The 118,934-nt window shown below is 38.1% G+C and overlaps 2 protein-coding genes across 10 annotated transcripts; one reads left to right on the forward strand and one right to left on the reverse strand.

Moving 5' to 3' along the window:
- Nucleotides 1-800: 800 nt before the first annotated feature.
- On the reverse strand, nucleotides 801-86,494 carry USP37 (ubiquitin specific peptidase 37). 8 transcript variants are annotated; one of them, XM_069578344.1, is made up of 26 exons: nucleotides 86,061-86,313; nucleotides 80,788-80,928; nucleotides 76,831-77,027; nucleotides 76,390-76,613; nucleotides 72,844-73,015; nucleotides 69,585-69,685; nucleotides 66,868-67,046; nucleotides 66,473-66,550; nucleotides 58,489-58,586; nucleotides 55,847-55,931; nucleotides 48,134-48,295; nucleotides 37,047-37,178; nucleotides 36,766-36,889; nucleotides 35,745-35,935; nucleotides 34,152-34,269; nucleotides 32,878-32,957; nucleotides 29,440-29,604; nucleotides 27,913-27,978; nucleotides 25,037-25,178; nucleotides 22,786-23,041; nucleotides 11,666-11,832; nucleotides 9,603-9,663; nucleotides 4,964-5,079; nucleotides 3,031-3,100; nucleotides 2,163-2,301; nucleotides 801-1,658 (listed from the first exon to the last, which is right to left on the reverse strand). In XM_069578344.1, exons 4-26 carry the CDS (start codon nucleotides 76,543-76,545, stop codon nucleotides 1,571-1,573), a joined length of 2,946 nt encoding a protein of 981 aa, XP_069434445.1. In that variant the 5' UTR covers nucleotides 76,546-76,613; nucleotides 76,831-77,027; nucleotides 80,788-80,928; nucleotides 86,061-86,313; the 3' UTR covers nucleotides 801-1,570. The 8 variants fall into 8 exon arrangements, with proteins under 8 accessions (XP_069434445.1, XP_069434448.1, XP_069434444.1 ...); XM_069578347.1 differs by having other exon boundaries at nucleotides 86,067-86,228; XM_069578343.1 differs by lacking the exon at nucleotides 76,831-77,027 and having other exon boundaries at nucleotides 86,061-86,303.
- CNOT9 (CCR4-NOT transcription complex subunit 9) lies at nucleotides 86,369-117,727 on the forward strand. 2 transcript variants are annotated; one of them, XM_069578353.1, is made up of 8 exons: nucleotides 86,369-86,858; nucleotides 100,367-100,546; nucleotides 101,730-101,845; nucleotides 104,191-104,300; nucleotides 108,810-108,919; nucleotides 113,417-113,515; nucleotides 113,946-114,037; nucleotides 115,370-117,727. In XM_069578353.1, exons 1-8 carry the CDS (start codon nucleotides 86,835-86,837, stop codon nucleotides 115,536-115,538), a joined length of 900 nt encoding a protein of 299 aa, XP_069434454.1. In that variant the 5' UTR covers nucleotides 86,369-86,834; the 3' UTR covers nucleotides 115,539-117,727. The 2 variants fall into 2 exon arrangements, with proteins under 2 accessions (XP_069434454.1, XP_069434455.1); XM_069578354.1 differs by lacking the exon at nucleotides 86,369-86,858 and adding an exon at nucleotides 88,001-88,127.
- The last annotated feature ends 1,207 nt before the right edge of the window (nucleotides 117,728-118,934 follow it).

A 118,934-nucleotide genomic window follows, 5' to 3' on the forward strand; every position in this document is an offset into this window, starting at 1 on the left:
TTAAGCAAAAGTGCTGGGGCCACTTACAGTCGAAAAATTCAGTATTTTAGAACAGGTTACTATGTCAGAACATATCCAAGTTTCAAGAGTAGGGCTGGAGCTCTCTTAAGGCAATCTTCTAGGAAAGATGTTATATCTTCTGTGATGATGGACTTAAAAATGAAAGAAAATGTTGAAGGTTTCATTTTGCTATACTTAACTCTGTGTGATCCTAATGATTCCTGGGCTCACAAAATTATTTTAGGAAGAGAATTCTACTCTCAAACTCAGTCTTTATGTGGTTTCACAAGCTGCTTAACCAAGCAGGTTATGTCAGCTGAGTGATATAACTCACTTAAATGTTGTACCCCCATTTGACCTCAACTCAAAGCACCTAGAAAGTAATAAATCTATTATGCACCTTTGTTATTTGTTAGCTTCTGGAATTACCTAAACCTATCACATTTTAATTCTCACCCTGTTTGAATAGCAAGGAAAATGATTAATGGTTAAGCTTTTCCCGCAGCTCACGTGCTTAATTTCACCTTTGCAGCAGGGCTTTCAGCTTTAGTGGCCCAGAGTTTCAGCTTGAACACAAGAATACTCCTCCTGACCTCTCTATGTTTGGGAGACAGAGATGCTAGTATTCTTCATTCTCCTTAGGTATTCTTGTTGGGGAGTCCCAACTGGGACATCACTTTCCTAGCTCTTACAGTTTTTGCTTCAGTCTGTTAGGGTAATGCTTGCTCCATGGAAGAATAACACAGAAGAAAAACAAAAGATTCTATCTTCACCACAATACAGATGATACACAATGAACATACTGTGTGAAGGATTCTTTTGAAAGAAAACACAAAGTGTACAATGAATATCAAATGTGGCAACACAGCACATTCCAAAGCACCAAAAATCCATTTCTTGGGACTGCATGTAAACAGCAAAAGCATTACAAATCCATGAAATATATATATATTTTATAAAAGCTCCTCAAGTCAGATGGCAGAACTGCCCCTCCTTTGCCAGGAGGACAAACTGTCATTAGTGTAACATGGAGAGCTGGCTTTCCAGTGAACTTTACTAATAAGAAACACACATGAAAGATCAGACTTGAGTGAAATTACTCAAGGAACATAAAAGCTAAATGCCAAATGATATGTATATCTTCATACATTTCTCAGGTGAATGGACTCTTTGACAACTTTTCTTTTCCAAACTGCTGTGCTATTAATTTTGAGCAGGCATACTCTGGTGGCCTATTCTAACTCTTTAAGGCTCCATTCATTCCACAAATATGTGTGTATGTACATATATATATATATATTTACAACATGTATTCCTAAGACAAAAGGAAGTGCCACTCTTGTAGGAGAAAAAAAAGGATAATCAGCTACAGATGTGAGACCAGTTTCCATAAAACAATTAATATGGAGCGTTCCGCATAATTGCAGTTTTCGTCTTTTGGTTTGGCCCTGAGCTGTTTGTTGCTCCCGCATCAAGTAGAGTTCCAAATTCTTCTCAGGCAGAGGAAAGCGAAGTGGGTGGCAGTAAGAGAGAATATGCAGTGCACACTGCCAACCCAGGGGTTTGCTCCTCATGAAACCTGACGAGTGGTCTTCCCCACTTCCAGGTTAAGTGCCTGAGAGTTCTTTTCTGTTTCCAGCAGCTCATCAAATATCTCCCTTAAAATAAACCCCCAAAAAATTAAACAGGAAATTCAGTGAGCAAATACAAGGACAGACAGAAAAATAGACATTGATAAAGCCTGCATTATCCCATTTGATGCCTAAATTGTATTAAATAAGCAGCTCATTCATTTTGTTATCATCTTAACCCCATGTGCTGATTCTTGAAAATACTTAGAGGGGGAATGGCAACAGCTAGCTTTGATAGAAAGGCTATGTATTTCCCATCTATGTAACTCAGATCTTCTAGCTGATATAATAAAAGACAATAACAGGACAGCTTCCATCATAATAAGCTCTATATCTACATTTTACTGTGAGATGAGTAGTTAATGCTGAGTTAAGAGAAAAAACATTTTGGAAATATCAAGATATGAGCCCTAATAAAAATAATAAATTGTCAACCAATTTAACTGATGGGTACATTTTATCCTTAAAGAAAAAAGAAAAGAGTTTAGCAGATTTTAAGCCAAAAACTTCAGACTGGGCAATGCTTCTTACTTGTGCATATAAAAGAAGATGTAGCCACTCCGATCTCGATCGCTCTGAACAGAAGCCTCTTGGATTTTAGATACCTCTAGGTCATTATATGTAAACCATGCCTGCTTCTTAATGTCGTACACATCACTAATGTAGTGACCTGAAAGAAATAAAAATTAAATTTTTAAAAATAAAATACTGAATTTTTCTCAGGTACAGGAAATGTCAGAAACACCCAACCCCATTTCACCTTACTTCCAACAATATTTGTAAAACCCATTTAAGAATTACAGAAATTTAAGGGGGGAATACTGGAGAAGGAAATGGCAACCCACTCCAGGATTCTTGCCTGGAGAATCCTACAGAGGAGCCTGATGGGCTATACTCCACGGGGTTGGACAAAGAGTCGGACACGACTGAGCAACTAAACAGCAAGGGGCAAATATGCTATGCTAGGACAACTTTTCTGATACATATATTTTGCTTAGAGAAATCTGGGTCATTTGTGAATAGAAAAATCAGAACAGCTGTACCTATTAACACACACAATGTGATAAAAGAAAATATTTCAAAGTTTTTCTTTTTTCTCAAAAGATTCATTTATTGAGCACCTCCAAGTGACACACCTTTGCTCTGGTGCCTCATGGCACCCCAGGATGACCCTGGGCTGGGTTCACTTATGTGGACTTGGGCCCAATCTCATAGCTGGCGTTCTTTCCTCCTCAGCAGTCTGCCTCTTGGCTAAGGCTCCGAGAAGGTCCCCCAGGGTTCAAAGTTTTCCATGATGCATTCAACTCACACCTCACAAAGCTAGGCTCAGAGAAACTCAATAAGGAGTAAATGCTGACTGGTCCATTTATAAAATACTGAAATTCTGATGTCCATTTACCTGAAGAAGAAGTGCTACCAATGTGACTGACAACACTGATGAGCCGATAGGAATGAGGAAGATTTCCTGTCTGGAAAACAGAAGTGGGCATGACTTTCAACTCTTAATTTGTATAAAAGCAAAACACTAAATTTATTATCAGAGCTGACATGGGAAGTTTCAATGTGTGGGGGGTTAGACTCAATAAAAAACTCAGTGGTTGGTACTATTCATATCCTTTGACCCAAGAATTATACTCCCAACTAAGAATTTATTCTAAAAAAGTAATTCAAAAGAAAATGTATATATGTATAAAACTATTCACTGTAGTATTATCTATAATAATGAATAACTGGAACTAAAATACACCCAGTAACAGTTAAAGGTTACAGGTATTTCAACTCAGTTCAATATTATTCAGTTATTTAAAGAAAAAAAAAAAAAGGTTCAGCAAAATGTTAACTTGTTTTTAAAACCTACATGAGCATACACAATATAACTATAGATCTATATGAATAGATAACGTTAATGGTTAAGTACTAAAAAACAGAATGAATTTAATGAAAAAAGTTGCTATATTGTTATAGGGATTATGGATAAACTTTTATTTTAAATATTTTAAGGAAAAGAAAATAAAACTGAAAAGTGATACTCATGCACTTTAGGCATTACTATACAAAATAATTCTGGGAAGAAACTGGAAAGAAATATAGCTATAGGTAGTCATGTATGGATGTGAGAGTTAGACTGTGAAGAAAGCTGAACACCGAAGAATTGATGCTTTTGAACTGTGGTGTTGGAGAAGACTCTTGAGAGTCCCTTGGACTGCAAGGAGATCCAACCAGTCCATTCTAAAGGAGATTAGCCCTGGGTGCTCTTTGGAAGGAATGATACTAAAGCTGAAACTCCAGTACTTTGGCTACCTCATGCGAACAGTTGACTCATTGGAAAAGACTCTGATGCTGAGAGGGATTGGGGGCAGGAGAAGGGGACGACAGAGGATTAGATGGCTGGATGGTATCACTGACTTGATGGACATGAGTTTGGGTGAACTCCGGGAGTTGGCAATGGACAGGGAGGCCTGGCGTGCTGCGATTCATGGGGTCGCAAAGAGTTGGGCACGACTGAGCGACTGAACTGAACTGAACTGAAGCCAGAAACAATTAAAATGTTCAAATACTCTGATGCAGTAATTTATTTCTGAGGATTTCCTTAAAGAAGAAAATCCTAAATATAGAAAACATTATAATCATACACAGTTCCTTAATATTATAATGAAAAAAGAAAATTTAAATGCTCAGTGTTAGCTAAAAATTATATAAAATAAACAGAAGTTAGAACAGTGAGATCTGGGTAATTAAAATTATAATAAAAACTGGAAAATGGGATAAAAGCAATTATTTAGGGGGAAAAAAAGGGTTAAAAAAAGATTCCAAGAGCTCTAGTTAAAAGTTATTAATTCAACAGTTTTCACTGAGTAACAATCAACTTGTTTTAGTATTTAACCTTAAAATAGTTTTGGTAAAACTGAAAGTGATTTAACATATACGTAACTTTGAGAGCTATTACTAAGTTATTACCTAAATGGCTGGATGGCATCACCGACTCGATGGACAGGAGTTTGAGTGAACTTCGGGAGTTGGTGATGGACTGGGAGGCCTGGCGTGCTGCAATTCATGGGGTCTCAAAGAGTCGGACACGACTGAACTGAACATGTACATAAGGCTGTCAAGGATGTATTTTTTTTTTTTCCTCTTTCATTTTGTTTTGAATATTCTGTGTAAGTAATGAGAAGTAAAGCTCAAGAGAAAAGTGAGGACCATTTGATGGCTGCCAAAGGGGCAGAAATGAACCTGCAATGGACAATGACCATGTCCTTTGAAGCTAAGGAGCAGGAGGAGGAGTACTGATAACATGACCAGTTGTTTTACAAAAGGAATATAATGTCACCCACCTCAGCATTTCTTTTCAGTTCCTCAGCTTCAGCTTCTGTGTACTCCATATCTAAAACATCTTCATTTCCAGAGTCCTCATCAGAACCCAATGAATCCAGAAAAGAGTTGTTAAACTCTGAAGAACACAAAGACAAAGTCTTGTAAAAGCTCTCAGAATAGACACAAAGAGATACAGTTGGGAAAAGGAAAAACAGCTGGAAGTACATATTTATCATCCTAAGAAACAAAAGACATATTATTATTAGGGTTCCAACTCACCCAGCCTACTCTAGGGAATAACAATTCAGCCACCAGTTATCTGTAAAAGAAATGTTTCCCTTTGTTTTAAACATATGTATATCAAAGAGGACAACACTCTTAAGAAAGGAATGAAACTGAAAAAGAGAATATAATTTGTTCATTTCAGTTCAGTTCAGTCACTCAATTGTGTCCGACTCTTTGCGACCCCATGAATTGCACCACGCCAGGCCTCCCAGTCCATCACCAACTCCCAGAGTTCACCCAAAATCACGTGCATCGAGTCGGTGATGCCATCCAGCCATCTCATCCTCTGTTGTCGCCTTCTCCTCCTGCCCCCAATCCCTCCCAGCATCAGAGTCTTTTCCAATGAGTCAACTCTTCCCATGAGGTGGCCAAAGTACTGGAGTTTCAGCTTTAGCATCAGTCCTTCTAAAGAACACCCAGGACTGATCTCCTTTAGAATAGACTGATTGGATCTCCTTGCAGTCCAAGGGACTCTCAAGAGTCTTCTCCAACACCACAGCTCAAAAGCATCAATTCTTCGGCGCTCAGCCTTCTTCACAGTCCAACTCTCACATCCATACATGACCATTGGAAAAACCACAGCCTTGACTAGACGGACCTTAGTCGGCAAAGTAATGTCTCTGCTTTTGAATATACTATCTAGGTTGGTCATAACTTTTCTTCCAAGTAAGTGTCTTTTAATTTCATGGCTGCAGTCACCATCTGCAGTGGTTCTGGAGCCTCAAAAAATAAAGTCTGATACTGTTTCCACTGTTTCCCCAGCTATTTCCCATGAAGTGATGGGACCAGAAGCCATGATCTTCATTTTCTGAATGTTGAGCTTTAAGCCAACTTTTTCACTCTCCTATTTCATCAAGAGGCTTTTTAGTTCCTCTTCACTTTCTGCCATAAGAGTGGTGTCATCTGCATATCTGAGATTATTGATACTTCTCCCAGCAATCTGGATTCCAGCTTGTGCTTCTTTCAGCCCAGCGTTTCTCATGATGTACTCTGCATATGTTAACTAAGCAGGGTGACAATATACAGCCTTGACGTACTCCTTTTCCTATCTGGAACCAGTCTGTTGTTCCACGTCCAGTTCTGTTGCTTCCTGACCTGCATATAGGTTTCTCAAGAGGCAGGTCTGGTGGTCTGGTATTCCCATCTCTTGAAGAATTTTCCAGTTTATTGTGATCCACACAATCAACGGTTTTGGCATAGTCAATAAGGCAGAAATAGATGTTTTTTCTGGAACTCTCTCGTTTTTTCGATGATCTAGCAGATGTTGGCAATTTGATCTCTGGTTCCTCTGCCTTTTCTAAAACCAGCTTGAACATCTGGAAGTTCACAGTTCATGTATTGCTGAAGCCTGGCTTGGAGAATTTTGAGCATTACTTTACTAACATGTGAGATGAGTGTAACTGTGTGGCAGTTTGAGCATTCTTTGGCATTGCCTTTCTTTGGGATTGGAATGAAAACTGACCTTTTCCAGTCCTGTGGCCACTGCTGAGTTTTCCAAATATGCTGGCATATTGAGTGCAGCACTTTCACAGTATCATCATCTTCCAGAATTTGAAATAGCTCAACTGGAATTCCATCACCTCCACTAGCTTTGTTCATAGTGATGCTTTCTAAGGCCCACTTGACTTCACATTCCAGGATGTCTGGCTCTAGGTGAGTGATCACACCATCGTGATTATCTGGGTGGTGAAGATCTTTTTTGTACAGTTCTTCTGTGTATTCTTACCACCTCTTCTTAGTATCTTCTGCTTCTGTTAGGTCCAGACCATTTCTGTCCTTTATCAAGCCCATCTTTGTGTGAAATCTTCCCTTGGTGTCTCTAATTTTCTTGAAGAGATCTCTAGTCTTTCCCATTCTGTTGTCTTCCTCTATTTCTTTGCATTGATCAGTGAGGAAGGCTTTCTTATATCTCCTTGCTATTCTTTGGAACTCTGCATTCAGATGCTTATATCTTTCCTTTTCTCCTTTGCTTTTCCCTTCTCTTCTTTTCATAGCTATTTGTAAGGCCTCCTCAGACAGTCATTTTGCTTTTTTGCATTTCTTTTCCATGGGGATGGTCTTGATCCCTGTCTCCTGTACAATGTCATGAACCTCTGTCCATAGTTCATCAGGCACTCTATCTATCAGATCTAGTCCCTTAAATCTATTTCTCACTTCCACTGTATAATCATAAGAAATTTGATTTAGGTCATGCCTGAATGGTCTAGTGTTTTTCCCTACTTTCTTCAATTTAAGTCTGAATTTGGCAATAAGGAGTTCATGATCTGAACCACAGTCAGCTCCCGGTCTTGTTTTTGCTTATTGTATAGAGCTTCTGTATCTTTGGCTGCAAAGAATATAATCAATCTGATTTTGGTGTTGACCATCGGGTGATGACCATGTTTAGTGTCAGACATATATAAATTATTTGTCTAGAATATAATTTGTTCTAACATATAATAAAAACATATGTTAGATAATTCAGATTCACTGAATACCCATAAGTATATGTTAGATTTAACACATTTGGTGCATATTATAGGTGCCACCAGCAAACATAAAGTATTTCATAGAAGAGAGACCATAAAAAGATCAACATCCTTTCATTTTCTTCAATATTAAACCATACTTTGAACAGAAATAATGGAAATTCAACATTTAACTAAGTTTTACCTAAAATACACTAAATAGATAAATAAATCCAAGATCCATTTTTTTCTTTTCCTCCTTAATGATGTGCTTGCACTGGAAGAATCCATCTATACTAATGGCTTCAAATAAAAAATCCCAGGAGCATTTGTAAAGAAACAAAGACTTGTTTTATGCTTGTTTAAAAGTCATGAACACTTAAGAATGGGAAGAACAGGAAGAGATTACAGCATCAAAATTCTGGAAGGTGGAATATACAGGGGTGACAGACTTAGCAGACCTAAGATAGTCAAAGCCAAAACCTAAGTTGGTAATGGAAAAGTTGAGAACCACTCCAATTTATATCACAGGGTCTTCAAAAGACACAACTTGGAAATACCAGGTACCTCTGAAATTGGAGGCTAAGAAGAGGATAAAAATAAGGATTAGGGAAAATGTTTGAGTTACAGACTCCTAGAGCCACCCCCCAACCCTACTTTATGCTGCTGGGCAATGACAGAAGTCTAGAGCTTTGCTCTCTGGAGAGTTGGTAAAACAGTCTCTGGATTGGCAGATTCCAGGCACAAGGGACCACCATACCGAACATGGGAGGAGACCACAGTGTGCATATTCAAAGATGTGAGTTACTCCCACCCTGACCCCCAGCAGGCCGACTATTCCTATACTTGGCTTCCAGAACTCTGGCAGCCACATCTTTTACCTTTAGGCAAAGGCATAAAACTAGAACACTTTCTTTAGGAATCTTACCAGCCCAAGGGGAGGCCTAAAATATTAATACCATCCCCTAAATAGCAAAATCCTATAAAACTCAAAGTTGACAAGCTCTAGCTATTCATATACCCAGAGCTTGAATAATCTTTTTAGTCCCCTACTCTTTTTTTAATAAAAAATATTTATTTATTTATTTTTTGGCTGTGCTGAGTCTTCACTGCTGTGCGTGGGCTTTCTCTAGCTGCAGTGAACTGGGGCTATTCTTTGTTCTGGTGCATGGGCTTCTCATTGCAGTGGCTTTTCTTGTTCACGGCTCTCAGGCTACAATGTGGGCTGAGTAGGTGTGGCGCACAGGCTTAGATGCTCCATAGCAAGTAGGATCTCCCTGGACCAGGGACTGAACCTGTGTCCCCTGTATTGGCAGGCGGAATCTTAACCACTGGACCACCAGGAAGTCTTCAATTCCCTACTCTTAATCATGAGTTGACAGCCAAGGATTACTAGATAACTGAGGAAAGGTTCTAACACGGAATATAGAGACCAAAATAAACACACAGGACAGAGCAAAAAGGAGAAAAGAGAATCTACTCAGGGAGATGAAAATGTCAAATGCACACAAAAAACTATGTTTAATATCCTCAGAGTTGAGATGATATTGCTTTCATGAACTACCCTACCCCAAAATCTTATAAAAAGTAGCAATCACAAACCAGTTCTTGAAAATTAGAAGTATAATAGACATAATATACTAAGAAAAGTTTGAAGTTGGTGATAATGTTGGAGAAACTTTCCAGACAGTAGAGAAAAATAACAAAAAGATGGAAAACTGAAGAGATGAGATAATTATGTTTGAGTGTTTGGTTTCCTCTGGGAGGGAGGGAACGGGTATACAAGTAACTTTTAAGGTTCTATTTCTTTACCTGGGAGGTGTTCAAATTTGTTATTGTTATTAAAAATGATAAAAACATTTGATATACTCCTGTGTGTGATACATTTCATCATACAAAAAAAATGTAATTAAAGTAATCTCCATACCTTGAAGACTTAACTCTGTAGCTCTTTTGAGGTCATCATCTTCTTTCTGTTCCCAAGCCTCCTAAAGGAACAAGGACAAAACTAAGGTATTTAAAGAAGTATTGATTAAACTTACTTAATAAGGATAAAACCAGCTGCTCTGAACGTATTTGCTAAGAATGCTTTCTATAAACTTATGAATGTTTAGAATATGACCTCTTGAGAGAGATGGAGTTCTTTACTTTTTCCAAAACTGTCTTCCTACTATGGCCAGTTTTAAACTACCAATGTAACTCTGACTGCAGATTTGGGAAGAGCTATGTATAGTGGGCTCTCCTAAGCTGACAAGGAGCTGGCTCTACCACATCACTGAGCTTACACCTATGACAACAAGATAAAACAAAATTTCCACAAAATACTATTCATAGATTTCTATGCTTTTCTAATATATCTGAGGTTTTCTTTAAAGAAAAAAAGTACCTCTGAAAATGTCTCAACTAGATACTAATTATACAAAGGAATAGGAAAATGCTGGCTACAAATTTTCCCTTTCATCTTGAGAGAAAAGATAATTTACAAAGAATGCATGAGTAACGAAAAAAGTATAAAACTGTTTTTATACTTTTCTCAATTCTAGACTTGTTTTTAAAGTTAAATATATAAGAAGCTTAGAATGAGCTATTTTGCATTATAGTCCTGGGAGCAATAATACTGTGTTCAATAAAGTCACAGAGGTGTTCTCTAAGAGGAAATATGATTACTTAAATTTATCCAAGTATATAAAGTCTACATTGAGACAAGATGGTAAAGGACTCTTTTTTAGTAATTAATAGAATGATGCAGGCTTCCCTGGTGGCTCAGCAGTAAAGAATCTGCCTGCCAACACAGGAGACATAGGTTCAACCCCTGGGTTGGGAACATTCCCTGGAGAAGGAAATGGCAACTCATTCTAGTGTTTTAGCCTGGGATATCCCATGGACAGAGGAGCCTGGGGAGCTACAATCCAGGGGTCGCAGAAAGTTGTGTCCACAACTTAGTGACTAAACAAGAAAGTGTGCCAAACTAAAGAAACCTTCATCTCATAATCCTCACATCTGAGAAAAATAAGACAATTTTAACCAGGTCAGCTGACAAGAAAAATATATCTTTGACTGTGAAAAGGAGGGTTGCTGAAATTTTTTCTTTTTTTTCCCCTTCTTTTCTCTGAATTTTCTCTTTTTCTGCAAAGGGTAACCCACCCCAGTATTCTTGCCTGGGGAATCCGATGGACATAGGAGCCTAGGGGGCTACTGTCCACAGGGCTGCAGAGTTGGACATGCCTGAGCATGCATGCATGCCCTATGAGGAACTATTGCCAAGAAATAAAATTTCTTTTCCACTGAAAGTAAGTTTTCTGAAACGATTACTATAAACAATTTGTAAAACAGTTTGACATACATATATTTTTGATGACAAGGCAATTAGGGAGGTACTTTTTATAAATAAAAGGATACAGAACAGCTGGTTCTGAAACAGTTTTAAAGCAGCAGTTCTCAACACTGCCTGCACATTAGAATCATTGCTGGAAGTTTAGGAAAAAAGAAGAAGAAAGAAATCTAGTTGCCCAGACCACATCTGAGATCAATTATATCAGAATTTCTGAGGGATAGAACAACCCTGGCATCAGTATTCTTTTTAAAGCTCCCTAGATAAAATGCAGTTAAAATTGAGACCCCCGATATTCTTTGCCTTAAAATATTAATGATAAAATCATGATTGCATATTGGCTGTTTTAACTGCTTACAAAATAAAGCTGGACTAGGAATGATCTCCAATAATCCATCTTGCTTTAGCATGCAACAAATCATGGTAATAGGAGGTAACCAACAAGGCATTTTGTTGCACATGGATTAAAAAAAAAAATCAATAATTGTTTTAAACCTAAGGAAAAAGCCCAAAGCAAGTTTAGTTTGTTTAGGTGGCTCAATGATTTACTGTATGTAAATCACCTGGAACAATGCCTGACATAAAGTGCTTAACAAATGTTTTTTACTATTATTATTGCTCTGTCTCTTGGAAAAGACAAATATGGAGATATCTCTTACTTGCTCCTGGAGGCTCTGAGCCAATGCCTGCTGAAGCTCCTGTTCCTCCCTCTCACGCTCCATATCATACTGCTGGAGCCAATCAACCTCTCCTTGAGATCCTTCTGGAGTTTTGTTCTCTTTATTTTCATCACAGTCTTTAGTTATCTCAGTAAAACTGGCAGGATCTGAGGAAGCAGAACAGAACATCACTGGGAAATTCTCTTATAAACTCTTATAAATCTCTGCACTAGAGTGACATGTATTATTCAAAGAGTAATGTATCCTAACCCCAGACATAACTTGCTTGGGACATACAATCTCCCCTTGCTACATCTAGATCAGGGCTTCCCTATCTCAGTACTATTGGCACTTTGGGTGGGATTTTTGTTTGGACTGGGGAGAGGGCTGCCCTGTATACTGTATAATATTTAGCAATATCCTTGACCTCTACCTACTAGATGCCAGTAGCAACCCCACCCTCTACAGTTGTGACAACCAAAAGCAACATGTTAAATGTCCCCTGGGGAACAAAACAGCCCTCAGTTGAGAACCAGTGACCTACAGTAATGGTTCTGAAACTTAACCAATCATTAGAAGCACTGTGGTTAAGGATGGAGACAAAAAAATAGCCATATTCATAGGTTATGTCACATGACCAATTACTAGGAGTAAACTATTGTTTGGGGTAAATAAAGTAAGAATTAGGATAGAATGATTAGGCTAATCATTGAGATTTCCCTTACTACACCGTATATCATGAGTGTTTTTACATTAACAATCATATATGCATATTCTAAATAAAAGAGCTACATAAAATATGTAATAAACATTTCATGTACAAGTGTATGACAACATATTATGTTTAAAACATTTACCCAGGGAGATAAGAAAAAGATTAATCCTTCATTTTTTTCTGTTCATTCTCAATTTCTAGATTAGAGCCTCCTATTGCTAATGCCCGGAGAAGGCAATGGCAACCCACTTCAGTACTCTTGCCTGGAAAATCCCATGGACGGAAGAGCCTGGTAGGCTGCAGTCCATGGGGTCGTGAAGAGTCGGACACGACTGAGCAACTGCACTTTCCCTTTTCACTTTCACGCACTGGAGAAAGAAATGCCAACCCACTCCAGTGTTCTTGCCTGGAGAATCCCAGGGACGGGGGAGCCTGGTGGGCTGCTGTCTATGGAGTCAAACAGAGTCGGACACGACTGAAGTGACTTAGCAGCAGCAGCAGTGCTAATGCCACTGCTTCATATGTCCAAACAACGAAGCATGATGTTCCGACCATTCAGTCAGTGCATGTTCTGAGTTCTAGTAGCATATCTCCTTACACTTACATGGATTGGAGGATAGCCAGTAGAGCACCCATTCATCACCACTGGACAATTAGCATATATTTTATATTTTCTCCTTATTCTAGTGTTAGCCAGAATAAACAGTATAGGTATAATTTTATTCTGGTTACCTGAAATTTCATTGTAATTTTTAATATTGGTAAGAGTGGGGAGAAAAGCAAGGAAACTCCTTCCTTCTTTCCCTTCTCAAACATTTTACCAAAACAAAAACTTTAACCTCAACAAGTTAAGGAAGTTCTCATAAAAAAAAAGTTTAGCCAGTCAGTAAGAATTTTGACTTTACAGGCTTGTTTCATATACACTGTTTTAAAATTAGTGTATGCTCTTTACCTGCCCCAATACTGCATTGGAACCACTGAAATGGTAAATACTTTTCCATAATACAGACAACTCTGAAGCTTACAGCATCTTGGTTTTAGACTAAATCAGCAACTAGTCATTTTTTAGTTGAACTGACTTACTGACTGAATTGGAGAAGGAAACGGCAACCCAATCTAGCATTCTTGCCTAGAGAATCTTGTGGACAGAGGAGCCTGGTGGGCTGCTGTCCACAGGGTCACACAGAGTCGGACATGACTGTAGTGACTTAGCATGCATGCATGCATTGGAGAAGGAAATGGCAACCCACTCCAGTGTTCTTGCCTGGAGAATCCCAGGGACAGAGGAGCCTTGGTGGGCTACTGTATATGGGGTAGCACAGAGTAGGACACGACTGAAGTGACTTAGCAACAGCAGTAACTGACTGAATATTTACCATTAAAACTAATTCTGAATATTCATTAAAAGAAATTCAAGATATATTAAGTGCAAAAAGCAGTATGATTCCAACTAAAACATTTTTTTTTACTCCTCCATTTTTGGAGAAACAATCATTTCCAAAGCCTGGAAGGGGTGGCTCTGAAGCATATAAAATCCTGCCTGTCCCTTTGGCCTTAGCTTACTGGACCAGGAATGAATATCTGAGAGTTAACCAGTTAGACCACTTCTGGAAATTCGGAACAGAGACATTCAAAGTTAGTTGATGTTAAGCACTTCAAGTGGAAAAAAGATTTGGGAGTTGAGGCTGCTATTTTAGGAAATAAGGTGAACATTATTGGGGATTCCCTGGTGGCTTAGAAGGTAAAGCATCTGCCTGCAATGTGGGAGACCTGGGTTTGATTCCTGGGTTGGGAAGATCCCCTGGAGAAGGAAATGCCAATCCACTCCAGCACTCTTGCCTGGAAAATGCCATGGACAGAGGAGCCTGATAGGCTACAGTCCATGGGGTCGCAAAGAGTCGGACACGAATGAGCAACTTTTATTACTTTTATTCAAAACATACTCATAAAAATAGGTGACAGAGGCACAATTCTTAACCAATAATTTTCAGCACTCAATGTAGCAATATATCTCATACAATCCTAGAATTACACTAGCAATTAATGCATGTGATAGCAACAGGTGTAAGAAAGTGAGATGCTAAAAAGCTCAATAGACATCTGTCTTCAGAACAAGATTATCAGATGGATACAAAAAACACTTCAGATCTAGAAACAAATAAGACTATGAGATAAAAAACACACTTTAAAGGAACTGGCACAATGGATCAGAGGGGGTCCATATGATAAAAACTCAACATTCTTATACTAAGTGGATCATCTGCTGCTTCTCCCATCCCAAACGAAAGCTGCTGCTTCTTTTCTACATTCTGTATTTCAGTCAAGGGGTAAGTGTCCACCCAGTGTTTTTTTTTTTTTTTTAAAGACAGAAATCTGGGAGTCATTCTGACTTCTCATTTACCTGCTCATATTAGATAAAGTGTTATTTCCCATCTATCTCTCGAATCCATCAACTGTTTTTTTTCCCAATGCCAAATGTTGGCTCAGGGTACATTAACTTTTGGTTTGGGCTACTGTAATAACTTTCTAACAGTTCTCACAGGATACTTTGGTTCTTCATTAAATTATGCACTACACTGCAGTGAATTATCTTTTTCAAATATAAATCTTTATCAAACACCTTTTGCTTAAAATTATTCAATAACTTCCTAATGCTTTTGAAATAAAAGTCCAAACTTCTAAACATGACTTTAGGCCAGGTAAAAACTGGAGACTGTGTAACTCTCTAGGCTCATCTTTTGCTTTTTCCCCCCTCAACACTACGTTCTAGCCATGCAGATCATTCTGCACTTTTAAGGTTCATTAATTTACCATGGCCTTTCTCACATCTGGACCTTCGCACACACACTCTTCCCCCCGTCTTTGGTTAACAGTGAAATCTTATTTAACCAGTCTTTCTTTCCCTCTTCAGTTGATTCAAGAGATGAGCAATGTGACGTGCTCCAAATATTTACTGAGAATCAAGCTATGTGCCAGGTACGCTAAAGAAGCTGAGGATATAGTGATAATTAAGGCAAGATGACCCTTGCCCTGAAGGAGCTAAAGTGCAAAGCCTTGGAGATGAAAATGAGTTTAGCATGACAGACACAAAGAGAGAATATCAGTATGGCTAAAACAGCAGAGTGAAAGAGCGGCAAGGTGAAGACAGGCCATAGTGAGAAGCCTGGATTAAGTGTAATGGCAAATCACAATAAGTTCTAGGCAGAAGGGTAATGTATGTTTTCAGAAAGATTACGCTGGCAGCTTTGTTCATGAAAGAAGGTCTGTCGTGGGGTGAGAGTGAAGGAAGAGACATTAGGAATCAACTGTAGTGGCCCAAGTAAGAGTTGGAAGATTAGAGTTATGAAGATGTTGATAAGTGATTGGATTCAGGATATATTTTGGAGGTATAGTAGACTAGACATATTGACGGACTGAATATGAGGTATAAACAAACAAACAAACAAAAAAATCAAGGGAAATATATTTGTGGCTTGAACCAAAAAACGGTGGATGGTGATACCACTTGCTGATGTGGTACAAGGTTACTAGGGTGGGGAGTGGCGGCTAAAAATCAGTCAACCAAATGGACATTTCAAGTAGGCATTTAAATATGTAAGTTTAAAGCTTAGGGGAGAGATCCAGGCAAGGATATGAATTTGATATTCCATCAGTATGTGAGGTTATGGGAACATATGAGATCACTTAGAGAGAGAGCTTTAGAAAAAAAGACAGCTAAGTATAGTGTTCTGGGAATATTCCAACAGTTACAGTTCTGATGAGGAAAACAAAATCAAAACCAAAAAAACCCTAGGATGAATGGTTGCTTTAGTAGGAAGAAAACACCAGGCAAGAGTAGTTTATAGAAAAAAGTTTATAAAGCTTTAAATGTTAAGGAGGGAATGGTAGATTTTATGAAATATTGCTACTATAAACTTGATAAAGACCATTTTAGTGGAGGGGTAGGGGTAAAAGCCCATTTTGAGAGCGTAGACAAGAGAATGGGAGATGGTAAGAAAAAAGAGAGACTGAGTAAAACGACTCTTTCAAAAGATTTTTCCGGGAGGGGAGCAAACAAAAGGGGCAACAGCTACAGGGAAACACAAGGTCAAAATAAGATTCTTTAAAATGGGTAATATTAAGAAATAGCAGAGTGATTTAGAAAAATGCATAAGAAAAACAGTATAATAGTATAATTTCAAGACAGTCTTTAGAAGGCACAAGTAGATAAGATCCTGGATATGAATGAATGAAGGGACCGCCTTAAATAAGAATAAGGACATTTCCTCCATAACAAAGATGAAGGCACAGCTTTCATCTGACTGCATCTATTTTCGTTGAAAGATCTACAGCTAAGTTGTGAGCCCAGATCATATGTGGAAGGAGAACTATAGATTTAAGACATTATGGAGACCAAGAAAAGAAATTTACTAAGGAACTATAACAGAAGAGACAAGTAGAATTTAGTGCCCATGTTACAATGTGGCTGTGAATTTGAGGAAAGTATAGTCATCACAGTTGTGTGATTTTTCTCCAGCAATCTAGCTGCTTGGGTGAAGGTATGGAGTAAAAAGACGGTTGAGCTGGGAAATGGGATTTCATTAGGCAACAGAGGAACAAACAGAGGCAAGAGAGAAGAGAATCAGACTATGGCATATAGGCTGGGGAGGGAAGTGATAACAAAAGGGAGGTGATGAAGAGCCAAAAAGTAGAAGACAACAGACTGGAAGTCTTAATGAGATCAAGTAATTGCTGAAATAAGTTTTTGTTGTTCAGTCATTCAGTTGTGTCCTTTGTGATACGACTTGGACCTCTTTGTGACCTCATGGATTGTAGCATGCAAGGCTTCCTTGTCCTTCACCATCTCCCTGAGTCTGCTCAAACTCATGTCACTGGTCAGTGATGCCATCCAACCATCTCATCTTCTGTTGTCCCCTTCTCCTGTATTCAATCTTTTCCAGCATCAGGGTCTTTTCAAATAAGCCAGCTCTTCGCATCAGGTGGCCAAAGTATTGGAGTTGCAGCTTCAACATCAGTCCTTTCAGTAAATACTCAGGACTGATTTCCTTTAGGATGGACTGGCTGGATCTCCTTGCAGTCCAAGGGACTCTCAAGAGTCTTCTCCAACATGATAGTTCAAAAGCATCAATTCTTTGGCGTTCAGCCTTCCTTATGGTCCAACTCTCACATCCATACATGACTAGTAGAAAAACCATACCTTTGACTACACAGACCTTTTGGCAAAGTAGTATCTCTGCTTTTCAACATGCTATCTAGGTTTGTCATAGCTTTTCTTCCAAGGAGCAAGCATTTTTTAAACTTCATGGCTGCAGTCACCATCTGCAGCCAGTGATTTTGGAGCCCAAGAAAATAAAGTCTGTCACTGTTTCCACTGTTTCCCCATCTATTTGCTATGAAGAGATGGGACCAGATGCCATGATCTTAGTTATCTGAATGTTGAGTTTTAAGCCAACTTTTTCACTCTCCTCTTTCACTTTCAAGGGTCTTCAGCTCCTCTTTGCCTTCTGCCATAAGGGTGTTATCACCTGCATATCTGAGGTTATTGATATTTCTCCCGGCAATCTTGATTCTAGCTTGTGCTTCACCCAGTCTGGCATTTCGCATGATGTACTCTGCATAGAAGTTAAATAAGCAAGGTGACAATATACAATACAGCCTTGATGTACTCTCCTCAATTTGGAACCAGTCCATTGTTCCATGTCTGGTTCTAACTGCTGCTTCTTGACCTGCATACAGGCTCCACAGGAGGCAGGTAAGGTAGTCTGGTATTCTCATCTCTTTAAGAATTTTCCACAGTTTGTTGTCATCCACAGTCAAAGGCTTTTAAGAATTTTCCACAGTTTGTTGTCATCCACAGTCAAAGGCTTTAGCGTAGTCAATGAAGCAGATGTTTTTCTGGAATTCTCTTGCTTTTTCTATGATTCAACAGTTGTTGGCAATTTGATCTCTGGTTCCTCGGCCGTCTCTAAATCCAGTTTGAACATCTGGAAGTTCTCAGTTCCCGTACTGTTGAAGCCTAGCTTGGAGAATTTTGAGCATTACTTTGCTAACATGTGAAATGACTGCAACTGTGTGGTAATTTGAACATTTTTTGGTAGGAAATAAAGAGAATAAAAGAATGACATTACTTGAGCTAGGAGGAGAAAAGGGTTAGAGAAAGATATTTGAAATTAGTATTTCAAAGGTGATAGTTACTAATGATGACAAAATCTAGGGAGGTACTTCTCAAACTTTAGCATCAGAATCAATTGGAATCAAAAGAGAGAATGCTGAGCCCCACCATCCAGAGTTTCTCATTCATTAGGTGTGGAGTGGGGGTCAAGAATGGCATTTCCAGCAAGTTCCTACATGGTACTGATGGCCTGGAGACATACTGTGAGAACTACTGGTTTGAGTTTCATCAGTTGCCAAGATGGGGAAAAAGAAAAGTTCTTTGGAACTGAGAAACCAGGTGGTTGATAGGGACGTTTAGGAGGATGCTGAGAGCCCTAAAAATGCTGATGGGAGTGGAATGACTGGAAGGTAAAAGATAGCTATAGAAAGAGATAATATGGCAGTCAGAACTTACATGCTTCAAACGAGCAGGGATTTTTTTTAGGATGAAAGGAGACAAGCAGTTGGAATTGGCAATGGGCAACAAAGAGAAAAACGATCCCATCTCCATGCTCTGAAGTTTCAGGGTATGGAGTGGGGGCGGGGGTGTGGGGAGGAATCTAAAACAGCTGTTAAAGAATAGTAGGACAATTCATAATGGGAGTTTTTCAAAGAAAAATTGGCCTTGACTAGAGACTAAAGGGACCTAACAACCAAATGCAGTGGGTAAGCTTTGGGTTTGAGTTTTTTTTTTAAGTGTAAAAAATGCGTTACAGATAAATGGGAAAATGTATATGTGGGATCTCTATATATGGAATCACTCTTAACATTCTTAGGTATGCTAACTATTACATAAGAAAATTTCCATGTACAGTCAGGTTGAAGTGTTTCAGGGTAAAGTATTATGATACTTGCAATTTTAAATAGTTCTATTAAAAAAGAAGAGTGTGTGCATGCTCAGTCTGCAAAGATGGCATCCAATGAACCATGCATATAGGTGTTCTAACTCTGTGTAGTCCAACTCACAGTGAACACTTGCAGATCCTGTGAGTGCTTTAAGAAAATGTGACAGAACTGATTCTGTCCTAATTTTGAGCCTATACATTAAGGGCTTCCCTGGTGGCTTAGAGGGTAAAGCATCTGCCTGCAATGCAGGAGACTTGGGTTCAATCCTTGGGTCAGGAAGATCCCCTGGAGAAGGAAATGGCAACCCACTCCAGTACTCTTGCCTAGAAAATCCCATGGAGGGAGAAGCCTGGTAGACTACAGTCCATGGGGTTGCAAAGAGTCGGACATGACTGAGAGACTTCACTTCACTTCATACAGTAAGAAGACCTGGCAGATGCCCCTTTTGTGTTCTGGGGAGCCCTGAGCTATCCTTTAAGACATTTGGCTACCATACTGAAGAGATCACATGGAAAGGGAGAGTCCCTGAGATTACATGAAGAGATAGAAAAGATGAAGAGAAGAGGAGGAGAGAGATGGCCAGGGAAAGGGGACCAGAAGAACAGAGAGGCTATTTAGGCATCCCAGCTGACCCTTCTCACCAATACCACCAAGGTGCCAAGGTGAGCCATCTTGAATGTTACTGCCCAGTCAACAATACAGGGAGCAGAAGAACTACCATCTAAGACCAGTCAATCGTAGAATTACGACATATTAAAATAGCTGTTTTAAAGCACTAATTGTGGGGTAACTGTTGCACAACTACACATATACATGGGGGCGGTGTGGAAGGGAGAGGAAAAAGAAAGTGACAAAATGTTAATGAATCTAGGTGAAGGGTATAAAAGTGTGTATTTTATTTTTCAATTTCTCTCCGGACTGAAATTTTCAAAATAAAAACCTTATGGAACCTGTGGCTGATTCATGTCAATGTATGGCAAAACCAATACAGTATTGTAAAGCAAAATAAAGTAAAAATAAAAACAACAACAAAAACAATAACAACAACAAAACTTTATGGAGGGTTTGATCATATTTGATCATTCCTTAGAATTATTATTAATTTTTATCATATGATAATGATATGGAAGATATGTTATTTTGAAAAGAGTTCTTATCTTTTAGTGATACTGAAATCCTTACTGATGAAATGATCTAGTATCTAGGATTCACTTCCAAAGGCAGTGATTGTTAGTTTAGTAAGAGAAGGGGACTTCATAAGGATATTTACCATAAAACATTAAAAAAAGGAAACATCTATATACAAAAATCATAAGCTTTTTGTTTCCAGTTAAATTAAAGGCATACTAATTATTTTGCTTGTATATAAAATTCAAAACTGACAAGGCCCTAACAACCCCAAGAATAAAAAAATAGTTCTATAATACACTAGTATTGTCTTCACTTCCAAAATCCTAGGCTTGACATACTGACACACATTAGCTAGCTATATAGATATAGATACTAAATCCTTAGTATTTAGTACCAGCAGAAAAAAGTCAGACATAACCAGGAGAGGCAGTAAAAATTTTTTACTTAAAAATCTTAAGACACCCGTAGCGCAAGGCAAGGAGATTCAATTCTGTTGTTTGCAGTGACAACTTGAGAAACAACAAAATGTAATAATTACCACAAAAATATTTGTATCTGTATAGCACTTAACATAATACATATGTATTATTTAACATTTTATTCCAACCACGTGAAGTACGTCTCATAGCTATCAAGGGGTTAAATCACTTATTTAAAAATTTATAACTAGTAGGTGGTAGAGCTAAGACTAGACACCCAAGACCTGCTCTCTTAGTTCAGTGGTCTTTCTACCGTTTTAAAGGGATGAACCCAAAGAAGAATGGAGAACTTGATTTATACATTAAAACTTGGTATAAGTTCAGATATGAAAAAATGAAGAAAAGAATTACACAAATTTCTGAGAGAAGTGGTAAGAAAAAAGTGACCAAAAATTGACACAATTTTTAAATGCAGGAATACCAACTTTTCTTTTGATATACACCTATATCCGCTGGATCATCGAAAAAGCAAGAGAGTTACAGAAAAACATCTATTTCTGCCTTATTGACTATGCCAAAGCCTTTGACTGTGTGGATCACAATAAACTGTGGAAAATTCTGAAAGAGATGGGAAACCTCTTGAGAAACCTGTATGCAGGTCAGGAAGCAACAGTTAGAACTGGACATGGAACAACAGACTGGTTCCAAATAGGAAAAGGAGCACATCAAAACTGTATATTGTCACCCTGCTTATTTAACTTATATGCAGAGTACATCATGAGAAACGCTGGACTGGAAGAAACACAAGCTGGAATCTAGATTGCCGGGAGAATATCAGTAACCTCAGATAAGCAGAAGACATCACCCTTATGGCAAAAAGCAAAGAAGAACTAAAGAGCCTCCTGATGAAAGTGAAAGAGGACAGTGAAAAAGTTGGCTTAAAGCTCAACATTCAGAAAACGAAGATCATGGCATCCGGTCCCATCACTTCATGGCAAATAGATGGGGAAACAGTGGCAATAGTGGCTGACTTCATTTTCTTGGGCTCCAAAATCACTGGCTGCAGATGGTGACTGCAGCCACGAAATTAAGAGACAGTTACTCCTTGGAAGCAAAGTTATGACCAACCTAGATAGCATATTAAAAAGCAGAGACATTACTTTGCCGACTAAGGTCTGCCTAGTCAAGGCTATGGTTTTTCCAGTGGTCATGTATGGATGTGAGAGTTGGACTATAAAGAAAGCTGAGCACCGAAGAATTGATGCTTTTGAACTGTGGTGTTGGAGAAGACTCTTGAGAGTCCCTTGGACTGCAAGGAGATCCAACTAGTCCATCGTAAAGGAGATGAGTCCTGGGTGTTCATTGGTAGGACTGATTTTGAAGCTGCAACTCCAATGCTTTGGCCACCTGATACAAAGAGCTGACTCATTTGAAAAGACCCTGATGCTGGGAAAGACTGAAGGCAGAAGGAGAAGGGGATGACAGAGGATGAGATGGCTGGATGGTATCACTGACTCAATGGACACGGGTTTGGGTGGACTCCGGGAGTTGGTGATGGACAGGGAGGCCTGGCATGCTTCGGTTAATGGGGTCGCAAAGAGTCGGACACGACTGAGTAACTAAACTGATCTGAACTGACACCTAAAGGGACAAGGAATACTGTACCACTAGCCTCTGACACTAACTCACAATATTCACTTCTTATTTCTGTTAGAAAAAGAAGAGAAAGAGCACAAAAATATTATAGCTCTATTATACAGATCTATCTCATCTCCCATTATGTAGAAGTCATCTGTTATTATAAAACTTTTAAGACAGTTGTGTCTTATTTAACAGATGTTTATCTTTAAACCTACCGGGCTCTGTGATTGTCTTCGGCTTCTCAGTTTCTACAGAGTCTGGATTTTCAGGCATTTCTTGAATATCATCTTCTGCAAATCCAGTATCAGGGCTGCTGGTTGGTTTATCATCATCTTCATGACTGAGAGATGGTGAGGCTTCTCTTTTACTTATCTCTAAAACAGCTGCTAGAAGTTCCTCTTCACTCATTCCGTCAAATCCCGAGTTTTCCAATTCAGATTTATCAGGTTCTATTCTGCATGATTTTGAATCCTAAAGAATAGAACTGCTTTTAGAAGAAAACAGAATGCCTATAAATACAGCAATCTTAGAGTTTAAAGTGATATGTTTTATTTCTAAAAAGTTTCCTTTCCTTTTTCTTTTTCTGGCTGTGCCATGTGGCGTGTGGGATCTTAGTTCCTTGTCTTCTGCAGTGGAAGAGTGGAAACCTAACCACTCATTTGCCAGGGAATTGCCAAAGTTTCCTTTGACGTTTTGGGTTAACAACTAATAACGAATAAATAGAGTCACTGGAAAGCCTAATTTTCTTTTAATTCTTTATGTATTGACTACATATAAAGATACATGTTTCCTTGCTTGATTATAATAAATGTTAAGTACACTCTTTGTATACATTTGGAAAATACATAAAAATAATAAAATAAACTCATTCAAAATCCACCACTCAGAGATATGTAAGTGTTTTTGGTATATTTTTTCCAGATATACATGGATCACACTGTAAATATTATGTCGCTATACCTAACATTCTTTTTAAAATGTGGGTAGCTCTCATTCCTTTTTTTTGAATAGATGAAAAAAATAAAAACTATCAAGATTTTATAAATATTTATAAGTTATTTTATGAATAAATTTCTCTGATTTCTGGGAGAATTTTTCACTTTGTCATTTCTCACTCAAGGTCAGCAACCACAAACTACCTCTAACTTTAGACAGGAAACAGTCTGAACAAAAAAATAACTACTGAAATAATTGTTATTTTACTGAAATGAGGTTTAAAATCAGTTTCATGAGATGATGCAACTCCTAAAAAAGCTTATATCTTCAAAAATGTTAATTATCATTATTGTGTGTCAAGACTGAAGATGCTGTAGGTTGTGCCTTCACACCCATCAAACTTTTAGATTACCTTGCTGGCCTGTTGATGTAAAATATTTACTATGGGTCCCTCATATTAATAATTAGTATCAAAATAATGCAAGTAATTATTTGAGAACCTGGTGGCTCAGATGGTAAAGAATCTACCTGTAATGTGGGAGACCTGGGTTCAATCCTTGGGTCTAAGATCCCCTGGAGGAGGGCATGGCAACCCACTCCAGTATTCTTGCCTGGAGATTCCCCATGGACAGAGGAGCCAGGCAGGCTACAGTCCAAGGGGTCGCAAAGAGTTGCACATGACTGAGTGATTAAGCACACACAGCAACGTAAAAGTAGCTCTGAAGATTAATATTAATAGGAGGAAGCTATTTATTTACACCCACTTTCATTTCTTAAAGTATCAATCTTGGAAGCAACCTAAGTTTCTACTGATGGATGAATGGATAAAGAAGATGTGAAATGAGTGTGTGTATAAGTGCTCGCGCACACACACGATGGTACATTATTCAACCATGAAAAAACTATGAAATTTTGCCATTTGTTACATCACTGAAGGACCCTGAGGGAGAGAAAGATAAATACTGTATGATTTCACTTACATGTATAATCTAAAAAAAACAAACAAAAAAACTAAGCTCACAGATAGAACAGACGGTGGCTGCCAGAGGTGAGGACTAGAGAGTCAATGAAATCAGTGACGGGGCAAAAAAGTACAAATTTCCAGTTATAAAATAAGTCATGGGGATGTAATTTACAGTTAATAATACTGCATTGCATATTTGAAAGTTGCTAAGTACACCTGAAAAGTCCTCACTCACTAGAAAAAAAATTTTTTTGGTAACTAGGTATAGTCATAATGTTAAATAGATTTCTTGTGGTGATCATTTTGCAATAAATATACACAAATATATCATGTTATACAGTTGAAATTAACCTCATGTTTTATGTCAATTATACCTCAATTTAAAAAAAGCCTCAATTCACGTTTAAACACACAAGTTGTGTAACTACAAACAGCATACTCTTAAAATTGTTTGAACAAGTGCGTTAAGCTTACGATCTATTGTATGTATTTATTAAGTTTGCCGATGTTGCTTATGAAAGGCATTTGTTTCTATAGTCAAGATATTTTGATAAGAAACCACTTACCTTTTCCAGCTCCTCCTGCTGCTGTTCACTGCCTGACATTTCACAAAGCCTCTGGCTAAGGGCTACAGAGCGTTTAAGCTCATCTTCACTGTCTGAATCAAGGCATAAAGCCAAAGAGGTCTTGGATTTGAAGGAGAAATTCCTATTATTTAAGAGAAACAAACAAACAGACAAGTCTATGTAAGTGATAAGTAAATATCTGTCCTTGTTATTTCTTTGAAGTATAAATATCAAAATAAAACAAGGTTTTTCCATTATGGAGAATGATTTAACAGAGGAAAAAAAAAATCAAAAGAGGTATATTTAAGCATTACCTTTGCCCTACTCCAAAAGAACCATGCTTTGAAAATCAGACAACTCTTATGCTATTTTATATTATCAGTAAACCAATCACTTTGTGCCGTTTTTCTTTTAATGATCAACTCCAAAGAAGTTTGCTACTGTCTTTATAAAGCAAGTACTCTACTGAATGCATGCAGACATAGCAATGAATATATGTTTTTGACAACAGAGTGTATGAGGACTAATTTTTGCTCTTTAAATTAACAGTAACATTCCACTTATCCATTTATATGCACGTCCAACTTCTGGCAACCTCTACCTTCTAGAACACAGAGACTCAAAAGGTTAAAAAAAAAAAAAAAAGGCTTCTGAGGAAGGCAGTAGTTTCTAAGCTCATCAACTTTACTGTTTAGACAGGGACCCTTCTTCCCCAGGAAAAGGTGAATAAAATAATGTAGCAAGTTCATCAAGAAATGAGAGCTAAGAAATGAGAGAGAATAACCACCAAAAGGACAATAAAGAACTATAAAGTAATTGAATGTAAAGGCAAACTGTCTCATAAGAATTAAGAGCCTCTGAGGGCATTACCATATTAAAACACAGTATAATAATGGATACTTACAATGCTGGTTCTAAGTCATTACAATATATTTAAATTATCTTCAGTGTGTTTCATTTAATAATATAAGGAATTCTACAAGGTTACAGAGATATAACCATCTAAAATGGTTAAAACATTTTAAAGATTAAAATTAAAAAGGCAATGTTTTAAAAGGCAAGCTTCAATCATATAAAAATTCATTTATTTGGAATATGAAATATTATTTTTCAATGATACTAGATAAGTAAGGTGTTACTGTGTTGTCTTCTAAGTGAGCCAAAAATAAAGGAAAAAGTGGTAAAGGTAAAAAAGCACAAACTTTCTTTGATGAAGGTTAACATAAATTCATATGCTATACTAAAAAAAAATGTCAAATGGAAGTTAGAAAATGTAATAATCCAAATGTGAAAACTATAAATAAACATATAGAATGATGGCATCAAGAAATAAGAGGCCACAGTGGAAACCAGGAGGATGTGTAGCAATGTAGATCAAAGAAAAGAGGCAAGTGGTCAGCGATAAGCCCAACCATGGTCTTTGGCTGAGAGCAGTCAGGGTATCACTGCACTTCAGCCTGAACACTTGAATAGCCTCCCAATATGTATTTTAAAAGAGTTTTTAATATAACTTCGAAAAAGCCAATTAGCCATCTTAATTCTTCATTTCTGATTCCATGCTCACCAAGTAAAACTGAACATACCATTTATTTATTTATCTATGTAAATACTTTGCTGAAGGAGGGTGACACCTGGCTACTAACATACCAGGGTCAAATGTGACAAAGACTATCACAGAAGAACCAATGGTATTTTGGTTCATAATTCAGCCTCTTTTAAGTTTGATCGGCATGACAGGTCTTCTAGGGCCTAGTCATCTTTATTGACCATCTCTCAAATTCTCATACCAGTAAGACCCTGGAGAACAGATTGACCATGCCAAGTATAATGATGCCCAACGAAACCATCTCTTTATTGAAACTATAGTGATTTGGTACATAAAGAGTGCATTCCATTAATAGTTACTATATTCACAGAAGGCAGCTTGCCTGTAGTAAGGAAAAATATTCATCCTGTAAAGGCATCACTTGCTCACTTTCTAAGCAGCCAAGTGGTATTGCTCATTTGTATCTTGAGAACGGGCAAGAGTATTCATATCGGTACCATTTCAGATTTCTAGTCAGTTAGTCATCTGGTTCTAATTGCACTGAAAAATAATTAACAGGAGGAAAAGAAAACAGCAGTTCCCAAATGTCATTTTATGGTTATATAAGCACCCCAAAAGCCCTTAAACAACAAAAGTGTCTCTTTTCTAAAAGTACTTTGGGACATCAAATCTTTAGAAAAATTAGCTTTAAAGTCAAATGACAACCAAGTCATTTAGAAATGTCTAATCAGGAACTGTAATTCTAGTCAAATCATTGAGGAGGTATATTAAAAAAAATAGATTTGTCTCCTTCTTGGACAAACTTCTGGTCTGAAGCAAAAATATATAAAATATTTGTAGAATAGCTACATTCTAGCATGTATTTGTCTTCCTGTCCCTTTCCAGAATGGCTCCAGTTCAGTGTCTAAGATAAGAAGTCCCACACTAGTTAGCAACAGGTGAAAAGATATTTTGAGATCTCCATGCGTGTATTTGAAGAATGGTGCTTTTTATACCAGTAAGGGTTACTTTAACCCCTCAATCCTAAAAATTCCTTGTCATCTGTCAATTTCTAGAGTTGTAGGATGGAAATATTACATACAAAAGATGATCTAAGAAGTTTTAAAGCAAAATTTTGAGAGGATCATCAGAACTTGCTTCAGTGTTAAAACTTGATATACCCTAATTACAGTTCAAAGCAGATTTAGGAAAATTCCAAAATATAGTAATGCAGATCAGTTATCATGCAAAAAGAGAAACAATATGAAAAGGGGAGGGGATAATCCTGGAAATTAGGGTAAGCCAAATCCTTAAAAATACAAATTTTGGGTACACAAGAAATATAACTCACTTTGAAGGTGTAGAAGGGCTGGTGATGCAGGAATTCACCATTTGAGAGGCTTTCAATGGTCTAGAACTATCAGAAAATTAGAAAATATATAATGTATATAATTATATTACTAAAAAAATATACACTTAACTTATAAAATGAATTATCCTGTATTACAGTCCCTTATATATCTTCTTGAAAAGCAAACAACTATACTTTTCAACTAATAATAGAGGCCAAAAGAGAAAACAAAATACTTTCTCTAGGCTTTGCCTTATCTAATGATCTAAATAAATAATATTGGAAATGAAGTCAAATACTGATACAACAGGAAAAGAACAACTTGGGAAATTCTCTTTGTCTCAGTTCTTTTAAGCAATAAAATAGTAACAGCTCTCATTTATTGAGGACTTACTAGATGTTAGGCACTATAAGAATTCATACATATTACCTCATTTAAAGTTCACAACTACTGTTATTTTCCCTTCAGACAGGTCAAGGAATTTGTCCAAAGTCTCAAAGGTATTAAATTGTACAGTCAGAGAGCCCAGTTTCAGGCCTGTGATCGTAAAGAGCCTTGTCTACTGGTATGAAATGGTAATATTTCCAGAAAGAGTACTAGCTCTACCAGTAGAGGGCAGTTTGCATCAAGCAAAGATATCCATTCTAAAGAAAGGCCATAAGAGAATATCCAGAAACACTGACTCTCTGGGAATACGTTATTGACTCAGGGAGGCGTTCAGTGTAAACCTATATGATGTAGAATATATTTCAAATATTAATCCAAAAGGGAAATAATTTTTACAAAACTTCATCAATTCATTTTAGCAAATGTTTATCACTTAGTGTGTAAGTATAAAATGGAACTACAACATATGGCTCAAAGTAATGCAAGTATGCAGAGGCAAAAGCAACATCTGAAGAAATCTTAAGGTTTTCCCAGGATTCATGATGATAAAATAAAAAGTTACTTCTTTTCTCATGGAAAAATTTTGAGGCACCACTGAAGTTCTTTGCTCAAACTGGTAATAATACTTTTATGAAGACACAATCTATTTTAAAGGTCCCAGCATAATATTTAATATACTGTTTCTCAAGTTTGCATACTTCAAAGAGTCAGCAAAGACATTCATTAAAAATACTGATTCCCCAGTCCTATATCAGATTTGCTGAAACAGAACTTCTAGGCAACAAACACAGGAATTGGTAATTTTAGTGTTCAGGGGGCTCTTAAGACCATGCAAATTTGGTTTGTATTCCTCAAATGTATAAAACTGTCTTCCAGTGATCTAAAGAGTAAGGAGTACTCCCTAAAAAGTAATTTATTATGAAAGGAAATTAATGCACATTGAAAATTGTTATTAAAGCATTTTTTCAATTACTTAAATCACAAAGTAATTTAGCACAGAATCCTCAAATAAAGCAAAATTAAAATCTCCTTCTTGGTATGATTTTACCTGGAGTCGTGTTATCTAATTCAGTTATTCTTCTGATCAGATAGTAAAAGTCTTTCTACTTCAAAAGGGAAAGAAATTCTCAAGGACTTACACTGCCATCTGTGCACTCCAACCAAGGTTAAAGGGTGGTTTCGTATTTTCAGTGCAATGAGATGAGAGGGTCAGGTATCTTGGAATGATGACTTGCTGCCCAATCTTGTTGTTAAGTGAGAGAGCAACATTGAAGCTGTATCGTTTCAAATGAAGTATGAGGATTCTGAAAAACAGAAGATGATGACACTACTAGCTCGAATATAACAGAGGTAACTCTTTTACAGCTAAGAAGAGATCACTTAACTATGTTAGACAAGCTTTTGATTTGAAGACTACAATAGGCCAAACTAAAGATCTGTCAAGGAACATTTACTGAATACGTGCCATGTGCTAGGCATTGTGCTAGATACTAAGAACACAAATAAAAATAAAAACACAGGCACTGGGTAGTTTATTAATTGAGAGGTTTGGGTAAAATAATGTTACTAGAAAAAAAACAAAACATCAGTTCAGTTCAGTCCCTCAGTCGTGTCTGACTCTTTGCGACCCCATGGACTGCAGCACGCCAGGCTTCCCTGTACATCACCAACTCCTGGAGTTTACTCAAACTCATGTCCATTGAGTCAGTGATGCCATCCAGCTATCTCATCCTCTGTTGTCCCCTTCTCCTCCTGCCTTCAATCTTTCCCAGCATCAGGGTCTTTTCAAATGAGTCAGTTCTACGCATCAGGTGGCCAAAGTATTGGAGTTTCAGCTTCAGCGCCAGTCCTTCCAATGAATATTCAGGACTGATTTCCTTTAGGATGTACTGGTTGGATCTGCTTGGAGTTCAAGGGACTCTCAAGAGTCTTCTCCAACATCTCAGTTCAAAAGCATCAATTCTTTAGTGCTTTATAGTCCAACTCTCACATCCATACATGACCACTGGAAAAACCATAGCTTTGACTAGACAGACCTTTGTTGGCAAAGTAATGTCTCTGCTTTTTAATATGCTGTCTAGGTTGGTCATAACTTCTCTTCCAAGGAGCAAGCATCTTTTAAACCAAAACATATCAGACAAGAAAACTGAATTTTAAAATACTGTATTGATACTGGGTCAAATCCTTAAATTATTTATTTCAGTGTTATATAGTTTGTAAAAAAATGGGTGTCATATAACCATAAGGGTCTACCCTATAGCTCAAATGGTTAAGAATCTGCCTGCAACACAGGAGACCTGGGTTTGATCCCTGGGTCAAGAAGATCCCCTGGAGAAGGGAATGGCAGTCCACTTCAGTATTCTTGCCTGGAGAATCCCATGGACATAGGAGCCTGGCAGGCTACAGTCCGTGGGATCACAAAGAGTCAGACACAATTGAGTGACTAACATTACTACTATATAACCATAGATGGTAATTTAAGTGTTAAACAGCCCTTATATTTGACAGTGAAAATTTTTTTAAGATGCCTTTTGATGAGAACTATTCTTATCTCTTCTCTAGAGAAAAGAGAGAAACAAAAAGTTTTCTCCACATTCAAAAAAAGTTCTATAAGATGTACATGCCCAGTCTGGTTTGTGGATCTGAAAAGGCTTTTAGCTCCGTGGTGTTTTTAAAATTACTACTGTAGTAACAATTTTACCTCTAATAAAGAATATAATCACTGTTTAACAGACTAAACATATTTCACAGCCCACAAGAATACTTTCAAAATTGAATTTCAGAACACCTATGGGAATAATGTTTATGGAAAACTGTTTCCTTTCTTACTGTATATACCTTCACCAAAGAAACAACAAAGTCAAAAATCTGTAAACTGAAGTTACTGACTGTATTTCTGTTAAAAAGTATGCAAGAATTCATAGCCTTCAAACTCACAACTTGACAGAGTATAAGAATCCAACTGATGTGAAGAGACTAAGATGAATGTCAAATGTGAAATATTTGACTGAACTTTCAAATGATCCCACCAAAATAAAGGGTAATATGAAACAGTCAAATCATCACTCATCTGTAAAGCTGAGGTGGACTACAAATGAACAGATTTGATAACGATATCAGGGCCTTCAAGAATAAAACAGACTGATTTAATACTGAAATGAACAAAAATAGAGCAAGTCCAGTAATTAGGATTTATGACACAAAGGCTTGACTGATTTGCTTAGTGACAGCTGGTAACACTCAATCCTTTTTAAGATTTATTCCCCTGACTCTCTTGCCTTCCCTGATGGCTTGGGCTTCCCTGGTGACTCAGACAGTAAAGAGTTGCCTGCAATGCGGGAGACGCAGGTTCAATCCCTGGGTTGGGAAGATTCCCTGAAGAAGGGAATGGCTACCCCCTCCAGCATTCTTGCCTGGAGAATTTCATGGACAGAGGAGCCTGGCAGGCTACAGTCTACAGGGTCACAGAGATTCAGACATGACTGAGTTACTAACGTTCTCTTGCCTTAAAACACTCACAAATAGGAAAGAATAAGTCTCTTAAGGAAAAAAAGACAGACTATGGTCAACATAATACTGCTATGATTTAAAAAGCCATTTCTTTAAAAGAAATTCATTTTATAGAAAGGCACAGTTACAGAATGTAAAAGAACTAGTCCCTAGGGGCTGGTTCCAGAAACTCCACATTCATTCATAGAAAAGTGAAGCTTCTAAAAGAAAGTAAGGCACTCTGAAGGCAAAGTGCCACATAAATAATGTTAATAATAATCTTGTTTGTGGTTGAGATCTGTTCTTGGAAAGAACTGAAAGCTGTTCTACAATCATATATTTTTAAACTAGTTTGGCTTTATGTTTGTTTATACAGATTAATACAATATAAATTAATTTCCTTCCTAATTCAGAATTCTTGAATTTCAAAAAGCTTCAAAATCTCTTGAAGCTTTTCCTGTGGATCTTTACTCCTATTTCTTGAGGATTTTTTGTTTCAGTTTTCTCTAGGTAATGATATCTGCCCCAAACTTTGGTCCTTTTAGAGCAGTTGTTCTTAGTGGGCTGTCACCAGAAGATTGAGTTCCATTATAAGAAAGGGGTAGAGTTACACCTAACAGACCAGGAACTCCGCCAAACTTACCAACTTACCCTCTGAAAAAAAAGAAAGCACAAATTGCAAAAAAAATTACTTTTATTTTCACACGCACATGTGTATGTGTCTGTAGCATATTTTTATAAGGTCTGGGGTTAAGAGAGGGAAATTATAGCATGACAGATTTTAACTGAGTGTTACACATTATTGAATTAAAATTTTACTTTACTATCTCATTTCTGTCATTATTCCAAAATCTCATCAGCCTCATCCTCTTGTTGCCAACTTCTTGGGGCTCTCAGGTTCCCTCTTTTTCAACATTTCAAATTCTCTTCCTTTCTTATACAAGGGAATTCTAGCTTTCCATTCTCTATCCTCTTCATGTCTTAGCTTTGCTAACCTTCTTTACCAATCCATCTGATAAGCCTCACTTATGCACTAATATTTTTCAGTACTTTAAAGAAGAAAAAAATGAAGAGACAATCAATCTTACCTGGGTAGCCTGTTAAATTTGTGCCTGACAAGAGCACATTTTCCACCACATTTCTCACAGGAATACTCAAGTTCTTCTGCCTGTTAAAAAGACAAGGGGGAAAAATTCCAGTTTAAATTTTGTGTCCAGAATCACAAGCCTTACTAAATTAAGACCTAATCCTCAAAATATAATGTAACATATGCCCTGTTTCACAACTTATAATTTCCTTTTTTTAACCATGGAAACAGCTCAATTTATGATAGTAACCACAGTAGCAGATTTCCAATGGATACCTTTTCCCCATGGATACACAAGAACCACTGCTAAGAGAATATCCAGATTTTAACATTTGGCCATAGCAGAGATAAGATCACCTTCAAGGTTAGGCGGAGTTCCTGGTCTGTTAGGTGTAACTCTACCCCTTTCTTATAATGGAACTCAATTTTCTGGTGACAGCCCACTAAGAACAACTGCTCTAAAAGGACCAGTTTGGGGCAGATATCACTACCTAGAGAAAACTGAAACATGATATCCTTAAAAAATGGGGGTAAAGATACACAGAAAAAGCTTCAAATTCTATGATAACAACAGGAATAGTAAGGAATGATTAAAAAAAAGAAAAGCAGAGTATTTATCTCTGAGTGGAGCTGAATTTTCATCATTTCAAGAACAGAAGTTTTTTTGTTTTTGAATCTCAGTGATAACCTTGCCTATTTAGCACAACAAAACAAGAACCACTATTATATAGACTAAAGGTGATCCTGGCACATTTCCATCAATTATAAGGACTACTACACAACAGTTCAATTATGTCCCAGAAAATTTCAGAATATCTATGCCAGTGAATCACATATGCAAATATTTATCTATAGCTCTACAGCTCTAAAACAAACATGACTCCCCCTTTCTGTTTCTAACAAGGCACATATAATCTAAAGAAAAGCAGAGTATTTTTTTATTCCTCAGATCTTAGTATACTAACTCAGTGCCTCCAATTTTGATTTGCATTACCCAATTTTAGCATGTGTCACTCTGTATTATTTGTTTCAAGGTTGCCTAAAACACTTGCTGTTGAGTTAGATGTATAATCCACTTGAGCAATGAATTTTCTTCTACAGTCAGTTAACAACCATTATCTATTAAGCTTTTAAAAATACTATTTATAAATATTTCTCATTTGTTTCCCCTGCAAGTGTTTTGTCAAACTCTGCCTTAAAGAAAGCAACTTCAAATACAATTATCTATGATATATAAAATTTAGTTATGTGAAAATACCAAAAGACAGTATTTACTCTAAAGAAAAGATCAAGGGAATCTTGAATTGAACGAGGAGGGAGTGGCTTTTTCCTTCGAGGAAGGTCAATGGAGAGGTCATTAAACTGTTCTCTTTTGGGAATAATCTCTCCACATCTGCAAGAATAAAAGAAGACAAATGTAAGAATTCAGAAGCCTAACTGCAATACTAAATAAAAATATACTTCAGAAACACTGTTCCCCCAAAGAATTTCTTATGACTAGGCTTGAGAAGGGGCTTAAAGTGTGGTGCTAGTGGTAAAGAACCTACTTGTCAATGCAGGAGACATAAGAGACTGCGTTGGGAAGATCCCCTAGAGGAGGGCACAGCAACCCACTCCAGTATTCTTGCCTGGAGAATCCCATGGGCAGAGGAGCCTGGTGGCTACAGTCCACAGGATCACAAAGAGTCAGACATGATTAAAGTGACTGAGCAAGTGTATGCAGGCATGAGAGATAAATGCTGAATTTTAGATTTTTTTATTTTCCCAAACCCCACATGCCCCTAAGCCAGTGTGCCCCATCTACTGAGCCTGTGCTCTAGAGCCTGAGAGCCACAATGACTTGAGTTCTCATGCCCCAGCTACTGAAGCCCACACACTCTACAGCTCATGCTCCACAACAAGAGAAATCACTGCAATGAGAAGCCCATGCATCACAACTGGATAGTAATCCCTGCTCTCCACAATTACAAAAAAGTCTGTGCAGCAATGAAGACTGAGCACAGTCAAAAATTAATAAATAAAATTATTTTTAAAATAATTAATATAAACAGAAAGAGAGAATTTTCTCTCTCTGCCTAACTACTTGAGCTGGACACCAGTAGTCTCCTATTCTGGGATTGGTACTTACTCCGTTGGCTCTCTAGTTCAGGTCTTGGAACTGTGCATGCGTGTTCAGTTGCTTCAGTCGTGTCCGACTCTTTGCAACCCTATGGACTGTAGCCCACCAGGCTCCTCTGTCCATGGGATTTTCTAGGCAAGAATACTACAGTGGGTTGCCATGCCCTCCTCCAGGGGATCTGGAGGGACTGAACCCACATCTCTTGCATTGCAGGTGGATTCTTTATTGACTGAGCCACCAGGGAAACCCCCATATATAAACAAGATTAAAAAGCATTGCAAAAATAAAAATTATTTATATTTTAAAGTATTTTATATATAACACCTTTTTAATAAAAACAGTTTGGTTCAACAAAATAACAAATAGGAGGGGGTCTTTTCAGGGCATGGGCACACACAAAAAGTAGAGCAAAATTAACCAGTCAGTCAGCACTAAAGCATTTAACAAACCTTTTAAGTTCACTTTAGTTCTCACCCCATCACGCATTTTCATAGAGAATAGAGATAATGAACAAAGATATTTATATTTATATTTATATTCATGTTTACCCATGACACAGGAATGAAGAATTACACTCTTCTAGAAGAGTTTGGACAGAGAAGTCTAGAGGGCTACAGTCCCAGTCCATGGGGTCGCAAAGAGTAGGACACGAGTGAGCAACTAACACTCTCAGAGAAGAGTTTTAGTCACTTGCCATAAAGAATTAAAAGGGAAAAGATGTGTTTTTTTTTTTTTAAGAGATTACTTACACTTTACAGATGATGGAGTGCTGAACTTCAAACTCCAAATTAGTAATAACAGGGCAAGTATATACTCTAGTAGCTGAAATATCTGGTGAATTTTCTTCTCCAGGAACAGGTTCAATCTTCCAAGTTTTATTTAATTTTTCCATATCTTCTTTCAGCTGGTCTAAGCACTGACTTAAAAATTCATGAGCATCCTAAGAAGGTATAATATCCTTAATCAGATCAAACCATTTCTTGCTACAATTATAGGTTAGTAACATTGTGATCTATAAAACTAAAGCACTTGGAAGTCAGTAACATGTGTGGAAAAAGGTCAGATTTACTCTAGTGCTTTAGGGTACATATTTTGTGAAAAATGACAACAAATGACAGATTTTATGTTCCTAACTATAAGTTAGATTAGCATGACTAATAAGCGAATCATTCCTTCATTTGTTTTCAAAAAAAGAGTGATTTTTCTAAAATAGCCTTTGTAACTAAAATAGTCTAAGGTCCTACAATGGGGCAAATCACATCGATATTATTAAAATGATAAAATACACAGAGTCATATTGAACCTTACTGGAAGTCCTCCAGCCTGTAACGAACACATGTATACAAATATCATTTTAAAATAAAATTGGGATATCCTTGGTGATCCCGGGGTTAAGAATCTGCCTGCCAATACAGGGGAGATTGGTTCAATCCCTGGCCTGGGGAACTAAGATCCCACATGCCGGGGGGCAACTCAAGGCCGTGCATCACATCTATCGAGCCTGCGATAGAGAGCCTGTGCTAGAGAGCCCGTGCTCCACAATAAGAGAAGCCATCACAATGGGAAGCCTGCGCACTTCAACTATAGAGTAGCCCCTGTTTGCCATAACTAGAGAAAGCCCACTCGCAGCAACAAAGAACTTATGCACCACAACATACACCCAACACAGCCAAAAATATATAAATAATAAGATAAACTAAATTGGGTAACACACCAAAATCATCTCAATTTTCCCAATCTCTAAGGTACTTAAAAACAATTAGTACTCACATTCTGCATATAACCAGAGAATCTCTCTGCTGTAGCTGAAATAGCATTTTTAACCTTCTTGAGTAAGTCTTTTTTGGTCTCTGAATTACAGATATCTTTTTTAACAAGCAAGTGTGCAAAGCGTCTGATAAAACAAGAGACAAGTTTAGCAGGTTTTACAAAACACTGGAAGGTATATTTTAAGGACTGCTAACAATGGCACATAAAACTTTAAGTATCTAAAACACCATTATTCTATAATCGATAGTTAAGAGGTTACTCAGTAAGTATATAATAATTACCTGATAAGTGCATTGAGTGGAATTTTCTTCCATGGGATACCTTGCTTGAGCAAGTCATTTGCAAATGATTGGAGTGAAAATAGAGACTGTAAAATAGCATTCATATAGCAGGTATTTCCCAAATTGGAGAAGCTGAAAATGAAAGAAATGGTACTTTTGAAGACAACAGTAGTTCCTAAAACATGTTCACTTGAGCAGGGGTCCTCCACAATAATATGCATCAGAATCACCTGGAAAGCTTGTTAAACTACATACTGCTGGGGCCCAACTCCAGAATTTCTGATTCTGTAGGTTTGGACAGGAAACGTGCAAAAATATGCGTGTCTAAAAAGGTCTCAGTTGATGCAGATGCTGCTGGTATGGAGACCATACTTAGAGAACCACCACAGTCTAACATTATTACACTTTAGTTTCAACTCAAGGAAAATTCTGTTTTCAAATGAATGCTAAAAAGGATAGGGGACTTAGTCAGAACATATGTATGCTAAATGGGTACTGTCAAATATTATTCCAAAGTACACTGTTTGAAAGTTTGAAAAAAAGTTTATTTGTAAATATTCTCTTTCAGAAAAGTTGCACAGAAAAATATTTTTTACCAGACTCACTAATTTGTTAACCCTTTTGTTACTATATGCTTTATCATTTAACACCTCTCCTTATATATTTTTCCTGACCCATTTAAGAATAAGTTGCATAGATCATAGCCATTTAGCTCTAAATACTTCAGGATATATCTCATAAGAATAAGAATATTCTCTTATATAGCTAGAGTACAGTTATAAACATTATAAAATTTAATGCTAACATAATACCCTTATCTAATATACTAAAACCCTCTTGATGAAAGTGAAGAGGAGAGTGAAAAAGTTGGCTTAAAGCTCAACACTCAGAAAATGAAGATCATGGCATCCGGTCCCATCACTTCATGGCAAATAGATGGGGAAACAGTGGAAACAGTGTCAGACCTTATTTTGGGGGGCTCCAAAATCACTGCAGATGGTGATTGCAGCCATGAAATTAAAAGATGCTTACTCCTTGCAAGGAAAGTTATGACCAACCTAGAAAGCATATTAAAAAGCAGAGACATTACTGTGCCAACAAAGGTCCATCTAGTCAAAGCTATGGTTTTTCAAGTAGTCATGTATGGATGTGAGAGTTGGACTGTGAAGAAAGCTGAGCACCAAAGAATTGATGCTTTTGAACTGTGGTGTTGGAGAAGACTCTTGAGAGTCCCTTGGACTGCAAGGATATCCAACCAGTCCATTCTAAAGATCAGTCCTGGGTGTTTTTTGGAAGGAATGATGCTAAACCTGAAACTCCAGTACTTTGGCCACCTCACGTGAAGAGCTGACTCATTGGAAAAGACCCTGATGCTGGGAAAGATTGAAGGCAGGAGGAGAAGGGGACGACAGAGGATGAGATGGCTAGATGGCATCACCGACTCAATGGAACTGAGTTTGAGTGAACTCCGGGAGTTGGTGATGGACAGGGAGGCCTGGCGTGCTGCGATTCATGGGGTTGCAAAGAGTCGGTCACGACTGAGCGACTGAACTGAACTGAACTAAATATACTTTCTTTAATCCAATTTTCTCAATTGACCCAATGTTTCTCTATGTACTGTTTCTCCCTAAGCACAAAATTCAGTCCAGGATAACATAATGCAATATTTAGTTTTCATGTCTCTTTAGTTTTCTTTCATCTGGAACGATTCTTCAGCTTTCACTTTCAAGACACTGACATTTGTACAGAATGCAGCACACCCCTCTGCTCCCCACACCATGTGCCCTATCCATCCTGGTTAATGGAATGTTTCTCATATTGGGTTTGCCATTTCCTTATGATAAGGTCAGCTCAGACTGAAGTCCACATAGTGATACATAGTGCTAATGTGTCCTTCCAAGGGCATCACATTCAGAGGCACATAATATTTCTGTGTTGCTCATCAGTGATGTCAACTTTAAATACCCTTAAAATCTTCCACTTCAGACTGTGAGAAAGTATCAGGATCTGGAATATGACACAAAGAAAAACTGGACAACAGGCAGCACAGGACTGCAATCCTTAAGAGAAGTCAAGCAAATACTATCAGCCCTACCATTTATGCAGGGTTTCAGCCTGGAGGCAATTTGTAAACTAGAGTTCAGGGGAGTTCAGGGAGTGGTACCCAAACAGAACCCAGAAATCTTGCTGAGTTGAGTTGAAAGAAACTGGAGTTTGAGATGCTGAAGTTGTTAAGGTTTCTGGGACAGAGAATCTGGGAAGAAAGGAACTGTACAGAGGAGGAGCTACAGAAATCTGCACAGGGGTCTGCTTGAGCATTAGACTGAAAAACCAACTTGTGCATGCATCAGGTGAAACCCTGAGATAGCATGCAATAAGAACTTCAAGGAAAAGAATGATTACTGGGAAGCTATTAGCCAAACACTTTCCAGAGCTCATGCACAATCTAAGAGTTTTTAGGTTCCCAACAGTTAGAGTAGAGAGATGTAGATGAATTCATGGAACATTAGTAGAGACCACAGAGGGCCCATGCTTCAAGAAAGGAATTAAATCAGCCTTAGAATAAAGGCCATTTAAGATTCGACCCCAAAGAGCTTAAACACAAGTCTTGAAACAAACCCAACAGCAGACAGGGATATTAAAACAGCTATTATAAATATGCTTCAAGGATGTGAAGTATGAGATCAGGATGTATGTGATCAAGTACGTGATCAAGGATGTCTTTTCTTATTTCCCCTTCCTTCTTACACAAAGGTAGTATACTACTGTATACTGTTCAGCAATGTTTTTTTTTTTAAACTTACCAAAACACCCTTTGTTATTCAGGGTTTTTTCCTGTTTCTTTCTAAATTACAGCCATACTAGTGGGTATAAAGTGTTACCTCACTTTGCTTTTAATTTCATACACCTACTTCTTATTTTCTTTACATTTTTTTCCCTACAACCTCACAATTTTCCATTCCTTATAGGAATTTGACCCTTTCATCTAGTTATCAAGTTTGTTGGATATTCTCTTATAATCCTTTTTATCTTAGTAATGCTGGTGCAATGTACTTTCATTTTTTATTTTAGTGATTTGAGTCTTCATTCTTTTTTCTTTGCCTGTTTATCTAAAGATCTGTCAATTTTGTGGATCTTTTCAAGGAAGTAACTTTTGGTTTTCTCTATTATTTTTCTACTCTCCATCCTGTTGATCTCTGCTCTAATTTTTAGTATTCTCTTTCTTCAGCAAAATTTGCGCTTCATTTGTTATTCTTTCTCTAGTTCCTCAGAGTGTAAAGTTAGGTTGTTGAGGTCATTAAAAAAAAGTCATAGTAAAATACATAAAACACATAAAAACATATTTGCCAAAAAATCATTAAGAATACAGCTTACAAGGGATTAAGTACATTCACCACCATTCAGCTCCAGAATTTTTCATCTTCCCAAACTGAAATTCTGTACCTATTAAACAATAATTCTTCATTCCCCTTTCTCTGGCAACCACCATTCTATTTTCTGACCCTACAAATTTGTCTACTCTAGGTAATTCATTTAAGTGGAATCATATAGTATTTGTCCTGTGGTGATTGGTTTCACCTAGCATAATGAGTAGGTTCAAGGTTCATTCACACTGTAGCATGTGTCAGAATTTTTCCTATTTAAGGATGAACAGTATTCCATTGTATGCATATATTATTAACATGTTTATCTACTCATTCATTGGCAGACACTTAGGCTGCTTCCACCTTGACTATTGTTATAATGCTGTTATTATTATGGATGTACAAACATCTGTTCATGTCATGGCTCTTACTTATTTCAGATATATGTGCTGGATCATATGGTAAGTCTAGTCATAATTCTTTGAAGAACTGTCATACTATTTTCCATAACACCTGCACTATTTTACATTCCCACTAGCAATGTACAAGAGTTTTAATTTCTCCACATTCTCATAACACTTTTTTTTAATGTAGGCACTAGCTGCTAGAAATCTCCCTAGGAGATTTTTGTTTTTACCCTCTCTCATTAGTTCTGGTATGCCGTTTTATCCTTCATTTGTCTTCAAGTAATTTTTAACTTCTCTTGTGATTTTATTCTTTGACTCACTGGTTGTTTAAGAGTATGCTGTTTAATTTCACATATTTCCAATTTTCTGTTACTGATTTCTAACTTCATTCTATTGTGACTGCAGAAGATACTTTGAATGATTTCGATCTTTTAAAATGTATTGATACTTACTGTATGGCCTAACAGGGTTTCTACTGGAAAATGTTTCATGTGCATGTAAGAAGAATGCATATTCTGCCCTTGGGTGGAATCTTCTATTAGGTTGGTGTAAATGTAACTGCAGTTTTGGACTGTGAATTTTAAGTAACTAGGCTCAAACACCTGTATTAATCAAAACAGGAACCATTACAATCAACATGCTTGCCAGTGAGAAATAAGTCTGTTTATTCCTGTAGTGTAAAAATCTGTGCTTTGGGATTCAACCACCTCTTGGAAAGCAATTTCGCCTCCTGCTTATTGTGGAAGTGTTTTCCCTGCAAGAAGTTGTTGAGATACTTGAGGAACTAGTAGTTGGTTGGTGAGACATCAGGTGAATATGGCAGATGAGGCAAAACTTTGTAGCCCAACTTGTTCAACTTTTGAAGCGTTGGCTGTGTGATGTGTGGTCGGGTATTGTCATGGAGAAGAACTGGGTCCTTCCTGTTGACCAATGACGACTGCAGGCACCGCAGTTTTCGATACATCTCATCGAATCGCTGAGCATAATTCTCAGATGTAATGGTCTTGCCAGGATTCAGAAAGCTATAGTAGATCAGACTGGCAGCAGATCACCAAACAGTGATCATCTTTATTTTGATGCCAAGTTTGGCTTTGGGAAGTGCTCTGTTTGGCTTTGGGAAGTGCTCTGGGGCTTCTCCTAGGCCCAACCATTGTGCTACTCATTGCAGGTTGTTGTATAAAACCCACTTTATATCACAAGTCACAATCCAATTGAGAAACATCTCATTGTAGGGTAGAATAAGAGAAGATGACACTTCAAAATGATTTTCTTTTGATTTTCAGTCAACTCCTGAAGTACCCCCTTACACCAAGCTTTTTCACCTTTCTAATTTGCTGCAAATGCCAAATGACTATAGAATGGTAGTGTAGTTTTAAGAGGATCAACTGATTGTGGTCACCTTTCGATGGCTGACCACTGCACTCCTCATCTTGAACCACCACTGCACTGTACACTCATTAGCAGTTCCTGGGCCAAATGGATTGTTGATGTTGCGAGTTGTCTCCACTGCTTTATGACCCATTCTGAACTTGTAAGAAAACTGCTTGAATTTGCTTTTTGTCTAACATCATTTCCCTAGTCTAAAATACATAATAAACAGCAAAACATAAAACAAGAAATGTGCATTAAAATGACGTATAACATAACCACATTTAAGAATGTATTCCAATATCGAATGGCAAAGTTCAACAATGCAAAACCGCAATTACTTTTGCACTAACCAACTACATTAGTTAGGTCTAAGCAGTTCACAGTGTTGGTCAGCTCCCATATTTCCTTATTGACTTTTCTGTTTACATGTTCTATATATTACTGAAGTGAAGTATTGATGTCTCCAGCTATTATCTTTACAATTCTATTTTTCCCCCTCCAGTTTTCTTAAAAATTTTGTCTTTTAAACTAATATCTCTAATCAAAGCTATGGTTTTTCCAGTGGTCATGTATGGATGTGAGAGTTGGACTGTGAAGAAAGTTGAACGCTGAAGAATTGATGCTTTTGAACTGTGGTGTTGGAGAAGACTCTTGAGAGTCCCTTGGACTGCAAGGAGATCCAATCAGTCCATTCTAAAGGAGATCAGTCCTGGAATTTCTTTGGAAGGAATGATGCTAAAGCTGAAACTCCTATACTTTGGCCACCTCATGCGAAGAGCTGACTCATTGGAAGACCCTGATGCTTGGAAGGGATTGGCGGCAGGAGGAGAAGGGGACGAGGCATCACCGACTCAATGGAACTAAGTTTGAGTGAACTCCGGGAGTTGGTGATGGACAGGGAGGCCTGGCATGCTGCGATTCATGGGGTCGCAAAGAGTCAGTCACGAATGAGCGACTGAACCGAACTGAACTATGCTTTCTCAGGAATGGTTTCTATTAACTTCTTCTATCAGTGGGAGCACCTTGATAGGCTTCTTTTTCCTTCTATGGAAACTGGTGAAAATATTTTTTACCTTTACTGGGATCAATTTAAATAAACTATTGACATTATTTTCTAAATCATGAACTTTTTTTATACTTTGTTACTGATCAGGTGATAACTACAGAAACAAAAATCTGTGGCATTAATACATCTCTGGTTAATAATGTGTTAATTTACTATTTTTCAGTTCTTTGTTACATGCAATTCTAACTTTTATCTTTATTATTATCTTGCTTTTGTTTCCTTTTGGATTATTTTGTTCTTCTATACTCTTTGTTCATTTTGTGCTTGGAATTCATATTTTCATCCTTTCATTTGTATTGATACAGGTGTCTAGGACTAATTTTTTTCTGATCACTGCTGTAAATGTATCCCATAGATACTGATAAACAGAGTTTTCATTATCATTCATCTTCAGAACATCTGTTATTTGTGTTTGACTCAAGGGTCACTGGGAGAAGGCAATGGCAACCCATTCCAGTACTCCTGCCTGGAAAATCCCATGGGCAGGGGAGCCTGGTAGGCTACAGTCCATGGGGTCGCGAAGAGTCGGACATCTTCATGCACTGGAGAAGGAAATGGCAAGCCACTCCAGTGTTCTTGCCTGGAGAATCCCAGGGATGGGGGAGCCTGGTGGGCTTCCATCTATGGGGTCGCACAGAGTCGGACACGACTGAAGCGACTTAGCAGCAGAAGCAGCAGCAGCAGCAAGGGTCACTTAATAGGGTTTTTAGAATTTCTAATTGGAAGTTACATTTTTAATATTTAGTTTCATGTTTATTATCCAGTTTCATTTCACTGTGATCAAAAGATGGTGGCTGTCCCATTTCTACTTTATGGGGTCTCCTGATTTTTCCTTTGTGCCCTAACATGTGATTACTTTTTGTGAATGCTCTGTATGTGCTTGAAAAGGTCTATACTCTATGATCAGAGTATGGCATTTACTGTTTTCTGCAGATCTATCTGATGATGTTTTTTGATGTTTTATGTCCTTAAATATTCTATTTTATCAGCTATTAGGAACGCAACCTCTGCTTTCTTAACTGTTTCTAACAGACGGCCAAATTGCTTTCCCTCCCTTTATTTTACAACTTTAAAAATCACTGTTCTAGGTATATCTCTATTATACAGCACAGAATTGATTTTGCTTTCTGAGCTAATTTGAAAATATTTTTCTATTAGATGTGTCAGACCATTCACATTTCTTGATGTGACAAATACATTTGGACTCAACTGTGTCCCATTGCTATGTTTTACTTATTCATCTGGTGTTTTAGAAATATCTCTTGATTTTAAAAAAGGTTTTTTTTAAAAGTGGTTATATCTGTATTTGTATTTTTACAGTGCTCATAATTCTTTTTTTTTTCTATCTGATCTGTCCATTTTAAATAGTACTTTTTGACTTGCACTTACTACTGATGACAGTCAATTTAGTTATTTTACTTTTCTTTCTCTCTCCTTCCATTTTTAGTTACAATCATACTCCTTTGTCAGAAGAGAGAATATCTATATGTCATCCTTATATATTGGTGTTTCCACCATTGTCTTATCTCTATAACTGAATATATCAAACATTCACCATCTATCTTTTGCCAGTATCTCCTTCATTACCTCTTGGCTAGATGAAGCTCATACCCTATAGAGACCTCAGGAAGAGCTTATGTGTACATTATTCCAAGTTCTTCCACTTTAAAACTTATTTTTTCCTAGCCCACATACCTGACAGTTTAGATTGGCATATCTGTTTATCTGTTTATCCTTTCTTTCATCAAGTTTCTTGAAAATGATGTTTTTTTCATCTGCTTTTAATGATGACTGAGAAGTCTATTTCTCTTTCCCTCACAAATTATCTCATCTTTTGACTCAAGGCACTAAGGATTTTATATCATCTTTAAAGTCTTATACTTGTACTAAGATGTGTCTTGTTCATTCAATATTCCAGGTACTTGGAGGGCTCTTTGAATGTATAAATTCAGTAATTTTATTTCTGAAAATTTTATTTCAAAGTTTTCTTGGGTTATGGTTATAAATACTTGTTCTGTTTCACTGTTAGGATTTTTTTCTTCAGAGATTCTAATTATATATGCCATGGGACCTTGCCTGTTTTCTAATTCAACCACTTCCTCACTGACTGCTTATACTACTTCTTTTTTTTCCCCCGCTTATACTTCTTTATCTCATTTTCCTCCTTGTTTTTTCCTTCAAAGTCCCTTATTAAATTTTCATTTGAACTTATTTTCCCTTGGGGAACTTTCATTTAGACTTAATTTTTGATATGATGTTGCCTTTCTTCCTCTCTCTTTTGTGTTCAAGCAACTGTCATTTCTTCCTGCTTGCCCATTCTGATTGTGGGTTAGAATCACTGATTTATGGTGCTTTTTTCATATCTTCAAATGCTTATTTGAGGATATTTAATTCAGTTTTGAGTACTATATAACAATTTTCTTGCAGTTCATATTGGTTTTTGGGGTAGAATTTTTACTGGACTAAATATTTTGATACATATTTCTGTTTTTCACTTCTAGTCTGTATAGAGGTAGCCTGTTTTTTAACATTTGTATTCATTTTGTGGATCTGGTGACTAATTCAAGCACATCCTCTTCTATTACTTTAACAAAGTGCACTTTCCTTAATGGGTGGTGGTGGTGGTGGTAGAAGAATTACCAGTTGATCCAGCAATCTCACTCCTGGGCATATATCTAGACAAAACTATAATTAAAAAAGACACATGCAGCCCTATGTTCACAGCAGCACTATTCACAGAAGCCAAGACATGGAAACAAACCAAATGTCCACTGACAGATGAATGGATAAAGAAAGAGTACGAGTGTGAGTGTGTGTGTGTGTGTATGAATGGATACAGAAAATGTGTGTGTGTGTGTACTACTTGGCCATAAAAAAGTATGAAATAATGCCATATGCAGCAACACAGATACAACTAGAGATTATCACACTAAGTGAAGTAAATCAGAAAGGGAAAGAAAAATGCCATATGATATCACTCATATGTGGAATCGAAAATATGTCACAAGTGAACCTATCTATGAAACAGAATCATGGTCATAAACAACATCTGGTGGTTGCCAAGGGGGAGGGATAGAGTTGGAAGTTGGGGATCAGCAGATCTAAGCTATTATATACAGAAAGGATAAACAGCAAGGTCCTACTGTATAGCACAGGGAGCTATATTCAATATCCTATGATAAAACATATGGAAAAGAACATTTTAAATATGTATAACTGAATCATTATGCTGTATAGCAGAAATTAACACTGTAAATCAACTATACTTCAATTAAAAATCTTTTTCTTTTATATTTATGTAAGATGACTGATAGTCACTAAACTTACTGTGGTAATCATTTCATGATGTATATGAGTCCAATTATTATGCTGTACAATTTAAACTTATACAGTGCTGTATGTCAATTATACTGCAATAAAGCTGGAAGGAAAAAAATGCAAGAGGACTCCAACTACCTAGATTCACTATTAGTGTATTATAACACCTCAAGTAAGTTAATTAATTCCTCTAAGCCTTAGTTGTGCTGCACTGTGTATAGGCGCTTGGTTATATCTGACTCTTTGCAACCCCATTGACTGTAGCCCACCAGGCTCTTTTGTCCATGGGATTCTCCAGGTAAGAATACTGGAGAGGGTTGTCGTGCCCTCCTCCAGGGGATCTTTCAACCAAGGGATTGAACTCAGGTCTCAAACCCAGGTCTCCTGCCCTGTAGGCAGATTCTTTACCATCTGAGTCACCAGGGAAGACCAAAAATACTGGAATGGGTCGCCTTTCCCTTCTCCAGGGGATTTCCCCAACCCAGTAATTGAGCCAGGGTCTCCTGCATTGCAGGTGGATTCTTTGCCAGGTGAGCTACCAGGGAAGCACAAGTCTTATTCCCTTAATCTACAAAAACAGATTTTTTTAATACATCTAGCTCAGAGAGCTACTGTGGGGATTTAAAGACAAAATTCATTGAAACACAGTTTCTGGCACATAACAAACACTTCAGCTATGACTGATATTACTATTACAGCTACTATACCATGATCTCATTTTCGTATGGTTAATAAAAATATAAGCATAGGCTGGTAAAGATAAAAATAAAATTAATACTGAAGTATCTAAGGAGATGGATGAAGTATAGGAGATTTAAGAATACGCATTTTCTTCTTTATGATTTTTTATATATATATACACATTTGGAGGAGCCTGGTGGGCTACAGTCCATGGGGTCGCTAAGAGTTGGACATGCCTGAGCGACTTCACTTTCACTTTTCACTTTCATGCATTGGAGAAGGAAATGGCAACCCACTCCAGTGTTTTTGCCTGGAAAATCCCAGGGACGGGTGAGCCTGGTGGGCTGCTGTCTATGGGGTCGCACAGAGTCAGACATGACTGAAGCAACTTGGCAGCAGCAGCAGCAGCAGCATACGTTTACACGGAAACACACACACGTGTTTTGTTTTCAAGGTCCAAAAATTAGAGACTAGGTAATGAACGGAACTTCATGGACGTGATAAATCTTTAGTAAGTGAAAAAATATTTGAGAACTATAATTTATGACTCTTTTAATCATTTTTTATACCAAGTGAAAGGGTTTCCCAGGTGGTGCTAGTGGTAAAGAACTGGTCTGCAAGAGACCACTATAACAGATGTAAGAGATGTGGGTTTGATCTCTGGGTCAGGAAGATCCCCTGGAGGAGGGCATGGCAAGCCATTCCAGTATTCTTGCCTGGAGAATCCCCATGGACAAAGGAGCCTGGTGGGCTACAGTCTACAGGGACACAAAGAGTCGGACACGACTGAAGAGATTTAGCATGCACACATACCAAGTAGAACATACTTCAGTTGAATCACTTTATTAAAAAGAAAGCAAAATAAAATAATTTACCTACCCCTGCAGTTGCTGCTGTTGGTGAGAGGAAAGGGGCACTCTTGGCTTGTTCCAACCAGTGTAATCCTGGTTACACCTCAGTTTTTTAACAGAAAGAGGAGCTGGCTGAGGAAGAAATCCCAAACTTCTTTTGGCAGATGGAGTTTGGCTTGAAATATTAGTCCTATAAAAAAGAAAATTTAACAAAGAAACAAAACAAATTTGAATGCTGCTTTCTTCCCCTACTAGATTCAGAGAAGTCAATGTCTAGGGGGAAATAAAGATCCTAAATTTGAGGAAATATCAGTAATAATGATCACTTGGGAAAAAAATTTCACAAATGTAAATTAGCAAATCTGGTGATAGGGAGCTGAAAAGGCAAATAATATGGTAATGTACAATCAAAATAAGCCAAGATAACAGCTTGAGAAAAAATATAGTTTTACTTTTTTATTCATTTTTATCCACCTGATGGCTATCATACATCAGTTTACCTAGTCTTGAAAACCTTTAGGCAGTGAACTCTTTCCACTATTATGCAACAAATATTCTTACCCAATCTCCTTGAGAACTTACTCTAATTTATAAGCTTAGCAGTGAAAATGTTAGGAATATTTTTAATTTTCATTTAAAATTTTCCTAGATAATGACTGATTCCCAAAAATGCTGTACCAATTTATGTTTCCACCAATAGAGAATTTCCCCCAATAGACAATTTCCCCTTTTCACATAGTCTCCATTACAATATTATCCCTCTAATGAATGGAACATGATTTCATTGTTATTTTATAATTTCCTCATTATTACCTAAGTTGAACATATCAGTCTTTCTTTATGGTTTCAATTTCTATCTTAAGAATCATTCTATAAAGTAAGATCAGAGAAATGGTTTACTATATGCTTTTAACAATTTAAAATCTTGTTTTCCCTCCTATTCAGGTCTTTAATTTGCCTGGACATTTACTTTTTGCATCCTACAAAGCAGGAATATGACACACTTTTTTATAAGGAAAAGCCAACTGTCCTTGAACAACTTACTATGTGCCAAGGACATCTGTTAGCCAGTGTTTGGTTTTTTACTTAAAAAAAAAATTTTGTGAAATAGAATAGAAAAGTATATAAAAGTCCAATGTGTAGCACTGTTGTGGAGCTTAACATATTTTTATAAAGCAAACACATAAGTAACAACCATTAATGTCAAAAACCTCCAAGTGCCCCTTCCCAATCACAACCTTGAAGTTATCATTAGCTTTCTATCAGCTTTATTCCTTACTATGTACTCCTATACACTGTAGTTTGGACAAGACACATGTATGTTTTTTCATCCTTCTGCTTCCAACCTTTCTCCATCTTTATACTGCAATTGTCTTTTAAATAGCATATAAGATTATCATTCTTCCTTTAAAATCTAGTCTTTTACTGAAACATTTAGTGTATTTATACTTAGTGTCATTACTGATTTAGATTAATAGCCTGATACCCTTGGTCTACTAATTCTATCCTGTGTCATTTCTTTTTTTTTTTAATTTAAATTTATTTATTTTAATTGGAGGCTACTTTACAATATTGTATTGGTTTTGCCATACATCAACATGAATCCGCCATGTATGTCATTTCTGAGTCAGTATTTATTAATTTTTCTCTTCCTTATGAGTTGTTGTTTCTTTGTACACTTCATAATATTTTCTTGGAGGCCAGAAACTGTGAAATTTTATCTTGTGGGGTATTGGATACTTTTTATTTCTATAAAAATTCTCAAATTTTGTTCTGGGATGTGGTTAGGTTACCCAGAAACAGTACAATGTTGGGTTTAAGGTTTGTTATCTGGGAGCAGAGCAGCAATTCATCTAGGGACAGTTTTTCCTCATTAATGAGGCAAGTCTTTTTGGAGGCATTCAAACGGCCATTAGGAACAGGAACTATGCCTGGCTTTATGTATACTCTAAGTATCATCCATTTAGATCCTTTAGGGTGGTTCTTTCCCTGGCCTGGACCAGTCTCCTCACCTGCATCATGCTGCTCAGCACTCAAAATGAATACTCAAGGGGGACTCTCTGCAGATCTCTACAATTCCTTCTTTGTGTAGCTTTCCCTTCTGGTACTCTGCTCTGTGAATTCTAGCCACCTTGCATTCCCTAGATTCCTAGCTCTACTTCCTCAACTCAGGCAGAGCCCAGGACTGGCTCTGCCTGGTTCCCTGTCCTTGTGTGGCAACCTAGAAACTTTCACTAGCAAGCAAGTTAACATAGTTATAAAGCTAATTTGTTTCCCATCTCTCAGGGATCACTGTCCTTCACTGATTCATGTCCAATGTCTTGAGATGCAATGTTTCACATAGTTTGTCCAGGTTCTTGGTTGTTTCAGGAAGGAGGATAATGTGGTCCTTGACAGTCCATCTTGGACAGAAATGGAAGTCATCTTTAACTTTTTAATATGTCTAAGTTAATGCCAAAAATGTCCTTTTCATCATAGGGAACTGGAAAGCAAAAGTAAGAAGTCAACAGATACCTAGAGCAATGTTTGGCCTTGGAGTACAAAATAAAGCAGGGCAAAGTTTAACAGAGTTTTGCCAAGAGAATGCACTGGTCATAGAAAACAACACAAGAGACGACTCTACACATGGACACCACCAGATGGTCAATACTGAAATCAGATTGACTATATTCTTTGCAGCAGAAGATGGAGGAGCTCTATATAGTCAGCAAAACAAGAATGGGAGGTGAGTGGCTCAGATCATGAACTCCTTATTGCCAAATACTTTTAAATTAATAAAAGTAGAGAAAACCACTAGATCATTCAGGTATGACGTAAATCAAATCTCTTACGATTATACAGTGGAAATGACAAATAGATTCCAGGGATTAGATCTGATGAACAGAGTGCCTAAAGAACTCTATAGTTCGTGACACTGTACAAGAGGTGGTGGTCAAAACCATCCCCAAGAACAGAAATGCAAAAAGGCAAAATGGTTGTCTGAGGAGGCCTTACACATAGCTGAGAAAAAAAGAGAAGCGAAAGGCAAAGGAGAACAGGAAAGGCATAAGCATCTGAATAGAGTTCCGAAGAACAGCAAGGAGAGGTAAGAAAGCCCTCCCAAGGAACAACGCAAAGAAACAGAGGAAAACAACAGAATGGGAAAGACTAGAGATCTCTTCAAGAAAGTCACAGATACCAAGGGAACATTTCATGCAAAGATGGGCATAGTAAGGGACAGAAAAGGTATGGACCTAACAGAAGCAGAATATACTAAGAAGTGGCAAGAATACACAGAACTATACAAAAAAGATCTTCATGACCCAGATAACCATGATGGTGTGATCTTTCACCTAGTGCCAGACATCCTGGAATGTGAAATCAAGTGGCCTTTAGGAAGCATCGCTACAAACAAAGTAAATGGAGGTGACAGAATTCCAGTTGAGCTAATTCAAAATCCTAAAAGATGATGCTGTGAAAGTGCTGCACTCAATACGCCAGCAAATTTGGAAAACTCAGCAGTGGCCACAGGACTGGAAAAGGTCCGTTTTCATTAAAATCGCAAAGAGCAATGCCAAAAAATGTTCAAACTACTGCACAATTGCACTCATCTCACACACTAGCCAAGTAATGCTCAAAATTCTCCAAGCCAGGCTTCAATAGTACGTGAACCGAGAACTTCCAGATGTTCAAGTTGGATGTAGAAAAGGCAGTAGAAACAGAGATCAAATTGCCAACATCCGTTGGATCACTGAAAAAGCAAGAGAGTTCCAGAAAAACATCTCCTTCTGCTTCATTGATTATGCCTAAGTCTTTGACTATATGGATCACAAAAAACTGTGGAAAATTCTTCTCTTGAGAATACCAGACCACCTTACCTACCTCCTGAGAAATCTATATGCAGGTCAAGAAGCAACAGTCAGAACTGGACATGGAACAACAGACTGCTTCCAAACTGGGAAAGGAGTACGTCAAGGCTGTATATTGTCACCCTGCTTATTTAACTTATATGCAGAATACATCATGTGAAAGGCTGGGCTGGATGAAGCATAAGCTGAAATCAAGATTGCCAGGAGAAATAGCAACAACCTCAGATACACAAATGACACCACCCTTATGGCAGAAAGCGAAGAGGAACTAAAGAGCCTTTTGATAAAGTGAAAGAGGAGCATGAAAAATCTGGCTTAAAACTCAGCATTCAAAGAACTAAGAGAATGGCATTCAGCTCCATCACCTCACAGCAAATAGATGGGGAAACAATGGAAACTGTGACAGACTATTTTCTTGGGCTCCAAAATCACTGCAGATGGTGAATGCAGCCATGAAATTTTAAAAGATGCTTCATTCTTAGAAGAAAAGGTATGACCAACCAAGAAAGCATATTAAAAAGCAGAGCCATTACTTTGTTGAAAAGGTCTGTGTCATCAAACTATGACTTTTGCAGGAAAATCAATTCTGAATATTCATTGGAAGGACTGATGCTTAAACTCCAATACTTGGGCCACCTCAGACAAAGAGCCGACTCATTAGAAAAGACCCTGATGCTGGGAAAGATTGAAGGCAGGAGGAGAAGGGGACGATAGAGGACAAGATGGTTGGATGGCATCACTGAGTCAATGCACATGAGTTTGAGCAAGCTCCAGGAAATGTTGAGGGAGGCTTGGTGTGCTGCAGTCCACAGGAACTGCAAAGAGTTGGACACAAATGAGAGACTGAACATCAACAAAGTTAACTGTGGCCTCCTCTCAAACAAAATAAGGAACTTAAAATGTTTTAATTTCCCATACTCTTCTCTACTCATTCATTGTAACCTCTTTTGATATAATATTCTGTTAATCTTTTGTTTTCAATCCTAATCATTTTTATAAAAACTATCAAAATATATTTAGATGCATAATAAGTCTGGAAAGATATTAGTAATAGCAGTTGCCTCCTGAAAGAAAATGAACAAGTAGGAGTTAGGAGAGATTTACTTTTCACTGTATGCACTCTGTAGCTTCTGAAGTTTCTACCATATGCCCTTATTACTTCTACAAAAGAATAAATATTAAAGGTACTTAATTTTTAAAGATGCTTAAAAATTTTTTTGCTCACTGATTTTTCTTACTTTTACTCCTTTGTTTACTTTTCTTCTTGCTAAATAAATTCTGTCCTTGCATTCTTGAATTAAAATTTAACTGGATGTGTAGTTCTTTGGTATCATCTGTTCCTACCGTTGCTGATATCAGTCTGTTTTCATTTTATAGATGATATTTTTGTTTCTGGGAGCTTTTAAAAATTTCTTTACCCATCATCTTCCACAAGGTAGATTTAAAAAAATATGTATCCGCTCTTTGGCATTTGTTGAGGCTTTTCAGTGTGGACTTCCATCATTTTCATCCAGTATTTCTTTGACAAATTCCCTTCCTTTATTTTCTTTAGTCTATTTTTTTTCCTCCAAAATGCTATTAAGACATAGTTCAGTTCAGTCACTCAGTCATGTCCGACTCTTTGTGACCCCATGAACCGTAGCACGCCAGGCCCCCTGTCCATCACCAACTCCTGGAGTTTACCCAAACCCATGTCCAGAGTTGGTGATGCCATCCAACCATCTCATCCTCTGTCGTCCCCTTCTCTTCCTGCCCTCAATCTTTCCCAGCATAGAGGGTTAGAAAACAAAAAAAATGGATGGTAGACCAAGAAGCCCTACATAAATCTCTTTTTTATAAATTCATAGATTTTTAATGAATTTGAAATAAATTTTCTATAAATCTTTTGAAATAAAATTCATTTACATTTACAATCTCCTCTTTATCTATGCTACATCCTATGATCATGGATTTTTGCTTGTTTAGTAGCTGTCTCAGTCTGGACCTCTAATCTGCATAGGACTTTATATCAGGGGTTCAGAATTTTTGCCCCTACATAGGGAACATTAAAGCAGATACCAACCAATGCAAACCCCATTTTTGGGTATTTGCTTTCTATCAGGCTTCCCCAGTGGCTCAGTGGTAAAGAAACTGCCTGCAATGTAGGAGACATGGGTTTGATCCCTGGGTCAGGAAGAGCTCCTGAAGGAGGGAATGGCAACCCACTCCAGCGTTTTTGCTAGGAAAATCCCATGGACAAAGGAGCCTGGTGGGCTACACTCCATAGGGTTTGCAAAGAGCTGGACACAGCTGAAGTGACTGGGCACAAGTAGAAGGAGCACCAGGTAAGCAGCATATTAAGGTTCCAAATGCAGGCAGTTGCACAGAAGTGTTTGGGCTTGGTTTACTAGCACAGTGGAGAGGGAAATGACAACCCACTCCAGTATCCTTGCCTGGAGAATCTCATGGACGGGCGAGCCTGGTGGGCTACAGTCCATGGGGTCACAAAGAGTTGGGCATGACTAAGCGACTAACACACACTTACTAGCACAGAGGGCAGTTCGAGATATCCAGCTTCATGTATCTTCAGAAAAGAAATCAAGTTCTGATTGGGGGTCAAGTTCAGTTTCCAACCTCATGTTGGTTTTGAAGACCCAGCTCTAAATACTTGACTCCAGTCTGGGTTTTAAACGTGCTTTATGGCTTCAGCCTTTACTCAACATTATTTTTCTTACCAGTCTGAAAATTTTCATTTTATCTTTGAGGGCAGTTTTGTATTAAAAGAAATTTTTATTTCTTCAATAATTCCTATGTGCAATGAATATGCTCATTCTATTACTTTGAAAAGAAATCTTACTGTATTTAAACAGTTGAAAACCAAATTTAGTTTTTTTTCAACTTGGACTCCTTTAAGATTCTTCTAGTAAGCAGAAATATATTAAGCTTCCTCTCTTAAATTCAAAGAGTTAACCATTAAAGTCATAAAGTGCTCGACAGATTCCACCCAACGCTGAGTATATCTAAATATATAATATCAAATTCTTCAACTCACCTTAATCATTTAACACAAATAATCTAGATATTTTTACCACTTTGAATTAAATTCTAGCAAAAAATAAAATATGACTTAACTGGTCATTATCTATGAGTGATCACTATGCTATATAGTAGCATATTTATACTCTCACTTTTTACAACTGCCCTTCTGTGTGGCATTCTATGAACACATATATACTCATACTCAATAAACCTCAAAAATTTAACCTACATCTCTGTGTCAGTCGCTCAGTTGTGTCTGACTCTGCGACTCCAAGGACTATAGCCCACTGGGCTCCTCTGTCTATGGAATTCTACAGGCAAGAACACTGGAACGGGTTGCCACTTCCTTCTCCAGGGGACCTTCCTGACCCAGGGATTAAACCCGGGTCTCCTGCATTGCAGGCAGATTCTTGAGCTGTATTTCTAGAATCACCAATTAAATTTCTGACTAGCCTTTTCCAGGAAAAGATACTAAGGTGAAACGTTTTGCCCTTTTAGGAAAACACCTTAAATTCTGGTAGGTAGCTTAATAAACATGCAAGCAATAAAGGCAATTTTAAAATGTCTCAGTGGGGAATTACTTTACTTGGGATGATGGAAAATACACTGGTCTAGAATCTGATCACACTGCAAGTCACAACCTGTGGCCTCAGTACAAGTCTTCCAAGACATCAGGTTTATACACGTGTTGAAAAACATAAAAAGCAATAGTTTGAACTAGAGTACCCTGTAACTAAAATGCCATGAATCTGTAATTTTCATCTATGTTGTTAAATCAATGTATTCATTTAGAGCACAACACATAGATCCTCCCATCATTTAATATTCAAAGAAAGCTCTTCAAGTTCTTCACAAGGCATATAGTCCATGCATACCTGTCTAGGTTAGTGCTGCCAGGAGTATAGTCCTTGGTTGCAGTTCTGCTACCATAAAAAGATGACGACTGCAAAGGTAGAAGCCCTAGAAAAATGAACAGACACAGGAAAAATTCAATTCCTAAATCAACCATTCAAGTTCATTTAATAATAAAATTACGCATTGGGCTTGTTTATATTTAACTCTATTTTCCCCTTTCTTTTCATCAAAGTAATACCTACACTGCATGTCTGAAGATCAAACACTGTGACTAGTTTGTAAGAGGTTACAAAAGAATACTCTCTAGCCCTAAAGCTCCACAAATTTTTCTTCCAATTTCTAACCAATTTTTGAAATTCAGTTTCTCTGATTTCCTCTATAACATTAGGTATAATTTATATAACATTTGTATAATTTCTCAATTTATTAATTTTAAACAGCATCAGCTGGCTCCCTCAAGAAAAATTAGAAATAATTTCTCATTTATATCACCTCTACTCCTCTTCTCTCCAACCAATTATTAGTTGTGTTATTTTATCATTTTATTTATTGTTTTGGCTGTGTCATGTGGCTTGTGAGATCTTAGTTCCTTGACCAGGGATTGAACTCCGGCCAGTGACAGTGAAAGCACCAGGTCCTGACCACTGGATTGCTTGGGAACTCCCCATCAGTTGTGTTGAGTTCTACTGATGAACTTTGCAACATTAACACACTTAAGACTCTCTACATTTTGTTCCATGAAACTTTACCAGTTGACCTCTTATACTTTCCTCTCTCTCTCCTCTTCCACATCAATACTTGTAAGATGTACCATAACTCCAACAGTATTAAATATTAATGCATCTATTAAGTATTAATACATCTCTAAGTATTCTCTATTCTAACTATAGTGAAAGTGAAAGAGATGTTGCTCAGTCGTGTCCAACTCTTTGCGACCCCATAGACTGTAGCCTACCACACTCCTCCGCCCATGGGATTTTCCAGGCAAGAGTACTGGAGTGGGTTGCCATTTCCTTCTCCAAAGGATCTTCCCGACCCAGGGATTGAACCTGGGTCTCCTGCACTGTAGGCAGATGCTTTACTGTCTGAGCTACCAGGGAAGTCCTTTCTAACCACAGGTTGATTGTAAAAGCTGAAAACCAAAAAACAGCATTTATATAATGAATTATTACTTCAGAGGTGAGAATTACATTAGAGCTTTCTCTTTCTGTCAGAGTCCAATTTATATGTAAGTCTGAACCCCTAAACGGAGAAGGCAATGGCAACCCACTCCAGTACTTTTGCCTAGAAAACCCCATGGACGGAGGAGCCTGGCAGGCTGCAGTCCATGGGGTCGCTAAGAGTTCGGCACTACTGAGCAACTGCACTTTCACTTTTCACTTTCATGCATTGCAGAAGGAAATGGCAACCCACTCCAGTATTCTTGCCTGGAGAATCCCAGGGATGGGGGAGCCTAGTGGGCTCCCGTCTATGGGGTTGCACAGAGTTGGACATGACTGAAATGACTTAGCAGCAGCAGCTGAACCCCTAAAAGGGGACTGTTTCTAGAGTTCAGATGAAATGAATTCTCTCAAACTCCCAATTTATCAAAATCATGCCATATTTTAGCTTTCTTCAATTTCAAGTTAAACACAATATTCAAATCAATACTAGATACATGAGTCTCTAAGAAGTTCAAAGGACCAGAGTGATGCTAAGTATAGGAAGCAGCAATAAAAATTCAGGGACAATCTTTTAGTTTTTGTTAAAAACAAGGTGAGCTTATACAACTCTTTATGTGATAATTACAAGATCTTCTGGAACTTCTAATAACCAGAAATACTGAAAAGTTTTAATTTCAACAACTTTTAACTCCTTGGATTCATTCCATGGTCCAGGTACTTTGACAATGAAAGAACTTAATTCTAGGTAGTTGAATAGGGAGATGTAAAGCTTAAATTCCTTGTAAGCAAAATAAAAATCCCCTTATAGTTCTAATATTTTAAAAAATATTTTAGCCAAGTACCAGGATACAAATTTGGAGAAGGCAATGGCACCCCACTCCAGTATTCTTGCCTGGAAAATCCCATGGACAGAGCAGCCTGGAAGGCTACAGTCCATGGGGTTGCTGAGAGTCGGACACGACTGAGCGACTTCACTTTCGCGTATTGGAGAAGGAAATGGCAACCCACTCCAGTGTTCTTGCTTGGAGAATTCCAGGGATGGGGGAGCCTGGTGGGCTGCCATCTATGGGGTCGCACGGAGTCGGACACGACTGAAGCGACTTAGCAGCAGCAGCAGCAGTATACAAATTAGGTAGGGCTTCCAAGGTGGCTCAGTGGTAAAGTATCCACCTGCCAAGCAGGGGACATGGGTTTGATCCTTGGTTTGGGAAGATCCCCTGGAGAAGGAAACAGTAACCAACTCCAGAATTTCTGCCTGGGAAATCCCATGGACAGAGGAGCCTGGTGGGCTACAGTCCATGGGGTCACAAAGAGTTGAACACAACCGATCGACTAAACAGCAACAACAGGATATAAATTCGCATCCGATAACTAGTACAAAATTTACACAGTGTTCCTAAATATATGAGAAATATGCCCCAGTTTACATTTCTATTTCTAGTTAATACTATATATATCATATCATAAACAACTATATTATGCAAAGACCAAATACTTACCTGATGTCCTATTCTCTTCTGACTGTTTCAAACTCAGTTGCTTCTCTCTACTGCTGGTTAAATACTTTCTTGAGGGATCTGTCATAGCCTTGTTGTTCCTATAGTTAATAATTTAATTCAAACATATATGTATAAAGAAATTCTTAATTTTAAATAGTTGTCATTAGAATTTACATTTCAATTGCTGAATTAATTGACATGCTTAGAAGTTACGCTACAAGGTGCTAAAACCTTACGTAAATGAGAATCATAAAAACAAGCTTTTCATTACCTAGTCAAAAGTCAATCCAATCCAAAACCCTGGTTATTAGGTAAAAATGAAGGAGCAGTTCCTTTATAAAAAAGTCAAACCAGAGACAGCAAGAATATATAGGTTTTCTTTGCCAAAAGCAAGCCCAGATGAAATGATTCAGCTACTAAGACCAAAATAATCAATTAAGAACTAAAGTGAAAAAATTATAATAAAAAAATTGAAAATACAAGAAGCAAACCATTCGATCTTGATAATGAATAGCTCTAAAAAGTAAAATAAGCAAAATCCAAAATGTTCTTATAGTCTTTGTAACTGAAATGTTATCACTAAATGTCAACATTTCAATTCATAGTGACTAAACTACTTTAAGTTCATGAACACAAAGTTAAAATTTATTAAGCCCCTTTCCCCTGATCTATTATTCCCAAATACCTGAACCTATATTAAGCAGAGGGTCCATTGAGAAACATGCTCATGCTTTGATTAAAAGAGCTTATTTTAGGAGATCAATCATGAATAAAGCCTACAAGCAGACAATGTAGATGCTCCACCCAGATTCCCTCTGGTCTTATTTTTGTATCCTCTCTTTCACACCAATTAAAGTTTTTTTCCTCCCAATTTTTTTTCCTTTAATATTAGAGTATAGGTGGTTAACAATGCTTTGTTACTTCCAGGTGTACTGCAAAGTGATTTAGTTATGCATATACATGTATCTATTCTTTTTCAAGTTCTTCTATTTGGGTTGGTTTTTAAATTTTTTTGATAGCCAGTACCTAGGGTTCCTCTTCACAAGATTGTCCTCAAGCTACTAGAGCCTTTGCCTGCACTCTCAGAGTCAAAAGTAAGGTCAGGTGCTCAAGGATAGAAGTCAAGCTCCCCTGCCTTGGATTAGAACAGTTTTAAGGTGAAATGTGTATCACAGACTTTCTCTCTGGGATTAGGATGAAGCCTAAACTCTGCATTTTTCTGATCAGAGATCAGATTTTTGTCTGAGATCACACTCACTCATTTTCTCCTGTACTGCAGTATCTTGCTTCCCCCAGTCCCTTCCTGGTATCCCCTGGGAATAATTCCTAACTAAATCACTGGACACAACTCTCCATTTCACGGTTTGTTTCTAAGAAACTTGAACAACAGTTAGTGCTAGAAAAGGGTCTAGGAAGCACACGCTAAGGACAAGATTCTGGAACTGGATCAATTATTTGGCAATGGTAGCAGAAATACCATTGGCTGGTGGTAAAATCTTTGGTATCCTAAAGTGTAATACCACCAAGACTTTTCATCTGTAGTGAACTGGGCTGGGACAAAGTAGAAGAGGATATAGCTCATGCAATCTTTCCAGCGTTTGAAAAATGTGTTAGACTGCACAATGGACCTTACTGGTGTTATAGCAATGTTCTAAAACTGGATTATGGTGATGGTTGCACAACTCAAAAAAATTTAGCAAAAATACAGAATTATACATTTATAACAGGTGAATTTTATGGTGTATAAACTGTACCTCAATAAAGCTGTTTAAAAAAATCCCAAATTATTTCCTTCCTTGTATCCAAGCCCTCTATTATGAAATGCCATCTATTTCCCTATCCCTTAATGAGGCTGGCCTTGTGATTTCCTTTTCCTAAAAGAATCTAACAGACACAACAGTACCTGAGTCCTGATTCTAAGGCTATAGGCACCATGCAAATTTTCACTCATTCTTTTGGAACCCTACCACTGCCATGTGCTTAACTTCCAGGTAACCCTAGCAGGTAAAAAAAGAAAACATGGCTACTCTCCTGCGTCACTCCAACCACTAGACAGCCAATCGCCAGTCATATAAGGAATGCCACTGTGGACCAGCTAATCCTGAGCCAACTTACCAAATGACCATGCATGTATGAGAAAATGAGAGAATCCAGTCACAACTGGCCAAGACAGGCCTAGATAAACAGAACCACTTAAATGACCACTGACTTGTAAGCAATAATAAACAGTTACTATTTTAAGTATATTGTTATATAGCACTAGATAACTGATATAGTGATATGGGGTAAATAATCATAAAGACTATGGGTCATCAAGGAACTATGCAGCCAGAGCAAGCCATCATGAACTGGGTGCTCTCATACCAATGAAGTTGTAAGATCAGGAAGTTACAGCAGTAATCCATCATAAAATGCGAGTGGTATATCCAAGTAAACAAGAATAGATAATGAAAACAGATCTATGAGCATTCTGGTGACCAGACAGAAGAAGAAATAAACCTGTGCCTGATTCATGGATGGATCATCTCAGTACACTGATACAAGCTGAAAATGAACTGTTGCTGCATTGTAGCTCCACTAAGGGACTGCCCTGGAACATAGGACTAAGACGAAATCCTCCAATGCATAGAGTTTGAGAAGTGCACCTCACTGTCCATTTTGTATGGAGAGAAACGTGGGCCAGAGGAACATTGGATGGTGGTAAATAGTCTAGATGGATGATCAGGGGCCTAGAAGGAGTAAGCCTGGAAAATCAGGGGAAAATGATTTATAGAAGAGGTTTATGCATAGTATGAACAAAGGGTGAAGATCTGTTTCACATGTTAATGCTCACCAGAGAACTTCACTGAAGAGACATTAAACAATCACCCATGTAACCTGTCTAGTGGATGCCAGTCAATCTCTATACTCAGCCATCCAAATACTTCCACAAAGGGCCCATCAGTAATAGGCAAGGTGGCAGGGGTAAAAGCTCCAAGTGCACTCTAAAATAGGGGATCCCTTTTAGTAAGTCTGATTTAGCAACTTATGCTGCTCAATGTCCAATTTCTCAGCTACTCTAGAGGCTGATCCCTGGCCCTTAAATGAATACTATCCCTTAAGGATCACTCATCTAGAGCAAGACATCCTGGAATGTGAAGTCAAGTGGGCCTTAGAAGCATCACTATGAACAAAGCTAGTGGAGGTGATGGAATTCCAGTGGAGCTGTTTCAAATTCTGAAAGATGATGCTGTCAAAGTGCTGCACTCAATATGCCAGCAAATTTGGAAAACTCAGCAGTGGCCACAGGACTGGAAAAGGTCAGTTTTCATTCCAATCCCAAAGAAAAGCAATGCCAAAGAATGCTCAAACTATTGCACAAGTGCACTCATCTCACATGCTAGTAAAGTAATGCTCAAAATTCTCCAAGCCAGGCTTCAGTAATATGTGAACCATGAACTTCCAGTTCAAGCTGGTTTTAGAAAAGGCAGAGGAACCAGAGATCAAATTGCCAACATCCGCTGGATCATCGAAAAAGCAAGAGAGTTCCAGAAAAACATCTATTTCTGCTTTATTGACTATGCCAAAGCCTTTGACTGTGTGGATCACAAGAAACTGTGGAAAATTCTGAGAGAGATGGGAATACCAGACCACCTAACCTGCCTCTTGAGAAATCTGTACGCAGGTCAGGAAGCAACAGTTAGAACCGGACATGGAACATCAGACTGGTTCCAAATAGGAAAAGGAGAGTGTCAAGGCTGTATATTGTCACCCTGCTTAGTTAACTTATATGCAGAGTACATCATGAGAAACGCTGGGCTGGAAGAAGCACGAGCTGGAATCAAGATTCCCGGGAGAAATATCAATAACCTCAGATATGCAGATGACACCACCCTTATGGCAGAAAGTGTAGAGGAGCTAAAAAGCCTCTTGATGAAAGAGAAAGAGGAGAGTGAAAAAGTTGGCTTAAAGCTCAACAATCAGAAAACGAAGATCATGGCATCTGGTCCCATCACTTCATGGGAAACAGATGGGGAAACAGTGGAAACAGTGTCAGACTCTATTATTTTGGGCTCCAAAATCACTGCAGATGGTGACTGCAGCCATGAAATTAAAAGACGTTTACTCCTTGGAAGAAAAGTTATGACCAACCTAGATAGCATATTCAAAAGCAGAGACATTACTTTGCCGACTAAGGTCCGTCTAGTCAAGGCTATGGTTTTTCCTGTGGTCATGTATGGATGTGAGAGTTGGACTGTGAAGAAGGCTGAGCACCAAAGAATTGATGCTTTTGAACTGTGGTGTTGGAGATGACTCTTGAGAGTCCCTTGGACTGCAAGGAGATCCAACCAGTCCATTCTGAAGGAGATCAACCCTGGGATTTCTTTGGAAGGAATGATGCTAAAGCTGAAGCTCCAGTACTTTGGCCACCTCATGCGAAGAGCTGACTCACTGGAAAGGACTCTGATGCTGGGAAGGATTGGGGGCAGGAGGAGAAGGGGACGACAGAGGATGAGATGGCTGGATGGCATCACGGACTCAATGGACGTGAGTCTGAGTGAACTCCGGGAGATGGTGATGGACAGGGAGGCCTGGTGTGCTGCGATTCATGGGGTCGCAAAGAGTCGGACACGACTGAGTGACTGAACTGAACGGATGCTGGCAGAGCAACAGGCAAGGAAAGGAGTTACCATACTGTAACTGACTTAAGTTATTATAAGAGGGCAGGGTAGCTGCTACATGATAAGGGCAAGAAGAATATGTCTGGTATAAAAGGAAATTCACCAGCGAATCTCTTGGTGCTTTCAAGCTCAGTTTTAACTCTGAATGGATAATTGCAGCAACCACAGCCTGACAAGTGCACAGTGACCACTGGCTCAGATCCCCCAGGGAAGAAGATCTCAGTCATACCACCAGAAAAGTCATCAACACTATCAGAGTGTTCATGAAAAATGCAGAAAATCCAGAATGGATCCTATAAGTAGATAATATCAGTTACAGCCTCAAGGCTATTTGTAGCAGTAAGGACAAAAAGAGCCACACCTCATCCCACTAATCCTCCTTTTTAAATATTCTCACCCAGAAATTGAAAAGCATCAATGTGAAGAACCTGTAGTAAGATGGTGGGGCTTTCCTGGTGGTCTTGTGGTAGAGAATCAGCCTGCCAATGCAGGTCACATGAGTTCGATCCCTGTTCTGGGAAGAACTAGCTCAGTAGTAAGACAGAGGGTAAAAACACAGATATTACTGACTGGAAAGCTGGTGAGCACCGTTATATCTCAACAAAATAGTCACAGAACTGTTATCTGTAATGTTTTAGGAGGCAGAACTCAAAGGAAAAGACTGAAACAATTAAGAACACTGGTCTGTGTTAGCACTTTTTACTGCTCTCAGCAAGGTTCTATTCAAGACAGATAAATCTGGGTTAGAACTAGCAGGTTTGCAATCAAGGTTGAAAATGAATATCTCTCTCTGTGCCAATGTCCTAGAATTAAAATTGTGTGGTAAGTGGAGGGCATGTGGGACGAAAAAAATCCAATTGCTTCTGATTCTCAAACTAAGGCAATGCTAAGAGGTAACTGGAGAAGTAGTTTGTGAAAACCTGATGTTAATATTAGGGAAAACTGGATGAGGGGTATACAGGTACATCTCAATATTATCTTTGCAACTTTTCTGTAAATCTAAAATTATTCCAAAATTTAAAAGAATCAAAATAATAACAAAAATACTGGCCTTAATTCTTTCTCAAGCCTATAAAACCCTGCATGTTCTACCTTTAAAAAAACTTCTAAAACTTTTACATTTCTAGACTTTTCTCAACTTCCAGGACTACATCAGCATCAACTAGGCCACAAAGCTGCACGGCTCCAAAGAACAGAGTCTTCAAAACCCCCTTCAGCTATGGCCTTCAAAGATAACAGACAAAGGGAATCTGTTAAAGGGCAAAGCCAAGAGTCATATGAAGTACAATGAGCAAGGGTTCCTCCCAGAAGATCAGACAGAGACTGTTACAGGGGTTAATTAAGAACTTATTCCACTGTTTTCACTGTCTTCACAATTTCTGCTTAACAAGATTTTATCTCTACTATAGACCAGTGACTCCTCAGTTCCCAATCCTTGTCTTTTCTAAATGGGAATTTTTACTGTGGTTATCCTGTGCTTACTCCAGCAATGTATAATAAATGTTATATGTGTGGAGACAGGAGTGAGGAATGCAGATTAACTTGCTTTTTAGTTTTTAGGTACAACACCACTTTGCCAACAAAGGTTCCTATAGTCAAAGCTACAGTTTTTCCAGTAGTCATGTATGGATGTGAGAGCTGGACCATAAAGCAAGCTGAGCACAGAGGAATTAATGCTTCTGAACTGTGGTGTTGGAGAAGACTCTTGAGAGAGACCCTTGGATGGCAAGAAGATCAAACCACTCAATCCTAAAAGAAATCAATCCTGAATATTCACTGGAAGGACTGATGCTGAACCTGAAGCTCCAATACTTTGGCCACCTGATATGAAAGAACTGACTCACTGGAAAAGTCCCTGATGCTGGGAAAGATTGAAGGCAGGAGAAAGAGACGACAGAGGATGAGATGGTTGGATGGGATCACTGACTTGATGGACATGAGTTTGAGCAAGCTCCAGGAGTTGGTGATGGACAGGCAAGCCGGGTGTGCTACAGGCAAGGGGGTTGCAAGGAGTCAGACACAAATGAGCAACTGAACTGAAGTGAACAAGACCATGAGGTGTATGGTCCAAGGCACACCTAGACATTATGGAGAGAACTGTACATAACCCAGAGATAATCCTGGACTCTGAACTGGATATAATGACTAAATGAGATTTAGAGGCTGTCTCCATCAGGGTGAACGTAGGGGTACTCTGCATATGGGAAGAATGATTAACAAAGGTAAATCTTTAGCTAGAAGGGTAAACTATGGGAGACTGTTGTCCCCAAATAACCACTGTACTCCTTTGTTGTAACAGTAGAATTTGGGCTAGGCATACTTCCCAGATCTCCTAACTTGATATAACCACATGACCAAGTTTTGGCCAATGTAATGTGCATAAAAGTTACGTATACAATTTTCAGCCTACACAAAAGCTGTATACCCTCCCTTTGCTCCTTTCCTCCTTCCCAGTAGGAATACAGATATGAGAGTGGAGGCTGAAGTTATCTTGGTTCATAAAAGGGAAGATACTTATTAAGAATGGCAGATAGAAGACAAAGGAACCTGAGACTATGGTGATTGTAGTTTAAGAGAACACACCAGTCTTATCAGCTACCTAGATTTTTGTATCTATTATGGCAATAGAATCAAGAACTCAAACTATAAAAAGTTTCTTTAGCTTTTTTCCCAACTTCTTTCTGGTGACCCTTTGGCCTTCAACACCAGTTAACGGACTACAAACTGACTTCTGTTAAGGTATTCACTGGCAACTAAGTGATAAGTTTTCTCTCAGAAGACAGACAAAATCCACAAGTCTCCCATTAGGAGGAAGAGGACTGTGAGCTAGGGACTGTCCTACTGCAGGTATGCTCTTTTGTTCAACCCCAAAAGTAGCTCTAAAGGACTGATGCTCCTTGCTTAGAACCTATGCTGGTTTTAATACCCTTTTACCCCTAAGTTAACTTTTCACATGAATAAGGTAAAAACTGTACTTTTTTTTTTTTTTAACAGGTAAAGGGAAGAAGGAAGGAAGAGCATTCATACTAAAAGAGCAGCAAACAAAAACACTTATATAGAGTTCTTCAGCTCTATCCTTATTATAAGTGTTGCAAACAAATAAAGCCAAGATGGGAGAAGTGCACTAAAACGACCAAAGCAATACTAATGGCCAAATCCTCTCTCTATTGAGCCTACAGTGTACTGTTACCAAAATACTCTAAATCCTGTTCTGTCTCTGAGATTCCCATCAACTGAAGACCATCCCAATTTTCTCCAGTGGTTGTAATTATTAATGGAAGAAATACTGATCAAATGTTATAAAAGTTCTTAAAGTAACTTACGATGATGAATCATTTTCCTTAGGGTAATCTTCATTCAACTCTGAGCCAGATGACAGCATTCTTTTTCTCTTTTCAGTCCTACAGAGAACAGAGAACGGTTATTTCACATTATTAAAAAGCATAAACCAACATACTCAAGAACAAGAACTGTGACTACTGCTATCTAACTCTATACACCACATTTAAATACACTGTGTATCTGCAAGCTCTATACATGTCACTAACATAAATCACAAAAGACAAATATTATCTCCAAAAAATGCACTTTACAAGTTGTTCTTTTAACTAGAAGTCTCCTCCTTTTCCCCAAGTTACTGGACTTTCTAAACGGCTTAAAAGACATTTCTAAATAGGCAGAGCTAATGACTAAGAAAGAAAAAAAAAATCTTTCATACCTATTTTCTAATAACCCTGATCTAAGAGGTGTGGATGTAGATGTCAAAGGGGGAATTGTCCGGGTAGGAGTTACTCCATTTCCTGCTGCAGCCTTAATTGATCCTCTACTTGGATTACCAAGAACTTTTCGAAACGGAGTATCATCTTTAGTTTCCAAACTTCCTCTTTTTGAAGAGACCTATAAGAATAAAGTTTAACATAGCTAATTTTTCACATTAATTGGCATACGTTTAGACCAGTGATCCTCATATACGGAACTTTTAAAAAATATCCACAACTAGAGACCCATCTCCAGAGATGCTAGCCTATCTGATCTGGGGGTAAGGTCCATTCATCAATACTTCTTTTTTTAAAGAACATTAGGTGATTCTAATCAGTGTCAGATATTGAGCTTGACATGTATTTTCCTATATTACTCTTATAAGCTTAGAAATTCCACAGCATACCTGGAAGCAGAAAAGAATTTGCTCTGAATTACTGATTTTAAAAAAAGAAAATAACCTCACAGACATAACAGCCACATTAAAGTAGATCTGTAAGAAAGAAAATCCAATTATGACTAATTTAAAGTGAGCTTCCCTGGTGGCTCAGCTGGTAAAGAATCTGCCTGCAATATGGGAGACCTGGGTTCAATCCCTGGTTTAGGAAGATCCCTTGCCGAAGTACATGGCAACCCACTCCAGTATTCTTGCCTGGAGAATCCCCATATACAGAGGAGCCTGGAGGGCTACAGTCCATGGAGTCACAAAGAGCTGGACACAATTGAGCGACTAAGCACAGCACATTACAGCAAAGTGACATAAATGTGAGAAAAAGGAGCAACAATGACATTTAGTTGCCACAATTTAAAAGCCAAGTCACATGTACAGCATATGATTTTTGAGGGGGTTCTAGTATGGAGAAATGAAACAAATACATAAAATGATGGGGAGATTGAAGGTGAGACAGAACCTACTGGCAGAAGATGAATCAGAGTCTACCCCAAAACACAGCAAAAATATTCCAAGAAAATACACACTTTAACCCTATGGAAGACTTCTAATTACTTTCCACAGAATTACAATCTTAGAATAAAAAAAAAAAAGAATCTGAGGTCATCTGGATGAATGATTTAAAAAGTTGATTTTCAAATGGATAATTGATTCTCAAGATTAAAAACAAAAACAAAAACACTATTATAAAAGCCATATACTGAGAAGTCTCTTTTATCACCCCAATGTCATTCACTCAGTTCTACTTCCCATCCTCCTACACACCTTGTAAGTATTCTACATTTTTAAGGAAATGAAAATCAGTATTTTATTTTTCTAGTTACATAAATGGTAGCATGCTATATGCATACTGTTTTGCATATTTTTCAACCTTTTTTGGCCATGACCCCACAGTAAGAAATATTCTACATCACAACCTATTATACATACATACAAATAAAACTGAAAATTTCAAAAACCAGCACTTATCCTTACTGTGTAGAATATGTTCTCTATTATTTTCTATTCTATTTTATTTAATGGTAGTCACAACACACAAAATTGATTTTATAATCCCACTATTAATAGAAATCATTATTTGTGGAAGTATAAATATTTGCCTCTACTAGATATATTAACACTTACAGTTTAAATACTCTAACACTTTAAATTTCTACCTGTAAATGGATGAACCTCAAAGTAATTATGAGTAAAAAACCCAAACAAAAAATTATACACTGATTCCACTTATATAAAACTCTAGAAAATGCAAAGTAATCTAGAGCGACAGAGGGCAATTCACTCATGGCTTAGGGATAGGGGCCAGACAGGGAGCTGGAGAGAAGGATTACAAAATGCGATGAAGAAGCTTTCAAGGGCTATGGCTATGTTCACTAGTTTGATTATGGTGATGATTTTGCAGGTACGTACATAAATCAAAACATATCAAACCGCACACTTTAAATATGTGCAATTTACTGGATATCAATCATGCCTCAATTAAAATGTTTAAAAAAAAAGAAAACACTCAACTTGTAAAAAGAAACTAACAAAAAGAAACCTTATTCACTGACTGCTTAAGTAATCAACCCATCTCCACACAGTCAAACAGAATTCATTACTTACAGGAGAGTTTCAAAGTTTCTCTATACACCTGGTTTACCTTTGTAAGACAAATTAAGAGACACAGGACTGCTAAGGTGCAATAGTGCAAAGTAAGTCTCAGGACTGGCTGAATATTTATGAAAGAAAAATTATTAAAAAGCAAATAGAAGACCTAACAAATCAGTCTAATATCATATAGTATAGGTAAAGTTCATAATGTAGAACAGACTCAAAAAAGTATCAAAGAAATAGCAACAGCAAATATTTACAGGGTTGTTAGTACATGGTATTGGGGGCTAAGCATTTTTATAATACGCATTATTTCACAGCAACGCTTAAAGTATTTTTGCTGTCTCAATTTTACAGATGGGTACTAAGGCTTGAGATACTTAAGAAGGAGCTTCTCCAATGGCCTACAACTAGTAAGAGGCAGCATCAAATCTCAACCCCACATCTAACTTCAAAGCTATGTTTTCAAAAACTACACTGTGATAAATTTCAGGTATGTGTAAAGTATCCTTGTGATAATGCCAGAATCATTAGACATTACAATCTAAATTCTACTTCCTACAACTACCTTATAGAATGTCTAAGATTATCATCTTTAAAAAAAAAAGCTAGAAAGATTCAAATGAACATACCTGATTGTCCGAGTAAGAAAGCTGCCTGTTGGTTTCCTTCTGTGAGGTCCTGCTGCCCAGAATAGCTCCAAAACTACCAGAACCCTGAGAAGGTTTCATGGCTGGTGGGGGGGGGGAAAAAAATCCCTAATCAATTACTTTAACTAAGATATTCGTCATTATTATTATTTAATACTAAGGAAACAGAAACAGGAAAAATAAAACAAATCTAAGTGCTTATCTGACAGAAGATAATTCCGATATGTACAGTAACAATTTAGAGCTAGGATCAAGCAAAAAATTAAGTAACAATGCAAAAACTTGGAAATATGTAGTAGAAGGATAAATTTTTGAATGCTAGAGACTCTCCTGTATAAACATTTGGTAATTAACACTATAGCAAAGTCAGTCAGTGAACTAACTTTGCACACTGGATGCTAAGCACGTGTCAGAACCAGTGACAGACATACTTCTAATAATGCATACCCCAAAACTTTCTAAGTTCAGCGTACAGAATAAGTGGCTTCTTCTCTAAAGAAATCAATGCTAGTTTAAAGGACATGCAAGGTAACGTATAAATATGGATTTTTATATACTTTAAAAAGTATTTCAAGGGAATTTCCTGGCAATTCAGTGGCTAGGACTCCGTGCTTCCACTGCCAGTGGCCCTGGCTGGGGAACTCAAGATCTCATAAGCTGCAGGTGGCCAAAAAAACCACCCAGTAGTCTATATTTTAATTTTGTTAATTTCCCACTGAAGATCATCTGGAATGTTTTAATTTATAAACACTGCAAATAATGCCAAACATCCTTTTACATATCTTCTTGCACTAATGTAACAATTTTCATAGGTTAAAATTCCTTAGAATAAGAATTGTTGGGGTAAAGGATGTACAATTTTAAACTAAATTGATATTACCACTATTCCTCAAAAAAAAACAAAAATCTCCAAGCTCCTACCAAGTATATTAGAGTGTCTTGCCTCCCCTCACACTACTGCCAATGCGATAATAAGAATTTGAATTTGTTTAATTATTGGTGAAGCTGAGAATTTTTTCACATTTATGAGACACCTGTTTTTCTTCCTGAGTTTTCCTATATGTCTATTTCTCTACTGAACTGTCTTTTTCTTACTGATTTGGAAAGTCAGTATTTATATACTAGTAATATTAACTCTGTCACTGTGACTAATATTTTCATCTTTTCTTCTTTCCTTATCACAGAGATCATTTAAATTTTTTACACAGTCCAAGTTATTAACCTTTTCCTTTATTGATTCTGATTTTATGTCATACTCAGAAAGGTCATTCCCGTCCACATAATATGTTAAAATCCATTCTACTCTTCTAATAATACTTTTATCACTTTTTTTTAAACACTGAAGTGTTTGGATGAAGGAGTAAGATAAGGACTCAGTTTTACTGTCTTCTTAAATGGTTAGTTAGTTGTCCTATTTATAGACAACACTGTTTATCAACCATTAGTCTTTTTCCCATTGATTACAAACACCACACATTATACTTTAAATGTTTCCAAGTGTTCTTATATTCATTAGCTTACACTTTGGGGCAGTTATGACAACTTAGAAGATTAAAACAACTTGACCAAGAGTACAGAATAAGTTAAGTCCACAGCTAGTCACTCTAAAAGCAGTAATGACTTACTGTGTACCTATCAAATACGGGTTATGACTTACATTAATGAACTCTAATTTTTTATTAAGCACTGAAATTAAGGTAAGAAAACATTCATTTTAGAGATGAGGAAACTGAAACTCTTTAATTAAAGGAACTGCCCAAAACTGCACAGGATATAATAAGCAGGGCTAGGATTCAAACCCAAATCTGTTTAGGTCCAAAGTGTGTTTTTACATTACACCATGTTGTTCAGACTCAAATCTGGGCCCCAGTCTGCTGTGCTTTCCACTCTAATGCATTCAGAGACATACTTTCTTACATATGTCAATTTTTAAAAAGTGGTTCAATTAATATGGAATAAAACAAAAATATAAACAGAAAATAAAAAATAGAAAATAATAAAATAAACAGAAAATAAAAATAAAACAGAAATGTAGACATAATCTCTAACATATTCTAAAACTTTTAAATGGCACTCAACTCAATTCTAAAATTCAGTATTTAGAAAACTGACATGGTTCATTCAGATTTGGTAACATGAACACATGATGAATATGAACCAAATGACAAATAACCATAAAAAAATTTTTTTAAACAAGAAAATAGTTTATCAAATAGCTATTAAATACAAGCAAGGAGACACTGCTACATCTTTATTTTCTAAACGTTTTTAATGTGTTATATTTGTTAAAAAAAACTCAGCAGTTTGTTAACTATAAAATACCAGTAATAACAAAGTACTCATGATGATAGAGCTGGAGAATAATAAAAATAAGAGTGAAAAACTCATTTTGAGCAACAGATTACTCCTAAAAAGATGCTTATAAATATGTATTCTTTAAAATCAAAACATTTTACACGAAAGGGGTTGGAGGAAGTAGGGGAATCTGATCACACTACTTGAATTTCTACGGTACCTTCTGTTTGTATAGAAAAATAAAACCTCAGAAAAAATTTCCTATAAAAAAGCAACTATATAACATTTATATGACAAGGTAAGTTTTCCCAAATGTAATTTAAATCCTACTCCTTCCTTAGACACACACTCTTTTGTGGAATCCTTAGGGTGTTCTACATAAACAATCATGTCATCTGAGAACAAAGACAAATTTACTTCTTCCTTTTCAATTTGGATGTTTTTCATTTCTTTTTCTTGCCTAAGTGCTCTGCCTAGGACTTCCAGTATTATGTTGAATAGAAGGGGGAAAAGGGGTCATCCTTGCCTTGTTTCTGATTTTGGAAAACCTTTCAGTTTTCCATCACTGAGCTACTGGCTTTTCATATAAGGCACTTATTATGTTGAGGTAAGATAGATTCCTTTAATTCCAACTTTGTTTCCATGTTTCCATCATGAAACAAAGTTAAATTTTATCAAATGCTTTTAATGCATCAAGATGATCATGTGGTTTCTGTCCATCATTCCGTTAAATTTGATGTATCACACTGCCAGATTTTTCCCATATCTTAAACTACTCTTGCATTCCAGAAATAAATCCCACTTGGTCATGGTGTATAATCCTTTCAGTGTGCTGTTGAAAGGATTGTGTTCAAATTTTTGCATCAATATTCAAGAGGGATACTGGCCTACAATCTAGTAATATTTTTTATAACTAATGTTAGACCCTCGGATGATTAGTGCTTACCTGCATTAAGCCTGTTTTGATGGACTGCATCTAGAAACAACCTCATTTCCTCTGCATCCTTACTTGGTACTTTATCAATAGACAAAAAGCTGTTATCTTGTAGAGTTAACATTAAGCGGCTTTGCTTTGCTCCACTGGGTCGAAGCACCACATTTTTAATGTTATGACTTAGCTGATCAACACAAAAGGAAGAGTATCATTAAAAATGAATTATAATGAAGCATAGTAAGTTGTATAATGAATACTAAACTTTATACGTTCTAAGATACATTTCTTACTCTTTCCCATATTAATTTAGTTTTTTTTTTTTTTTTACCCAATCAAAAAGAGTTTCCATGTCTTGATACATTTAAATCAAAGATTTCACTTCTAGGAGAGGCAAACACTATTAAAATTTTACAGAGTAATCCTAACACTCTTGACTTTTTTGGTAGGAACTGCATATTTTCAGGTATAGTTACAAAAACAAAGAAGTTAATTTTCTAAGCTTTGATGGTTATACCATCACCAGTTTAGAAAGTCATATCGGATTAGAAGCTTTTTTCCTTTCTAAACAAAAGCTTATAAAATATCTAGCAAGTGGTTTATGTAGCTGCAATGAAAAAGGATATTCTGATCCAAACTATAATCCTGAAAAGAATTCTATTTCTCAAAAACACATCAACATAAACCTTTACCTACATTAGAACATCTTTTTTTTTTTAAACTATCTAAGCAGGCTCAATTAACTTTCAATCACAAAGCTCGTAAGTTCTCTGGAACTCTCTTAGCTTACTTCTCCCACTCCCCAGATCTCGTTCAATACTTCTCTTATACTCTTCCAGACTCTGAATATATGCTATTAAGTGATAACTTTTATTTTTTCTTGAATGAAATTTTTCTAAGACTAAATCAATAAATCTTGAACTTTTATCTTAATAATTCTCACAACCAGTCATCCTTATTTTCTAACATTCTCCCTCAGCAAGCATATACAGAGGTTTCTAAAGTTGCCTTTTGCTGAAGACATACCCTCTGAACAGCATAAAGAAAGAAGTAAAAGCATCTCACAATTTTTAAAATTAGGGATAATTAACCTTGTGACATTACTTTGTCAACAAAGGTCCGTCTAGTCAAGGCTATGATTTTTCCAGTGGTCATGTATGGATGTGAGAGTTGGACTATAAAGAAAGCTGAGGGCAGAAGAATTGATGCTTTTGAACTGTGGTGTTAGAGAAGACTCTTGAGGGTCCCTTGGACTCCAAGGAGATCCAACCAGTCCATCCTAAAGGAGATCAGTCCTGGGTGTTCTTTGGAAGGACTGACGTTGAAGCTGAAACTCCAATACTTTGGCCACCTGATGTGAAGAGCTGACTCACTGGAAAAGACCCTGATGCTGGGAAAGATTGAAGGCAGGAGAAGGAAATCACAAAGGATGAGATGGCTGGATGGCATCACCAATTCAACAGACATGAATTTGGGTACACTCCAGGAGTTGGTGATGTACGGGGAGGCCTGGAGTGCTGCAGTTCATGGGGTTGCAAAGAGTCGGACGCGACTGAGCTACACTGAACTGACCTTACCTTGTGATAATTTTTAGATAAAGATGAAAAAACAATTTACTAGACTTAATTTATATTTCAAATTTAAATGACAGGTTTTAGACTCAAGCAGGTCTTTCCCTCACCTCCCAAATATAATGAGTTAAATCTTGAAATCTCTTGAAATCTGTATTTGCTTCCTTTTGCTTCTTCCACTGTCTTATCCTTTGCTCAAGACTTTCATTCCTCATCTGAACTCCCACAATAACCTCTTACATGTCCTTATTCTCCCACTACCTCTTGAAAGTCATCTACCTAGCTGCCAAAGGAATTTAAACTTAAGATTCTTGGCTCCCTAGTAACTAAGTTCCCTTTAGTATGATAAAGAAGATCTGGATATTTCAAGATCTGGTTTCTATGTAGCTGTTAGCCTCTACTACTGCCATTCACGCTCCACTGTCCATTTACTTTAAAATAATTTTCTGGTTTCCTGAATGTTGATTCACACTAGCATGTATCTGTACATTATAGAAATCATCTTTACCTTACCTTCACTGTGTCTAGCAAATTCTTACCTATCCTTTAAATTCTCAGAGCACAAAACACTTCCTTCTTTATGTTACATCAGTATCTCTGAGGTATTTTTACAGCTGAGAATGCATTTGGTTACTCTTAAGTTTGAGAGGAAAAGTGCCTCACTCAACTCTGTATTCTTAGCCCAGTACCCATCACAGTACTCTACAGGTGGTTAACAAATGAATGCTCAATGCAAAACTGATCTAGAACTGAGATGAAAAGTTTAATCACAGGTAGACTCATCATGCTTCTAAAGATCTATGTTTGCTTAAGTATTTAAATTAAAAAAAAAATTTACTGTGTGCTAATTTGAGTTGAGGACTCAAAGACTGAATCTCTGTTTAAAAAAAAAATCTTTCATTGAGATGGTCACATGTATATGAATGTGGTAGAAACTATTGTTTCTACTACGCATGTCACCACCTATAATCTATTTAAGAATACTTTTGATACATAAAAATCATAACCAATTTACTTTCAAAAGTTAAAAGCAAAAACAGAAATTTTACTTCAGCTCAAGTTCTCAAGCATAAAGTTTTATAAATTACTCTTCGAAAGAGTACTTTAGAATATTACACTTTTATATAATCTAATTAACAAATATAGCATTTTTAAGTGCAGAAAACGTAAGACGTTAAATTCAGCTCATATCAACAGAAGTAATTCTTGGCTGTACAAGACAGAAGTGAAAACAAAATTATTTTTTATAGTGATAAAATAACGAGGTCCTTCAAAAGTTAACAGAAGAGGGACTTCCCTGGTAGTCCAAAGGTTAAGAATCTGCCTTACAAAGCAGGGGACTCGGGTTTGATCCTGGTCAGGGAACTATTATCCCACATGCTGCAAAGCAAACTAAGTCTGCACACCAAAACTAAAGAATCTCTGCACTGCAGTAAAAGATCCTGCATGATGCAATGAAGATCTTAGACCCAATGCTGCCAAATAAATAAATAATTTAAAAAAAAAAGTTAACAGAAGAAAATGGCTATAAAGATGACCCTGAATATCATCCCTGAATGGTCCATACCACAACCTTTGGCAGGATTAATTAGGAAGACGAAATTAAAAAGACACTAATGAATCCTATTAAAAGCTAATACTAAATAGTTATGAATTTATCACATATGTTGGTTGCCAGGGGGTGGGGACATAACTTCATAACTGAAGTTATCCTAAATGTGGTTTTAAAAATAGCTTAGACAGTATCCAGACTCAGTTTCTCCCAGCTTCCTCTTCCCACCAGTTTCTTTTCAACAATGGTGACTACTTTCTACTCTTTATTATATACCATCAACAATTCTGCTGAATAATTTTTAATAGTATCAGCGACCTGAAAATTAAACAAATAGTAATCTAGTAGGGGTACTATGCTATTTAGTGTGGCAGAGAATAGCTGTTCACTAAAGGATGTGATTTGAAGGTCTATTCCAAATCAAAATTTGGTTAATACCTGAAATATCCTTGGAATCCCTCCAGTATTGTAGTGAACTACTAGGCTGACTTTATTCTCTTTTTCCACAACTTCAAAGGATCCTTCTTTCCATTTTGTAATCCCAGTCTGCATACTTCGAATTCTGATAGGGCCATGTATCTTCAGAGGAGACATATTTTCTTTAAAAATAAATTGCTTCTAGCCAAATTAAAAAGAAAAAATACACCTTCACCTGACACAGTCTAAGGAAGAAAAATAAAATAAAATAATAAGTTACAACTTACTAGTGATTTAAAACAAGAGTTTGAAAGAGAACACTTAATGAACCATCATATATCTTTTTCTCTGTTTTCAATAAACTACCTTTTATTAAATATCCTCAAAGGCTCTGATTAGCTGGATAGCACTGGTAAGAACAAATGAAGCAGTCACTGATGTTCAGTGACTGAATTTACCCACCTTTTATTTTTTCTGTACATGCTCTCTCCTTAGCCATGTACCTGAGTCCATTTAGTGTCTAAATTTTGCATTTTGCAGCATTAACAACCATACTGCTGTCACTGTATGACAATCAGGAATACTAAAGATTCCATTCTCAGTGTGAGTGCCCATGGCAATATGGCCAACTTTTACCTTCCTTCATGATTCTAAAGGATCTTGAATTTCAAATATAAGTAAAAAAAAAAAATTCAGTCAGCTGATTCCATTCTTTAGAATTGAGTTCCTACTGAAACATCAAATCATATCACCTAAGCATATCCACATGTATAAAACATATTATATGAATAAATAATTGTGAAAATAATCAAATTAATTTAACCTCAACAACTACATTATTTGAGAAAATCATTTATTCTCTAGGCAAAACTAACCAAAAAACCCCTCTTCCTAAGATCCACCTACTATTTATGTTTTAACTCTACCATTCCTGGAAAGAATTTTTACCAATTTTATCTTTCACAAATATTCAAATTTCCCAAGTGAACTTCTGATACTTACAGATATGACAGAATGTCTAAGACTCTTAAAACTTGCTTAACAGATGTCAGCAAGTAAATACAATTAAACAGCAGAAAATGATTATCAAACAGTGTTACACATATATACACAATCAAATAAAATTAAAACAAAATTTACACTACAGCCTTCAAATCTCTAGAAACATGGCCTCTAATACAGATTCTTAATTTAATAAGTTAAAAACCATTAAACTTTGCCTCTGCCTAAACAACTCAACTAGAAAAGCTAAAAACTAATATATGTACAAAGGAAAAACATACTAGATCTAAGTACCAGGAGCCAGCTCTGTCACTTACTAACTTTTAACTTACCTTTCCTCACCACTAGTTTTCTCAGCTGTAAAACAGCAATGCTATAGTGTTGCAGAATTAAATGAAATATTGCTAAAACTCATTAGGCATTCAATAGACAGCAGCTTCAATATGAATGAAATTAGTGTCCACTTTCTGAATTTATTCCTTGTCTGCAACACCTCTTTCTCCAAAGATCCCAGACAATTTGTTAACAACGGTCACCAACTCACTGCCTATAGAGGCTAAACAGGTGACACAAACGATTTAGACAGGCAAAATATGAAAACTTCTATTCAAATCTAGCCAGCTTTGCCATGAACCCAGCATTACCAGATCATCAAATTCTTCAAGAAAATGCAATCAAATTTTTATGTCAAACTGCCCATTTTAAATTCTGGACAATGAATTCAAAGTTTCAAATCAAACAAAACCCACCTAGAGGTAAGATATAGACTGGAGAACCCTAGTTCAAGGCCCCAAGGTGCTATATATCAAACACCTAAGAATAAATTTAAAGAGAGATATGAAAACACTTTGAATTATTTAAGGTGTTTTGTATCGTAAGTCCTCTAGTATTATTCAGTGATTGAATTTTTTGAGTGCCTAATTGTGGCCAGATTTATATACTCTAATTATCTGAGTGTATGAATCCATCAAAGTAATAGAGGCCACTATTGTTCACAGACCTGTCTGTTAATGTGACATTTTGTTCCAACTAGTAACTATAAAATCAGCAATGTGTTTGTAATGCCTTTTTTTTTTTTTAACAATTACTAATTTAATGTTTTACTGCTTGGATATAGCCTTGAGATTTTTTCCACTCTGTCTCATTGCACTGCCAAGAATATGTGATCCCTCTTCTACTCCAGTTGTCCATGCCAAAAACATGAGTTATCTTTAACATCTCTCTTGATGATTATTAGTATTGGACTGGAAATGGAAGGTAAATTTGTCAATTTAACCTCTATATACCTTCCAGACATCTTCATGATGAACTTCAGATCAACTCACATCACTATCCACAAAATCATTCAACAGCTCCCCATGTGGGCTGCAGTCCATGGGGTCACAAAGAGTTGGACATGACTGAACAACTGAGCACAACAGAGCACATGCCCTCACAATAAAATCTACTCATTCACATGACATAAACACCCATCATGATTCATGCCCTGCTTACCCCTCTAACCCCAATAAACTCTCCAAATTCAGCCATCTACTATTTACAATTTTCCTTAAAAAGGCATGCATTCTCATGCCACTATATCTTTGCAGACTGTGGTCTATATCTGGAGGGTTTTTTACCTATTCTCCCCATCTTCCACAACCCCCCCCCTTTTAAATTATCCTGGCTATAAAATCAAAACTCAATTTAAATATTATCTTCTCTAAGATGCCCTTTCTAGCTATCTTTCAATTATTCTCTCATCCCATATACACACTGAGAGCATGTAATGCTTTGCTCTTCTGCTGTACCCTGCATTTACCACTAGTAGGGCAGTCATCACATTGTATTACCAACTATCTATTTACCTCTTTGTCTCTCTCTTCTATGTGGGATGGAAGACAGGCCCAACTGTCCTAGACTTATCAGTTGGGGTATGATGGATGTTGAGAAGCCCACACCAGTGCTCCCTACAGAGAGCCACCAAATGAAAATGGAAAACTCTATTATTTGAAGACAGGGAATATGTTCTTTGTTTTTGCATCCTCACTAGGACACTGTCTGGCACATAAGAAACCACGTCATTATTCAAGAATAATAAACCAGCACAATCAATTTTATCATTTTACAGTTAAAATATACAGCAGCAGATACTAGAACCATAAACTCCTTTTATATGGCCAGTATAGGATTATATTTATTAAGCTCTTTACAGGAACATCATTCTGTACTATATATCTCATTCTTTGAAAACTACTTCCAGTCTTTTTCTATGTGCATCTGAATTTCTCCTAAATGCAAAGCTGTCCACATATCAATGAGAAAAACAAGAATATGCAGTTACAGAATGCATTATTAAAACAAAAAAATCAGCAAACTTGTCTAAACTAGGATTCATATAATCTACTGATCAACAAAGAAGCTATACTTTAAGAGGCTTATCAAATTATCTTTTCTTATACATTTAGGATGCCAAATTATAAGGGAATAGTTAAAACCCCATTGTCTCAGTGTTTTCCTTACAGACCAAAAAGTAAATAAAGGACATTGACCTTGAATTCCTCCAACAAAAACATATTTTAAAAAATTAGATTATTTAACAAGATTTGGAAATAAAGATTTCAAAGTTCAATAAAGTATGTAAGAAAAAACTTTACTGGTTACTTCTGTTTCCCTCTATAATTTTCTCTACATGTAATACATGATTTCTCTACATATAATTCTCAAATATTCTGATGCAGAGTTTTGGTTAAGTGTATAAAATTTTACTTCAGATATTGAACATTTTCTTAACAATTTCTACTAGTAATCTCTTTCTGCTAAGAGAAAAAACCTAAAAGGTACAAGACATAAAATTGGCAGAATCAATACAATTTTTTCTTAATGTCTCAATCCAGTCCATTGTCTGCTCTTGCACTAAATGAGTAAGCTGCATTTTCTTTTGTACACTGATCATATTATCAGTTTGCCCTATTTGGAAGAGAAAAAAACACTAAGTTTCCCTTCAAGTATCTAGCATGATCCAGTAACAGTTCAACTTTCTATGAACCTAACAAAGACAAGGTTTCATTAAACTCTGTAATGCTAATTCACTGTCAAAGTGATATTAGGAAGACAAAGTACAAGAAAAACCAATTATTCTTTAGGTACATCCAAAGAGATTTGCTTTTCCCTAAATTTTTTCACCATTTTTGAAATCACTCTTCAATTCTGAGCAATCCGTGAAAGCTCAATAACATTGGCAAAAATGTTTTTATACCCTCTATAGTTATTTAAATGCTCTTATTTCAGGTACTGCTTTGAAAATATTCTTATGCAGAGGGTTAAGAAAGCATGCTAAAACACAAAAATTACTACTACAAAACAGAAGAAAATGGTCAGTTCTTGCTAGTTAGCATACTCTTGGAAACATATATCCAAAATAAAAACATTACTTACTTTTCAGAGACTTTTACTGAAAAACCCTATGTAATAACAATTCACCTTTATTCTGATCCTTGTGCCAAAGGCAATGCACTCTTCTTGGGGAACTACTCATATTCTGCAGCTATGCCAGTTCTCCAGGTGCCATCAACTCAGCTAAAGGAAATATAAGTGTGCTTTTTTTTAAAAAAAATCTCATTTACAAAATTACAATTTTCAAAATGTGCTCATTTACACAACGAAGATTAACCCTCTGACTATTTAAAACTCACAAACTACTAAAAACATTTAAAGTATAATGCTCAAGATACACTTGTACACATACCACACACACACACACACACAGAGACACGGACTCAACAACTTTAGGAATATATCTGCTGTGCAAAATGAGGGACTCCCAGAGCCTGCCCCTAGATCAATTCGTATCTTGGTTTATTTATTCCTGTTACATTTTGAAACTAAAAAGGCAGTATTTCATTTGTTAACTTTACATTGTTACGTATCATGGTTTTAAATCACCACTTTCAAAAGATGCTGATACAAATTTCAAAAGGTGGGTAAACTAGGTTTTTACTTTTCTTTCAAAACTAAATTCATGGGCTTGTTTCTCAAATTTAGGCCTCTTAAAAGCCTCAATTTTCCCTGAAATTCTTCTACCCAAACACTTCTCACTATCTTCTTGACTGTTACAACATCAACTCTAAACTCCTTTGTTCACTTGGTAAAAAATCATTTATTGAGTTACTCCAATTTGATGGCGCTATGGTAGGGACACAAATGTGAGCATGACACAGTCCATGTCCTCTTTAAGAGATTCCCCAGACTTTCCTGCATTTCTCTTTCCACTGTCATTTAGGCACAAAAAATCTCCGCATCAGCTTTAGCCTTGTTCTTATTTGAAACAGTCACTCATTACTACCACCCTAATTCAGAAACACATCACTTTGCTAATCTTTCCCACCTAATATTTATTACTCAACACTTACTAAGCACAGTATGAAGCACCATACATGCAATATTTCATAATCTTTACAATATCCTGAAGAACAGGGATTATTAATATCACTAATTTACAAATGAGGAAACCGAGGCTTAGATTAGGTAAATTATCCATGGTCACTTAAGAGTCAGTAAGAAACACACCAGAACTCATGTTTGTAACTGCTACCATACTGCATCCTCAAAGGTTTGTAGCAACCACTTTCCAGTCTTCATTCTCTCAAGCTTTTTCTATGCAACAAATTCTTTATCCTATAATAGGACTTTTAAAAAATCTATTACCAACTCAGGTGGTGCTAGTGGTAAAGAACCTGCCTGCCAATGCAGGGGACATAAGAGACGTGGGTTTGATCCCTGTGTCAAGAAAATCCCTTGGAGGAGGAAATGGCAACCCACTCTGGCATCTTTGCCTGGAAAATCCTATGGACAGAGGAGGCTGGCAGGCTACAGTCCATGGGGTGGCAAAGAGTCAGACATGACTGAATTGACTTAGCACACCAACTAAAGAGTGCACTCCTTCTCTCAACTTTCTCTCTCAAGGAGAAGGGGGAGATGGAGGGGACCTGCCTTACTTTCTTTTTTACTCCAACAAAACAACAGGTACTTAGTAAATGCTAAAATACTTGCTACTGAGGCTAATTCCCCTCCCAAGCATTAAAAATATTTTTAAATCTTATTGCGGTAAGAATATTTAACATGAGATCTACCCTCTTAACAAACATTTAAGTGTACAATATAGTATTGTTAACTATAGGTACAATGTTGTACCGCTTATCTTTAGAACTTATTCGTCTTGCTTAATTGAAACATTCTCTCAAACATTTTAACAGCTCATCACTACCTATCAAATCCAAATGCTTCTGTGTTTGGCACTCCTATTTTTAATTTTCTATTTCTCTACACAAATTTTGTTCTACACACACAAATTATTAAATTTTGGTATTTTCTTCCATAACCACCACCAGCAACTTACTTAAACATGAAATTTTTCTTTACATATTTTTGGAAACTTATTTACTGGTCTTGCAGTTTAACCTGTTGTTAAAATATGTAAATCACTGCTTTGATTTCTAAGGGCTTTCTTTCCTAAAATGAGCCATAAAACTAATGCACAAAGAGATAAAATTGTGTGGTGGCTGAAAACAAAGAGAGAAGTTGACCTCAATGAAATTTTTCTCCAATTCAAAGAACCTAAAGTCTGAATGATTCTATGACCTAGGAACAGGTAATATTGCCCAAAGAGGGAAACTTTGTCTTTTTGCATCTTTTGTCTGTGGAGTGAAAAAAGGCGCTTGTCATCAGTTAACAAAAATATCAGTAAGCTGGTGTTTCCCAAAGACATGATGGTTCTTCTAGCAAGCTCCAATTTACTTATTCATTTCAACAAATTCTTGAGAAACAGAAATGAAATCATTTCTAACCCATATTCAAGTGGAAGATAGACTTTAAATCACACAAGTAAATATATAATTAAAAGTACTGAATATGGTACAAAGTTCAGGGCATGGTGAGAAATTCTCACAGGGTACCTAATTTAGGATGGGTAGGGGAATACACCGGAGAAGGCGATGGCACCCCACTCCAGTACTCTTGCCTGGAAAGTCCCATGGATGGAGGAGCCTGGCAGGCTACAGTCCATGGGGTCGCTGAGGGTCAGACACGACTGAGTGACTTCACTTTCACTTTTCACTTTCATGCATTGGAGAAGGAAACGGCAACCCACTCCAGTGTTCTTGCCTGGAGAATCCCAGGGACGGCGGAGCCTGGCGGGCTGCCGTCTATGGGGTCGCACAGAGTCGGACACGACTGACTTGACTGAGCAGCAGCAGCAGCAGCAGGGGGATACACAGAGAAGGCAATGGCATCCCACTTCAGTATGCTCGCCTGGAAAATCCCATGGGTGGAGAAGCCTGGTAGGCTGCAGTCCATGGGGTCTCTAAGAGTCGGACATGACTGAGGGACTTCACTTTCACTTTTCACTTTCATGCATTGGAGAAGGAAATGGCAACCCACTCCAGTGTTCTTGCCTGGAGAATCCCAGGGATGGCGGAGTCTGGTGGGCTGCTGTCTATGGGGTCGCACAGAGTCAGACACGACTGACGCGACTTAGCAGCAGCAGGGGGATACAGGTTAGAGAGTATCAAGAGAAGGCTTCTCTAAGGAAGTACCACATCAGGTGAAAATTGAAGAATGAGTTAATTGAGAGATAGTCATGCTGGAACAGTCCAGAACCACACATGCAAAGGTTCTATGGTGGGAAATAACTTGGTGTAACTAAGCAAATGAAAAACATTGTGGCTGGAGTTTAGTGAGGGAAAAGAGAATGGGGTGAAATGAAGTGGGAAAGAATCAGGTTATGCAGAATCTTACACATCATAGTAAACATTTTTAATTTTATCCTAATGTAATAAATATTTAGTCATGGGAAATCCACTGAAGGTTTTTAAGCAGACAAATGACATGTTACTGCTAAATGGAAACGTGATATGGTTGGTTTGGGTTTGGGAAGGAGAGTGACAAAAGCAAGAATGAAAGAAATTAGAACCAGTTGAAGTGATTCAGCTTATAATAACAATTACAATAATAGTTAATACTCACTGGCTATTTAATGTAATGTGCTTACCATGGTTATTTCATTTAATCCTTATAGCAGTCCAACAAGGTGATCATTCCCATTTTACAAATGAGACTGTAAGGAACATTAAGTCCAGGTGAAAAAGTGTTGTCGCTTGAATTACAAAAGTGATAATGAAAATATACAGAAATAGATCCAAGACACATAATGGAAATACAATAAATAGAACCTGAAGAGAGTATAGATACATGGGATGATGAGAAGTCAAGATTAGTTTTCAAGGTTCTAGACTACGTAAATGGAAATACCACTTAATAAAATGGGATACTGGAAAATAACATATTTAGGTATGGAGGGGAGACTGGTTTCAGATTTGTTCTTTTGAAACTCTTAAGGAAAAAAATCAAATTAAGATGTCCAGCAGACAATTAGCTATTTAGACTCTGAGTTGAAAACAGAGGAAATACACTGGAAATAAAACTTCTCAAGTCATCTATTGTTGTTAAGTCACTAAGTCCGTGTCCAGCTCTTTGTGATTCCATGGACTGCAGCACACCACACTTCCCTGTCCTTCACCATCAACATACAGGTAGAATCTAAAGCTTAGGGTGGAAGGGAACAGTAAAAGGAGAACAAGACTGCACCCAGATATCCATTTTATTCCATCAAACATCTCTCACTATGATCATCGATTACTTTGATGTCAACAAGCTTTTCAGTCATTTGTCTTTACCTTTCAACAGAATTCAACATCATTGATAACTTCTTTCATCTTTTCTGCAAAACTTGTACTCCTCTATCAGGTTACAAAACACCAAGAATCCCTCAGCGCTCCATCCTAGGTCCCTTTCCTTTTTAGCAATGCACTCTCCTCAGGCAATTTCATCCACATCCATGGCTTCAATTACTATCAATTACTTCAATTACTATCAACTATATATAGGTGATGTCTATATACATACACACACACACACATTTATCTATACACCCAGCTTACAACTAAGCTCCAACCCCAGTATAATCCAATTGCCTACTTGACATCCGCTGTTCAGACAGCTCTTCCAGTTAGAGGCATGTCAGACACTGCCACCCCCAAGAGGCATTTACACAGAGCCTAAATTTTGAAAGGATTACAAAACCACCCACAGACCAACTTTCTAGACAGAGGATTTTGTCATAAATTATTATTTCCTTTCACAGATCATGACCTAAAATAGGTAAACCTGACAACCTGATTTGATGGCTAGAGATGGGGAACAACCAAAGGCACGAAAAAAAATATAACCCATGCCTTTGAGTGAAAGATGACTAGGAGAGAGGTGAAGAATAGCCAAGAAAGTGAAACAGTATCATATCCCAAGGCCCGATGGACATGCGGCAACGGAAGTCACCTGAAGAGATAGCAGGCCTCGCTAAAGGGCGAGTGACGGACAACAACAGCCCCCAGCAAAGAGGGGCCAGGTTTGGGTCACGGGGGGGAGCGAGTGACAGTAAAGACCCGGTCAAAGGAGAGGAAAAGCCTGAGGGAACACACAAGTGGAGTACCTGTGAGGCGACAGAGGGCGTCGCGGGAACGGGGGTGGGCTGAACCGCAGCCGGTGAACTCCAAAAGAGTGAACGCCGAGTGGGCGGACCGCACGGGGCGAGAAGTGAGGGGCGGGGGGGGCAGGGTAAAACGGCTCCGTTGAGACGCTCGCCGGGCCCGCCTTACCTGTACCTGCGAGTCGGAGCTTTGGACAGGCCTGCCGGAAGCACGGAGTCCGCGTGGAGAGGGAGGAGCTGGGGGTCGCGAAGGAAGGGACGCCGGGCACGGAGAGGGGCCGCTCAGTCCCCCAGTTAGGGAGAGCGGCTGATGGCGGGAACTGTGACCACACGCAAACACGCACGCACGCACGCACACCCGACGCGACCAGGAGTAGCGCGTGCGCGCAAGCCTGGAAACTCCGCCCTTTCTACGCCCTCTCTCCGCCCCAGTACCGGGCGAAATCACGCCGAGGTAGCCCCGCCCCTGCCCGGACCGTAGTACGCACGCGCACTCTCTACTTCACGCACTTTTCGCCTTCCTACCATTTCCCTCCTACAGAGTCCAGTTGGGCATGCGCACTGTTGTCCTCCCGGTCTGCCCGGTTTTTCCCGCCCTTCACTGGCCTCCGGAGGAAGGTCAGAGTTCACGCCCTTCTCTGGAGATACCAGCTCCAAGCTGGGGATGGGGGAGACTAGCAGGAGGCGGGTGTCCTTCCGGTCTTGAAACTTCAGGGGCAAAACAGACTCGAGGATTAACTCCAGGAGCTGGGGGGGGGTGGGGCGGGAAGAGGTTGTGTGGGCGGGGTCAGAGGTGAAAGGTCAGAGGGCTGCGGAGGGGGCGGAGCGAGCCGGAGGCGGATGGCGGCTGCGGCGTGTCATCATCTTCGGCGGCTGAGGCGCTGAAGCTGGGACGCGGCTTGGCGCGTCCGGCAGTGGGAGGAGAGCGGCGTCCTCTCCCAACATGCACAGTCTGGCGACGGCTGCGGTAAGTGACTGGGCCGCCCAGCCTGGGCCCCAGACCTCTCCTCAGCCCCGCGTTTCGGCCTTTTCTCCTAGCCCCGTGTGGCAGGCTAAGAGTCCTCCAGCCCTCAACCCGCGAAGACCCGGCCCCCCTCCTCGCTGAGCTTGGCTGTGACGGAGCCTGCCCCCACTCTCCCTGCCTGCCGGCTCTCGCGGCCTCTGGCTCGGTGTAGCGCGTTCTTTTCCGGCCCCGGGGCCTGGTCGCGCGGCTGGAGCGCCTCCTTTGCGGCCCAGGGGGGCCATTCATTGATTCATTGCTCTACCAACAGTTTTAGGCCGCCGTTTGCGTGCTTGGCGTTGGCGGGGACGAGGGGACTTCCGAGGTGCATCTGACCCTCCCTGCCTAGGCACATCGCGGCGGGGAGGAAACGGCCTCTAGCTTAAACCACTTGCTCTACAGATAAAAAATCCGAGACCTGAACAAGTGACTAGTTAGGATGTCTGACTTACGGTTCTCTGCGTTTAAAACCTTTTTTCATACATCTCTTTTTACCAGCGTGATCTTTGATCAAGAAAAACAGTGTAAACTCCTAATAACCATGCACTGTGGCTCAGAGGGTAGAGTCTGCCTGCAATGCGGGAGACCTGGGTTCGATCCCTGGGTCGGGAAGGTCCCCTGGAGAAGGAGATGACAACCCAGTCCAGTATTCTTGCCTGGAAAATCCCATGGACGGAGGAGCCTGGCAGGCTACATACAGTCCGTGGGGTCGCACAGAGGTGGACACGACTGAGCGACAAACACACAACCTAGCTAAAGTAATCCTGAGGTTTCCCGTTTTGTTGAGGTAAAACCCAAACACTTTGCATTGCCTACAAGGCCCTCCCTGAGCGTTAATGTTCCTTACCCCTGTTTTCAGTCTCATCACATTGCTTTGCAGGCTCCAGCTACAACTGGCCGCCGTTCCAACTTTTCTACTTAAGCTTTAACCAAGTTTTGATTCATTTACTTCTTATTTGTCCCCCTTTTGAGGTCAGGGACAGGGATCATGTAGATCCTGTTTATATGACTACTTCAGTGCCAGGACAGTTCCTGGCACCAAGTAAGGGCTCAAATATTTTTGCTGAATGCCGGGGTATTGATGAGGGCAGTGACCACTGAGAGCAAATAGCTGTGATGGGCAGACAGTATCATGTGATTTGAGCATACTCTTCGGAATGCTTATCCAACTTTTTTCAGTTGCATCAAGGCGAAGTGGCTTAAAGAGAGAATAATATACTGAAGTTGCATTTCCAGGTAAAATGACATAAATCCTTAATAGAAGACAAAAGTTAAAGTTTAAAAGTGAGTTGGGTGTGACTAGGTTACAGACAGCCTTGTCATTTCCAGGGCTAGTGGCGTCTCTGCCTCCTGGCACCTTCTTTCTAAAGTGTTTGAAACTTAACAGGGTGAGGTATCTTTTATATAATCTCTTAACTAGGTGACTGCAGTTTCTCCAGCTTTTTTGTTTCTTCCACATTTTACATGTAATACAACAGTAAAGAATCTGCCTGCAATGCAGGAGACCTGGGTTTGATCCCTGGGTCAGGAAGACCCCTTGTAGAAGGGAATGGTTACCCATTCCAGTATTCTTGCCTGGATAATTCCATGGACAGAGGGTTTGCAAAGAGTTGGACAGGACTCAGTGACTAACATGAGAAGAAGCCAGTCAGAAAATGAGGTTGCTGCTGTTTGGAGGGGACAGTTTAAACAAAGAATTCTAAGGTTGGCTTGTCTATGTCTCAGAATCTGATTGTGACTTCTCTAGGTTTTGATACCAAGCTGCTGTTTGCCCTGTGCCTCCCCAGTCTCTACCTATTCAACTTTTCTTTTCAGTTGCTCCCTAATACATCTTTCAAACAGCCATTAGAGCTCTGGTTCATTACTTAAAATATTCAATGCATGTTTCTTCAATTAAATTTACAGTGACTTATCTTTATTAAGAAATTGAACTTTTGGTGTTTTTTTTCCACCCGTTTTGCTATTTGGACTACACAAACGCTCTAAGTTCATTTGTACTATTTATTCACTGGAATATTTGGTTAATAAAGAGACTGAAGCAAAAAAAAGTTGAGCCACCCCTTTCCCAATCCTTAGTGCCTTCCTTTAGGCTAAACTGACTGTATTGTTCTCATCTGGTTAAAGGGACACTGATGGTGTATCAGTTCAGTTCAGTCGCTCGGTCACGTCTGACCCCATGGACTGTGGCACGCCAGGCCTCAGTGTCCATCACCAACTCCTGAGCTTACTCAAACTCATGTCCGTTGAGTCAGTGATGCCATCCAGCCATCTCATCCTCTGATGGTGTATATTCCTCACTAAAAATTGTGTCAATAAGACATCCAACAGTGCCTACAATAATCTAAACTGCTTGAGAAGATGCTTGCTTTCTGTCTAACGATGAAAATTTGTGTTTGTGTATACCTTTTATTTTTTAATTGCAAATAAATAATGACTTCATCTAGGGAGGCAGTAGTATCAAAGGAGAATGTGATCACATATGAATGCAGTATGTTATTCACTGATTGGAGGAATTGAGATCATTTGGGATATCTTAAATATTGACTCTTTTGATATTTTATTATGCCAATAATTTCAAGTAGGTTGGACTCTTCATTCTTTACAGAATACTTCGTCCTAATGTCTTCATTATTGCCATCACAGAATATAATTACGTTCTCAAATCTAACAAAATAAAAACAGAAGTACCACACAGGATTGTATTAAATAAGAATAAGAAAGTGCTAGCCGGTGATGGACAGGGAGGCCTGGCATGCTGCGATTCATGGGGTTGCAGAGTCAGACACGACTGGGCAACTGAACAGTGGTTGACTGGGTTCATTCACTGGTTAAATGACTTGCTCCCAGAATTCAGCCTTCGGACTCTAATTCTTGCATCAGCAAAGTAACAAATCACTTGCTATGGACCTTGAAGTTTGGTTCAGCTTAACAGAACCACAGATTTTCACGTATACCATGAATCTTCTGTAATGAATGTTATGCTAGTGATCTAAAACAGCCAAAAGTAAGCCTTTAAGAGATGCACTGTGTATGCTCTTTTTTAAATTTCCAGTGGCAGTTCTAACGTTCTTAAACCCTTGTTTCTCCCTCACTATGTAACTAGCAGCTGCATTAGTCATTTCATATCTCTGTTGAAGCAGTGCTGGACTCCCAGATACCCTCTTCTTTTGCAAGTAAAAAGAACATTCTGCACTCTGAAGTATCTAATTTAGACACTGTCTCCTTCTTTGTCTCCTGTTGAAGATTTAAGCAAGTTGACCGAATTGTCTTTGTTTATTCACTTCCATTTTTAAAAGTTATTTTGAAGAACATTCTGGCCCTTCTTTTATAAAGATACAAATATTAAGCTAATTTGGTATTTCCCTTTGGCGCTGTTAGGAAAGTGAGTTTTCTTATTGTATCATCATTATATAGACACCAAAAGCCATGTGTTGAGCCTTCTCCAGACTTTGGAAAATAATCTCTATTTCAGTCAGAATACAGTCTGGAATACAAAATTCCATTTTGTATTCACTGTCACATATTCATCGATAAGAAAACCAACTTGTTTTTTTGACCCTTGAACATGAAATTTTGCTGATAGATTTAGCCATTTTCTGTTTAAGAGAGCCATCAACAACTTTTTAAAATTTACTCAAGAGGAGGGATCATATTTCTTTCCCATTTATGGGTAAATGTAGGTCTCTTTTAAGTTATAAATATCTTTCTCCTTTTCACATTGTGTTAAGGTTTTTTAGAAGTGGGAGACCAACTATCAGTATAGTTAATTGGAGTTTGTGTTTGTGACACTTGGAGTTAACCATTAATGACTCACTTTGGTAAATGTCTTGCCTATGTTAGGCTTCATTGAAAGAAAAAATTTACTTGAAATAACATTTTCCACATATAAACCAATAGACAGGTAAGAAGAGAATGAGTCCCTCCTGAGTTTTGATAGTGTGAACTTAAAAAAAATTTTTTTTTCCTTTTAATCTATTAAAAGGAAAGGACCGCTGACTTTAACCAGGTTATATATGAGCATATAATTAAATATAATTGATCTTGTTTCTGATCTTGAAAGTTTTGAAGATGATAACTAATAGTCCAAATCAGACTTCTCATAGAGTGACTTTGTTTCTGGGTATGTTCATTGATCTCACTGTTTACTCAAATCCAACTGCAACAGAATATCAAGCTTAAAGTTCTATATTGGGTTATTAAATATTAAATTTCTTCAGCTTGGAATATTTGTGATTTCAGTCCTGTGGACTAAGTAGGGCTCACTGATTCTAGAGACAAGTGTTAGTAGACTAGAGTTTAAATGTAATTCTGCCATATACTTGCTTATGTGAACTCCAGTAAGTTAAATCCCCTGAACCTCTTTCTTTTAGAATTTTGAGAATAATTTGAGATAATCCACAGTGACTGGCACTTAGTATGTTCAGTAAATATTGCCTCCTATTAAAAGTTCCTAGAAAAGTCAAACCTAGTTTATGGAGGGCTGAATGTGGGGTTTACTGAAAGAAGTATAGAGAATTTGGGGGGATAATGGAGTGTCCAGTAATGTATCTTAATTGCAGTGGTGGTTACTCTGGTATATAGATATCTCAAAATTCATTGACATGTATACTTAAATGAGTATATATAACAGTTTTATTGTATGCAAATTATGCCTCAGTAAAATTGTTTGGTAGACATTTAGTCTCTCACTTTAAAGAAAGTTCTGAGATTTTAGAGGCAACTAAGACTTAATTATTTAATATAGTTCCCTCATTTAACCAGTGGATATTGAGGCTCAGAAAAGTAAATGATTCATCGTAGGTAGCACAATTCTAGAAATGGCAAAACCGTTTTGAAACCACTTCTAGCTCCCAGTCTAGTGTGCATTCCAGTTAGGTACTTGTGTTGTTACTTGCTAATTGAGGTCTTTCTGATTTTTTTTTTCTTTTTAACTTTTTTTGGCCGCACACGAGGCTCAATCCAACCAACAATTGAACCTGGGCCCCCTGTAGTGAAAGTGCGGAGTCCTCTAACTACTGGACCACCTGGGAAGTCCCAGGGTCTTTCCTAGTCTTAAACCTGATAAACAGGTTCTTAATCCTAGGTCTATTAATGGATTATAGGTAGACTCTATGAATTCCCTGGAATTATTTGTAAATTTTAGGTAAATGTAAATTACATGCAAGACAGTTTACAATTGTGTATTTTTCTGAGGAAATGATCTAGAAATTTCATTTGATTCAGAAATTGCTAACCTCTGCTTGTGTGGTAGTATTCTGTTGTTAGTGTGTCTAAGTTAGGTAGTCTCCAAAAGGTGAAAGTGAAAGTTGCTCAGTGGTGTCCAACTCTTTGTGTTCCCATGGACTGTGTAGCCTGCCAGGCTCCCCTGTCCATGGAATTCGACAGGCAAGAATACTGGAGTGGGTAACCATTCCCTTCTCCAGGGGATCTTCCCAACCCAGGGATTGAACCTGGGTCTCCTGCATTGCAGACAGATTCTTTACCATCTGAGCCACCAGGGAAGCCCCAGTTTCCAAAAGGTAAGTTAGATGAATTTGTTTCTTTGTCACTGGATGGTATGTGCAAGTAGATTGAGTTTGTATCAGCCACAGCCTCAGAGGTATATTAGTAAATTATAAATTAGAAGAATTGTAGCAACTGAACTAAGAATCTTTAGAGGTGATCTTTAAATAGAGAACTGGAGGAGGGCAGAAATCTGCCCACTGTTTACTCATAGTTCCATCAGCTGTAAAATGAGGGTAATACCATGATGCTGTGATCGTTCAGTGAAACCATGTTTTAAAGAGTACAATTCAGGGCTTTCCTCCTGGTTCACTGGTAAAGAATCTGCCTGCCAATGCGGAAGACACAGGTTTGATAACTGATCCAGGAGTATCTCACATGCCATGGAGCAGCTAGGCCCATAGCTAGTGTGCCACAACTGTTGAGCCTGTGCTCTAGAGCCCAGGTACCATAAGTCCTGAGCCCACCTGCTGAAACTACTGAAACCCAAGTGCCCTAGAGATTGTGTTCTGAAACAGAAGCCACGGCAACGAGAAGCCCCCACCCTATAACTAGAAAAAGCTCACGAGCCACCAACAAAGACCCAGCACAGCCTAAATACGTAAGCTAATTTAAAAAATAAGAGTATAATACAGTTCCCTCTCTTTCCTCATCTACCCTACCTTCTCTTTTACATCCCATTCCCTTTTAGGAAGTCATCAATTTTCAGATTCGTATTTTTGTGAAAGTGAAGTCGCTCAGTTGTGTCCGACTCTTTGTGACCCCATGGCCTGTAGCCTACCAGGCTTCTCCATCCATGGGATTCTCCAGGCAAGAATACTGGAGTGGGTTACCATTTCCCTCTCCAGGGGATCTTCCCGACCCAGGGATTGAACCCGGGGCTCCCGCATTGGAGGCAGACGCTTTAACCTTTGAGCCACCAGGGAAGCCCTAGTCATTTTTGTGAAAGGTGTACCTAAATAGTCTTTGGGCTTCAGAAGGAGAGGCAGATGCATCGGGCTTTTAGTTAATATTGCCATCAAGATCAAGTGAGGACTTCCCTGATGGCACAGTGGATGGGAACCTGCCAGTGCAAGGGAAACTGGTTCGATCCCTGGTCCTGAAGGATTCCGCATGCTGTGAAGGGACTGAGCCTGTGAGCCACAGCTACCAAGCCTGCATACTACAGCTACTGAAGCCCACGCACCTAGAGCTCCACAGCAAGAGAAGCCACTGCAATGAGAAGCCCGCCCACTGCAACAAAGAGTAGCCCCTGCTCACTGTAACTAGAGGAAGCCCTTCAAAGCAACAAAGACCCAGTGCAGCCAAAAATAAGTGAAATTAAAGATCTAGTGAGATGTTAGAGTTGTGCCTTGGGATTTTATTCAGGGATGATGTACAAAGTATTTTATCAGTTGTCTAGTAATATAAATTAATATGGAAATCAGTGCATAGTTCAAAATGTAAAAAGTAGGGAATGCCCTGGCAGTCCAGTGGGTAGAACCCAGCGATCTCACTTTCAGGTCCTAGATTCAGTACCTGGTCAGGGAACTGAAGATCCTGCAAACCTCAGGGTAAAAAAAAGGGGGTTGTAATATTTTTATTCTCCAAAAAACTAAATTTCCTTGTATGTTACAAAATTACTTGTTGATGTGTTGGTAGAGGTAGGGAAGGAGTGTGTATGTTTGTGTGTGGGTGGATGTTGGTGGTCAGCACTAGCTAAATTATGCCCATTTGAACCTTAATTTGATGTAGGGAATTATGTCAAACTATAATTGACCCTTCCCATTACAATGATGATTATTAAGCACCTCAAATCTCATTAAGAAGAAAATTTCTCTTAGTATCAATGATACTGGGTACTGGTTGTTTATCAGATTCTGCTGAACTAACAACAGTAGTGTTTTCATTTTTGTTTGCGGTTTTTATGTATTCCCTATCTTTATTGTCACAGAGTCACAGGAAATAGTTTTTTTGGAAAGTTGTCTTTAGATTAGACCTAATGACTGCAGCCATGAAATTAAAAGATGCTTACTCCTTGGAAGGAAAGTTATGAGCAACCTAGATAGCATATTGAAAAGCAGAGACATTACTTTGCCAACAAAGGTCTGTCCAGTCAAAGCTATGGTTTTTCCAGTGGTCATGTATGGATGTGAGAGTTGGACTGTGAAGAAAGCTGAGTGCCGAAGCATTGATGCTTTTGAACTGTGGTGTTGGAGAAGACTCTTGAGAGTCCCTTGGACTGCAAGGAGATCCAACCAGTCCATTCTGAAGGAGATCAGCCCTGGGATTTGTTTGGAAGGAAACTCCAGTACTTTGGCCACCTCATGCGAAGAGTTGACTCATTGGAAAAGACTTTGATGCTGGGAGGGATTGGGGGCAGGAGGAGAAGGGGATGACAGAGGATGAGATGGCTGGATGGCATCACTGACTAGATGGACGTGAGTCTGAGTGAACTCCGGGAGCTGGTGATGGACAGGGAGGCCTGGCATGCTGGGATTCATGTGGTCACAAAGAGTCGGACACGACTGAGCAACTGAACTGAACTGAATCTTTAAAGAAGTGAGAAGCAGCATTTGCAAGGCAGTTAAGAGTATGGACTTTGCTGCCCGACCACCTGAATTCAGATTCTGAGCTTTGCCACTTTTAAGTAACTTCTCAGTTTTCTCATCTAAGAAATGACTGTGATAATAAGCATTTATTTAAGATATTGCCTAATAGAGTAAGCGCTCTGTATGTGAACTCTCACTTTTAAAAAAATAACTATTTATACCATAACAAATAGGTATTCAGTGGGTTTAAACTACCTTCTGCTATTAAATCTGGGGCAGAATTCATCAGGGGTGATGAAAAGGAAGGTCCCTACCTCAGCTATTTTCTGGTACCAAATTGCCCTCACTGCCTCCTTCTCCTTGTTAGTGTGGCTGCAGAGCTCCTCTCTAAGGTTGTACCTGAGGGCCACATACCGACCTGACCTCCCAAGACCTTCTAGAACTAACCCCCAAAAAAGATGTCCTTTTCATCATAGGGCACTGGAATGCAAAAGTAGGAAAGCAAGAGACACCTGGAGTAACAGGCAGATTTGACCTTGGAGTACAGAATGAAGCAGGACCAAGGCCAACAGTTTGGCCAAGAGAACGCACTGGTCATAGCAAACACCCTCTTCCAACAACACAAGAGAAGATTCTACACATGGACATCTATACATGGTCAATAATGAAATCGGATTGATAATATTCTTTGCAGCCAAAGATGAAGAAGCTTTATACAGTCAGCAAAAACAAGACCTGGAGCTGACTGTGGCTCAGATCATGAACTCCTTATTGCAAAATTCAGACTTAAATTGAAGAAAGTAGGGAAAACCACTAGACCATTCAGGTATGACCTAAATCAAATCCCTTACGATTATACAATGGAAGTGAGAAATAGAGTCAAGGGATTAGATCTGATAGAGTGCCTGAAGAACTATGGACAGAGGTTTGTAACACTGTACAGGAGGCAGTGACCAAGACCACCCTCAAGAAAAAGAAATGAAAAAAGGCAAAATGGTTGTCTGAGGAGACCTTACACATAGCTGAGGAAAGAAGAGAAAAAGAAAAGGAAAAGGAGAAAAGGAAAGATATACCCATTTAAAGGCAGAGTTCCAAAGAATAGCTGCTGCTGCTAAGTCACTTCAGTCGTATCCAACTCTGTGTGACCCCATACACAACAGCCCACCAGGCTCCCCCATCCCTGGGAATCTCCAGGCAAGAACACTGGAGTGGGGTGCCATTTCATTCTCCAATGCATGAAGTGAAAAGTGAAAGTGAAGTCACTCAGTCATGTCTGACTCTTAGCGACCCCATGAACTGCAGCCCACCAGGCTCCACCCATGGGATTTTCCAGGCAAGAGTACTGGAGTGGGGTGCCATTGCCTTCTCCCCAAAGAATAGCAAGGAGAGATAAAGCCTTCCTCAGTGATCAGTGCAAAGAAATAAAGGAGAACAATAGAATGGGAAAGACTAGAGATCTCTTCAAGAAAAGTAGAGATACCAAGGGAACATTTCATGGAAAGATGGGCACAATAAAGGACAGAAATGCTGTGGACCTAACAGAAGCAGAAGATATTAAGAAGAGGTGGCAAGAATACACAGAAGAACTATACAAAAAAGATCATCATGACCCAGATAACCACAATGGTGTGATCATTCACCTAGAGCCAGACATCCTGGAATGCAAAGTCAGGTGGGTGTTGGGAAGCATCACTACGAACATGGCTAGTGGAGGTGAAGGAATTCCAGTTCAGCTATTTCAAATCCTGAAAGATGATGCTGTGAAAGTGCTGCACTCAATATGCCAGCAAATTTGAAAAACTCAGCAGTGGCCACGGGGCTGGAAAAGGTCAGTTTTCATTCCAGTCCCGAAAAAGGGCAATGCCAAAGAATGTTCAAACTACCACACAATTACACTCATCTCATATGCTAGCAAAGTAATGCTCAAAATTCTCCAAGCCAGGCTTCAACAGTATGTGAACTGTGCGTGAGCTTCCAGATGTTCAAGCTGGATTTAGAAAAGACAAAGGAACCAGAGATCAAATTGCTAACATCTGTTGGATCATAGAAAAAGCAAGAGAGTTCCAGAAAGACATCTACTGCTTTATTGATTACGCCAAAGCCTTTGACTGTGTAGATTACAACAGACTGTGGAATATTCTTCAAGAGATGGGAATACCAGACCACCTAACCTGCCTCCTGAGAAATCTGTATGCAGGCCAAGAAGCAACAGTTAGAACCGGACATGGAACAACAGACTGATTCCAAATTGGGAAAGGAGTACATCAAGACTGCATATTCTCACCCTGCTTATTTAACTTATATGCAGGGTACATCATGCGAAATGCCAGGCTGGATGAAGCACAAGCTGGAATCAAGATTGCTGGGAGAAATATCAATAACCTCAGTTAAGCAGATGACCACACCCTTATGGTAGAAAGTAAAGAGGAACTAAAGAGCCTCTTGATGCTAGTGACAGAAGAGAGAGAAAAAGCTGGCTTGAAACTCAACATTCAAAAAACGAAGTTCATGGCATCCAGTCACATCACTTCATGGCAAAGAGATGGGGAAACAATGAAAAGTGACAGACTTTCTTTTCTTGGGCTCGAAAATCACTGCAGATGGTGACTGCAGCCATGAAATTAAAAGACACTTGCTCCTTGGAAGAAAAGCTATCACCAACCTAGAGAGCATATTAAAAAGCAGAGACACTACTTTGCCAACAAAGGTCCGTCTAGTCAAATCTATGGTTTTTCCAGTAGTTATGTATGGATGTGAGAGCTGTACTGTGAAGAAAGCTGAGCACTGAAAAATCGGTGCTTTCTTTTTTTTTTTAATTTTTATAAAATTGATGCTTTTGAATTGTGGTGTTGGAGAGGACTCTTGAGAGTCCCTTGGACTTCAAGGAGATCCAACCCGTCCATCCTAAAGGAAATCAATCCTGAATATTCATTGGAAAGACTGTTGCTGAAGCTGAAACTCTTAATACTTTGGCCACCTGATGCAAAGAACTGACTCATTGGATAAGACTCTGATGCTGGGAGAGATTGAAGGCAGGATGAGATGGTTGGATGACATCACCAACTTGATGGACATGAGTTTGAGCAAGCTCTGGGTATTGGTGATATACAGGGAAGCCTGGTTTGCTGCAGTCCATGGGGTCACAAAGAGTTGGACATGACTGAGCAACTGAACTGACAGACCTCCCTAGCTCTCTTAGAACCAAAGTCTCATAGAGGCTAAAATTTCCGTAGTAGTTTCAAAAGGTGGAGTATTACTGGCAGCCGGTGGTCATGGCCATAGGGATTACCAGACACTGGCCCTTTAGAGTGCCAGCATCACTCCAGCGGCACAGTCTTCTATGTTGGAGTCAAACCAGCTCTGGAAATGGGAATATGTGGAGACAGGGCCTGGAGTTCCGAATCCATTATATGCTAGCTGGTACCTACCATTGCAGCCTGGTGGTGTTCACCTAGAGTTCCCCAGGATGGGATAGGGTACAGGAGTGCTGGAAACAAGTCATAGGTTGACTCTGGAGAGGATGGTAGAGCTTACTGATGGTAGTATCTGGATGACAGGCCTCTAAGAGTGAGTAATGACTAATCAGGATAGATGCTATATTGCTGGAACATTGTCCTACTCCCCTCTTTAGGATTGTAGGTAGTCCAAGAGATTGTGGGCAGGAGACCCAAAGCTACAATTTTAGCCCTTGTTTTCACTGAGCTTTTAAGGTGATGTAATACTCTAAATAAATATATCCTATCTTCCGGTGGAATTACGTTTCCAAAAATAATTTTTAAAGTTGAAGGCCTATCTGTGGCAGCATAGGAAAGGCAAATGCATGAACCATACTGTTATTGCTGTTGGGAATGGGGATCAGAAAACTACCCTATTCCTTCTACATCATTTAGGAATCTCATGTTTTCTTGAGCATCACTGATGGGAATTACAAAACAGCTTTTAGCAGATTACTCTGAGGCACTTAAGGAGGACTTAAGTTGCAGGGTATATAGTCCATTTAGCAGAACACTTTGTGGTTCATTCTAGCACACAAGAGAAATGATAAACATTAAGCTAAAAGCTTCTAATCGAGCTTCTGATTATAGAAGGCGATCGTTCAGCTTGAGTAAAGTAAATGTGAGTACCCCTCAGAGTCCACTTTAGACTTCATTCTGATTTTTAGCGAAGACAGTGTGCTTTTTGTTCCTCATCTTTATATCATGTGGGATGGGTCAGTCGCTATTCTATCACACTAAGGTGTTACGGGAATAAATAAATACTGTAAGAAGCTGTGTAATATGGTTCAAGAAAGATTAGAACATGCAACTTTGTACTTGGGTGAACTGAGCAAGTTAATTCCTCTGAGCATTCGAAGTCTAATCTACAAGTGTAGATCTCTTTTCTGTCTACCTACTCTGTTAATCATGGTTTGGGGATGCGGGGAATGAAGTAAAAACAATATTTGGCTCTGAATAGAAATAGCCATGAATTTGTTAGGACTTCAGAGCCTGAAGTAGCAGTGGTAATCATTTTTCTAGTCTTTCATGTTACTTTTCAGGTAAGAATAATTAAGGAACTTAACCAAGCCTGTTTGAAAATGTGAAGAATTATAGAAGTCCTCAAATTTTTATTGGAATATTGAGATTCTTTATAGCACAGTAATGAAAGATTCTTTATATAGTTTATATATGAGTAAATAGTGAGTAAATCTCCAAGGGATGGAGGTAGAGTCTGTATAAGAATCATTAGAGGGGGGAGCTTTTCCAAAATTATGTAAGTTTTCTCCTTAATGGAGGGGGATGCTGGAGTTACTGGGGAATGAAGAGCAGTAGGGGGTGACTTTTTCTTTCAAAAACTATGGTAGTCACGTGGTTAAAAAATTAAAACTGTATGTAAAAGAGTTTATTGTGTACAATGCAAAATAAGTCTCCCATATAGGTTCTAACCTTAAAGGTAACTACTGTTCGTTTTTTATGTGTCCTTCTAGAAATGTTGTATGTAAATATATAAGAATACGTGTGTGTGTTAATGGAAGCATGTAAGCTATTTTACACTCTTTGTTTTTTTTGCTTCTTATTTAGTATCAGCACAGTAGAGAGATTACTTTTTTAAAGGGCTGTGTAGTATTCCAAATAAAGATGTACCCATACATATTTAACCAGTTCTTTTTTGATAGATGTTTATAGATTTCAAGTTTTCCACTTTTAAAATAGTACAACAGTAAACATTCTGATGTCTTCAGTACAACCCAAGTATACCTGTAGGGCAAATTTCCAAATATGGTATTATTAAGGAGTGTGTGTGTTTTATTGAATTAGTTTCCATCAAGTATATGTTGCTAAAAAAGATGCCCTGTTATTTACAAAATATATATTCCCTCTAAAGGCTATAGCAGAGTAAGACTTGGTTTGATGCTAATGAAACTCACATGTTTACTTTTACTTTTCTTATTTTCACTTGAAGCCTGTGCCTACTGCACTGGCTCAGGTGGATAGAGAAAAGATCTATCAGTGGATCAACGAGCTGTCCAGTCCTGAAACGAGGGAAAATGCTTTGCTGGAGTTAAGTAAGAAGCGAGAATCTGTTCCTGACCTTGCACCCATGCTGTGGCATTCATTTGGTACTATTGCAGCACTTTTACAGGTGGGTGTATATAGCCATGAGTTGCATTTCATTCTAATTATCGCAATTGTATCTCTCTGCCTTTGTACAAATGATTTTGAAAACTTTGGTAAGTTTTTTTTTTAAGTGTTAACATTTGTAAGAATCATAGAAAAATCTAATAAAATGAAATTCTTGGATCCTACCCAGGAGATTTTATTTATTTAGTCTAAAATGAAAATTCTGTATTTTTAACAAGCAGCTCCCACTCCCAGATGATTTTGATGTAGGTGATGTAAGAACTGCACTTTGAGAAACACAGCTTTAGGAGTACTGTAAAATAATACTGCATAACGAGGTGGAGTGGGGATGGTGGTGGAGAGAGCGGTTTAAGAACTGAAAGGTATATTCTGGGTAAAGAAAATGCTAGCGTAAAAATGTAACAGCCATAGGAGTAAAGGTGGGTATTCTTGTATATTAAAGAATAAATAACTAATATTTCATTCTGACTAGAACAGTCATTTCCATGGAATAAATTGATACGATGTAGTCCTAAGAACCAAGATATGATCATCTTTTAAAGTATTGTCCACATCCCTAATAATTAGATTAATATTTAAAATCTGTTGAGTAAATTCATATTCTGTCTGTACTGCATGTACCCAGGAAACTAGTCTTTCTTATGGGAACATTTTCTGCATAAAAATTTTACAGTTAAGATAAATGGAATTGTGTTCAGCAAATCATCACCTTTTGACAGAGAGTACATATGTTCTCTGCTGTTTGTACATATCCCCACACATGTACATACTTTCTTATCTCATCCTTTTTGCACTTGCTACATGACGAAACAGAAACTTCTTTATGAGTTAAAGTGGTTGATTTATTGACATTTTCTGGCCAACTGTCTCATCACTACAACCTAAATAGGGTGTTGACAAAGGTGGGAGGAGGGGTGTCCCTCAAGTGAAAGCCTCAACAGATGATGCAGAATATAGGGAAAAGTGTGGGTAACCACAGTTCCCTCCTTAGAAATCTTCCTAGGGATAATATGTTTCAAATAGTCTCAGTCAGGTATATTTGTGATGAAAGGAATATTGTTTATTTCTGCCCCCTGTTTGATGGTTCTGTTCTTATAGGGTATACAAAATTAAAATTGTTGGCCTTCATACCATGGGAATTAAAGTTATTCCGTGCTCATATGGTGTTGATTTCCATTTTTTAGGAAATTGTAAATATTTATCCATCTATCAACCCACCCACCTTGACAGCACACCAGTCTAACAGAGTTTGCAATGCCCTAGCATTACTGCAATGTGTGGCATCACACCCAGAAACCAGGTAAATACTTTGGATGGATGTGAGGGTAGAGGTTTGTATTGAATGTGGTCCTAAACTTCTTCTGAATGATGAGAGGAGGGGCTTGCAGGAGGGTGCACCTGTGTGGGTGTGGATCTTCAGGACTCCTACTTTTTTTTTTCCTGAAGAATTTCTGGTTTCTAATTTCACCAGATTTTGGTGTAGTGGCAATATGGTACTATTTAACATGTTTTTTTTTTTTTAATTGAAGGATAATTGCTTTACAATATTGTGTTGGTTTCTGCCAAACATCAACATGCATCAACCATAGTAACATGTTCTTTTATAATTGATTTTTAAAATTGTGATAAAATATAAATAACATAAAATATATTATTTGAACCATTTTATTTTATTTTTATTTATTCATTTTTGGCTGTGTTGGGTTTAGTTGCAACATGCAAAATTTTCATTGTGGCTTGCAGGCTTCTCTCTAGTTGTGGCATACAGGCTCAATAGTTGTGGCACATGAGCCCAATTGTCCTGCAGCATGTGGTATCTTAGTTCCCCAACCAGGGATCGAACCCACATCCCCTGCATTACAAGGCAGATTCTTAACCACTGGACCACTAGGGAAGTCCTGATTTTAAGTGTTCAGTTCAGTAGTTTTAAATACATTAATATGGAGAAGGAAATGGCAACCCACTCCAGTACTGTTGCCTGGAAAATCCTATGGACGGAGGAGCCCAATAGGCTAGTCCATGGGGTCTGTAAAAAAAAAAACAACACATTAATAATGTGCCACTGTCACCAGCATCCATTTCTGTAATTCTATTCATCCTGTAAAACTGAAACTCTATACCCATTAAATAATAACTTCCCATCCCCCTGTCCCCTAGGTTCTGGTAACCACTGTTCTTCTTTCTGTCTATGATTTTGACTATTCTGAATACCTCATTATAAATGGAGTCATATAGTATTTGCTTTTTTGTGGTTGGCTTATTTCACTTAACATAATGTCCTCAAGGTTCACCAGTATATTGGATATGTCAGAATTTCCTTCCTTTTTAAGGCTGAATAATATTCCCTTGTCTCATTTACTTTTTGCCTGTTGGTAGTAAGGAACTTTAAAGGAGTGGCGATCACCTCTCAGGAAAAGTCAGGTATACAGCTACTACTTGCTCCCGAATCCATGGTAGGCATCACTATGCCATGCATGAGGCACAGTGCATGGTATTTAGTAGGAATTCTCACATAGTAAGCCAGATTTGGTTTCAGAACCTTTTTGAACACAGGATTCTAGTCAACATCTGTCATAAATGAGAATTGATGTGCAAGTTGAGAAATATTTGCCTTACTGCTGTATCTGACAAATTAAGAAAGGGGAGATTCTGTTCAGAAATCTGCTCTGTGGCTTTTATGGCCTTAAGGTGCTTAATAGTCATCTTATTAAAGCCTTTCCTCTCTTTGTCAAGTTTTCCTTATAAAATCTGAGTGCTGGATTGGCACTGACCTTTTGGAACATTAGAAACTTTGCTAAGAAAATTATTTTTAAGTACTTAAGAAAAATAAAACAGTATTTAGTAAAAATTTTGGGATATTGACTCTCCTGTAAGGTGTAACTGTTACAAATTATATAAAGTAATAGACTGATTGCGTATTAGTTGCTGAACATACTGGCTGCAGATAAAAGTGTTTTTAGGATACTTGGTTTATCTGAAAGCTCTAACAAAGAAGTGTATTTAAGTGTAACAGATAAAACCTTGATAGTGGCTGCTTTATTTTGTTGTCTTGGTTTATAAGGTTTTGTCAGCTTGTACCTGTGAATATTATTAATATTGTTATTCATTCATAAATTAGGTAAGAGAAGACATATAGGAGAATCTCTTGTGCACTTAAGTACATTTTATGACCTATATTTAAAATTTGCAGTTGGATATTTTATCAGTTTTTAAGTACTTGGTACTGGTTTCAGGGGAAATTTTGTGTTCCTTTAACCATTGGTCTAGGCTAGGGTTTTTCAGCCTTGACACTGTTGACATTTTGGGCTGGATAAAGTCTTTGTGGTAGGAGAAGGGGGAAAACAGGGGACTGTCCTATGCACTGTAAAATTTTTAGCAGCATCCCAGCCTCTGCCCAGTAGATGTCAGTCACTTCAGCTGTGACAACTAAAAATATCTCCAGATACTGCCACATGACCGAGGGGGTCAAAATTACCCCAGCTGAGAACCACTGGACTAAATTAAAGACCAGTAACCGTCTTCCCTAGAGATTTCTCAGTCAAGCAATGTTAAAGGCCTTACAAAATTAACCACCTGGGAATTTGAATGTTCAGAATCCTTAGAAATTAGCTCTAGGCTCAGAATGCAATTCTTTTTTTCTTTCAGGTCAGCATTTCTTGCAGCACACATCCCACTTTTTTTATACCCCTTTTTGCACACTGTCAGCAAAACACGACCCTTTGAGTATCTTCGGCTAACCAGTCTTGGAGTTATTGGTAAGTTATTAGGATCCTTCTGCAAGCCTGGAATCATCATCATTCATAATAGTAGTCTTGGCTTAGGTGTTTTGTCTGGTCTTTTATAGCTTTTGTTTACCTATTGTTTATTTTTGTCTTTGGGGTTGAGTCTAATAAAACAGTTTTTACTAATAAATGAATATCAAGAACATGGGTTTTCTTAACAAGTACCATTCTGAGTGTAAGGCTGTGAGGCCTAACATTTGGGATTAAATTCACTGTGTATGTAGAAATGTTTATTAATTGTAGGAAAAGTAAAGTAAAAGAGCATTAATCAACAAAGAATATAATTACAGGAATAAGAGTTTGAGTTTGTTATTTTCATTTGATTTTTCATCTTTCTCACTTCTAGGCTGTTCTCCCCTAATTCCAGGGATTTACCTTCTGTTTTACCTTGTTGAATTTTTGCATGTTCAAGTTAATTTTTTCATATGCATTTATTACTAGACATGTATCTAAAATATTTTTTACTCAAGAAAATTATATATTAGCTATTTCACATCTCAGACTCATTGCCCTCCGTTTTTTCAGTGTCTTTTTCTCATAGTTTTTGCTTGACATAATAACCAAGTAATAAGAACATCAATTATAGAAACTTTGTTTTGTTAAATTATTATCTTTATATTGAACCTGTCTTTCGTCCTTACGATTGTAAACCATGAATTAGAAAGTATAATTTGAAAGTTTGGTATTTCTCAAAAACATTTTATTCTAATTTTAAGGAGTATCTGTTATGAATGTTATGGTTTTTTTACATCTTCTCCTAAGAAGTCCTCTAATTAGAAACTTTTTTGCCAGTATATTCTTTTCTGCTTTTAAGATATAAAAACTTCTCATGTAGGCTTTGAAACATCAGCATGATCCTAGCCAAAGGAAACATTTATGTTCATTATTCTAATTCAGATCATCCTACTGCTGTGGTTGGATGATGCATTTATGTTAGGATAAACGTTGATAGTGGGGAGGTGTGAAAAAAAATAGTTGGATAGTATTAAGGTAGTTGTCTATCCTTGCATATATTTTTAGAAACTCAGTTTCTCCTAAGTCATTTGAAAGAACAAGCAGAAGGTGAATGTTTGTGCCTAGACTCTTTCCTACAGTTCAAGGCTTATCAGATCAGTTTGAATATAAATGAAGTGATATATAGCATAAATTAGAAAATAGCTGAAACTGAGTAAAAATAAAAATACAAAATATCAAAATTTGTAGGATCCAGATTTAAGCAGAGCTTAGAGGAAAATTTATATCATTAAATGCTTATACTAGAAAGAAAGAAAGAGGTCTTCAATCAGTGAGCTAAGCTTTTCTTTAAGAAATTAGAAAAAGGAGCAAATTTAAGCAGAGCAAACATAAGGAAGGAAATAATAAAGACTAGATAGATATCAATAAAAATGGGAACAGAAAATCAATAGATGAAATCAGTGAAACTAATACCAGGTGTTTTTTTATTGAGACATGACAGAAACACTGTATTAGTTTTTGATATACAATATAATGATTTGGTATATGTATATATTGCAAAGTGACCACTACAGTAAGTTTAGTTAACATCCATCATGACATAGTTACACTTTTTTTCCCCTTGTGAGAAGAACTTTTTAAGATCTCTAACTTAAGATTTCTCTCAGCAGCCTTCAGACATAGACTACAGTATTGTCACTGTAGTCACCATGCTATACATTATATCTCTGGATCTTACTTACCCTGTAACTGGAAGTTTATACCTTCTGACCACCTTCACCCATTTCATCCATCTCCAATTTTTTGTTGAAAAAAAAACAATGAAATTAATAAACCTCTAACCAGACAGATGAGAAAAAAAAAAGACACAAATTGCAAATGTGATAAATGGAAGGGGATACATTGTGTAAGACTCCTCAGACAAAAGGATAATAAGATAATACTGCTAATAACTCTGTCCATAAATTTGACCACCTGCGTGAAATGGCAAATTCTTTGAAAAATACAGTCTGCTAAAGTGCACTTAAAAAGAAAAAATGTGTAAGACTTTTCCAGAATGTGCAGAGGGGGCTTCTCAACTCTTGATGAAGCCAGCAATACTCTCATAATGAAAGCAGAAAAAGATTATAGGCCAGCATCCCTGATGAACATAGATGCAGAAACTTGCGACAATATGGTAGATAGTATTATTGCATAGCAGCTATACTTCAGTTAAAATTTTTTTAAAAGACGAAAAAATAAGATTGTCTATTCATAGACAACCTGTGTTGAAGAATCGACAGAAAAAAGCTACTAGTACTGGTGAACTTAATAAGGTTGTAGGATACAGAGTTAGTACATAAAAGTTAGTCATATTTTGGTATGCTTGAGCTAAATAGAAATTGAAATTTTACCAAAATATTTGAAAAACTTGGGTATAAATATGTGCAAAGTCTGTAGTTACAAACTATAAAGCAATGATAAAAGAAATCGAAGAAAACCTAAATAAATTTAGAGATAAACCATGTTTATCAATTGGTATATCAATGATTCAATATTAACGATGTCATTCTGCCCACAAATGATGTATAGTTTTAGAGCAATTCTAACAAAATTCCAGTAGAAGCTTTTAATAGAAATTGGTGATCCTAGTGAAAGTCTCTCAGTCGTGTCTCTTTGTGAGCCGTGGAATTCTCTAGGCTGAGTGTAGCCTTTCCCTTCTCCAGGGGATTTTTCCAACCCAGGGATCAAATCCAGGTCTCCCGCATTGCAGGCAGATTCTTTACCAGCTGAGCCACAAGAGAAGCCCTTGGTGATCCTAAGATTGTATCTGAAAAGGCAAATAAACTAGAATATCCATTTTTTAAAAAGAAGGATATAAAGTTGGAAGATACAGTCTACCTAATTTCCAGATCTACTGGAAAGCTACAAAAGTCAAGATATTGTGGTGTTGGAGAAAATAAGGACTTAGAGAGCAGAGTGGAGAGTACAGAAATAGACCCACACAAATCAGGTCAATTGGATTTTTGACAAAGACACAAAGAGAGTTTAGTGAAGAAAGGATAGTCTTTTCAATAAATTGTGGTAGAACAATTGGATATTCGTATGTAAAGCAATGAACCATGACCCATATCTTGTACTCTATACAAAATTAATTCAAGATGGATTTTAGACCCATATGTAAAAAGTCTAAATGAGATAGTAATTTGACATCTGTTGTAGGCCATATTAGTTAGTTATGGTTTGTGCTGTTTAAAGATGTAGTGTTTATAGATTGCCAGTTGTGGTTAAAGCAAATGATATCACTTTCTTCTGAAGTAATTGACTATAGTTATTACAGGTCCAGACTAAGGCCTTTGATATAAAAGCTAGCGGAGCATTGAACCACTCAGGGAAGTAATTTGTTTAATGGGACTTTGCCTTCCTGTATACAGAATGGAGAGGATATCACTGAATTGTGTCTGTCATCTGGTCAGTAGTGTCAGTTTAGAAACCAGCAGAGTAGTAGAATTGGGATAATTTTGGAAATTACTTGTCTAGCTCTTGTGAATTAAAATAGCAGAGGCTTGCAAAGTGAAGGTAACTTTATCAAACTTTGGTGGAACCAGCATGAGAATCTAGGTATGTGTTTCTTGTTTAGGTATGCCCTACAGTGTTTTGCTTTTTGGGGAAAGGGGGGCAATTAAATAACCAGGAAGTCATTCGTACCTATTGTGAGTAGGATTCAGAGGGCATTGTTTCTTTGTACCTGAGAGTATGCTTTAATACTGATATAGAACTTTTCTCACCAGGGCTTCCCTGGTGGCTGAGACCGTAAAGAATCTTCCTGCAATGTAGGAGACCTGGGTTCAATCCCTGGGGTGGAAGAATCCCCTGGAGAAAGGAATAACAACTCACTTCAGTTTTCTTGCCTGAAGAATTCCATGGACAGAGGGGCCTGGAAGGCTATACAGTCCACCGGGTCACAAAGGGTTGGACACAACTGAACAACTAATACCTCACTACTTTGCCCTGGTGGCTCAGGGGCACAGAATCCATCTGCCAGTGCAGGAGATGCAGATTTGATCCCTGTATCAGGAAGATCCCCTGGAGAAGGAAGTGGCAACCCACTCCAGTATTCTTGCCTGGGAAATCACGTGGACAGAGGAGCCTGGTGGCATATGGTGTACGGGGTCTCAGAGTCCAACATGATTAAGAAACTAAGACAACAATGACAACAAGAATTCTCTCTTACCTAAAGTACATGGAGAAGAGATGGTGATATTATTGTGTGATTGTCTACCAAAGTGATAGAACAATTATTTAAGTAGCTAAACTGATGCTAACTATGTGATGGAACAAATTTTGTACCTGATCTTTTAGTGTCAACAGTCAACCTGTGCTTTTCTTGCTCCCTTTTTTTTTTAAGCCAGGGTTTGAATCTGATTCTCTGACATATAAACCACAGTTTGTGTTGTATGTTATTTAAGTTCCACAACTAGACTGATGAACAATTTTAGTTGGAAACCCTGACTCTGAAGTAATTTTGTTTGTCCATATTTTCTTTAGGGGCTCTGGTGAAAACAGATGAGCAAGAAGTAATCAACTTTCTATTGACAACAGAAATTATCCCTTTGTGTTTGCGAATTATGGAATCTGGAAGTGAACTTTCTAAAACGGTGTGTGTTTTTATCTTAATTAGATTCTATGTTGTGTTGACTGTTGGAGTACTACTTCACTGTTGAGTTATCTTTTTCTGCCTCCCTTCATGAATGTTTTTTTCTCTTTTGAATAAAAATTGTTATATAATGATGATTTAAGAACCTAGAACCATCAGAAGAATATCAAGTTAAACATTAAATTTCTCCCTTTTATCTGAACCCCCTTCTGACTCCACAGGTATATTTTTCTAGACATTCTTTATACATAATCAAGTATGTATATATATATACTTGAGCTTCTGCCTGCTTTGTGTTTTAACCATGGATGATAATGTAACTGGTTATAGAATTCTTACCTCTGTTTTCCCTCTCAGAACTCCATTATCATAGCCATGTTGTCTTCTGGTACTGAATGTTGTGAAATCTTGAGTCAGCCTAATATTTTCCTTGTCAGATTTTTTTCTGAAAGAGCCTACTCATTGTGTCTTTTTTGTCGCTGTTAATGTTTATAGTTTCCGCTTTGTTTTGGCCTCTTGCTTAAGCAACATCGGTTATGCTGTATTGTCTATTTTTCATGTGTCTCTTCTCACCCTCTAATTACTTTCTATATTTAATTTCATATAATGTGATTTTTCTCAAGGCTACTTTTCCATGTTGCTATTTTTAGCAGTATCTAACCTCTGCTTCTAAAGTATATCTGGTCACATTGACTGCTCACTTTAATTTTTAATTAGGTAAGTATTGCTGAGTTGGATATAAGCAGATGTAATGATTTAAAGTTTGTTTGTTGTGAATATGCAGTACAAATAAAGTAAAAATTCATATGCTACTACAAGTGGGTATACAAGCAAATAAATGTAAGTCTTCTACCTTACCTCTCAGTTCTTCTCAGTAGTAACCAGTATTATTACTTTCTTGTAGAATCTTTCTATAAATATTTTATGTATACATGTAGCAGTTTTAATTTTGTATTAATTTTTTCCCTCTAGTCTCTGCTTCTCAGTTCTCCTGTTGTTTCAGCTCTTCTTTGAATTTTGTATTTTCTTTTAACTTTTTAAAAATGTTTTTCAAAGTTCATATTTGCTTTAGTTTCCTTGAAAATGCAGATAAGTATTACTTGCTACCGTTTCTTGGGTTATGTCTCTATAAAAGTTTCCCTGTGGGAGTCTTTCTGACCAGGATTGCTGTTTGTTTAAAAATAATGGATGGAAAGAGAGATGTTATAAGCTGAAGTTGGCTGTTTTTAAGTCAAGTGTTTTGCCTCTGAATACTTTTCCACCCAGCCTGCCAGTCTAGGGTGTGTGTTTTAGAGAGGATTTATACCTCTGCCTTCAACTTTCTACTAAACACACAAAGGATAAGTGACATGTGATTTGTGTTCATCCTTTTCTTTTCTCATTTCTTCCTTAATTTATTTTATTAATTTCAGTGGATTTCTGGGACAGGATTGGAATGGTTACAACTGTATTCTGTTGTTTTTAAATTCATAGTTGCCTGTCAATAGGTGTTTTTCAAGTTGGCTTCTTACGGCTGGGACAGAAAAAGATTCATTTCTTCTTTTTTGACATTTCTTCCAGGAGCCCCCATCCTAACGATCCCTCCCCCTGTTTTCATTCCTTGCCTATTACTAAAATTAATTCATCCTTGATGTTTGGAAGTTCCCATCGACCTTTACACTTCAATTAGAATGCTGCTCCTATCCTGCCTTAGTACATGGTTTGTAGTCAGTTTCTGGCATGTCTGTCTTCTTTTGCTCCATGCAGGCAAAGACCTTGTCGTGTTCACTTTTCATGTACAAATCCTTAGTCTCAGGCCTTGCCATAGTAGGCATCAGGTAAAACAGAGGTTCTCAATCAAGGCTGTGTGACATGATCACCTGTCAAGTGTTTTAAAAACATCAGTGTCCAGGTTCCATCTCTGACCTACTGAACCGTTATCCAGAATGATACAGTATGGACATTTGTGTGTTTTTTTTTGTTTGTTTTTTGTTTTTTTAAATCCCTCTGGGTAAGTGTATAGTATGTTCTTTTGGAAAGCTGTTCAGTGGTACCCACTATAAACATAAGTCTACCCTATGACTCAGCAGTCCCACTCCTGCATATATACCCAAGAAAAATGAGCTCTACAGAATTCCTTGGCGGTTAGGACCCCATGCTTTCACTGCCAAGGGCCCAGATCCGATCCCTGGTCGAGAAACTAAAGTCCCACAAGGCACATGGCGCACACACACATACCCAGAAAATGAGCTCTTATGGGCATCAGAACATGTATAGGAGTGTTTATGGCACTTTTGCTCATGAAAGGTAAACTGTAATATATTTGCAAAATAAACTACACAGTAGTTAAGAATGAACTGTTGATACATGCAGCATAGGTGATATTACGTCAGATGAAAGAAGCCAGGCACATATGAGTTCATACTGTATGACCATTATTTTATTTTTATTGAAGTATATAGAATATATAGATACATACTCTCTTCCACTGTAGATTATTACAAGATACTGAGTATAGTTCCCTATGCTATACAATTGGTCCTTGTTGGTTATCTGTTTATATTGTTGTTGTTCAGTCACTCAGTTGTGTCTGACTCTTTGCAACTCCATGGACTGCAGCGTGCCAGACTTCCCTGACCTTCACCATCTCCCAGAGCTTGCTCACACTCATTTCCATTGAGTCGTGGTGCCATCCAACCATCTCATCCTCTGTAGTCCCCTTTTCCTCCTCCCTTCAATCTTTCCCAGCATCAGGGTCTTTTCTAATGAGTCAGCTTATAGTATTGTGTTTATGTAAATCCCAACTTCCTAATGTTCTGTATTTTAATCTGGTTGTGGTTCACAGATGTGGAATAGGTAAAAATCAAAATACACTTAAGATTAGTACACTTAACACATTTTATTGTGTATATGTTTGTTTGATTTTCTTATTGGTGCTATAAAAAATTGCCACGAGCTTGGTGGCTTAAAACACCACCAGTTTATTCTCTTATGGTTCTGGAAGCCAGAAACCGTAAATGAGTTTAACCAGCTTAAGTCAGGGTGCTGGTAAGGATGGCATTGCTTCTGGAGACTCTAGGAGTGAATCTCTTCCCTTGCTTTTTTTCAGCTTTCTTTATATATATATATGACTTTATTTGTTTATTTTTTGTTGTGCTGGGTCTTTGTTGCTACACGGGCTTTCTCTAGTTGTGGCGAACGGGGCTCCTCTTTAGTTTTAGTGTGCAGACTTCTCATTGCAGTGGTTTCTCTCGTTGCAGAGCATGGACTCTAGGGCTTAAGCTTCGATAGTTGAGGCTCCTGGGCTACAGGGCACAGGCTCAGTAGTTGTACATGGGCCCAGTTGCTCTGAGAAATGTGGGATCTTCCCAGATCAAGGATCAAACCCGTGTCTCCTGCATTGGCAGGTGAACTGCCTTTTTCAGCTTTTAGGATTGCACATCTTGGCTATTCTTCCCTCTTCCGTCTTGACAGACGCGGTGTACCATGTTCAAATCTCTGCATCTGTCACGTCACCTTTGTTACGGTCACATCTCCCTCCACTTCCCTTTTATAAGAACCCTTGCAATAATGACCTTTAGGGCCCACCTGGATCATCCAAGATGGTTAATCCCCCCAAAATTCTTAACAGTCACATCTGCAAAAGTACCTTTTGCCTTATGAAGTAGCATCCCCAGGGTTTAGTGATTACGACCTGGATATGTTTGGGGACCATTATTTAGCTAACCACAATGTTATACACCAGTAAAACAGTAAAATAAAACAAACAAGTCCCACAGTTGATTCTGATGAGCAGCTAAGGAAGAGAATCATTTATAATAATCATTTGAATTGAATTAAAACTTTTTTAACCCCATCTGTGTAAAAGTTAATGAGCTTAAATTGAGCTTAAATGGAGTGTATTCTTTATTACTGTTGGAAGTTTTTGAAGGGAGGCTTAAAAATCTTATTTTCTTAACGGTCTTTTTAAGAAGAGGAAAAATCTTACCTAACTCATTTGGAAGAGTTGAGGCATGGCTGCCTTTCTGAAATCATCTTGGCCCATGGAAAAGTAGGAGGCTCTGTGTTTAACTAGGTTTGGATCTCAACTCTGATTTAGTCACTTTGTTGCTTGGGATCTTAACCTGGCAAGTTATTGATTGATTAACAGTTATACCTGAAAAAAAAAAAAAAACAGTTATACCTGGCACATAGGTGTTCAATAAGAAAACCTGTTTTTAAGACTCTGATAATTACCTTCTCTTTTTAAGTAAAATAACAATGGTACCTACCTCATAGGTTTTTGTGAAAATAAGATAAGGAATGTTACAGCTTTAGGAAAAATTCTGGCACATAATGTTGAATATGGTAATATTTATTAATTTTTTTGTACTGTACATAAGTTGTCATAATTAAGTTATCTAGAATGCAAGGGTATTTTCTTAGTTTTCTGCTTCATGGTTATTCCTAGGGGAGGAGTAGACAGTTGGAAGACAAGTCTGAGCAATGTTTTAGACTCCCTAATTTTGTTTTACTCCAGGTTGCCACATTTATCCTCCAGAAGATCCTCTTAGATGACACTGGTTTGGCTTATATATGTCAGACATATGAGCGTTTCTCCCATGTCGCCATGATCTTGGTGAGTTCTTTCCTTTACCTTTTTTATTTATTTGGCCATGTTGGATCTTAGCTGTGGCAAGGGGGATCTTCTGTTGGAGTGCGTAGGCTTCTTTCTAGTTGTGACACCTGGGCTTTAGAGCGCACAGGCTCAGTAGTTGTGTAGGCTTAGTTGCCCCAGGATATGTGGGATCTTAGTTCCCCAACCAGGGATTGATCCCGAGTCCCCCTGCATTGCAAGGAGGATTCTTAACCACTGGACCACCAGGGCTTCTGATCACACAACTTAGTTTCTTTGCAGTCAACACTGAGCTACTTCAGTCTCCCAACAGGAAACAACAACCATGAAACCTTGTATAACAGTTCTCGCAATATCTGGTCTCTGAAACCAACTAGGGTTATTCTGTGTTTTGTATGTTCTTTCCTACCCCACTTTGTTTTGGGGGAAACAGGGTAAGATGGTCCTGCAGCTATCCAAAGAACCTTCCGCCCGTTTGCTGAAGCATGTAGTAAGATGTTACCTTCGACTCTCAGATAACCCCAGGTAAACATTTATAGAATGTATAGGACTTCGGGGAAATAAACTCTGATAAGTGTCTGCCCCGTCTCATGTCATGGCTTCTATATCTTTAGGACAGGGAAGGGATAAAACTAATTTAGCTCGTCTGAGACAGACCTTGATTAATTTCTTTCAAAATCTGAAATGCTAAATTTGAAAATCCATCAGAGTGTTGTCTCCCCACCAAAACTGTGTACCCTACTCTAAAATTCCCGAGAGTTCAGACAGTGAATCTCATGATCCATTACTACTGTGGTTTGAGCTTTCTGTTCTACTCTCGGCGGTCAGAAAGAAAAGTATATTTTCAAAGATCTCTTAAGAAAGGAGCAAGCCCAGAAGGCTATTGAATTGTATCTCTAGTTCTCCTCTTGATTCCTGTAAAGTGCTTGAGCTAATTATTTTACCTACTTCTTTGTGCCAGAAATCATACATTGTAGATACAGTGCATTTTAGAAAAATTTGACCTCTTTGCTTTGTAAATCCATAATTTATGCTGAAAGCCACTTGCTCATATTCTGCTAAATCACATAATGGGATGATTTCCATGTTCCTAGGAATGGGGATAACTTGATTAATGTGAACTTCTGCCACTGAGGTTATTTAAGCCCTAAGTATTTCTTTGACCATTTTCTCCTGTTCTTTAGTGGTTCCTGACTTCACCAAGTTTGAAAATACATTTATTTAAAACTCTCCTTGTAAAAGAAACTAGGCTAAGTACAAAAGCCATAACTTAAAAAAAAAAAAAAACAGCCTTATAAATAGTTAATTTACCTTTATGAGTTTTCAGATTTGACTTTTACTGGTAATATTTTAAAGAAAATGAAATATTTGAAAGTTCATCTGATAATAACTTTACAGTAGTTTTACTGCTCATCTCTTAAGAGTTTTAACATAAAACTGAAGCTGTTTTTGGAAAGACACAAATTTTTATGAATCAGGTCATATCCCGTTAATGTTCTGATTTTGGAATGTTTTGTTTACTGTCACCCATATATTTTTAACATGAGTATTTCGACAACTGTAATAAATCAGAAAGTAGTTTGAAGTAAATTGTTGCATCATTTTATTCTATTTGCTTTGTCACAAAGTTCAATGTAGGGAAAACATTCTGAAAATGTTTACAGACAACAGATCCTGGAGGTCTCTAAGCCTATGTCTAATATAAGCTTTAGAGAATTTTAATGGCTTCTTAAAGTACTTGACAGAGCCATAGATTCCCAGGATTCTATATATTTATATCTAAGAAAAGGGCTCTTTCCTGTCCCCCAATGTGGGTTTATTTGTTTGGTCTCCCTGGTTGGTTTGTTTTTGATGTAGGGCACGTGAAGCACTCAGGCAGTGTCTCCCTGACCAGCTGAAGGATACGACCTTCGCCCAGGTGCTAAAAGATGACACCACCACCAAACGCTGGCTTGCACAACTGGTGAAGAACCTGCAAGAGGGTCAGGTCACTGATCCCCGGGGGATTCCCCTGCCCCCTCAGTGATCTTCCCCCATCCCCTCCCACTACTCCCCGCAAGTTGGGGGAGGGAGGGGGAACCTGCAAGGAAAACAGCTCAGGTTTTATCACCGCCGACTGGGAATAGACGACCTCAATGCTGAACTGCACTGGAGAAAAGGGGCACGGTACCCCCACTGAGGTGTATGAGCTGCCATCTCAGGCTGCCTTGAGGACCTGGGCTCCCTCTGCTACTCCCAGGAAACGGGCTCCTGACACAGCAGTCTGCCGCCACAGCCAAGGAGGGTGTCAACACCAGCAAATGCTGTATTTGCAGCAGGCCCACGATGACCCTTCTCCCTCACCTCTACTCAGCCACTGGCAGGGAGGGGAGACTGGTGGCAGCAGCAGCGCTCTAGGCACGGTGAACGCCTGGGACCAAACCATGTGGCGTTTTCTTCTTTTGCCTTCCTGGAAGACTCGAGATGTGTCACTCCATCCTCTCTCTCAGTATTTGTTTACTTTGGATTTTTGTTTTTAATCTTAGAGAGAGGTGTGTTTAGTGGACACAAGCTGTAATATTCAGCAAACCTTTTGTCAGTTGGCACTGTTTACAAGTCTGTTAGCTGCATAAGCTCAATAAAAAGTTGGTCTGGGCATTACATCCCCTCTAGGAGGCCAATAGCTGCGTGAGCTGTTGGGGGAAATGGGAGGCAGGGGAAGGATATGAAGCCAAAGGACAGCAGGAACCCACCACCTATTTCCCTTCCCTTCTCCATTCTTCTACCCCCAGTTCTGGATGCCACAAGGACCTTAACCTCGCTTCTGGCTTTCGCTGCTAGCTTTTCCAAATCTCAGTGCTCTTCCCTTCTTCACTTTCCTAAACTTAAAACAGGCGTCTTAATTCACCAGACTGTCCTGGAAGGATATTGTATTGAGAGGAGATGATGAATGTCACCTTCAGTTCAAGTCCTCAGAGACATTTTCTGGATGACTTTTAAAAGGAATGGTGTCTGGGCTTATGATGATAGGCTCCTTGATCCTATTCTTTGTTTTGGTGTAAATCTACAATTCCAAGTGTCTTCATGATTGTACTTGAAGCAGTATTAACTGAATGAGTTAATTTTATTCAGATTTAAGATAGAGGACTGGACTCTGCTTGCTCACTCAGTATTGTTGAGTTTTTTGGTTTTTTGTTTTTTGGTTTTTGTTTTTTTTCTTTTGTTTTGGACACATTCCCTTATGGTCTGTGGGAATTGTGAGATTGTCTCTGTAATATTTTTCACTTTTTCATACTGTGTCAGAGAATCTCCCTTTCTTCTATGGGTCTTTAAATGACTCTATTCATAATCCAGAGGTTTGACTCTGCGATCCAATGTAGATTAAATTGCCTTGCTTTCCCCCAGTCCTTCCACCTGCCATTACCTACTGTCTCTCTAATCCTCATCTCCAGTCAAAGATGGAATTTATAACCCAACTAGAGAGACCAAATATTTTCAGTCCACATCTTACACAGTTGAAGGTGAGTCTGAACACATTTGAGGAGAGTTACAGGGGGCAGGCTCAGAAAAACCTTTGCAGGGGCAGTTTTGCCAACCAAAGGGCTCTTTTAAGCCGACTTTCACAAAGGGAGCCGGCCTTATTAGTTGGCTTCTGTCTCTCTAGAGCCAAGAATGTAGTAATGAAGTAGCCTAGATGTAGGAAGGGTAGAATAAGCACTTACTCCCCAGCTTTCAAAAATGAAGAGGAGAACCAGGCCAGCTCTCACTAAGCTCAAGCCTGAGGAGAAGAGGCCTTGGAGGAAGCAGAGAACAGCATGGACTGGATAAACGTCTTGACTCCCTTCAGCCTGCAGTTTCTGCCCTGCAGAGTCCAGCTAGGGTAACCCTGATTTTTGCCAACCGCCTTCCTGCTGAGCCAAAGTTTTCTCATTCCCTCTCCTTTGGGGAAGCAGCTGAGGCCCCAGGCTATGCTTCCTGAGAAATTATCTTCTCCATCTTTCGGTGCATTGGCCATTGTACTGTGCCAATAGTGTCTTAATTCTTGTACCATCTAATCTCAGCGGGCCTTGGACCCCACGTAGGAGTTGGGGGGAGGGGTGGAAATGGGTATTGTTCCGTGTAGTTGGTCCTGATGTCGTGTGTGAATAAAGAGACCCCCTCCCCTCATTTTGTGTGTTCTGTCCCTCTCACTTCCTCAACAGGACTGAAATAAAAATGCTTCTGTTTTTATAACAATAGTTTTTCCTTTAAACTGTGGAGATTGGATTTTGTCAATGTGGAGATATCTAGGCACTTTGGTCGATGATCCTTGTCAACCTTGCCTCTCTACCTCTGTGCACCTACACACACACACAGTCCTACCAAGAGGGCAGTGATGGTTCCTTTGTGGATAGGTCCTTTGGGAGAGTCTTACTGATGTTTAAAAGCTGTTTGGGAGGCTGGGATGGCATCTTTTTTCTGATGAAGTATCTTGCTTAAACAGAACTTCACTCCTGGCTGTAGTGGCCAGAACCTAGTACTGGTGTGAGAGAGGCTTCCCTAAGTGAAGAGATAAAACTTGAAACATTTTATCACCAACTTTGATGTCCATTTCCTTGCGGGGTTCAAGACTTCTATTTCCAGACTTGTTTCCATCCGTTTCTGGCTCTCAGTGTGACAGAGCCAACCTCTGTTTCCACCTTCTTTTTTGTGAGGCTTGAGAGCCTTTGTTTCAGTGGTGGAACAGGACAAGGAGAGGTACTGGTAACCTTCAGAGCATGCCTTCCTTACTAACAGTATGTATGATTCCCTTGCTAACTATTCCTGTTGCTCAAAGGCTGGGGAAGTGTGAGGGGGAAGAGGAGGAATATGCAAGGTTACTCTATTAAAAGTCCAAGGAAAACATTTGAAATGGAGAAACAATAGAACGAAATGACATTTTTCTTCCCTGAATATTGCAGAATTTCATTCTTAAAAAATACATGTATTTCAAAAGCAGATATAATAGGTTGAGTTGAACAACACAAACCTAGCCTAACTGACATACTTAAAATACTGTAACTCAACCAACAATGCACATATTTGTAATTGCACCAAAAGCTTTCACCAAAATTGATCATAGCTCAACTATCAGGTAAGCTATAAGTAAGGAAATTTTTCCCCCAAATTAAAATAATACAGTGTTCTCTGAACACAGAGGGATTAAGCTAGAGGGGTAAAAAACTGGAAAGTCCCTAACTTATAAAACAGTATAATTCTAAATAACCCACTCATCACATGAAAAAAAAAAAGTACAAAGGAAATCAGAAAAAAAAAATAGTAATGAAGACACCTTATGTCAAGAAACTGGGAAAGAGGGATGTCCCTGATAGTCTAGTGGCTAGGAGTTGGCAGGGGGCCCAGGTTCAATCCCTGGTCAGGGAACTGAATCACGTGCTGCAACTAAAAATACCACAACTAAAAA

Source organism: Ovis canadensis, chromosome 2 (assembly GCF_042477335.2).
Source record: "Ovis canadensis isolate MfBH-ARS-UI-01 breed Bighorn chromosome 2, ARS-UI_OviCan_v2, whole genome shotgun sequence".
NCBI lineage: Eukaryota > Metazoa > Chordata > Mammalia > Artiodactyla > Bovidae > Ovis > Ovis canadensis.

What these genes read in the sequence shown, in the direction of transcription:
- USP37 (XM_069578345.1), bottom strand. Translation starts at nt 76,545, where the DNA reads ATGTCTCCTCTGAAGATACATGGCCCTATCAGAATTCGAAGTATGCAG. An exon ending in AAATTTAACAGGCTACCCAG is followed by an intron (nt 29,605 to 32,877) that starts GTAAGATTGATT and finishes TCTGTTTTTCAG; the next exon opens with AATCCTCATACTTCATTTGA. An exon ending in GAAGACAATCACAGAGCCCG is followed by an intron (nt 11,833 to 22,785) that starts GTAGGTTTAAAG and finishes CTGCTTCCTCAG; the next exon opens with ATCCTGCCAGTTTTACTGAG.
- CNOT9 (XM_069578353.1), top strand. Translation starts at nt 86,835, where the DNA reads ATGCACAGTCTGGCGACGGCTGCG. An exon ending in AACCAGTCTTGGAGTTATTG is followed by an intron (nt 104,301 to 108,809) that starts GTAAGTTATTAG and finishes TATTTTCTTTAG; the next exon opens with GGGCTCTGGTGAAAACAGAT. An exon ending in CCCATGTCGCCATGATCTTG is followed by an intron (nt 113,516 to 113,945) that starts GTGAGTTCTTTC and finishes TGGGGGAAACAG; the next exon opens with GGTAAGATGGTCCTGCAGCT.